We start from the raw sequence: 117,500 nt of genomic DNA, 5'->3' as shown, positions 1-117,500 counted from the left end.
TGCATCCCTGTCCTTACCATAATCACACTGTGCTCTATCCAGTCATAGAATCACAATAAGGTTAAAAACATTCCAACATTGAAAAAACCTGCAACAATGTGTTGTTGGTGAAAGCAGTTTGGGCTCCGGGTGTCCTGGTCAGGTCTTTAGTCCTGACTAGATAAGTCTCTCTGCTGTTTGCAGATGATGTGGTCCTGTTGGCCTCCTCGGATCGTGACCTCCAGCATTCACTGGGGCGGTTTGCAGCCGAGTGTGAAGCGGCGGGGATGAGAGTTAGCGCCTCCAAATCTGAGGCCATGGTGTTCTGCTGGAAACCGGTGGATTGCTCCCTCCAGGTGGGGACGGAGTGCCTACCTCAAGCGAAGGAGTTCAAGTATCTCGGGGTCTTGTTCACGAGTGTGGGTAAGATGGAGCGGGAGATCGACAGGCGGATCGGTGCGACTGCAGCAGTAAAGCAGGCGCTGCACCGGACCGTCTTTGTGAAGAGGGAGCTGAGCCGGAAGGCAAAGCTCTCAATATACCGGTCGGTCTACGTTCCGACCCTCACCCGAAAGGACAAGGTCGCGGCTACAAGCGGCCAAAATGAGTTTCCTCCGCAGGGTGGCCAGGCTCAGCCTTAGAGATAGGGTAAGGAGCTCGGTCATCAGGAGGGAGCTTGGAGTCGAGCCGCTACTCCTTCGCGTAGAAAGGAGTCAGCTGAGGTGGTTCGGGCATCTAATTAAGATGCCTCCTGGGCGCCTCCCATTGGAGGTTTTCCGGGAAGTCTGGGTCAGCCTGCTTGGCCTGCTGCCACCGCGACCCGACCCCGGATAAGCGGAGGAAAATGGATGGATGGATGGATAGATATGTCTCATCACATTTAGTTTAACGTTAGCTATCATATGCACTGTTGTGTTTAGAAATAAACGTGAGAACAGACTGCTCTTAACTCAACTCCTTATTGCATAGCTGCTCCGGTACCTTACCCCACAGTCCAGACCCCTTCCCAGGTTGCCCTGCTTCGCCCCCATTCCCCTGGGTCCTAAGTCCCCCCTATGTACAGCTTCGCATAACATCTATGTGACAACATGTATTTATAACAAATACCACATGCACCAAAGAGAACAACTGTCACAACTAAAGTCTTTCAGTTGATCGCTTTCAATACAAGAAGAAAACAAACTACGTCTAGAATAACTCACTTCAACAATGACCAAATAGATACCAACGAAAGTGCTGATTAAGGGTCAGAGGTGGAGAACAATCATTCAGGTTCATGTGGCACACTGCAGCCTCCGTAGTTACGACGGACTAACAGCTGTGAGCTGACGTTTCCTAACAGTAGAAAACATGTCAACGTGCTGAAATTTACATTATGTCAAAAATATGACACCGTGTCGAAAACGTTACAAACCTTATGTCAAACTGCAACGGCTTGTTCACAACTATGCTAACATTGACTTTAGCTGTTAGGTCACAATGTGTACCGTTTAGCTAACATTAGCTTTAAGGCTCCTTACCTTGCTGTGTCTGTCTCCGCACCTTTAACGCAAACAAAATGAGCACAATGAGGATGGCAGCAGCTATTAGGTACAGCTCTATATCCATAGCTGTTCTAAAAATATACTTTCACTGAACATATATACTATTGTTGTCCACGTTTATCTCCATTTACTGTGAGGCGCTGTGATACTTCTTCTTCTATGGGATTATTTGCGGATCGTAGAAGCTGCATACCTTCTTCTTCTTCTTCTTCTTCTGGATTCCGGTTGGCCTCCAGCTTGTTGGTGCATTACCGCCATCTTCTGCTCCGGAGTGTGGATCACCCAATAGACTTTCAATCTTTCCACACGTACCACATTAACTTGTATTTTATCCTCCCTAGACCTTTAAAATCCTAGCCTCTGACAAGCACCCTTGTACCATATCCCTGCTTTTCCATCCTATAACCCTCTGTGTTCCTTAAGAATGTACCCTACAGAACAGTACCCTAACCTGTGCTCTCTATGCTCAGTAATCCTTTCAATGTGCATTTCCTCAGATTATTACTCATCATCTCCCTACAACTGAAAACGACGTGCTCAGCTGACGTCCCTCACACTCGACCATGTCTGATGTTTTCTATCATTTTTTGTGTTTTGTTTAGTGCACTATGGCCCAACCGTAACCTTGTCAAAACTGTTTCCTCTCTCCTGTTCCTACTATCTTTGTAACTTTGACACTCTTTTTAAGATATAGATGTCTCCCTTTCTCCTCTCTGTCACACCTTTTTTGCCACATTTAGTAGATTTTCCCCCCCCAAATTAGACACTTGACCTCTGCTCTACTGATACTGATCTTCATATCTATGTTTCCTTTCTTTAAAGCCTTGTCATTCTTACTCACCCCTACATGTGCTGGATCCCACAGGAGTTTAACTTCCCAGATTAGATATTCTTGTGGCTGACTGAAGGACATCATACAGTTTATCTTGACGGCAGTTCGAATGAAAAGACCTTAAACTTACTAGGGCTGAAGATGAGTCGGAGCATCACAACACCTTTTCCTATCTATTTTTTTCCACCCATCGTAGTGCAACCAGCACCGTCAGCATCTCCACTGTGTAAAGTAGATTATTGGATGTTCTTCTGTTGATTCCTATTCCTTTAGCTCCCCCCCCCCCCCCATCCTGTCACTCCTGTCTCAGGTTTCTTCGCACCATCCATGTAAATCTGTGTAAAATCAATGTACTTTTTCATTACATAATATCCAGATGCACTTACCAAATCAACATTATCTTTTTCTTTCCTTTTGACCTCTAACAGATACGAGTCTACATCAGGCCACACACGTGTCCATGGAGCCACCATGAGGGGCTCATCCTCAGATCAAACTGTGTCCTTCCTTACCCGACCACAGTTACTCCTCTGACACGTCCCGTTCTCCAAGTTGCTTTCTCCTTAAAATGAGCTCCCAGAAAATGTAATGTTCCAACCCTTTCTACAGTAGAGCTGACATCATAAAATAGCCGTTGGTATGCCACTGTGTTCAGCGGTATATACCGATGCCTAGAGGGGTACCACTACATTTACAATGGCATATATCGTTTCCTGAAGGCAGGTGCTGCTTGGGTTAGGGGTCATTGTGAGGCAAGAAAGCTCAATGACTCTGGGGAAGAAGCAAAGTTAGTAATGTGCATTAATGGGCCATGAATTCATACAGAAGGAGAGAGAGAAGAGGAGAGAGGAGCTCAGTGTAGGAAGTCCTCCGGCAGTCTAGGCCTATAGCAGCTTATCTAGGGCTGGTCTTTGTATTTTGATCTTGTCTCCCTGACTGTCCTCAGTGCTCCCATGTATGATACTCTGCTCATTATCTTGACCCTCTGGACTCCTTTGGTTTCCCCTTGAACTTCATAGCCTCCAAATGCAGCACAGTGCTCACCTCCACAATGACAGCATTTAACCTCTAGCATCTCATTCACATTTCCACTCTCATGCTCTCCTCCACACCTGCACATCTTCCTTTTCTTTAGCATTGCTGTGCTGTGTGCCCCACTCTTTGGCTCTTATAACACCTGAATGGTTTGGGGATGTGTTCTCTCACACTGTAATTCATGCCTCCCATTTGTACTGATTTAGGGAGGACATTCTCAAACTGAACCGTTACTGATAGGGTTTCCTGTAGTGTCTCTCCCCTTCTGCTTTTAAGCCTTGTGGCATCATACTTTGCATTTTATTCTTTATATCTGTCACTGACACATTTAAAAGGACTCCTCTCAACTTTGCCATTGCTCCTGGAATATGAGCCTTCATCCTTTCCCCTTTAAGTGATGTCTGTGTTTTGAGAATCCTTTCCAGCTGTTGTTTGTGTGATGTATGTATTAGCATCCATTTATTATTCATAAACCTAGTGAACTTGATTTCATTGATCTCTTCCTCTATCTTTAGTTAGTTAGTTTTATTGAATTCAATCACTACTGTAGGAGCTATTAGTTAGGTCTGGATATTATATCTGTGTATATTGGGAGCCTACCTCAGGTTGACCACGGGTGTGTGGATTAGTGTGCACAGTGTACACTCACTAGGTGGCAGACACGCTGGCTCTGCAGGCATCATCTCAAATACATGTGTGTGAACGGCCTTACAAACACTCTCTCTCATCCATCAAGTCTGAGGGAAGGTCACATTGACCGTGCTGCGCTCTCTGTGATCACTACTCCTAGTGATTATATGAGATGTAAATACTGTAGTACTAAAGTGCACCCATACAAACAACAAAACACCTTGCTCTGGCCAAACCCAGGAGCTTACTTAGAGATTTGTTGATTTGATTCAAGGATCATTTATTGATTGATTATACAACACATGGATGCATGATGAAATGCAGTTGCAGCCCATTTGCTACACAAGAAAAACAAGATCAACACAACAAAAACAGGAGGATATTCCTGAGCATTTTTTGAACTTGTATCAAAAGAAATAAACTGGGGAGACAATATGGAATCTTCACATTAAATAGGACATCAGGGAAACACCGTCCATCAACTTTGTGTTTGAGCACCAAGCATGATGTAAACAGTCCACCTCTTCAGTCCTGTGGTGTGACTTGAGATGGATCATCACCTTCTTGTTGCTGGTGAGCCAACAGACAGGAGCTATGCTGGTGGAACAGCTGTAAATCCAAGCTGGGTCCTCTCCACTTTGCTTTCAGTGGTGTTTGGTCCGGCAGGTCTGGCTGGGTGATCGTGCCACTCCCCACGAATTCATTAATTTAATTCATTTTTGATTTTTAACACAGGGAAAAAATAAATGAAAATGTGAAAAGGTATTCAGCTCCTTTAATTAAGTTAAAGTACCAGTACAACCATGTAAAATACTCCAAGTATTACCAGTGACAGTATTCAAACCCTACCTAAGTAAAATCATTGAGGTATTATCAGCAAAATGGCCCTGTGACTGATATATTATTATGTATGACAGATTGTTAGATTAGATTCCAGATAGGAAGCATTTCTATTACCTTTCAATGTCAATCTCAACATGGGGAAGGCGAGTCAGCGTCTCACAGTTAACGGTGTTTACCTGAGGGCAGTGTTACTCTTCCACTACGATGCCGTCAGTCTGGACGTTATCAGCTGTAACCGCCGTATGAGAGCAGTGCAGAGCGACGGCTGTGAGCTAACCAGTAGAGCATGCTCACATGCACTAACATGTACAGAAAGTACACGGCCGGCTGGCTTTGTGAACAAAAAGAGGAGAAGCTGTGATATCAACACACACAGGGAGACTTCTTTCTCTGCTCATGTAGACATTACTCCAGTGGTTTTAGAGCTTCACCCATACTTTGACTTAAAAGTCAGGATGTCTTGATCCCTGCTGCACAATTCCTTTTTCATCTGTACCTTGTACTTTCTCAATGTCAGGGCACTTGCCCTGACATTGAGAAAGTACCCCTTTAATGAGTTTGAGTGAGAAGAGACAGATATTTGTTTGATAAGAAGGGTCTTTTGCAGCCAGTGTGACTGAATGTTCATGTTAGAAGTGGAGTGTAATGAGTTCACCATGAAACATCATGTCTGAATGTGGGATAGTACACAGTGAACTCATTCTGTGCTCGTGCAGCAGGAGCTGAAGGAATGTCCCATCAGCATATTTCAGAGAACGTAAGAACAGGAGAGAAGAGCACAAAGTGAGGACGAGCTATTAGTTTAATCCCGTCTCCCCCAGAAGGATGTGAGGCTCCACTGGGTGTGACGGTACTTTTCCATCACCGGTGACATCTGGAGGACAGAGCCTCCTTCTGGAGCACCCACTGCAATCTGATCTCTCTCTGTTTCCCTGTGTGTTCCGTCCTGTATGTGGAATTTTTTTGTTGCTACTGATAACACTTCATGTCTTGTGTGTGTGTGTGTGTGTACACACTGTGGAGGGATGTTTCTTTTGTTCTTCTGTCTTTCCACACTGTCTTCCCAACAGCAGACCTCTGCTCCATATTGTGTTTTGTGAGTTGTAAATGTGTCTCTGCTTACAGAGAAGCAGGATGGTATACGGCCAGTGAACTGACTCATTATAGCTACCTGTCAGAAGCTCCGTCATGGAATGTGAAGAATGTCTGCAGGGCTCAGCCGGTCTAAAGTTGAAGGTGAGCTTTCGAAGGACACTACATTTGCCGCAGTCATCATTTCCTGGTTCACTGCTCAGGTGATCTATCGGGGGCGGGGCAGAGATGACTGCAGCTCCTCTAGTGGGACGGCCCTGCAGAGTAAGACTGCAATATACAGTAGTGAAGTAGTTGTGGGAACATGGCTGATGTCCCCTGTTTCTATGTCAAACGCCAGAGGTCAGTGTGGCCTCAATCCCATGTGGAAGGAGCAGAGCCAGGATCAGTTCAGCCAGTCAGCAGACTAGTGGTGTGGATGTTACTCATGCAGATAGAAAGAGGAAGTAGAAGCAAGGAGGGGGCTGGACACAGAAGCAGGAAGATGAAGGCAATATTCTGCAGGGACAAGGTGACTCCTCTCTTCAGCAGTGTCCACTCTCACCTGCAGTCAGTGGAAATGATTTTAAGATGAAACACAAAGTAAATACATGAGTCATGGTTTGTTACATACAAAGCTCATGATGTGATTAACTCTCAGGTATTCTAATGAGTGACAGTAACTAAAGATTTCAAGGTTACAGGATTCATATTTTTCAATTGACAACGCAAGTTGTGTAGACACATACTGTAGAACATATGTTTGAACTAGAATAGAGTCAAATCAATACATACAAGACATGTATTTATAGTGAGAATGAGGGTTATGAAGGTAGTGGTATGGTATGTTCTTTGACTTTTGACTCTTCTAATAAAGAGTTCCATTTATTCATGGTGGAGCCTGGAGGATGAGGTGGAGTTGTGGAGTCTCAAAGCCAGAGGAAAGAGGCTGCTTTCTCATCTGAGAGCACATCAGCTCATACTTATGTATCTCTTTCAGGTGAGCAGGTTGTCTGGGTGGGTTTTGTCTTTTAGTATCCTTTAAGCTCAGGTGCCTCTTAGTGACCTGTTTCTATTGGTCCTCTGTAAAAGTTACATATTACAATATCATTCTCTGCTCAAGTAGACATTACTCCACTATCTTTCATATGAAATAGCTGTTTGTTGCTAAATTTATACCCTGAATGTTGTAATTGCACCTTTAAATGAAATTATCCTACTAATAAGTATTGTGTATGTATCAAAGCCTGATATAGCATATTCCTCTGTGCCATTAAACTCCATTGATGTTACAGACTATTAAAAACACATCATACACACGTTTGTACATGTTCCTTCATTACCATGAACACACACACCGTAGTTTATTTTGACTCAATCCCAAATACACCTTACCGGGTACAGCAGCTAGTTTCTGGCATGGTCACAAGATCGGTAACACTTAATTTCCTCCTGTTTTTTTATGAAGACTTCAATTCAATTTTTGTATAGCCTAATATCACAAATTACAAATTCTCCTCACAGGGCTTTACAATCTGGACAGGATACGACATCCTGGACCCTCACATCGGTACAGGAAAAACTCTCCAATGAAACCTTTTACGTGTAAAAAAGAAGAAACCTCAGGGAGCAACAACAGAGGAGGGATTCCTCTCTCCCTTCTGTGTTAACCTACAATAACTTCTGTGTTCCCTAACAATAACATTTGTGTACCCTCACAATAACTTCTGTGTTCCCTCACAATAACATTTGTGTTCCCTCACAATAACTTCTGTGTTCCCTCACAATAAATTCTGTTCCCTCACAATAACATTTGTGTTCCCTCACAAATAATTCTGTGTTCCCTCACAATAACATTTGTGTTCCCTCACATTATCGTTTGCATTTCCGTGCAATAACTTGTAATTGCCTTTGCAATAACCTTTGTGTTATGTCACAATAACATTTGCGTTCCCTCACAACATTTGCATTTCCCCACAATAACTTTTGCATTTCCTTGCAATAACTTTTGCGTTCCCTCTCAACAATATTTGCATTATCTCACAATTACTTTTCTGTTCCCTCGCAATAACATTTGCATTACCTTGCAATAACGTTTTTGTTGTCCTGCAAAAACGTTTGCGTTCCCTTGAGATTACTTTTGCATGACCTCTGACCCATTGAAAATGCGTGTTTTCGCTCAGTCCAGTATATATATATATATATATATATATATATATATATATAAATACAGTGAACACAGGGAAACGCTCTGCACATTACAGAAAGAGAGATGATGTGACACTTTACATGATACATTTATTACACATTGCTTCTTTCAAAGGGCTATAACAGAGGACAGTCACTAGCTGTAATACTTTGACCTTTTATTAAATATGCTGTCTTTTTTATTCTTAATAATGTTGATTTATGTGAATATAATGTTGGTCATGTTCGCCTTTATTGACAGTAATAGTAGAGAGATCACAAGAAATGAGGGAAGAGGAGTCTTGACATGCTGATTACATGCTCACTGGTTTTTATACTCTGGGTCACCAGGACATCAGAACAGTTTATCTAAGCAGAATCTGGGCAAGGCACGTTTATTTCTATAGCAGGCTTCTTACACAATGACAATTCAAAGTGCTTTACATAATGCATTTAAACCACTTTACAACTAAACTAAATAAAAAAGCATAGAAATAAAATTAGATAGGTGAAGATGTAAGTGCAGTGAGTGTGTCATGTTCAGTCAAAGGCAGTGGGGAACATAAAAGTTGTATTTAAAAGCAATAGAAGTCAGGAAATAGGGCTGAACTGTCTGTATACCTTTCTCGCCATTATTAGTATTGTCTTTGGACCCTGCTGTTCAAATCAACCTCTGATCTAAATACTCTACATGTGGATTTCTTTTCATTTCATTTTTTGTCATACTCGTATTCATTTCCTGCTGATAATGAACTAAAATAACTATTAAAAACCTATTTGACTCTTCTTCACTGTAACATTTTCTATCACAGAGGTAATCACCAGCACTATGACTCCGTGTTTTTAAAAGATTATATAATGAGAGGCTTAGAAACCGATCCTATTGGCTGCTTCCTGTGGTCTGGTTAGATGACATGTAGGGACCACATGGCCTACTGAAGAGAAAAGCTGAAACTCCACTGCAGAGTGATGGAGTTTCAATGCCCCATGACAAACATTCAGTCACAGCAGATGATTCTTCATTATTCTTTCTTCTCTGCCCACATGAACAACTGACAGACCGTGGTATGCTTGATATATGAGCTTTGCCCTGAAGATGGACGATTAGGGACACATTGGTTGTATTTGTCACACACCAGAGTCTTCCTCCTGGGTCTCCTTTTGGGTGCTTCCCACTGCGGATCATCTATTTCCATCTGGTTGGTAACTCAGGCATCGACCAATCTGGTTTGGAAATCTCCTTTTATGATTTGTAACAGGTTTTATGCTCGATGCCTCTGATGCAGCCCCTCATTCATAGGTCCGAGGCTGATACACGGTGGGAGGAAACCCACGGCAGTAAAGGGAGACCATTCAAACGCCACACAGAAAGGCTCTGACAAGGGATCGAACCAGTGACCATCTTGCTGTAAGGCCCTGTGAGGCTACAGTGCTAACATAACAACGTGCCGCTAATGTCACACTGTATGAAGTCATAATAATTGCTATATTAATAGAGTGAGAAAAGAATACTGAACTTTCTCCGATGTAATGAAATAATCATGGTCCTTCAGAGAGTAGAATAAGCTCAGGTGTCATCATATGACTTCATTGTGAAGCATGTTATTATGTGACACCTAAGCCAGCTTCATTCGCTGATGCATGCAGCTGAAACTCTAATTAAACGCTATTCAGTTGCATTATGGGAAATATAGGAACCAGTGTTTTGGAGCTTGACCCATACTCGGAACCAAAAGCCCAAATACCTCAACCTCTGCTGCTTCGGTGGTGTCCAGTCTTTATACAATTATTAAAAACTTTATGGAAGTGAAATACTCGATATATCACTGGATGAACTTAATATTAGATACATATCACTGGATGAACTTGACTGAACATACCTGATAACTGATCCGACCACATTCTGCCATCTTCAACAGGGGACAGGTGAGAGTCGAGGGTGAAGGGCAGGCCAGAGGGAGATTGTCCTCCAAAAACAGACTTTGTTGACACTATGTGCAACTGACTTGTGATCCGTAACGATGACTTTGTTGTCGTCACAAAAGAAGCTGATGAAGTCCACTGCTCTGTTTCATCTACAACCACTCTGTTGGTTAAGCAGATAAAGCTCCGATATGCTTCATCGTCACTGTCTCATGTCAGGAAGTCACATTTGATGCAAAAGCTATTTCAGTCTGATACCATGATCATTTATTATAAAAACCTTTCAAATGTTTTTCATTGTAATAAACAGTAGTGTGTATTGTATGTAAATTAGTACTGGAGGTCTGTGAGCAAGCAGGCTTCCGTTGCTTTCTGATTTACAGCGTACTATTCTCTTATCAATGCACCAGAGAGTCTGTTAATGGTTGTGTTTTATATGACTGCCGGTCAGGGTGTGTTGTGTTGCTTTCACCTTGTGCTTCAAGGACATCATGGCTTCAGTTAGAATCACAATGTTTTCTTTGTCTCTCATGTTCTACCTTTCAACAGGTGTTAATATGAGGTCACACTGCAGGTCTGCTGCAGACAGACTGAGGACTGGGTTTATTCTGCTTTACCTGTATGAGACGAGGAAACACGCAGTGTCATGAAGTCAAGGTCAGAACTCACTGATCCCCCCCACAGTCCCACCGAGTAATAAGCTATGGGACAGAAAACTGACCATGTTGTTGCTGTTTTTTTTATTATGAGCTAAACTGAAGTCCAGTTAACTTTCAATTATCTTCATAGATTAGTCTCCAATAAAGGGAAATAAAAGACTTATTTATTTTTAGGGACCAAAGAAATATTTAAAAACCCAAGTAATAAATCATTTTAAATGTACCATACAACATATGTAAATGCATTCAAGACATAAATAAAATAAATAAATTAATGAATAAATTAAATCTTTGTTAGAAGTGACTTGCTCATCAGTTTTTGGGTGATCATCTTCTTGTGGTGCATACTCCCTTTGTGCAGAAGCGTCCCTATCCCCACTCATAGAGTGAAGTGGTCCACAACTATTATGGAGCTTCAATCAGTCATTTTATTATTATTAAAAGCATTAGAAGTGTCACTGTAGATTTCCCTGCTTATTGACAGTATCATTGGAATTCAAACATCTAAAAAGATCCTACTGAGACATACAGTACAATAATACAATAATAGAAAAGCATTAGAATTACCATATTTACTTAATTTACATTAACGGTTAGTATTCCATGGCGATGTTTCATTAAACCGGTGTTAGCACCTTTCACAACCTTGCAACATTATGAGGTCAAGAGTTTGACTGAATCCAGCTGTTGGTCAACAAATAGTTTCAACACTAACTGCTGCCAAAACCACAATCATTTGACTATGGGTAAGACTGCTGACAAGCAGATTTTCCAAAATGCTGAAGTGAACTAAAGAGATTCCTCCACAGGACCTTTCATGAGGCAAGTTTCATAACCTCTTGTTAGTGCGACTTTGTAGCGCTAAATGGCTTCTAGTTCACAGCCGAGTCTAATTCTGTCGATCAGGTTATCTATTTGGCTCAAATATTAACCATCACATGAATTATTGGGTGGAATGAGTACTAAACTTTGTACTGGGCTAAGCAGCAGCTAAACAGGAGTGAGATGTGGATTAATTTGTAACCAGTGCACAGTTTCACAAGATCATATATTTCACCACAGCATCAGGAGAGTGGCCAGTCAGGATGTGTGATCTGCATCAAACAGGTTTAGAGCATGCAGCTCGGACGAGAGGGGAAAACAATGAAAGTTTAATAGGCGGGTGTTTGTTACACAGTGGACACCAGCAGTTGATCGTATCATGTGTACCTTCTACTTTAGAATGAAGTGGCACAAGCAGAAACTATTGGCAGATGACTTCTATATAACTGTATGAGACAAAGAACTTGATCCATGTAGCCTGTTTTGTGATTTACTCAAATTTGTATCACTTCTAGATTCAACTTTGCATAAACAATTCTTCCTACTTTTTATTTCCTTCATAATCCTCCATATGTGTGACCAATATTGTATGTTTTATGTTTTTAGTGTATAGCTTTTTTATATGATGATTAAAGTGTCTTTGAGTATTCTGAAATGTATTATTATTATTATTATATCCCATTTGTTTCCAGGTTTGCATATCGATGGCAGTAAAGGAGCTGATGAAATATCATCAGCTCCTATCTGTTTCCCACATTTGCTCTGTCGTGACATCATGGCCTGCCTGCTGGGGATTGGGTAACAGAGTCCTACAAAGAAAAACATTCACCTGACTCAGTGGATCAGCAACAGAGCGACACAAATGCAGACAAACACATACATATACACGAAATTTGACCTCTGCATATAGGGAGCAGTGGGCTGCCAATGACAGGCGCCCGGGGAGCCGGGGGTTCAGTGTCTTGCTCAGGGACACTTCGACATGTGGCACTTCCCAGTCGAGGATCGAACAGTTGACCCTGCTGTTACCAGACAACCCTCTTAAGCCAGTGAGCCACGGTCACCCCACAAATAGCTAACATGTGCTTTTTGTCATCAGATCAGGTTCAGTTCTGTGTGTGCTTTATAATATTCCTATGCTAATCTCCAATAGTGAAAAGGGATTCATTCTTTATTAATCTGTCATACAATCTATTATATAGGCTAGATTACATAGGTTTAGCTATTCAGTCATATCACTGAATAGCTAAACCAGTATTTCACTCAGCAGTGTTTGGACAGACAAGAAACACGTGAGATATTTGATAAAGAGTAAGTGGTGTTTTTCTATATTTTTGTGGGACTCAGAACCAAGTCCACTGGTTCCTACTGAAGACTACAGTTGACAGTGTAGAGCAGACTGGAAACAGAGCGAGAGAGAGAGAGAGAGAGATATGGGTATGACATATAGCAAAGGTCCGTTGTAGCCGTTAGGCTCCACTGTGCTCCTCCACTGTAGTTTGGATCCAATGCTGATCAAACAGGCGGAATTTGTGCATTTATTGTGGTCTATTTCCAGCGGTGGATTAATCCACATGTGGTGCTCTAATGAGTATTTGTACAGTACGACGTGGAGGTGTATTTGGGATTAAGTCAAAACAATAAGATACAATGTGAAGTTCCAGAAGGTGGGAGTCGGGTTGAACAGTTAAATTAAACCACAGATTCTTTTCACAACTCTTACACATTAACTAGTGCCTTTGAGAAAGGACATTTAAACTTTCCATAATGATCCTCTGTCAATTATTGACCTCTGGGGTATTATGGCGAGGCCTTGGGTTGTGACTGACAAAAGGACTTCAGACATTCTATATGGCAGAATTTAAAGGAAAGATCAGGCATTACTATCAACTATGTTCCTTTGTTTGTCTTTTATGAATTGTAGCAGAGAAAATATTATTACTGTTTCGCTACTGTGCTCATGTGTGCCCTTCATTCCAACTCTAAACGCACCTTTAAATAAAAAGCTTTTACAAAGTTCACTAACCTCCACCTCCCTATAGGATCTACAGTCTTACACGCTTCTCCACCCATGACCTCAGCCAAACTCTGAATGGTTTTCCTCCTTTTCTGGCCTTTTCAGCACAAATGTCACTGCACGTAAACCGTGTTTGTTTTGGTACAATAACACGCATCAGTTGGCGTTCTGGCAGGATTTGTGTTGTCATCTACTGCTCTAGTGGTTACTGAAAGTGGTTCAGTGTGTTGCATCTTAAAATACAACCAAGCAAATTTTAGACACATCAGAAACTGTCTCTCTCCAAATGCAGCAAAGATATTTATGCATGCCATGATCCTCTCTCATATGTCCTACTGCATTACATGTTGGGGGCAGGCTGGTGAAACAGCCATAAGACCTCTCGACTCTTTATAGAAGCAAACAATAAAAATTCTGGACAAAAGGCCGTTGCACTTTCACCATTGTAGGGTATTGGAGAAGCATAATCTACTGAGCTTTAACAATTTTAGATTGTTCTCAAATTTGTGCCTGGTCTATAGACTTTTAAATGGTTTGGCCCCTCCTCCACTGCGTGACTTTGTATATACTCGCTCAGCAACTTCCATTAGATCAGCGAGAATATCCTCTACACGAGACTGTACAATACCATTTCGCCGCACTACTTTTGGACAATCAGCCTTCTCTGTAAAAGCAACACACCAGTGGAACACCCGGCCTGAAGGTGTGAGGAGCTGTAGCTCTATTAGCACTTTTAAATCCAACTTAAAAAGTATTTTAAAAGCTGCACAACACTGCACACGGATCTCAATTCTTGTGGTCTTTTCTGACTTGACTTTATTGACAAACACCAATTGTTGATGTGCTATTTCTGTGTAGCGTTGTATTGGGTGTCTTGTATGTTTTTGTGGTATATCTCTGTATTATGTCTTTTCCTTTTACTGTGTTATTGTCTTGTCCTTGTTGACCTGCCAAGGGACTGCAGATGCAAATTAGCTTAAGCTACAATCTGGTACAGTGCATCGAATGGTGACATTCATGTTTAAACTGTACATGGTCCCTTTTAAATAAATAAATAAATCGGAGCTGTGGAGACTCTGGTTCACTGCGCAGATGAGGCTCTTGGTGCATGCTGGGAGCTATAATGCTGCAGGCTGAGGAAACCAAGGTTAATTGAAGGTTAAATTAGCAGGTAGGCTGATTGAGACTGGTTGCTAACAGGCTGGATGCTAGCGGGGTGAAGACTGGCCTGATGGCTGTGGACTGAGGCTTGGGCTGAACCTTGGGCTGAGTATCAGGGGTTACAAGGAAGTTTGTTACCCACACCGGTGTCAAGTTCCTCAGCAGACCCTGGAGGACCCTTTTTTTGCTCTCTATCTATATATATTTCATTTTGTCAAGGTCAAAAATGTCATGTATCCACTCTTTCTAGTTTATGTGAGCAAAAAACCAACCACAGTATATCCAGTCCCATCCCTCAGCTGTACACAACATATGGCATTCCTGACAGTGTTTCACCTATAAACAGCTGTACAGTACACAATGCCACCAGAGTGCACAAAATGGTCAAGGTCAGGAGCTTTGTCTGTGGAGGGAGGGAATAACATGTCTGACAACCTGAAATACAGTCCTGTTGTATTCTGTCTATATGGCTATCTACCACTGTATTTGTTAATACAAATAAATATATACATCATTCATAAAGATGTTACAAGGATTTTATTAGTATTCAGTAACAGCTTGAATCTTAGAGTATCAAATTATCACCGGCAGTGCTGTCTAAATGTAAGGAATGTGAGTGTAAGTGTCATGTTTAAGCCTTACAGTTAAAAGCTGTAGTTTTTTGTCTCTGTGCAGGCGCAGAGATTTAGAGGGGTTAGGGTTAGTAGGTGTACTTTTGAACTTTGGACATAGAAAGATGCTGACTTCACTGCTTCCTGTCTTTATGCTAAACTAGGTTTACCACTTTCTGCCTTCAGTTCTTTATTTATGCTGCATTCATGTCATGTGGACTGGTAGAAGAGAAGATGACAACTCCAGATCTGCCAACACCTTCTAAAGTTGGGATGGTCATGACAGGCGTAAAAATACTGAAGTAAGACAATATATTTACTTTCAAAATGTTTAATTATTCCTTTAATAATAATCTAAATCCTAATATGAGACAAACAAGCAAAGTAATGTACAGACACCCTAGCATAGTTTGTATTGAGCTCAGTAATGTGTTGTAGAACGGACAGTATGAAGGACCAGAGAGAGGAAAAAGAACGTTATCACCCAAGGCTTTTGGATTAATTAGTAATTAACCTCTTTGACCCTGCCAGACACAGCTATGGGTCAGTTTTTACAACCTTGTGTCAAGTGGACAAGCTGTGCTCAATCGTCCTTGTTGCATTCTAGTGGAGGTTTCCAACATGTCGGCTCAAAATGAAACAAAAAAGAACTGTATAAAATAAAAAACAAGATATGTCAAATTTTACTGGATGTAACTGTGAAGCCAAATAACTCATTGTGTCTTGGGTTTGAATATTTTGCTGAGTTTAACCCTTTATCGCACTGGAACAAGTGAATCCAGAAGATATATCATCAGTGTGGGGAAAATCAAACATAAGGTAAGATCCACAGTTGAAAACCAGCAGGACACTGAATGTAATAATCCACAGCACTTGAATAAAGCATTATGAGTTAGACACTTTGAACTCAACCAACTTAGGCTGGTCTCATCCATACAGACTGATGTATGAGGGTACAAGCTTTCACTTTACATGATCTGTGGACTATATTCCTTAAATGTGAATGTGGAAATTGGAGCTTGCCAATGACTTTTCTTGTTTAGTTAAATTAATGCAGATCATGTAAGCAATACATCATAATAGCTATTTTCTAATGCCCATCATAGTGTCTTTTGTCATTTTTAATTCCATGCAGCCATTGGTCTCCATTCTAATATAGTGCAGAAATCAACACACGGAGACTTGAAACTTCTTGTATCTACTTTTGTTGTTGTATTACTCTTCTAGACATGCAGACACATGGTTTTCATTTCAGTGAAATGATTGTCTATTTATAAATTTGGAAGGTCACAAATGCTGCCAGATGCATCTCCCCAGTTGTGAAAGATATGGTGGTTGGTGTTTCAGACAATTACAAACCTAACCCTTTAAAACTCTTCTCTGTGGGATTGCAATGTGATTATACATTATTTGGATGATGTAAATTAGGGTTTGTTAAAACATTAGACAATCATGCTATGAAATGGTGCAGTGTGATGCTTTCAGCCCACTATTCTATACCATATTCACTGGAATGGTGTGACGTGCTGTGCTGTCTGCCACATTTGCTAACTTGTCTTTTTTGATACTGATACTGATAGGACTCGCCACACACAGAAATGTGTCTTACATTTTAAAAATCTGCCAGTTTGAGGACATTGTTTCAACATATCTTGAATCATTTTCGAGAAATGAATGTCAACATGTTGGAACAAGACTTGATGAAACACTTTGTTTCAATAGAATCAAGAACGATGACACTAGATTCCCGCTGATTATGAAGATGATGTATGTTGGTTGGAAACAGGCTGAAATCTTATTCACTTGGCTGATTTTTTAAACATATATTTTAGGGTGCAATTGGCATCTAAGTGACTGTGCATGACTGTTTTAGCCACGCTAGCATGGAGAAGGCAATGTTGGTTGGTTGGTTGGTTGGTCCATCATCGTCCAGACTGAGATGTCTTTTTTTATGGCTTGCCATGAAATCTTGTACAGAGATTCATGATGCCCTCAGGATGAGTCCTACTGACTTTGGGAAACCCCTGACTTTCCCTCAAGAGCCACCATCAGGTTTCAATTTGTCCAATATGTTGGTTTATCACCAAATACTTGCTAAACTACTGACATTCCCATCAGCCTCAGTTGTACTTTATGTTTACTGCTAGTAGGAAATGCTAGCATGTAAACATAGTAAACTAAGCTGGTATACATTGTAAATATTATACCAGCTTGTTAGCATAGCTACTGTGAGCATGTTAGCATGCTGCATTTAGCCCTGTTTCTAAGTAAAGCCTCACGAAGCTGCTTGTGTACTGTAACTGTAGACTTATTAGGAGGACTCTGATCATGTTTTGGGAAGTATGGCTGCTTGCTCTCAGAAGAAATAAAGATATCCAATTCTTCCCTAACCATAACCCTGCACATCTACAGAAGGCACTGCAGAATTCTGCCACTGCGGTGAGACTGATTGGAGTATTCTCCTCAGACAGGATGTACAGTGGGTACGGAAAGTATTCAGACCCCTTTAAATTTTTCACTCTTTGTTTCATTGCAGCCATTTGCTAAAATCAAAAAAGTTCATTTTATTTCTCATTAATGTACACTCAGCACCCCATCTTGACAGAAAAAAAACAGAAATGTAGAAATTTTTGCAAATTTATTAAAAAAGAAAAACTGAAATATCACATGGTCATAAGTATTCAGACCCTTTGCTCAGTATTGAGTAGAAGCACCCTTTTGAGCTAGTACAGCCATGAGTCTTCTTGGGAATGATGCAACAAGTTTTTCACACCTGGATTTGGGGATCCTCTGCCATTCTTTCTTGCAGATCCTCTCCAGTTCCGTCAGGTTGGATGGTGAACAGCCATTTTCAGGTCTCTCCAGAGATGCTCAATTGGGTTTAGGTCAGGGCTCTGGCTGGGCCAGTCAAGAATGGTCACAGAGTTGTTCCGAAGCCACTCCTTTGTTATTTTAGCTGTGTGCTTAGGGTCATTGTCTTGTTGGAAGGTGAACCTTCGGCCCAGTCTGAGGTCCAGAGCACTCTGGAAGAGGTTTTCTTCCAGGATATCTCTGTACTTGGCCGCATTCATCTTTCCTTCAATTGCAACCAGTCGTCCTGTCCCTGCAGCTGAAAAACACCCCCATAGCATGATGCTGCCACCACCATGTTTCACTGTTGGGATTGTATTGGGCAGGTGATGAGCAGTGCCTGGTTTTCTCCACACATACCGCTTAGAATTAACGCCAAAAAGTTCAATCTTGGTCTCATCAGACCAGAGAATCTTATTTCTCAGTCTGGGAGTCCTTGTGTTTTTTGGCAAACTCTATGCGGGCTTTCATATGTCTTGCACTGTGGAGAGGCTTCCGTCGGGTCACTCTGCCATAAAGCCCCGACTGGTGGAGGGCTGCAGTGATAGTTGACTTTGTGGAACTTTCTCCCATCTCCCTACTGCATCTCTGGAGCTCAGCCACAGTGATCTTTGGGTTCTTCTTTACCTCTCTCACCAAGGCTCTTCTTCCACGATTGCTCAGTTTGGCTGGACGGCCAGGTCTAGGAAGAGTTCTGGTCGTCCCAAACTTCTTCCATTTAAGGATTATGGAGGCCACTGTGCTCTTAGGAACCTTGAGTGCTGTAGAAATTCTTTTGTAACCTTGGCCAGATCTGTGCCTTGCCACAATTCTGTCTCTGAGCTCCTTGGGCAGTTCCTTCAACCTCATGATTCTCATTTGCTCTGACATGCACTGTGAGCTGTAAGGTCTTATATAGACAGGTGTGTGCCTTTCCTAATCAAGTCCAATCAGTTTAATTAAACACAGCTGGACTCCAATGAAGGAGTAGAACCATCTCAAGGAGGATCAGAAGAAATGGACAGCATGTGAGTTAAATATGAGTGTCACAGCAAAGGGTCTGAATACTTATGACCATGTGATATTTCAGTTTTTCTTTTTTAATAAATTTGCAAAAATTTCTACATTTCTGTTTTTTTCTGTCAAGATGGGGTGCTGAGTGTACATTAATGAGAAATAAAATGAACTTTTTTGATTTTAGCAAATGGCTGCAATGAAACAAAGAGTGAAAAATTTAAAGGGGTCTGAATACTTTCCGTACCCACTGTATATGAGGGAGCAGCCACAACCCAGTTCCATCAGTGTTACACACATCAATCATGAATTCCAATAAAGGCCAGAGTGGGTGAAGATTTTGGTCAGAGTTGATCAGATGTAGAAACTCGTGAGCTGTGGAGGCCTTAAACAGGAGGACTCACTTTCACCTTGAGTCCAGCCTCCCCATACACCCTTTCACAGTTCACATGTTTATTGTGTACACAAGCTGACAAAAGGCAGCAGCTGTCTAGGCGTGGTTGCTTTCAGAGACCAGGCTGTATCATTAGAGAAATGGCAGGCTTTATCTCACTGGCTGCTCTGTGATTCCAGTCTGATGGTGCATGAGCTCCATCATATAAACAAAGGAAATGAGCATTGTATTCGTGCAAATTACGACCAATGTTGGATCAGCACAAGTAGACAGTACAGATGGTTCTCAGTAATTATTGGAGCTTGCCTTGTCATGTTTAAAGTAGCAGGTATGTGGGATTCATACTATTACTATGACTGCAAGACAGTTTAAACACTCTCATAAAATAACAAAAATCAGTGTATCTCTAAAAATACAGTATATATATATATTTTTTTCCTTTATTGTAGGTGTTGCAGCAAACTCTGCTCTGAGCCCTTTGACCAACAAGAAAATACAATGCAGCATAATTTCCTAATAACTGTACCTAAGAAATATTTGCAGTTATTGGGGACTATTTTCAAAGGCAAATCCATATTTAATCCACCATGTTACAAACCAGCACCAAGGAATAAGCAGCAGAGCTGCATCCTGATCTAATGGAACGCCCAAGCACACAACAGGGAGTCAAGAAATCATTCAATGTTTTAAAGATGGTCATTGGAATTTTAAAATCAGTATGGAATATATTGGGCATCCAGTGTAGGTTGCCTAGCTGAGGAGTCACATGTTCCTATCCTTTGGCACCAGTTAAAATTTGGGCAGCAGCGTTGTGCTTCAGTTGGAGTTGGTGAAGCGAGCTCTGACTGATACCAGTGGGAAGAAATGTTTGACCATCTTACATCAGTAGACCAGAAGGACATGGAAGCACATATATTGAAAAGCAGGACAACAATAGTGATTTTACTCCTCTTGTCCTTGAGGAGATATTTAAAGGTCAAAACCCGCATATGTGCAAACCCAACCCATCACACATACACACATATATTTACATTCAAACAAACGAACACGGCTCAAGAAACTGAGATGGCAGCACATTGCAGAGCGATTTCATGCATGCATGAACACACACATTACACACAGCTAACACAGCCAGACAAGAATGTGAAGGATGTACACGCGTCTGTCGGAATGCGGGTGCTTCTCTTTGTTCCTCTGCTAATCTAATTTGTAACTGTTTTGAAAATGAATTCAGACGAGGCCTTTGCCGTGTTTACAAGGTACAGTTATTTACTAGGTAACACACTATAAATCAAAAGCCTCTTGTTTCCAGCTCAGATTGTAAATTGGGTCATCATATGACCCCTGGCACTGGCAGCAGAAATGCCCTTGGAGCAGGCTTTAGAGAGGGTTATGGGCTGTAGAAGACAGGATATATATATACAGGTTTCAACTATGTGTATAGTTGACAATGCTGTGTAACTAGAGCTTATTATCCCTGTGGTGTGAGGAGGGTACACAGGACACCCACCACGTTAGAACTGGGAACAGATACCAGTGAGAGCCGCAGGCATCAGATGAACGGACTCCATCCTGTTAGTGAAGGGGATGAAATGATTGTATTGTTTGTGCCGTAATGAGTGTTTTAGAGCAAACGACACAATTGTAGGTTGGTGCACTGTAATCTGCCTTGTTGGCATGCAGTGATTTAACTCCAACAGTCATGCTGAATAACAAGTCTTTGGTGTATGGACATCCATTAGGCCTGTTTATTTTTTCAAATAGTTTAATTGCTCTCTTCTAACCTGTCAAACCCAAAAATATATAAGCCATCACCTAAAAATACTTTTAACCAACAGTACATATATGACTTTGTTTTATTCAATTCATCAATCACACCAACAAAGGCATCCTGCTTTATGTCACCATTCACTTTCTACTGGTAAGGCACTGAAGTCCTAAATCAGGTTTAATCTATGTGTAAAGTCCTGTTGTTAATACGTTTCCATTCCCAGGGGAATGCATTTTACTGACAGACACCAGCTTCACAGGAAAAGTCTGACTGGCTTCTTGTTCGTTTCCTCTGCTCTGTGACAGTTTACGAAGCATTGAGATGATGCATGTCCTGGAGGATCTCACGCTGGTGTCATTGTACTTATCTGCACTCACCATTTATGACAAGTGGCGGATGGAATAGAGGGGATGAGGGGTGGGAGTGTGGGGGAGGGATACATATTTACTCTGTGAGAGCTGCTGAGCATTTCTGTCGGGGCCCAACATTTCTTGCAGATGATTCAAATGGATTTATTGAAAGTGATTGTGTATTTTGAGGTGAGGGTGCACATACACAATGCACAAAGAACAGAGGAATCAGGGGAAAAGGAACCCAAGAGCTTATTTTTAAATGCAGTTTTGATCCTGTCTTGGTAGATAGATATGGTTACCTGTTGTTTACCTTTCATATTACAAACACAATATGTATGTACATATGTATGAATGTGTGTATATGTTTGTGTGTATGTTTATACATATGTATGTATGTATGTATGTATGTATGTATGTATGTATGTATGTATATGTATATATATATGTGTATTGTGTATGTATGTATGTATATATGTATGTACTCCGCAATATCTGCATAGCTCAGCCTATGTAGTGCTAGATGTCTGCATCTATAGGCTTTCTGTCCGTCTTCCTGATGTCAGAGGTACGCACGGCTTTTCCGCTCCCTAATTGGCCGCATCTGATCCGCCCTCCCACTAGGTAACTTGTTGAGAGCGTCGGGCGGAGTCGAGTGGAACAGTTATATTAAGGTGCCTTCTAGCGGAGCGCTGTGTTCTTCCTCTGCGACGGTTCAGGACCTGGTTGGCACACGAAGGGAGTCTGCAGAAGACTGAGAGCGGGAACACCTTTACTGGAAATAAATCAAAATGCCTTCGAACAAAGACGATGGCGGGTGGAAGAAGTTCGTGTGGGATTCGGAGAAAGGAGAGCTGCTCGGTCGGACTGGAAGCAGTTGGTGTGAGTATGGTGTCTGACTACCCGGGTGGAAGCGCGCGCCCACGATTGTAGGGACGCGCGTCGGTAGCCTCGTGTTTCTCACCACCTGTTTGATTTGACTTTGCTGCATAAAGAAAGAACAAAGCGGTAACACGACTCCTCATTGCGCTACTGTAGGCTAACTAGTATCTCCAGTAAGGTTCACGTGATGTCCACGTCCTCACTTTTGACGTGACCTCAGGAACACAGCCCCCCAAATGAGTGCGCTTTAGCTGTATTAAATGAGCTCGTGACGGTTAAAAGAGGTCTGTGTGGTTCCGCTCGTTCTCATCGTCAGTCACAGTGCAGAGCGCGGACGCAGCGCTCCGCCGCGCACACGGTGGAAGCTCCGTGTCCACATTGGCTGTTTGTTGTCTTCTACACTTTTGGAATGGGCAGGGAAAGGGTTAAAAATGCATCACGGGCAAGGTGAGTCAAGGTGATACGGCCTGCTGGGAAATGGACTGAAGAGCATCGATCCGTGTCGGGTGTCGCTGTAATCTAACGAACAATACAACTGATTAACCCGCTCGACCTTGCCTTGTTTCTCGAGAAGCGCCAGTGCGCATGTCCTTGTTCCTCCTCTCAATGTCACACAGCTGTGTGTCCAGCTGAGTCTGTCTGGTCCCCTACACCTGGGAGAGATCCACTCTCTGTGACAAACTGCGTGTTCAGCAGCCCGGCTGCTGCAGCAGCTCCATCTCATGTTTGTCCTTCTGGGGTCATCTAAAAGTGCTGCTGCATGTGAAGTGTGCCATGCAGTGGGGAGAGGAGAGGATGTCCAGGCTGATAAGGAGTAATCTCTGCTGTTTGTACTCATGACTACAGGCTGACTTTGCAGAATATAAGGAGTGGAACGTAAGTTGTCCACTTTGTGAGGCTCATCTATAGCCGAGATGTATATCTATGCTCAGAGGACACTTTGATCCCACGTCCTTGTATCTAACCAGCTCCAGTGATTGAGGCCGTGTGACCTTTTGACCTTGCCTCATGCAGCAGAAGGGCTGACTGGATGAATGAGTAGCTTGATAACTGCCAGGTTAACTTCAGCCGGGCTTCATTTATTGCTTTACAGGGCTGACGATAGAGTCGTAACACTGTCTAATTCTACAGTATCTACATGCTAAACACTGATTACAATGAGGAGCCAGCGGTACCATGGAGAAGTACTAGTACTGTAAGAATTCCTGTAAATGTGTTCAGACAATGGCTGCAGCTGTTGGACTGTATTCTGAATGCTGGCTGTGTACTTCCTGACATCATGGTGGAGACGCACGCTCTGGTAACATGTCTGTGTGTGACACACACAGCTCTATGAAGGACTTCATGTTGAAGAGACTGAAAATATATACATACGCTTTAATTACATGGAATTAGTTGTCTTCTCCCATGCAACATTTCATTCAAACTCTTTAGTCTTCACATCTTTTAGTTTTCAGCAGAGGGCCCGTTGGCAGCAGACTCTTGGTTGAAGCTGTTCCTGTTTGGCTTGGTTATCCTCTGTTCCTGCATTATTCTGACCTTCTACCTACACCAGCCTTCACCATGGAGGTGTAGCATCCCACACGATGTAGCTGCAGACTGCAGGTGTCATGATGGGGGTGGTGTATGCCATTTAGCATAAACTAGTCAGAGCTCAATGGCCAAAAAGCTCAACTGAATTATTGATGGTCTCTCCATGAAACCCTGTGCCACTTTGTCTGTCGACAAGCCTTCTGTCAGAGCGGAGATGTCATGTGACGCTTTTCTTTTTAACAGTCTGCCATACAGCTGTGATGGTGAAGCCCATGTAACCGTTACTGTCCCCCATAGAGCCTTGCATCTGGGTGTTCTCCCTCAGTGCTCGTCACTCGGAGACAGTCTGTGAAATAGTTTTTTTTCTGTTCGGGTAAGAATCACGTGTCACACCTAATGCCTTGTTCACACCACTTGAACCCTGATTTTCTGCTCCCAGACAGTTTTGGAGCTCCTGGACAAAAGATCCTTAGATCGCTTAGTCTCTTGGGCCGAGCGACTCACTGGGCGAGCGACTCTTTGGTCGAGTTGCTCTCGAGGCGAGCGACTAGCGACTCTTGATGTTGTCTAACTACAACACATGATGGTAAAAGTCCACAGTTGCGTGTGTTATCATGTGTGGTGAAGTTTAGCGGTTACAGAATGAACAGGAGATCCATGCAGTGTAGAGAACAGATATACAATAAATTCATATTCAGCTCATAGTTATTAATGGAAGGTGTCAGATGGTATGATTATACTGCGTTACTGTTTGATGTTGAGGTTAGTGATTGAAAGCTCACTGAAATTTAACAGCAATCCTGCATCACTGCATGACATCATGTATAACTATTTATTTTTGTATACTACTAGATACTGATGTCAACCTTATGGTCCAGTCGTCCCCTGAAGTCGTTTCCTTGATCTTCTAAGGTTCTATAGCAGCCCTTGCTGTTTTACCTTCTGTCTCGCTCTGTACTGACATTCTTTTTTTTTTTTTTTCCTCAACAGTCAAAATTATAGCGTTCTATATCGTTTTCTATGGCTGCCTGGCTGGAATCTTCATCGGAACCATTCAAGCCTTGCTGCTCACCTTGAGCAACTACAAGCCCACCTGGCAGGACCGAGTGGCCCCTCCTGGTAAGAAGTTAGCACACACTGAGTCTAAGGGAAGAAACACTGCCAGAACAATAGAGTGGTAAAAAGGCTCATGTTGTGATTCTGAAGAGCATCTGGTGACATATTTCCCACATAAAGCAGTAGCTAAAGGCTCTGTGTTGGTCTGAGCTGTGCTCCAGAGGGACTTTCTCAGGATGAATGCATGCGTTGACCTCCAAACAAGGTGAGATGTGAGATGTCCTCTCTGTTGTCAGTGTCCAGTTCACTCCAGTGTATGGAGTTCCTCTCCTGGTGAATACAGCACCTTTAGTGATTGTGTTCACTCAAATAGAAACTCTAAGTCAACCAGCACTGAATAATGCCAATGTTGTATCTAAAGATCAGATATGGGAAATGATGTCATTGTTTCCTTCCTGACAAACTACACACTGACTGTGAAAGACAGGGATGACGACTCTAGATCAGCTGTTCACCAGATCAGATAACCAGTGTTCTTTAGCCACACATATGTTTGGTTCATGGGCTCACCTTCCCCTCAGGAAATGTCTGCATATTGTTTTGGAAATGAGCTGTATCTGTGTTCTGTGTACACACCACACCCTGGTTTCCATGGAGGGGATTTAGCATGTCAAACTGAGCATGTGCGGAATAGAGTCAACTGTGCAACTGTTAGAGTGCACAGGAGGAAGGAGGCGTGGCCTTTAGCGCTGTGCTCGTCTGAGGTCGTCCAAACACTGACGTGTCACAAGGGCTCTACTGTCAGTGACCTGATCTCGGGTCAGCTGATTCAAACATACAGTGAATAGATAGAGTTCAGATGAGCTCCTTGATGTGTGGCATCACTGGGCTGAAGCACAGAGTCACATGACATCTGTGTCATCCGAGTCCAGTACAGAGACCCTGCAGGACTTAAACAGTAGACCTCTCTTTATCCTGGACGCACAGACACGGCGGTAATAGTCATCAGCTCATCTGAATCTGCAGAAGTTCTGCACAGTCAGCGTTCCTGACTCACTCACGTCACAGCTCTTCTTTCAGGGAGTGTGTCATTTTCTTCAATCTGAGACTTTTTCTTCACGGTCTCTCTGGGATCAGGATTTCTTTGACCGTCTATCTGAAATGTTAACATCATGGATCTGGTAAAAATCCATAACTACTGTAGCATCACTGCTGAGAACCTGTGTCGTCCCTGCAGGCCTTTCACACACCCCACGCTCAGACAAATCTGAATTGTCCTTCAACCTGAACGACATGGAGACCTACATGCCTTACACCAAGGCCCTGAGGGAATTCATGGCCAAGTACAACGATGAGCTACAGAGGGACCAGATGAAGTACGAGGACTGTGGCGGTACGTATCCTGGCTGGGCTCTAAACGTGCTCGTGGACAGAATGTAACATTGTTGCATCATCACTATTACAAAGTACAGGAAGGTCAGCGGACACGAGAATACTGAAGTCCTTTAATGACCCGTCAGCGTTTCAACAGAATCCAGATTCATATCCGAGTCTAAATACATTCTCAACTAAAGGATTTATTTGACTACAAAATAACCTAGATATTGTCAAAGATGGACTGTAATCCTGCACACTAGAGCTTAAACTAGTATTCTCAATTCAAATATGTATTTAACTTCAGAAATAAAAGCCTGGACTTCAATTGATTGGAAATGTAACGTTAGTCCAAGCTGGACGAGGAATAGTTCAACAACAGTAATGATGTTCAAACCGAGTTACGTTACATCATGTAGCCAAACGTCAGCTGTGAGCTCCACATCACTCTGGACATTTAAATTGTGATATTTTCTGGAAATTAAGCAGCAAACGTTTTCTGAATAAGTGTTTATTTGTGCAGGCTTAGCATGAATACATGTAACCTTTAGCCTGTGTATGTTTACATTATTGCAATTGGTTAATATACATTTTTGAAATATATAATCTTAGACCCACTTTACGTCCTTGTCATGCCGTGATTCATTCACCAGCCTGGCTTTATTAGAGCCCCCCATGTACTGAATCCATCATCTACCCCAAGAATCTAAATCGTGAGATAGCAAAAGAGCCCCACCCCGAATACTAGTTTCACTTTCAGACACTATTCTTCAGTCCTCATCTAAGGTAACCCCCCCCCCCCCCCCCCCTTTCCAGAGGAGCCTGCAACTTACAAGGACAGGGGCGAGTTGATAAGCGACATCGGCACCAGGAAGGCCTGTCGCTTCTCCAGGAGCCTGCTGGGACCCTGCTCCGGCATCGAGGACAGCGAGTTTGGTTTCAAGGAGGGCAAGCCCTGCGTGATAGTGAAGCTCAACCGGATCGTCAGCTTTAGACCAAAGGTAATATGAAATGGAGAAGTGTTTTGCTGGAGAGAAAATGTCCAAATTTGTTAGATTGTTGTTTGCTGCCAGACTGAAAATGTCGTTGTTCATATTATTAGTCCACATGTTGGTAAAGACATCTCAACATGTCCCTTGAGTTGTCCCTGCTGGTGGACTGGTCAATGACATGGTGTGTCTCTGGTCAGGTCCCCTCTAGACGAGGACCACGCTCATGACCTGGTAGCTCGTTGACCCCCGTCGGTCACCAGAACCTCATGTTGTACATCGTAGTGCTCCTTCAGAGACTTAAATACTGCTACTAGGATGCTCATTAAAATGTTTTTTCTAGTTGACGCATTCTGTGTGCATCCACACTGATATGAACAGGTGTGTGTCTACTGACCCAGATGCAGATCACATGTTAGTTCCAGGTACAAGTTGGATCTGAATGACAGACAAAGTATTGTCTGGATTTCCACTGAAGCCTTTAGTCCGGTCCAGCTGGTAACTTGTCTTTGTTGTTCAGCCTCCTCCATCTAATGCAAGCGTCCCTGATGAGGCTCAGTCCAAGGTGCAGCCCAACATCATCCCCATCTACTGCACCAACAGGGTACTGCTCTTTGTTTCTGTTTTTCACTTTAGACCTCGGTACAAACGTATGTGTGTTCTGTGAAACATTTGTGCTTGCTCTGCAGTTTTATCACTCCACACGTGTGTCTCTTTGTCCTCCAGAGAGAGGAGGATGCTGGTAAAATCGGGGAGATTAAGTACTACGGTATCGGCGGCGGCTTCCCCCTGCAGTACTATCCCTATTACGGCAAGCTGCTGCACCCTCACTACCTGCAGCCGCTGGTGGCTCTGCAGTTCACCAACCTCACCCTGAACACTGAACTGCGCATCGAGTGCAAAGTGTTCGGAGAAAACATTGATTACAGCGACAAGGACCGCTACCAGGGACGCTTTGACATCAAGTTATCTATTAACAGTTTATGACCGCCATCAGGACCATAGCACTTCCTGCCCCCTTCCTCCTTAACTAAATACAAATGTAATGTAGGAGAGTATCCGTGGGGGGGGCGGGTTGCAGCGCTTCAGTCAATCACTAATAGTCTTGAATGAATCAATGAAAGAAAATACCTGATAGGGGACCGATGTGTGATCTTGTCTGCGTGCATCACTAGCTTCTACACTTCTGTCTAGCGTTAGAATGTAATTTAGAGGAATATGCCTAATAAAAATATTTATTCAGCTGTAAATGAGACTTTTCCACAAGCCATGGGACATTGTTCATCGATGACTGTAAAGTTAAATTCCATCTCTGACGTGTAGCGAGCTGTTTGTCCCTCTGCATATCGCTGCTTTGTGTGCTTTCACTAGATATTTTTGAGTGTGCATTAGTCGCAAAAACTGGTCCTTCAAACCATGTTCCTTATTTTCTTCTGTGAGCAAGCTCTAGCTGTGTGTGTGTGCGTGTGTGTGTGTGTGTGTTAGACATGAACACACGCTCCACTTAATGAATTAGTTTAACATGGTACACTCCTCTGCTCTGTGTAAGGAAAAGGCTGCACTCCAGGGAACTTCTGTCCTCTTTTTATTCGTCTTTTACTTGTGATCACTTTTACTTTGTTAAATCGTTTCGATGTGTGACGGGCTTTTCTTACTTACTTAACTTTTGATTTTGACCTTTGGTGTAGAGTTGTGTGTCCAGCCTGTTCCACACTGGCCTGCTGTGTGGGTGATGGTGCTGACTCAAGTTTTTAAGAATTGTTTTGCTGGGTTCATCACAGCATTGTGGTGTAACTCTCTGAACGTTTCAGCCATTAAACATGGTGGAAGAATTTTATATTTATGCAGTTGTACATTTTGTTTCTTTGCAGAATATTGTAATGTATCAATGCAATACCAAAGTGACGAGTTAAGAGTATCAGAAGCAATGCAGTACTCGTTTTTAGAATGTCATGTTAAGTGCTAAAGTCGATGTCTAGCATCCTCAGTGGGTAACTCTTGATCTGTGTTTAGGCCATGAATGTAGTTAGCTGTAGAATGAACAGGTAACAGTTTAATTCCACAATGACCTGACTTAATGCATTTCAAAAAGACCAGAGTTCTTCCAGAGCTCAGTGGCTTTAGATGGTTAATGATGTTGGCTTTAATATTCCTTAGGATTTCATGTTGATGTAAAACACTCTACTTGAACTTTAACATCAGTCGACTCTCCACCATTTCATCCAGCGTTGTCATTTAATCAAAGATAGAAACAAATAAAGTCATAATGGACCTTTCTCTTGTGTGGTCTTCAGTTATATTGTGAAATATACAGTCTGAAACACATCTGATCATAATGTGTTTGTCCAGGACCCTTTTCCCAGCATGCACTGGATGTGGAAGACCAGGTGCAGAGGTATTTATGGCATTGTGCACTACATTTATTGTTTGAGCTCAGTTTGACATTTAGCCACTATCTAGTGCCTTTAAAATGAAACAGAACCGTTCCTCTCTGCCAACAATCCCAGAATGCAATGCTCTGCCTTTTATAAACCGTTACAGTAATGTTAGTGATGATGCACAATCTGCAAAGCTCAACTACTGACAGTCTTAATTTGTCAGAAAGAGTTGACCCATCCCGAAAGGACCAGGACTATTTCATTCAAAGCAAATATGGACACATACTTTAAAAAGAGATCAAAGTGGTTTACATTAAGCTCTAAACAAATTGGCAAAACCTTCTATTTAAAAGAAGGTGGCTCTAAACTGCCCCTTTAAACCTTCCACTGGCTGATTGGCTTCATCAGAGGCATTCACTAATACTTTATCATATCATTCATGTTCAAAAACTCCAGTGAAATTGACAAAATGCAACATCGAACTACGAACACAATTTCAAGAATATAGTTTGTACAAAGGCAACTTGTTTTGACTGTCCCCTAATAGACACAATGAGACCATACAATTATTATAGCGAGACCAGATCTAAGACGGCCATGATCATAGGCATAAGACCCAGATGGGGTCCGGTTAGAGCGATGGTGTCTGCCCGAGGACCTTTAGCTACAACGTGGAGAGTGTCCATCCATTACACACCTAGCTACCTAACATCAACTAGGCGTGGCCAATGTGATAAACAGGATAAAGCTATTGGCTGTCCACGCTAGAATATGTCTGATTTAGTGTTGTAATATAAATGTAATTTATGGTAGGCCTACTGTCAGATTGCTGCTAGACTGCCCTGTTAATTCATTAATTCAGGTGTGTGCAGGAGAGCAAATTATTTTTTGACCGCAATAAAAATGTGAATTTTGGGAGTGATTTCATCTCACTTTTTTTTCAATAAATTGTGACTTTTGGATTACGGGCTGACATAATTACAGACATGAGAACAACAGCAAGAGGAGTTGCTCGCTGTGTAGGTTTGACAGCAGCAGGAAGGACGTCCACTCTGTCGCCAACAGAATGCAATGCAACTATTTCACAATTCTTTAGTTTTAAACCAAAGTAAGAAGGAGCAGAGAACGTAAGTAATTGGTAAGTGGTGCAATAACCCAGTCATAACTTAAGATGATCACACCACAAATCTCGCTCCATATTTTAAAACTTACCATCCAACAGAATACGCAAGTCTGCCACCAACTCCATCCACAAAGAGCAGTTGGAACAAAAGTCCTCCCACAGTGAGCAATCAGCCCTCAACCAACGGGGCTTTTATAAAGGCAACACAATATAAACCTGACAGTAAACAGTGGCCAGTCTGTGTGAGGGCAGTGACTACCAGCTGACATCAGCATGTGTAAAATAGTTCTTACTACCTTTACAACCGGGCCCATGTTTGGGCCACTTATCGGTTTTGCAACATACGTGTCTCCAGTCTATAGATATTTATATCTATGTCATTTTTCTCTGTTCACCTTTTTAGGAAGATCATTTCGTATATCGTTGTTTTTCTTAAAGCAATATCAGTAGAGGATCTTTTGTATTACCCACAATACAGTTACCACAGGTATCACACTAAAAATAAAAGGTGAACGATGCATTCTTTTAATTAGCAGTAAGAAATCATGAGAACATGTACATTGTTGAACACTCCTGTCATAGCACTGAATAATGAGGCATTTTTCTGAATACTGCTCAATATGAAATCCAAATGATCTGTCCGTTTCTATGGAGCCTCCTTCACTGAACCTGCTACAAGTTGAAATGATGTATAGTCACTGAGAAACATCAGACACTAAATAATCTATCATAAACACCCAAAAACTCTACTGAATTTACTGGTTAGACGTTTGGAACTGAAGCCCAAAGTAGGCCTGCAACTGAACTGTGGTCAAAAAAGCTAAACGGTTCCTTTACAGTGATGTCTCTCACTCACAACCTCTCGTCACAGGTTGTAAGTGAGACAGGGGAGTCTATCCTGTATTTCACAATGAAATTGCACAGATTTCTTAGAATTGTCAGAAATTAAAACAATAATTGTGTAGCAAATACACTCAGTGTAGAGCTGTGATGAAGCGCTGCTGTGGTTCCCAACCTTTTTTGCCTTATGTAGCCGAGCCCTTGAGCTGTTTAGCCATGCCAATAGAAGCCCACCCCCTCATTCTATTAAACTCATATTCCACTTTTAGCATCTAAAACAACTGATTACTAAATGAGAATCATTTGAATGACTCCCCTTTAATACAGAGACAATATACTGATTGTGAGTGAAAAACAATAATACCCCACTAGTTGGGTCATTTCCAAAGAGGAGGCTTATTTTTCAGTGGATTTGTCATATATATGAAGGTTAATAAACAAATTTAGCCTCAATGGTCTTTACAAAAATGCGGGTTAACTTGTGAGAGCCCTAAATCCAAGATGGCAACCATGAGCCATATTGGAAATAATCTTGTCAAAGGTTTGGCCTACAATGCTGAACAGTACTTAGGTCATGACTAAAACGGATCCATCTTGTGTAAAACTTCACAAATGCGATGTGGACTTATGTTATGTTGTTTGTATTGTTTATATGTCTTCTATGGAGATTCTAACTGGAGACAAAACCTTTTTTCTAAACCATTAAATATAAAATTGGAGCAAAATGCATCATAACTACTGTTATGCATGTAGACACTTCTACATGAATAATGCTTCACAATCTGTTTTCATCTGAAAATCTGTTTTTTTACAAAAAAAAACAATGGTCAAAGATGGTGGCTTGAAGTTGTATGAGAAGTCTGAGGCTCACGCCCCTCTTGGTCCATCCCAGTAGAAAGAGTCAGGATAAGCCCTGTGCTCATGTACCCTATAGGGGGACGCATAACCACTGATGTACAGTATATTAACATCCATGTTAAACAATGGTTTGAGTATCTCTAAAGCTACTTGAAGAAGGAACATTAAAAGATACAAAAGTTGAACAAAGAGCTGGGAATCATCTGTGAGACTCTGATCAAGTGAAGACTCATGCAGCAGCGGTTATATAACTTTGTCTGTCTGATATACTTTAATCCCTCTCCCTCTTCTTGTTTGACCTCAGGAGTGTTACCATTCACTCATTCAGCTCTCAGTGTGCAGACACATGGCTCTGTAATTACAGGAGGTAACGGCTTTGTGGATGCTAACAGAGGGATGTTGTTTCAGACACCACCAGAGAGCAAGTATTAAGTCTCCAGGAGCAATGAGGGCCAACAGGAACAGCAGCTGCTTAATAAGCCAGGTTCTTTCTATTACCTCCTTATGTGTCTCTTATTTCATTTAATCTGTTTGTTTGTTAGCAGGATAACTCTAAAACAAAATCTTAACTCAATGTCCACTTTTTAGAAAAATTCTGGAGTTTTTAATCTCAGATCAATCTCTTGGTCTTCATCGGCACTTAAAGTTTGAATGAAAACAAACTTCTACATTCAAATTAGGCCATAGCTCAAGAAGTAATTCATTACACTTGACTTTTTTATTGAACTATAATAGACGAAACACATTAAAAATAGAGTTGAGTTCTCCCCTTCCCTAGTTTGTTTTACTTATCAAGTCAAAATAATCCGTAAATGAAGAAATAAAGTGTGTACAGCTGGGAATGTAGCTCAAACAATGAACAGTGGGACTGTCACAAATGCTCTACAATTGATTTTCCTCATGAAATGTTGAATAAAATGTGAATGCATCCATTTATATATGGAACAATACTGGCCAAACACAGTAGACTTTTCTCTCTGAGACCAACACATTGTTAAACTGTCTTGACTTTTGTCACTGAAGCAGGATTACAGTAATGGCAGCACTGTGGCCTCACAGCAAGTGGGTCACAGCTGGTTACGACAGCAACACTGATACTGTTTCCACCTTGTGAGTCTGTGTCACCATGGCAACATGTGGTCCTGGAGGTACCTGCTGTAGCATGTGAGCCCCTACGTTACACCCCTGGCACCATTTGGTGTTGCAGCTAGTGTTATCTTCTTTCATTCTTTCTGTGTGGACGTTACTTTGTCTCTGTGTGCGTGTTTGTGTGTGTGTGGGTGTGTGTGGGTGTGTGTGGCTTTTCTCCAGGTGCTCCAAGTGAATTAGTTGAATTGGAGAAAGTTGTACATTATGGGTTATGTGATAGGCTGCACCCCCTATGAGATCCCAAAACATATAGCCGCTATCAATGATAGATAGATGGATTGGATATTAACAGTACTTTCAGCACAACGTTGTTTGCTATCTAGTTTATGAACCAAGATAAGCAGCATTTGAAAACGCATATGTTTTGATGGATAAGTTTGAAAACAATGACGCCCACACCCGTGTTCGCTACTTGATTGGTTCTTAGCAGTCATGACGTATCCTTCCCTGATTCGTCACGCCCCTATCACGTGACCGTTTCCCGGAAATCATAAACAACAGCCCTGATTACCGATCGACTACCAGGTTAATTCAACATGGACACCTGATTACAGGTGTTACTGACCTTGTTGTCTTTACTAGCCGCTGTTGTCCAGTTAAAGTCTGCATTATTACGGAGGAAGCAGCTGTTATTGGAGCGATTAGCGAGCAGCGTGTCCAGCGGCGTTATCAGCCCTACGGAGCGGCCGTCTGAAGTCACTGTTAGCGGCTTTAGGGAGGGTGATGGACACAAAACGGAGGACTTTCCTCTTCTTACTAATGCTTATTTTGTTCTGCACAACTATTGTGAAGTCCACAGATTAAATGTAAAGGGACAAAAGCAGTAATTGCTCTCCAGTAGGACAGAGACTTCAGCCACCAGCAGAGCTACGAGTGAGAACAGACAACAACGAAACCGAGGGAACGAGTGAGAGACGTGTGTTGACCACATTTATGGATCCATAATCTAGTAAACTTGTATTTTAAAGTAAATTTGATGTGTGAGAGATAGAGAGAGAGCAAGACCCGCAGCGCTGTAACTAACGTTAAGTCTGACAAATAAAACTTCTAAAACTTTCCACAAAATGTGTCTGTTTGAGTTCATAGAGGAAGATTTTAGAGAAGATCTTAAGTATCAAACACGACTTTTCATTATTAAAGACTACTTTATTACTCTGTCGTATTTTTTTAAAATAAGCAACCAATCTACTTCCTGTTTACATCGGCACTCGCCCGCATGCCCAGTGTACGTGAAGAGTCACATGATATTCGTTTTCAGGCGTGTTAGTCTGAACGGAGATCATTTCGAAAACGATGCTGAAACGCCGTGTGGACGGAGAAAACGGAGTAGTGTGGATGTAGCCTCATTCACGCACTGTCGACCATCCCAAGGTTCTTTCCTGATTACATTCTATCATGTGACACACAGATGTTGTGTGGTTGGCTAGCCGGAGAAGGGCCTAACAGAGCGGGGAGGTCTCTCTGTCATCTGAGCTCTGATAGCTTTCTTCCTGTCTTCATATTATGCACATGATGATCTGGTGCCTCGAGCGTAATATAATTGTCGGCGTTAATTAATGAATGCGTTAACGCGATAATAACGCGTTAACTTGCCCAGCACTAATTTATATATATATATATTTGTAGTACTTCTGAACATACTCAAACACAAGAGGGCAGCAGTGCTGCATCAGTCATATCAAATGACATGAACCTGGTCAAGCTGCTGACAACAGTACTGTAGCTGACAGGAGTGTAAAGAGGATCTACAGAATCTCTCCAGCTGGAAGGATTTTTAAAACCCATAAAAAACAACAACAACTCAATCATTAGTGTGATGTGATGTGTCATGTCTGCTGGGGTGTTTGGTTTAGTAGATTTGTTTAATGGAGCAGTCAAGCAATACTTTTAGTCAGTAAATTGAAAGTCAGTAAATATCACGTGGCTGCTTCGTATGTATTAGGTGGTCACTCATAAATATATGTTGGGGGGTGGCATACAACATCCTCTGTCCTTGGACTCTTCCAGCGGAAAAGAAAACTCCCCTAAAAAAGAACACCTAAACAGGAACGAAAAAGGAAGAAACCTCAGGGAGAGCAACATAGGAGGGATCACTATCTCAGGATTGACAAAATAATATGATGACAAGAGTAATAGCAGTAGAAGAATCAATAATAGTAGAAAGACTAGACAATTTCGCAAGAAATTCTGACAGTGTGGCTTCTACTGCCCGAAGACGTCGCAATATATATACACACGCCAATGTTACCAGTAGTATCATTGAGGTTCAATTGAGATATCGCTTCTCTCTTTTCTGAATTTTAGATTCATACTCTTGGATTGAATCTTGTATTCGTGATGGACAGTCCACAAATGGCTCCCGTCATTTCTGTATTGGAGATACATACCTTTGGAAATTACATTTCGATATTTGTGATGGAAAGACTTGAACTTAACATTTCTTAATTGTTAGATACAGTTACTCCATGGGGCTTTTATTTTGAAAGGGTGGGGCTGGGTGGGTGAGAGAGGAGACAGAATCATAATGTGACTGAATATCTCCAAGTCATGTGTGTATGTGTGTGTGTGTGTGTGTGTGTGTGTGTCTCAGTGTCTCTGTGTGTTCATCAACTGCACTGATGAGCTCATATCAAACACCTGTGTGCTTGGGTGTATGTGTGTCACTGGTTGCCATGGTGATTGGAGCACCTGTGTGTTAGAGGCTAATTAAGAGAGATTAGAATAAACAGTGATTTTCAACAAAACTACTTGTCAAACCTCTGCCCTTTATACCAAAACCATGAGTCCAATCAACAACATATGGGTACCATGAGAGAGATAAGACTCTGCCGAACACGGTGATGTGGTTTTTATGTTTGTGGTGTTCAAAATGTGAGCTCCAGAGCAATATACAAAACTGGTACCATCTGCTTTCTTTGAGAAATTAGTGGTCAGGTTTAACATGGAGTCTAATGGAGCAGTTGGTTGGAGTTCATGTCGCTCTACAGCTCTTTGAGCCAAATGTGTAAGTCCATTGGATTCCACAGACAGTTGTGTGCGACCAGCACAACATTTCCAATCATGTTGGCAAAGAATGGTGTATAAAGAGTAAACATTTGTGGGACTCAGCGCAATTTGTTTGTAAAAATCACAGAATACTTTTCATGCTCTCCTCCACTCTGACCGTGATGTCATCACTCTAGCACTTAACGAGCCGTGCAATACACACCCATTATAAAATCTGAAACAGACCCAAAAATTTCATGAAACTTCGTGAAAACTGTGCTAGCTATCAAAATGTCCATTTGGCTCAATAAAGTCCAGCGTTTTGTCTACGTTTTAAACTTTGAATCATTTTTCTACGTTAAAGTATGGCTAGTCAATATGGGCCCAAAATTAAGTGTTTTTTTTGCTCTCTTCACGCCGAAACCCCATTCAAGTGAATGGGGCGATTTTGCTCTGTTGTTCGCGATTTTCGGGAAAAGCGCTGGGCGAATCTCTCTAGAAAATACGTAGGACACTATTCCCAATCAGGCCGCACGTTTTGATGTATTTTTTGCGCAGGTGTTGGCAACGCTGTGTGAGGAGAAGCACATCAAAATTTTGGCGGAAGATGGAGAATAAGAAATAAACCCACAGGATTATAGTCAGTGTGCTTTGGCACAGGCAGTTATACTGCCTTTGTGCCATAAAGCCACACTGAATAATATAAAAGATGATTGCTACTAAGAATAACAGCAGTGGATATGTTAATAAAAGCAGTAATAGTAACAGTAATCGTAATAGAAATATGACCAATAATGATAATAGTAACAGTCAGGCAGGGTCACGGCAGAAGGCATGACCACGGTCCAGGTAACTTATATATAGATGGAGAGAGAGAAGAGGAGAGAGGAGCTCAGTGTATTCTAGGAAGTCCTCCAGCAGTCTAGGCCTATAGCAGCATATCTAGAGGCTGGTCCAAGGCAAACCTAACAATAAACCTGAGATAGCTCTAACTATTAACCTGAGCCGCCCTAACTATTAACCTGAGATATCCCTAACTATAAAACTGAGCCAGCCCTAACTATAAACCCGAGATAGCCCGAACTATAAACCTGAACCAGCCCTAACTATAAACCTGAGCCAGCCCTAACTATAAACCTGAGCCAGCCCTACCAAACCTACCTAGCCAAATCCTCTTCTCTTCAGAAAGAGCAACTTAATTCTCTGCTCAGGTAGGCATTACCCCACTGCCGGGATTACCACAAATCACAAAATTTGCAGATTAATCAGATTCATTATTTCATCAGACTCCTCATTCAGCTAGTCTCAGCAGAATCACTTTCTGTCAAGACTTTTATCACACATCTGTTATAATAAACGATTATCTTTTCTGTATTTACTGTCTTGACCTTCATGGGTGTTTGTTACGGCCGTGTTGTCTCTGTGCCCTCTCTCCATCCCACCCCCAGTGTCCATTCAGGTGCCGCCCTTTTCTTTGCCTGCCAGCTGCAGCGTGTGAGTGAACACGGCTGTTCTCAATTGCTGATTAGTGCCAGGGTGGATAAGAGGCTGGGAGATCCAGATCAACAGGGACCCAGATGGTGATCCATGTGTGCTGATTGTCAATAACTCTCTTTTGGTTAATCAGCCGTTGCCCACTCTCTCTTTCCCTGGGTATTTTACTTTGTTACTCCCCTCATCCCTTAGACCTCAAAAGGGGAATGTAACAGTGTTTCTCCTGGGCTCCACTCTATTGAGATTACTCTAAAACTGCTGAGGCTACTGCTATGACATGTCTGTTTTTTAGGAGAGCAGGAGGTGAACAACATCTGGATTAGCACTGTTAAACAATCTAATAGTCCTGGCTAGGACATGTTTTAGTCTTTTAATAGGAGGACATGGAAGTGAGAGGAGTCCTGCAGAGTCTAGGGTCCCTTTTCTGAGTAACTTATTGGTGTAAATTTCACCACGTGATGAAAACAATTACAGTGGGTCTATGCTTTATAAACTGATTGTCAAAGTGAACAATGGTGCTCTTTTAAGTCAAGGGCCACGAGACACAAGAGGAACAACTCCAAGGCACTCTGAGCCTTCAATATTACATGGCTGTCAGACAAGTATGTCATATTAAAGGCTTTTTATTTTACTCTGGACTTCAGAGTACATGGTATTTCCCTGTTGATAGTAAAGAAACTCTGTTGATCTAAAGAAGAGGGGTTATCCTGACCATTTATTTGTATATGACCACTGTGGCTTTGGAAGCCAGACATAAAATCTTTATTCTTGGTAGCATCCTAAACACAGTATGTTGCTGAAAAGAAATCATGTCACAACTTGTCCCTGTTTATGTCACGGTTTAGGCTTTGCCCCCTGTGTTCCTGTGTCTGTCTGTGTGTGTGTGTTTCCCCCTGATTGCACTCATCCTACTCACCTGCCCAGTCCACCCAGCTGCCTTCAATCTCCTCATCACCCCACACATATATACTCCCCTGCTTTCCCTGTTTTGGTTGTCAGATCTTCCTTGTTCGTTCCCCTGTCAGTTCCAGTGTTGTTTCTCGCTCGTGTTTGCTCCGTGCTCCAGCGTTTGCTCCTGGTTTGTACCTTTGCCTTTTTGTATTGTGTTTGGATTTTTGCCCGCTCCCTGTTGGAGTCACTTTGAGTTTTTGCTTGTGACTTTTTAAGTAAAGAACCTTATTTTTTCACTTCACCTTGTCTCCAGTGTCTGTCTGCGCTTGAGTCTCAGATCTGCCCCTCGGACGTGACAGTTTACCTACTGTATGGTGTTCCAACCCTGTCAGCTGTTTGAGGCCATTGCCCTGCTGATCACTTGGCTTCTTTACATTTACAAGCTGATGACGAGCAACCAAATGCACTGTTAGTTTGTGTCTGTGAGGCTGGACTGTCTTTTTGAGTGGAGGTGAACTGAGATGACCTGGGGCATTGCAGGTACCTGAGGTAGAGGAAGGACAGGTGGGTGATGCAGGATCCACCATGACACAATGGTCCTGTGGGGAGGCAGATAACGCTGCCACTGAGGCTGTAATTCATTTAATTGGGGAGTCAGATCAGTGCTTGCTCAGTCAGCAGCTTGTTAACGCATCAGCAGCACTGGGAAGTAATGACAACAGTGATTTCACCGGTTCATTTACTGATATTAACAGCCAGAATTTAGTGCTGATCTTAATCTTATATGACTGATTCATTCAGTCTTTTCACTCTATTTGCTGTAATACATTTTTTTGACAAATTCTTATAGTTGGTTGGTTTAAGTTTCAGTATTTGATTCACAGTGTCACTAGTACTTAGCAGAATGGCTGGGTATATCACACAGATTCTTGTGGCACACCAACTACCAGTCTATTCTCCCCCAGGTCTGGTCTTAAGTTACCCCACTGTTCATTAGCGTTTTCATTACAACCCAAAAGTATTTCACTGTTATTCGTCATATGCAGTGGCAGATTCGGGCTGTTTGAGGGCCGGGGTGAAAAACATTTACGGTTATCCTCAAAGGCACGTCGTCACATTATCTCTACTTGAAGGGCCCCCTAGAAGACGCGTCATCATATTTTCTACACAGTAAGAGCACGATAGAAGACGCTTCATCATGTGTTTTTTGCTGGAAGGGTACCTAGAGGGCACTTTTCTCTAAAGAATGAAAGGAAAGAATAGTACAGTCATGCAAGCCGATATTTGATTTGCTGTTCTATTAGAACAACCAAGAGAGGATTCAGTGAGCAGTGCAACCTGGGAGACACTGGAGACAACAAGCTGCATCCAAAGCAGCTTAGCAATTACGAATGCTCATGGGGCCAGTATTATGAGGACCTCCGGTGTCATGAAATGAACATTGCAGCCTGGAGACCAGTTTACAACAGATCTGATCCCTGCAGGAGAAACCTGATGAGGCTGCAGACAGAGCAGTACACAGCATTCATCACAAATGTGACAAAATGTCTGATTTGACTTGTACTTTTCATTGTAATTCAAAGACTAACTTGGCACTGAATCCATTTTTTGTTTAGGAAATGTTCAATCACTTTATTACACTATCTACTGATGCTGGTCCCAGTCTGTAGTTATTTTGACTTTCCCCTCAGAAAGTATCTTAGACATAACATGGGACGCTCTGGCCCAAGACTACCCCAACCACCATTACACCCCGACATATAAGAGTAATGCAGCAATCAGAAGCGGTGATGTGTGTCTGGGTTCTAGTGCATTTCTTAATTAGTGAAGGGGGTGTGTTCAAGCTAAAACAGGGTGTTAAGTTGCTCTAAGAACCAAAACAGTATGATTGAAATTAAATGAAAACCAATACTACCAATATAAAATAGATTTTATGCATTATACTGTAATAATACACACAAAAAAACATAAGCATTCTGAAACTACAATGCAACATAAAGCACTATATGAATCATTTAAATAGTGAATACATTTGATAATTTCTTCTAATTAGTATTTATTTTGGTCCTGCTTAGCGACTACCTTAAATCTGGTCAGAGTTTTCGATGTACACTGTAAATTAAAAAGATACTTGCTGACTGGACTGTAACAGCAGCCACGTTAACATCAGTGTGAATTGTGATCCATCACTTCTTATCTGCTCACTAAAACGCATCAACAGATTAACTCTAATCTCATTTACAGCAGCTAATCTGGCTGTGTGGTACAGTCCAACCTCACACATAAAGATAGGTTCAACCCTGTATACACTGTATTTGGTAGAATAAGGAGAGGTATGAATTGTATTAAAAACTAGAAAATTTCTAAAGAAATTTTGACAGTGTGGCTTCTACTGCCCGAAGAAATCGCAATATATACACACGCGTCAGTGTCATTCAGGTTCAATTGAGATAGCGCTACTCTCTTTTCTGCATTTTAGATTCATACTCTTGGATTGAAACTTGTATTTGTGGGGCTTTTATTTTGAAAGGGTGGGACTGGGTGGGTGAGAGAGGGGGAGAGGAGACAGAATCATAATGTTTGACACTAAAATGAGAGGCTTCATCACAAGCATTCCAGTTAGAATTCATTCTGTGGGGCTTTTAATTTGAAATGGGGGGAGGGGGGGGGGGGTGAGAGGGGAAAAGTCCTCTAAAAATATCTAAGACCTGAATGACTCTATGATAGAGAGAGACACAGAGAGGGAGAGAGAGAGACAGACAGAAAGATAGACAGAGAGGAGAGAGAGACAGTGAGAGAGAGAGACAGGCAGACAGACAGTTAGATGGACTGAGTGAGTGAGTGAGACAGGCAGACAGGAGGTCTAATGATCTTTCCTTGAATATCATGTGTGGATGTGTGTGTAGAGAGCGAGAGCGTGAGAGAGAGAGAGAGAGAGAGAGAGAGAGAGAGAGAGAGAGACTGATCTCTCTGGCAATCTTTCTCATTTGGAGATTGTCCTATGTTTTATCTTTTACAGCTTACACAAGTAAGCTTCACTGCCTTGTGCCACAAAGCCACACTGAATGAGTGGTACCTTTATTGGTTGGACCAAGAGAGAGACGTTCTTGCACTCGTGGTACAACAATTGTAATCTCTTTTCTCAGAACTTAATAATGAAGCAATGTAGCATGTTGGTACATTGGTACTCCGCTATTAATTCACATACGTTTCGAGGGATCTATTTGCAGAAATGGAATATTATATTTATAACTATGTTTTCATAAGCAGTAATCACCTAAAACTAATAATGGTAGTGTTTTTGTTAGCTTAGAATGAGCCCTTCATATCTGCATTTCTTCTTGGAAAGGGGGGAGTGAGCGGAGTTGGTTGCAATCTGCAACCACACAACGAGATGCCACCAAATCCTTCACAAAGTCCCTTTAAGGTTAACATTCAGTTTTGTTATGACACCACATCAAAATATAAACCGCCAACAGATCTGTCATTTTATTCCATCCATCCAAGCAGCGTGCATAGCAACATAAAAAAAACATTGTCATTATATATGAGAGCAAAATACAAGGAGGTCGCTGATCGTTTCAATTTCAATTTCATTTGGATCTTTAGGTCTAAGATATTCTGGGAATGGTATTGTTTCACGTGAGGGCTGATGGGCAGAGGGAGGTTGAGCTTTCTGGAGACGTTGCTGCATCTTGTTGGATGATAGTAGAATCGTTTGTTGAATCAAATTCTTCCATCTCTTTAACTCTGTGGTGGTTGATTTTTCTTCCTCTGGTGTCCTCAGGTTAGGATGAATCTTTTCACCCCGTTTTGTAGCTGCAGGGGTCATTATGGCATCTTTTCCTCATTAGTTGCTGGAGTTCAACCATTAAGTGAACTATACGTTACTGAGGGCAGTCACTGGACGATTGTGTCATTGACATTTCAGTTCCATTTTATAGATTTCACTGATTTCTGATTGTGTTTCATCCAAGTGACACTCTTTAATATCTGCCCCGCAGCCTCTCACAAAAAATCTTTCTTGCGACATGATGGCAGCTCCACGTTTTCACCTTGGCATCGCCGATGAGCCAGATAGATTATTATATTATATTATTACATTAGCCAGATAGCCACGATGAAAAACAAGCAAACAAAAACACATAAACACAAGTGCAGATGTACACTTGTAGACAATTACTAAAGGTGTTCAGTGTGATATAAGCACACTCCAGGGCTTTCTACATACACAACATTAGAGAAAATGAGAAGAAGTGACCTGTGATGTACTCTCTGTGTTTGCTGCTCTCACTTTCACAGCAGCTGTCACAGGCTGAGCTCAGGGCTGAGATTAGATGGTCCTGCCGGAGTCTGCTGCCTCACACACTAAGAGGATTTACTCAGACTGGAAGGGATATAAATAAAGAGGTGGCTCCCACTCCTATCAGTCCGGTTATCTGTTCAGTGATATTTGTAACAGAAGACATGCCCATCAGATGATTCTTCATCTAAGATACGGACATACAGTGATACCAGTATACAATGTCAAAAGAAAACATCCCTTCAGTATACAATTCATATTAGAATGTCATTAAGTTGAAAGAAGCTCAGAAATCATATAGCAACATTTATGACTATTTAATATCCAGTTTCTGGAACAATATCTTGTTGTGTGTCATGATGTTGATAGACTGTATCACTAAGATCAATTTCCTATTGTCAAGTCATAAAGCCAGAGAAAATGATTCTTTCCTCCTCCTCCTCGTCCTCGTCCTCGTCCTCCACCTCCTCCTCCTCCTCCTCCACCTCTCCCTTCATCCTCTGAGGTCGTGCAGAGTGGATGAACCGAAGGAGCTGTGCTCCTGTGACCTGTGTTAGAAGACACATATTTATGTATCTGAGCCTCAGTCTCGGGTTGATGTGAAGGAAGAACCAACCAGGAACAATATGGGATTAATTTAGAGCTCAACCTGACTTTTCTTCATCATCATCATCATCATCCCTCACATTCAGGTAAACCAAGTGTACACAGTAGATAGTGGTTGTTTTTAATGTTACAGTGTGATTAGAAAAGAGAACTTCTCTGAAGTCCTGAGTTTAACGAGTCACAGCGGGTTGAAAATCTAATTTTAGCTGATGTAATCTGGCAGAGAAGGATTTGAGTTAACATGCTGAGCTAATGGGACTAAACCCAAACAGAACCTGTTCCACTGTGTCCCAGTCTGCTGCTCTTCCTCTTCACTGGTACGAATGTGAAGTGAACCTGACCTGTTCGTTAAAGACAAAGACTAAAGACTAGAACATCAACTTTGAAGCATTGAGACATCCGAAGTGTATGAGTACATCCACATCTGAGTTAAAATCAAAACCAGTTTGTCCAGTCCACTGGAGTTTAGCTCCCAGTTCAGTGCTGTGTCAGGGTCAGGGAACCAGTGCAGCAGTTCTCTATGGACGTACACAGCCTAAACAGCCTCTATGTATCACCTGTCATATACACACTATGGATAAACCCAGTTATGACTCATGTAAAGATATTAACACTGACATAATGAGCGGAAGGCCTTATAATACACATTATCACTGTAAACTGAAGTGAGTTCTTGTTGTTAAAGCTACTTACCAAGTACACTTAATGATGTAAAATATGATTATTAGAAGTCTCAACTGATTCAGACATGTTGGAGTCACTTGTATTGGCCCCGGTTGTTATGGAGCCCAAAGGGATCCTCCTCCCAGCTGGACTGAGAGCTGTTATCCAGGTTCATCAGGGTCCGTCTCAGGGGCCCAGAGAGACGAGGCCTCCTTACTCACTCGTCTCTCGACCTCTCTCTGTCTCTAGAGCACAGGTTTCCACATGAGGAGGTAGAACACATCTGACATGCAGTGAACTGGATACTTTCTGTGGGAGGAACACAGACTAAATCAACTAAGTCAAACATTTTAGAAGTAGCTTCTATGGGCAATATTCAGCACTAGTAGTGTAATATTTTATTCAGCCATCACACCCAATACAATAAGTGTACCCTACAATCTAGTATATGACACATATAAGCACAATGCATATACTGTATATGCATTTTAGCCACTCTCAAGAAAACACAAAAATAAAAAGCATTCACACCACAAATAGCGGTAGCACTTTATAATAACTACACACTATGAAGCATTAGTTAAGTATGAGTAAACACTTAATTCATCATTTATAAAGCATTGTTCCTACATTAATAATTCATTAGTATGCAGTTCATAACAACAGTTGTAAATGTTTTATTCTTGATTAATAAGCTCGTCTATTATGTGTTTCATTATTGTGTTTTCATACTTTATAAATGATGGATTCCCCATTTGTAAATGAAGTATTATATATTTTACAAACCAATTACTAAGGAGTTGTAGATGATTAATAAGATCATTTATAAAGTGTTAGTAAATGATTAATAACTTATTTAGATGTACATTATTCATGCATTAATATATATAATGGTTAGGGACTATGTTAATATATGCTTTATAAACGCATATTAATACTGTAATTCATGATTAATTCATGATTTATTAAGGTAGTTACTACTCGTTAGTAAAGTGTTTTATGTGACCTCATCTAAAGTGAGGACTATTTATGCTTTATATGTCTTCTTTCCAAGGCTGTCCCACATGATGCACTTTGGGAGGACCAGTGTTGGTCCTGCAGAGTCCAGCCTCAGTAGCCAGCGGACAGAGGACACCGTGAGGACCAGCAGCAGGTGAGCTGTACACCTCCATCCAGTCTAGGAGGAGCTCACTGCTGAAGGATCTGACCAAGACTTTTTGTTCAATTGTTCAGTCACTCACACACAAAACTCAGTACAGAAAACATAACAAGGTTTCACACCGAGCCTGTTTCTGTGGTCACCAGAAAGATTTAGCTGTAGCTGAATAACAACATTATTGTATTGAATGGCTGAACATGGGCTGTGTTTAAAACACAAGTTCAATTGTTTCACATGGGTACAAACTGTTCTAGATCAACATTGACTCCTCTGTCCAAAGCGATGTCGATGAAGGGGAAGAGCATATTAATATATTCTATTAAATACCCTGAGACGGACAGTCTGTTAAAGTGATTTCCATCATCTGCATAATGTATTGCTTTTCCACCATACATCTACTGTACTGTACACTGGTGATTGTTTTAGCTTTAACTGTATTGACTAGAACAAAGGGTAAGGACATGTAGGAGGAACAAAGCCTTCAAACCAGAGAAGCTCCTCCTTCGATGGGCAGGAGAGCGGGAAATGATAGACTCTATGAGAGTCATGTCTCATCAGTCTCTCCTGGAAGACATTCCCAGCATCCAATGAGAAGAGAGAACTGAGAGCGGGGCGGGGTCTGTGTAAATTGTGTGTGTGTGTGTGTGTGTAAGTGGGCGTGTCAATGTCGGTCTGGTTTGTCTGTGGGTCCGGCTATAGACTGGTGACCTGTTGTTGTACACTACAGTGTTTTTACTGTGGCCCATGTGATTATATTTATATATATATTTATTTATATAATCTTCCACGTCATAAGTGAATGTAATTGTTCATAACATGTTTCATTTGTTAGTCCAGGTGTAACTTATGAGCAGCGGGCAGCAGTGTGGTGGTACAGTGGTATTTTATGACATACTGCTGTGTCATGTTGTTGGTGGATGATCGTCATGATGTTAGACTGATGGACGTCTGGGTCACAAATACATGTAATTCTTCGTTTGTCTTCCAGTGGTCGGTGGGCCCTAGCTGCTGAAAACATGAACAACTGCAACAACAATGATGGGTAAGATGATTTATTACATTTACATAGAGATAGTGTTCCATCTGCTCCACTACGTACATTCAAACACTATATAAAGAGATTACAGCAAATTCAGTTGCATGAAATAAGACTTTCTTGTGACATCAAAGTGTGCATTTGCAATTTGACTTTCCAGGAGTGGGCCAACAATGACACATAAGGTTAAGCCATTGGTTGATCAGATATTGTTGATCACTGTCACTCTGTTATGTTATATATCTCTTTTTATATCCACATCAACTGACCTGCTATTACTCACAGACTACTTGAACAACGCCGAAAAAATTCACTCCCTGAACAGATAAAGGTGTCTGAACAAAACCATGTTTTAGGGTCAAACCCAAACCATATGAGCAGTGAGGGAGAATCCTGTGATCACAGAGGAACAGGAGACAGAAACCAGTTCTACTACTCTTTGCTCTGGTATGACCTGAGTAGGACTGTAAACACCTGGTTCCAATACCAGGGTCCACTTCACTGTGTCCCTCTCATTGGGGATACATGCTCTTCATTAGTCCATCAGGGTCTGTCCCACAGTGAACTGCTGCTGATTCCTAGTGTTCAGGTCAAAAGGGGATGACAGGAGGAAAAACGTAACATGTCCAGAGTAACGTGTCGTATCTCTTCTTTGTTCTGACCAAAGCTTTGATTAAACTACAAGCCCTACACCTCACTGGCTACAGAAAAGAAAGCGGTCCTATCCCCCACACATCAGGCCCCTGCTGATCACACAGCTGATCTCAGTTTAAGACTATTGGTACTGCTCCTGGTGACATCACCTGCAATAGACAGTAGGGTCACAGCGCCCCCCCCCCCGGCTCTCTCATGCTACTGAATGGGTAGGATCCAAATATTTTATGTCACCTGCCTCTGTTTCTGGACATTTACAGCAAAAAAGATGGCAAGACAGAGGAACCTAAAAAGGACGACAAGAAAGACGACAAAAAAGATGTTAAAAAAGAAGAACCGTGAGTACCACATACTAGTTACACTAGTACACATACTAGTTACAGCTGCAACTTTCCATCAAACAGGACTTTTAGACAACTTGTTTGTGGTTTTACACACATTTGCTCATAATTCTGACAGATTTGCTATCTTTGGGAACTTTAAAATCTCTACTGTAATTTAAAATGATTTGAAGGTTTGTCCACATGACATGAGTAATGTTTAGGTGTCATACTTTTAGAAACAGCTGTAACAATATTGTTATATGATTTCAGGAACAATTCTGTTTCAAACATGAAGTTAGTATGATAAGCAGTGCGAACACTGGCAGTAATAGCACTAGCTGGAGTAACGATAAAAAGTAATTCTCTCAGGTGTACTTGAACTAACATCTTTAAATACACAATACTGAAAGTCGACGTTCCTAATATGATTAAGGTAAAAATAAAGATCCTAATCTGTGAAAGTCTCTTTGGAAAGACAGTTGATTGTAACCCTTTTCTAAACTGGTCATGTTATGTGTAGACAATAGTTTCCAGTACAAGTAGGGCTGGACAAATTGACCAATACAATACTCGAACCTCAGTACTGATACCAACAACCTTTGTCAGTACCTCTCTTTGCTGAGTATAAACAAGAGGTATTCACTAAAACATCCCTTTCCTCATTCAGAAAGGAGGTGTGGACCATGGACCCCGCCACAGATATGTACTACTACTGGCTGTGCATAATATCCATCCCAGTGTTCTACAACCTGATCTTCCTGGTGGCCAGGTCTGACTTCATGCCATTTTGTCTTTCTTCTGTAACTGACTGTTGTTACCCAGGTCTTTGTCATGGTTGTGCTTCCCTGTAGGTCTTGTTTTAATGAGCTGCAGTATGGAAATATAATGCTGATGATGGTTTTGGACTACACCTCAGATGCCCTCTACTGCATTGACACCTTTGTGAGATCCAGGACAGGTCAGTGACAGGAACTCTGCTGAATGTGTGAACATTAAAGGAAACTTGGGTTATAAGATTATGCTAATAATATTACTGATTCTAATGTGTCAACAGGTTTTCTGGAGCAAGGTCTTCTTGTTAGGGATGAAAAAATCCTGAAAGAAAAGTACATGAAGACACGGCAGTTCAGATTCGACATCATATCATTGATTCCCACAGATATTGTATTCCTCAAAATTGGAATCAACAACCCAGAGTGGAGGTTCAACCGTCTCTTTAGGTTAGCCCGACTCTTTGAGTTCTTTGACCGGACAGAAACTCGAACTAATTTCCCCAACATCTTCCGAATTGCTAATCTTGTCCTTTACATCATCATCATTATCCACTGGAATGGTTGCCTCTACTTTGCCATCTCCAAGGTGCTGGGCTTTGGCTCAGACACCTGGGTATATCCCAGTGGAAAGAATCCAGAGTTTGCTCGCCTGGCCAGGCAGTACATCTACTGTTTTTACTGGTCCACTCTCACCCTGACCACTATTGGTGAGACACCACCCCCAGTCCGAGACATTGAATACTTCTTTGTGGTAGCTGACTTCCTCACTGGGGTTCTAATCTTTGCTACAATTGTAGGCAATGTTGGCGCCATGATTTCCAACATGAATGCTGCGCGAGTAGAGTTCCAGGCTAAGATTGACTCTATAAAGCAATACATGGAATTTCGGAAGGTCACAAAAGATCTGGAGGTAAGAGTGGTGAAGTGGTTTGACTATCTGTGGACAGAAGAGAAAACCTGTGATGAGAAGCTGGTGCTGAAGAACCTGCCAGACAAGCTCAAGGCTGAGATAGCCATCAACGTGCATCTGGAAACACTAAGAAAAGTGCGCATCTTTCAAGACTGTGAAGCAGGTTTGCTTGTTGAGTTGGTCCTCAAACTTCAGCCTCAAGTGTTCAGTCCTGGCGACTACATCTGTAAGAAGGGGGACATTGGCAGGGAGATGTATATCATCAAAGGAGGAAAGCTGGCTGTAGTAGCAGATGATGGGGTTACCCAGTTTGTGGTCCTCAGTGATGGGGCATACTTCGGAGAAATCAGCATCCTCGGTATCAAGGGTAGTAAGGCAGGAAACCGAAGGACAGCCAACATCCGAAGTGTGGGCTACTCTGATCTGTTTGCCTTGTCCAAAGACGACCTGATGGAGGCTCTCATTGAGTACCCGGATGCTAAGGATATACTGGAGGAAAAGGGAAAGGCCATCCTGATGAAAGATAATCTCATAGATGAATCGCTGGTCGCTGCTATCGACGCCAAAGACTTGGAGAATAAAGTCAATCGGGTCGAAACCAGTTTGGACGTCATGACGGTCAAATTTCGAAAGTTGACAGCCCAGTATGAATCTTCTCAGCGTAAACTCAAACAACGGCTCAGTAACATGTCAAACCAGGTCCAAACCCTCAGAGTAAACGATGAGTAGAACTTGGCTTGGTCTACTGTCGGACTCTTTGTTCACACCAAATGGACAGTGGCTGGCTTCTATACAGTATATGAGCAAATAGAAAGTTGACCTTTCTCATTTACACAGATATTCAGATGGCTGGTAACTCAATACTTTAGAAGTACCAACAGAATTCTGTTCCTACTGAATATCCAAAAACTGTCTGGTACCACAATAGGGTATAGAATACTTGGTCAGATTCTCTTAAGAGAATCATGAAGTATGTCATGAAGTAACTGAACGATGCCCAGCACTAGCAATGCATTTGTGTGAGCAATTAATCAATGCTACATGTGTATTTAAAGCAATCCGCAACATTACTGTCACTTTGCTTAGATCTTCAGTAAAATGCATTTTCTCCAGCATGGTTAAAGAATATCCTTTTTCAATTTCCTTTCTGATATTTGTAGCATGATTTTCAAAGCAACACTGTCACCAGAAGTACTGTTTCCTGGGTCTGTTTTTCAAGAACCGTAAAATGTAAGTACACATTATGGGCTTATTAGTACAGGGAAACATCTGTCAAATGTTGATCACATAGTATAGTGTGTGGCTGGGTAGTTTGCCTATTTGTCTTCAGACCCTGTTGGTCTAAACGTTGCATCATTACATCTTTAGGAGCTTCCAAAATTCAGTGTGAGGACTACCAGGGTTCCAAGAGACTGTTTTCAGTGTTGAAGAGACAATGCTTCCAGAGTAAGAAAGAATATACTTAGTTACTATTTAGTTGATTGATTTCACTGTCTTGAATTCTCTGCTAAAGGAAAATAGGATGTTGAAATAATTTCTGAGGACGACACAAAATTGTCCAGATCATTTGACTTTTTCTATCATTTCCCATGTGTTTTCAATGACTACCTCTCCTTCGTTTGAAGGGCACACTTTTCTTTGTGTTGGATGCCAATCTGTTAGGTAAAAGTGCAGCGTTACAAAATGAATCCTAATGACTTCCGTAATCCCTGACCTAAAACCTAACGTCAACATTAATCACAACACTCTGCAGTCAACCCATCCTCAGCATCAGGAGCTGTGGCTGCTGTAAAGCCACCGGGGAGACACTTGGGGTTCAGAATCTCACTCAAGAACACTCTGGACACACCAGCCCTTCATCTAGTGCCTCCAGCAGCTCACAACACATATAAGACGGATTGCTACTGACCCTTGTGGTTCAGAGGATAAATCCTGACTATGGTCATGCTTCTCATTAGCACATTGCTAATCTCCTGCTAGCATCAGAGTTCAGCCTCACAGACCAGTATGTCTTTAGACTCTTAGCATTGTTAAACCATTAACAAGTGAAATGGTCTAAGAGAGGTGAGCTTCTTAGTGGGACATACGTTTCATGTTCCTGATGTACGTGTTTGAGTGTTTATCAGAAATAGTTTACTGACTGGGATCACCAATAAAGAGCGAACATGGACATTCAGGACCTGTGGACTCAAATCAGGTTAGAAGGCGACACAAGTTGGAAAAAAGCTGTCATCTTTATTTAGCATGTTTTCACAACACGGAATACTTGTAGCCTTTCATCAGTTTGTATCTTTTAGAATGCCAGTTGATGAAAACCGCCTTCCTTTCCAAGATCAGATTGACCTTTGACCTTTCATCTCCACTTGGCTCTAGAGCCCTTTCACATGTTCACGTGAGCAACATCAAAACGCAGTTACACATTAATGTTAAACAGCTGAAACCAGACCTGGGCTCAATAACAGGAAAGTAATCCTGAACCTTTGAAGTGATACAGAGTTCCACATGGTCGAGGATACTGCAGTATTACAAACATACAATATGCTGTAGTAACTCTCCATCACTCTCCAATGAAGACTGTTCTCCAACGTCATGTTGCCCAGGTCCGTCTGAAACCATGACGATGACAAAGTAAGAGCAAGAGAACAGAAAGAATGGCTCAGGGTTGGTGAGTACAGCACTGTGGTTCAGTGGTGTGTAGACAGACCTCCTGCAGACGCATCACTGGGGCAGCAGGAACCGCATTCACCAGAGACAACACAACTCCCATCTGCTCGGACTACATTGGAATATTTGTTTGTTTCTTAAATAACAGCTGTGGACAAAAAGCTGCTTAGCTACCATGAAGCTGGCTCAGGAGTAATGACATGATGGGCTCATGGTAACAGGAGAGATGGTGACCTCTGTCTGTCTTTCCTCAGCTGTCCACTGACTCCTGCTCCATGACCTCTTCCAAGTGGATGCTGAGGGTGGTTTGGGTCTGGTGGTCACAGACAGTTGATGTCTGTTTCTAGTGTTCATTCAGTCTCTTGGTGGTCCTCGACATAAACACAAGACAGCAGGAAGAAGACATTGACATTCTGAGACAGGGGTCACCATCTGCCCCCATGTTGGACCACTAGGTACCCCGGGACTGAAGGTCCACATGTAGTAACGACACATGAGCCAGCTCCATGTACCGATTAGGACCAGGACTCTGAAAAGCTGGTCATAAATGCTTCACCATTTAATAACAAATCTAAAGAAGAGGGGAAACTGTTCAGACAGCTCAACAGTTCAGGGTTAACAAACACCTTTATTAAGTTCACCACAATGATCTCAACCACTTATTTGAAAGTTAAACAAAAGGTCAATGTGAAAGGAAAGTGTGTGTGTGTCTTACATTACTGAACATGATCTCATGTATGCTATGGTTTTGGATTTCTTACACTGCTCAAGGTAAAAATCTATAAGCATTGTAATCTATCACAATGAACATGCCTGTCTGGTAGAGAAGTTTAAGTAAAGCTCGACTTGAAAAGACTAAACTTGATCTTCATATTGTGCTGGATAGACCCAACGGTAGAGAGAATCCCAATAATAATAAAAAAGACACACGGCACATGGTCTGTAATGTGTGTGTATCATGTAGAATAGAGCTAATATACACAGTGACCTACTTTCAAATAAGTGGTTAAAATGATTGTTCAATAGTGCTCTTAAAGTATTTAGGACTGTTCCAGAGACAGTGGTTACACCTGTTTTCATTTTCATCGACTGTGACAGATCCAAATAGAAATGTGATCCCAGTGATGCGTCCAGAGCCAGAGCAGACCATCACCGTCAGTGGTATCTGTACGTAGCTGCAGGACACGCTGAGCCTAGCTTAGAGCAGACACAGTTAGCCTAAATTCATGTGTTGAACTAACAGATCCAGGGTGACAGCTTTGTGTTTGTTCAAAAGAGGTAGGTCACCGGTCTTTGAGACCACATTTAAATTCATCCTCTGACTTAATGGTGGATAAGTTACTGTTTTCCTGTCCATCATACAAACACATCAGTGAGAGGTCAGAGCAGATCTACACTGATATTACTTTGAATTATGGGTCTAAAAGCAGACATCAGTAGCTTCAGGTGGACTGAGCAGAGTTACAGCTTTGACGTAACCATCACTTTGTTCACATTGTGCTCAGACTTCTATCCTCATCATCACAGTGCTAGCCTGCCCCCTCTGGGATCAGGCCTGGCATTGTGAATACATATATGCTGTACCTAAATGAACGGTGGAACTACGGCCAGAGACCACAGACCACCAGGTACCAGAGCTGAGTCCGTCTGTCAGTCTACATGTGGGGCTCCAGATGAACTGGGGTTAAACTGAACAGAGACTAAGCCAGACAGACAACAAAGTGCTTCCTGTCTCTGAGAGCATCAGCAGTGACTGGTCTACAAGTGCACATCCTCCAACAGGTGTCGTAGTTCCAACCGCACTGATGTATAAATACTGATTTTATTTGGAATCGTCAACACAGGAAGACATGGAAATAAAATGCTTCAAACAATGATGGCAGCCTGTGGCCACAAAACAAACATTCTGAAAATGTCTAAGTGCACTTACACAGCTCTGACACGATTTTAGTCTAACCTGCGGTGCCCCCCCTCCCCAAGGAAAAAAGGCCCAAAAACACAACAGCTATTTCAGAATGTGCCATTTTGGACCAAATCACAGTAACTTTGTCAATAATTACTTGATGACAAATGGACTTGGCTGTGAGTGGAATGGTCAGCGAGCTCTTCTTCAGTGGGAATACAATGTCTGAAAGTAAAGACTACTCTAAAACTACATGTTCTCTGTGAACAAGAGCTCACGTCTACTTTAACACATTTTTGTTCAATAAACGGGTTTGTATTGACTGGTTAGTGAATTGTCCCAAATTTACATATTTTAATATTAACCTCAAGTAGGGAAGCTATCACAACAGGCAGGCATGAAAAAGAACCCATTTGAAGCTCGAAATAAATAACGAGGACAATGATCCTCTCTGTACATAGAAAAGACGGGAGGCTGCTGCACACTCACATAGTGTGGATGTGTGGTGGGACTTTGATCAGGAGGTCTCTGTGCTTACACGGACTCATGTGGGATGATGCAGGCACAGTACAAGAACTACTGGAAAGCTCTATTGGAACCATTCTCCTCTTTCATTATGGACTTTCCTCAAAACATACTGGTTTTCACCTCTTAGACTGTGTCTGATAAAGGAAGGGCAGGGTCTGATGGGCTTTCTGAGAACGAGTCCGCTTGGAGCCGGGCTCAGAGCATGCCGAACCCTTTGGCATAGGTGATGGCTTTCAGCAGTCTCTCCTTCAGCTTCTCCTTGTTGTTGTATTCAGGCAGCAGCAGTACATTGAAGCAGGTGTGAGACGTCGGTAACCTGCCGAGACAAAACAAAGCACAGCTGGTCACACCGACAGCCTGTAAGAACCATGGATGGACAAAGACTTGATCCCACTTCTCAGTTTGGTCTGTGTTAACGTTTCCAAGAAGAGAACACACAAGTCCACCAATCTGATGACACAAACACCTAGAAACAGACCAAGTGTATGTAGAATTTTGTCATTATGTGGTGTGAGCTCTCCTCCTCCACCAGAGCGCCCTCTGCAGGTCCAAGGCTGTAGTGAAGCCGGATCTAGGTCTGTCCACGGTGGACCGGTCTCTGCTGGAGGATCTGGGTCTGTCCACGGTGGACCGGTCTCTACTGGAGTCTGAGCTTAAGGAGTTTCTGGTGAACCTGCATGACTTCATCTGATTTCACCAGAATCAGAACTGTATAGAAATAAAGAATCTTCTCTCCGACGCTCTGGTTCACTTACGTAGGTCATAAAGAGGCATTCGTACCATATTAATTAGGGCCCGAGCACCGACGTAGTCGGAGCGGAGGACCTATTGTTCTTCTAATGTTTATTATTATTATCGTACGCGTTTCGTCGCAAAAAGGAGGTGCTTGGGATACTGGTAAGATTTTGAAATTTGGCACGCAAGGCAGTCGTGGCGAAAACTGCAGTCTGATTGGAGTGTCCAGCTGCGGTATAAAAAATTGGCTCAATAGCAGCCCCAACATTGGGTTTCACCTAGCTGTGTGAAATTTACCTACCTGCACAAACAGTCGGTTTGGAGACCTGCATTTACTTTGACAGTCTGTTATGTTACTAACACTGAAGCGAGTTCACACACATTCACACATTTTTTGTCGATTTCTACAGGCTCACAGTTATGATTGTTTTCGGAGGTACACTCAAAACATTCAAGGCTTAAGACCTGGCAAAATGGCCTGGCTATGCCATTGGTCGACACAGGAATACCGTTTAACTTGTGCATGCAGTGTATGATGGTCACAGAAATGCATGGCCGTATCCACCAGAGTCCTGCCAGTACCCTCGACGTGCGTGGATATGTGAGGGCCCAATCAATGCTGCTTGCAGCTTTAATTATTATTAAATGTTAAGATTCTTCTTTCTATTGTTCAACTGAATGTTTCACTGAGAAAGACCAAATAAAGAAAACATTCATATTTTTGTCCGTGGTCTAACAATGAATCAAACAGGTGATCCAGCTCTACTGGTAAAAGGTTGTGATTGGTTTGATTAGCTTCTGTACGGACGTTGGCTACAGCTAATTCTCTGCTGTAGATAAACTCTGTCTGCGTGCCACCGCTCACAGTCAGACTCACTAAGTGGCCTGAAGTGAGTCGGAGACACGAGGTCTCCCTTAACATAAGGGAGCTCTTTCCTCCCACTGTGCATTAACATGACATGAGGACAGTACAAGAAAAGCCGGGCAGCAGCATAATGGATCGGGGGGGCCCACCTGTCAGTGTCGGGGCCGTTCTTGGCGATGATCATCTTCAGCTTGCCCAGCCCCCCCACAGGTGCTCTGTCGGTGCCGGTGGTGAACTGCAGGAAGAGGCGCTTCTGGTCCTCCCCAAACAAGTGCAACGTCTCCCAGAACTCCCTGCGATGCAAACAGACAGAGAGAGTGCAGTGTTAACATGTCAACAGGATGTCATAACTTACACCGTGATCCTGACCACCTGTTCCCAGGTCAGTAGGGTATATACTCAAACCGTAATGATAGCTTGTGAGCACATCCTGAACCACCGAACACAAACATCTCTTACTTGATGATTCGAGAATCTCTGTTGTAACCTCCATCGTATTCTGTCGTCTCTTCAAGTGCTAGAAAGTCCAGGTTCTGCAGCACGTGACATGGACAAAATAAAGGATGTAAGCTCAAAGTCACGACTGAGGAACATATTCAAATGTGTGGTTACAAATCTCACCCTGCTTCCACATATCAGCAGCTCGATTTCCTCTGGTCTGAACAGGTACTTGAGCGGAGACTCGTTGGTGACCATGTGGAAGCCTCTCCTGAAGGCTTTGAACTGCTTCTCCACACTTTTGTTCAGCATGTACTCCGCATACTGAGCCACGAACTCCTGCACACACACACATCACAGTTATCTTTTCCCACTTAGCTAAGAGCTATCTAGCCTTGAAGATAGATTTGCCACAGATGGAATATAATATTAATAAGTATGTTTTCTTTACTGTATAATCACCAGAAACTAAGAATTGATGTTTTGGTTATAGTAAAATGAGCCCTTAAAAGCTCCACAGAAAGGACAAACCAAACACTGCTCTAGAAAGAAATATCTGCCACTATAGTTCTCCTACAATGCACCTTTAATGCGTCATTGCTTACAGAACCTGTTGTTCTACAGAACCTGAGCCAAACACAGCTGTCCCTCCTCTGGCCATAGCAGTGCTCTTTCATACGCTTTGACAGGAGTGTGTGCATGAAGCATGAAGCAGTTCCTCTGGCTCTCTACGCTTCGTAATGCGACTACTCCACTGATCCTTTTACAAACCTCACCTCAGTGAGTCCGTTTAGTTTCTACACAAGTTAGAACGAAACCTGAAGGATCAGAGGAAACACTCACTTACATGCTGCCCCCCGATGTGTTACCAACATAGATCACTCACAGGAGTGTCTTGTTGACCTTCTCAAGTGGTCTAATGAAACCGAGCCAAATGGACAAATACACCAAAGTTACCTTTGGCCTGTTTGAAATTCTGATGGTCTTTTTTTTTTACTATTGACAAAACAATAATAAAGAATATATAATTAGTCTTGCTGATGCCATGGCAAAATACGACCTTTGAATCCTATGAACTCTCGTCTTAGGGTAAGCCCTCGAGAAAACGCTTCATAATTTGTGTCTGGCTCACCTTTCTGTTTTCATTTGTGACTGGAATCTTGTCCCCATTTTCCCTTAAATCATACATGAGTGGGTTCCCAAACAGGTCCGTCTGTGAAATCTGGAACGTGATCATCATGTCCTCCTCCACGCTGCCTTCATACTCCAGCAGCTCCTTCAGACTCTGGTAGAGAACCTTTACAACACAGACACATATCACACTTAGTTTTACTCATCAAGTGAAAATCTGTGGATTAGTTCCGAAGCTAACTGAGAACAATGAGCACATTTGATGGGGGGGGGGGGGGGGGGGGGGGGGTCCTACCGGGTTGGCATCAGCTAAGTCCCTGAAAGTTCCTTTCTTGCCCATCAGCTTCCTGTAGACCACCATGGGGAAGTGGACATCCAGAATACAGTTGTTATAGATGGCCAGACCCAGGACGATGCCGATCAGAGTGTACTGGCCTTCGTTTTCCAATGATGAAGGGTTGAACCAAAACAGTTTGGTGCGCTCGTCGTATGTGAACATGCCTGCAGGAGGAAAAGAGGACATGAAAACAGGCTTGATGCTTTCAATGATCACTTCCTCTGCTGCGATCAACACTTTGTCTGACAGTGCGGTCAGCAGCCAATCACGAGGGACGATCTACATCGCATTAGGTTGTAACCACTGGTACATTTTGATTTCTTTATTTCTCCGGTCACACTTATTTCATTAGTAGGTCCGGTGGTCAGCTGTGACTTGGATGTGTTTTTCTGTACTGCAGTCAAATATCTACCTCAAGAGAGAAAGAGAGGCCTTATGAGAACAATGGACGTAAAGTAACTCAACGTCTGTTCAAGGTTCTGATGTGAAGCTGCAGATTAATAATGCTTCATATTTCATTTCTCATATTTTGTGAAATGTAACCAGTAACATTTATCTGTCAGGTAAATGTACTACAGTGTTTTCTAAAGACGTACACAATAAGTAGCATACAGTGAAGTTGCACATTGTTTATGTGCTTTAGGGCCTTTGGTAAGTTATTTTTAGGAATTAGTTATATTTTACATCACTGCTCCTCAATCACATCTTTTTAAACTAGACTTTACTCACTTTAACTTGAGTTTGAAAAAAAGGAGTAACAGGTGGAGTGAAGTGTCACGTGCACCAAAATGCACGTGACATCCCTTGATTAGTAGAACATTCAATCCTTAAAGGAGCTGCATTTAGGAATGAAGTAAATTCATTCAGCAGCAAACAGCAATCACCTCTGTAAAGATCTAGAGGAGTAATGTCTGTGTGTTCATAGAGCTTCTCCTTGCTCCTGACTAGTTGTAACAAAAGTTGAAATGGAAAATGTAGCAAAGATAAAAGTAGATTACTGGCCCACAAAAATATGAGCAAAAGGAAATCTTTAAAAAGGACAGTCAACGTTCCTAAAAATCAGATGCATTACTACCCGCCCCTGGTGTCCTACTTACAGCTTTGCAACATAATTGCTAGTTGTGTTTTCTCACCAATATCTGGGTTGAAGATCTCCTCCACCACCAGCTGGAAGAATTCTTTGGAAACACCTCCTTCATCAACGCCTTGCTCTCCTTCAAACTCCACATACAGCTGCTTTTTTAAGTCTGCAGGATTCTCCATTGCTATCATTTCCAGCTAAAGACACACAAGAGAAACATGTCAGTGCAATGTGCACTAAATGTATCAAAATAACAAGAATGTTTCAAATAATTAAGATGCAGAGAACTGGCACACACGTACCCTGACCAGGGCGTCATCAATAATGTGGTCTCTCCGCACTTTGAGCCTCAGGTAGGGGTTGAGCTGCTGACCCTGCACCAGACTGTAGAGCACAGTAATACGCCGCTCGCTGTACATGCGGATGCGGTTGTCATAGTACAGACCCAGGTTCTTGGTGACAGCGTTCAGGATGAAGGGGCAGGTCATAAAGGAGAACTTGTTTTCAGTTTCAACCTTAAAGAAAGTGTAGTCCTTGTCCATCTCCAGCACCTCGTTTAAAGGTTCATTGACAAACTCCTCAAAGGCAATGAGCGGACGTCGGCAGTCGTTGGTGCGGATCCCCAACTCCGTCTCCAGCGGGTCCACCCGAGGGCCCTTCTTGTTTCGCCGTTCCTCCCCCAGCAGCTCCTGCAGCGTGAGCTCACTGGACTCTGGGATGGGCTCCTCGTCCTCATCCTCGTTGTGCTCCATGTCGAGGTCGCCGCCCAGCACGTTTGCATAGTAGACGATCTTCAAGCACCTGGTGGCTGCCACCACTGCGTCATCATCGTTGACCAGGTTGCGGCTGTTGAACTCGTTACTGATCACCTTGTAGGTAATGAGCTGCTGGAAGGTCTCCACCATGCGCCGAATCTGCTCTGCGCTGTAGTGCGACCACAGGCGTGCCAGTTTGGCCAGAGCTGCCAGAGGGAGTTTGCTCATGGCCTTGCAAAACTGGGGGAGGGCGATCTCCAGGTACTCTGGGCTGTGGAGGTTGCTGTTTTCCATCACTATAACAAACAGGTTCAGGTAGTTTGGGTCTCGTGAATACACATTGTGGTATGTCAGATCGCACTCTACGTTTGGTGAGAGATAGACCAGTGCATTCAGGAAGGCAGCTTCTATCTTCTCATTGGACAGCAGGCGCTCAAAGACCCGCCGCACAGCTTCGATGTCCACCGAAACCTCATCAGGGCCCAGCTTTTGGACATCATTTTCCCCCGAGGAGCCCTCTCCGAGCCTTGATGACGAAGAGGAGGCGGGGGAGTCCTCCTCCATAGCTGTAGCAGAACAGGCAGCGGCCTCCTTCTCATCCTCGTCCTTGTCCTCGTCCTTACCTTGGAGGGACTTGAGTTCCTCTTTAGTGTGAGGTTTGGACCTCCTGAAGCTCTGCACCAGGCCTTCAGCACTGGAGAACACCCGACCTATCACCCTGATCAGAGGGGAGTAATCTTCCTTCTCTCCACAGATGTCCAAGATCTCATACACTTTCTCCTCCGTCAGGTAATTTACATCTATATACAGAGTCAAACATTTCGTGGTTAGAAATAAAAACAAAACCGATTCAACTTTCAGATTAAACTCTGTGTGTGAATCCTGAGAGTGTGGCATCTACTTACCTTTGAAATTGTCCCGTACAGAGTGGACATCTTTATGGGTCAACTTCCGGTTACTGCAGGCGGAGTTGCTGTGAGCGCTGCTCTCCAGGTAGGCCGAGGCAGTGACTTTCTTTGAGGGGTGGGGGTCACATAGCTTTGCGTTGACCTTGTAGAGCTCCAGGGATTTGACGGCCGCTGCGTTGTTATCCATGCGGGTGAAGCCGGCTGATGAGGCACACCATGAGTTGGAGCAGGACTCATTCCCACAGCCCTCTGTTAACTGGTGGTAGTAGCGCTCTATTAGATGTTTAGCAGCTGCTCGCTTCCTGCGTTCAGGGGTAAGGCACAACACATTTAGAAGTACTGCGTGAATCAATCCACTTCTTTCATCATTAACAGCGCTTAGTACAATATGGGATTGATTACCATGTTTACAGCCTAACAATCATTCTTCAGTTTTCATTTCACTACTCAAGACAGTTTCATGACTGCATGTTTGGTTGTGTTCTAAAAATACAGTGCATTGACAAATATATCACCCCTTCATGAGTTTCAATTTTTTCCAATTATGGAATTTCTGTTATTAAACATTAAGTTGGAAATAAAGGAGAGGTTTTCGACGTTGGCGACAAACATTATTTACAAGTAAGAAACTGGTAATTACAGAAACTACCATATGAGATGAATGCAGCATACAGCTGTATAAAGTATGTATTAACTAAACATTTTGGATAAATGTCTCTTAAGATTGAGCATCATTGTTCATTCTTAACCTAGGTCTAGCATTGTACAGCGCTCTCAACCATATCTATCAGTGATCTTCATTGCTGATGAAGACCATTTGTTTTGCTCCTACATTAACTCAAATGATCTGTGTCATCATACAAGTGCTACTTAGTGCTGAGCTCTGCACCAGGATCAACATATTAGCAAAGACCTCTTGGATTTGACCATGCTAGTGTCTCTTTCCTTGTTTCAAAGTGTATATCACTATGGTTCACCATGTACATATAATATGATAATAAGTCAACGGAGCTTAGAAGAAAAAGAGAGCAAAACAATAGTGGTGTGAGTGTTAAACACATGCTCTCTCTCACACACACACAAGGATATAATAGGAGTGTGACTTACATTCGGCTTGCTTCTGGGTTTTCTATTTCAGGCTCCTCGTAGTCTCTAGTTGAACAACAGACAGTAACGATCAGAAATACAGCAGAGGACACGCTGTGCTGCATTACAACAGACACTGTTGCTAGTTAATATTACAACTTGTTTTCATTTACATATTGCTTGTGCCTCGGGAACGATGAGAAAATGACACGCTACGCTAAAAAGCCACATTTGAGTCGGTGCGTTAGCCTTAGAATGATTATTCTGCTAAATGTGTAGCCATAGTTAATACACGTACGCGGTTACTGCTTTCATTTAAGAAAATCTTACATTCGACAACAGTGAAGTGAGTTAGTTAGGAGAAAAGACAGGGACCTGAAGATCCTGACGCTGATTTAGCAAGCTAATGTAGCAAAAACTAGCTAGCACGCTGGCCTTATTTTAAATATTATTCATGCAGAGCTGACGCTTCTAACGTAAAAACAGTTTTCACTCTTTAATAAACCAATGCTTGCTACGAACTGTGCCTCACTATGCTGATAAAACAACAACAGGGCAATAGCATCCACAGAGCTGGCAGCAACATCTAGCTAGCTATCGGTATCAGTGATTCTCCTAGCATCTCCGGCAGCCCCGACTCTTTCCTGTCGGCGTCCCCACCTATATGGTCCTCCTGCAGGGCTGGTCTCGGCCTGCGGTGGCGCACACTCACAGTCCTCCTTCTCGTCGGAATTCATACGAGACTTTATCCTCTGTTGTTTGTTATCCTGTTGCTCTCTGTGATTGTATCAAGTCTTCCACAGATTGATTACAACTTTAAAAGTCTAAACCTGCAGCGACGAAGGATCTTTTATTAAAAATTTCCTTCACGGCCTTCCTACAGCAGGCTCTTCGCTCTGCCTGAGATTCACAGCCATCTTGACTTCACCGTCAACCTACGTCCCACAATGCACTGCGTTCTAACTCAAGTAGCAGACGTGCTGGAATGGATCACATGCTCCGAGGAACTGGACCGACTGCTCAGTCCACCCTTCTTCCGTGGCTATGGAGCACTATTTATTTACACAGAATATGTACATTCTACTGTGATTTATTATATCATATTATAACTGTAACGAAAATAGTTTTAATGCAATGATTCAACAATACAATGAACTGCATTTTCCACATTTTCTTGTGATCTTTTTAAATATGAACTGTCCAAGAAAGCCGTCTATCTGGAATAACCTGTAAAAACGAACTGAGACATGTCTGTCCCTATTGGATACAGGTGCACAAAAGATTACACCTGCCATTGAAGTTATATTTTTGCCCTTAGACCCAGAAAACAACAAATGTTCCTAGGCTGGAATATCACCACCAATTAAATGTTTTAAAACTGTAAAGAGGAAAACGTTACAGAAACCCTCCACTGAGCAGGCTTTATGACCCTTAGGATTTGTTTTTTACCCATTTTAGTAAAAGTTAAACTTCTAGTGTGTCTACATTTTGTCCAGTTAAACAAATGCATAATGGAAGAAAGAGGGAAACCTGTTAGAAAAATTCTACTCGACACCAAGTGTGTAATCAATAATCAGGAGATTTATTCTTGCAAGACGGAGCAGAGTCACAGCACATACAGTTAAGCGTCTCGTAGCTTGCTCAGAGCTCTGTCACTAAGTCCCTGTATTTTATACTGTGACAAACAACTTTCACACATGATACAGTGAAGGTTTGGACCAGTTTGAACCATCTTCTTGGTTGATTCATATGTAATAGTGTGGCTGCCTGCCCAGGTGTGCACCTCTTTGAAGCGAATGCGATATCTGTCTTCAAAAAACATCTGTGATTAGCAAGGTCATATGGAATTGAAGGCTAAATGCAAACAGGTGCACAGTCATGGAAAAGTACAAGCATTATGCATATATCATTCTGTATTTTTCCAACACAACCCTCTCTCCATCACCTGTGCAAGAGATTCATTCTTTTTCCAAATAAATTGATTCCAAAAATCAAATCGTATTTTTAGCGGGTGCAATTTACAAAAAATAAACCTAAACCTCTGACCAGAGTTTATTATTATTCATATTAATTCATCTTTAGCTGTATTTTGAAAAACAAACCAGCTGGGCGGGAAAGCAGCGGAACTGGCAACCCAAGCCAGTAGGTCCGTGTTCACACTTTGAGCACGACCCATAACGAAGCAGCGAGCTGACTGAGCAGAGACACGCCACGAGGGAGAAATTAATCATATTCCACTTGAGAAGCATTTGATAAGGTAAGGCTATGAAAGTTTGCTAGAATTTATAGTTTTTGCTACATATCAGAATGGATATTTTGACAACATTTATTCTATTTTGTTATTCACGTGGAGCTACCTGACTTTGCTAACGTTACCTGACTTAGCTAGCGCCACACCCTGCCTGCTTTTCGAACAGGCGTCGACATTCGTATGTGGCCTTCACCTTCATACCTAATGTCAGGTTATGCTTTCTTTCTCCGTCTATTATGTAAAAATAATAGTTTTATGTGGGGGTTAGGCTTCGTCCCGCTCTTTGTCGTTATTAGCCAAAACGTAGCCAAAGATCATTTTGTAGTCTTAAACTAGCAAAGGAACGGTTAACGTTAGCAGTGACATTAGCTTAGTTGCTAACGTTAATTGAACGTTAGTTAAAATGGGTAGGCTAACATTTACTAACTGAAGTACAACCTGGCGGGTAGAACGGTTGATAATTGTCCTTGCTGGTTTGCCCACAGTTTATATTTGTGGTGTTTGAGCTTAGCATTAGGCTAGCTAGCCTATTAGTGGCGTTAATTAAGATGAGCACGAGGTCGGTGTAATGCGTCACATATCACGTGCTGGACCGACAGCGTGCTGCGCCAAAATCTTAAGAAATGCTGATTTTACTGCTGGGAAATTAAATGAAGTAACTTCAACAAACACACTATTAAAGGATATAATGTACGTTACATTAATGTACGTGTAATTTGTTTGTACATTTGTACTAATCTATTGATATATAATTCAGGTAACCTTACCGAGCTTGTACCACCATAGTAGTATTTCTCGTTAGTCTAAAGCAAGTGCAATAACGTTACAGTTCTAGCATCTGAATGTCGGCTATGTGTTTGCATTTTTTAGGTGAACAAAAATGGACGAGTGGGAAGAAGCGGTAAGTCGTTTGCTTATTATGTCCAGCTTTGTTACTGCCAAGAAGCCAGATGGTCAGCCTGATTTGAATATACTCATCTTTACAGGAAACCACTACTAGTACCACTGCAGTAACTGGTCACACCTCCAGTGAAGGTATGTTTACTGCTCTGTACACTAAATATTCAGCGGTAATTATTTTCCAATGGATTTTGAGCCTTAAGAGCTTTTGCATCCACTTTCAACGTGTGAAATTACCTGTCCTTAAGCTTCTGTTGAAATCACCGTGCAACTGCAAACAAAGGGTTCAGGCAACTAGAAAAGTTTGCTACCTATTTAAGTTAAGATGATGTATTCTTTGGACATGATCACCTTTAGGCACACAAGGAGGCTCCTGGAACACTGATGGTGGCGAGTTTGGAAGGGGTAAGTATGGAAAGTTGAACAATGACCATCTCTGCCCTTGACAACATTGATTAAAAATGTTCTTCTGTTCCTCTCCAGGTCGTGGTGGAAGAGGCAGACAAGGAGGATTTAAAAGAGGTTCCCATGCATCTCACATTATTTAACAAGTAGAACAAATATAATGTATAAATAAAATGAATCAATAGAATTACGTTTGCCTCCATAACAAGTGATATTTTAGTCCTCTTAAAGGGCCGGTGTGTAGCATTTTGGGGAATCTTATCAGAACTGGAATATAAATATTCCATACTATGTTTTCATTTGTGCTTAATCACCTGAAACTAAGAATAGCATAGAATGAGGCCTTCATATGGACACAGGTAGCTGGTCCTCTTTGCGGAGTCCTCCATGTTTCTACAGTTGCCCAGAATGTGATAACTTGACCCGTTAAGTGCAAAACTGTCACTGCCAGCTGCCCAAAGGATGAGCTCTGAGCGAGGCATAGGGCGTTACATCGGTTTGCACTCTGCGGCTCACGTTACTGCAGTCTTGGAAAGAGAGGGGTGAGCAGAGGAGTATTCAGTTGGTTTTAGTCTGCAACCACACCGCTAGATGGCACCAAATCCTACACTGTCTCTTTGATGTTGTACTGGACTGATGCACTCTAGAAGCAGTGTTGCTGCTTCCAGCCAAAACCAGTATTTGTGTTGTAGTTTGGATTAGAGTATAAACTGATGCTTAGATGGGATGAAATTGAGCTGTATGGGCATTGTAGAATGTTCTGATCTAATTTTGGTGCTTTTTGTTTTGTAGGTGGGGGTGGGAATGGTAAGAAATGTGCAGAGGCTTCTGGAAACTAAATACTCAATGCCTAAAAAATACAGATTTATTAAAGGAGCTAAAACAGGAAATACAAAAAATAACAAATTTAAAAGTTCTAACCAAATTTAATATTAAATTATGGGAAATATTAAAATATAGAGTGAAAGATTTCTTCAAATGCAGAGAATTAAATACAGTAAGAAATGTGCAGCATTATGCTAATTAGTGTCAGCAGTTGCTCAGTCCTCGGTGCTACTGACCCTCCAATTTGTTCTTTATAGATGGGGACAGCTGGAATAATAGAGCAGCAGAAAGAGGTGGAGGCAGAGGTGAGACATGAGACACATGTATTGTTCTACTTTGGATTAGACTGTGAGTGGTATTCCATAAAGTGTGAAGAACAAAAAGTTGGTAGTTGGGAGTAAATGTTGAAATACTTAAAGGTCTTCAACAGGGGGTCCGTGGAGGTACTTTTTCCAAACATGAATCTGTGCATTATTTTAATAGTTCAGTATTGTATGCAAGATAACAGGTATGTTTATGCATCAGTTCGGGGGTCCTTGGCCTGAAAAACATTGAAGAACCCTGATTTAAAGGATAGTGTTTGTTTTAATACTGTCTTTACTGTAGAGTAGGGATGTACGATTTATCGGTTATTGATATAGTTGGATATGTTCCAACAGTTTTGACAAGATTTTTTTTCTTCTTCTCACCTCTGCTCTCTATTCATGCATGTTTGTGCGAGAGTGGGGGCTGAGCCACACGCAGCAGAGAGAATGAAATGATAAAAGTAGTAATCGACTGCTCATTATCTAAAAGTACAACAAAATCCTCTTAAGAAAGCACCTGTTTAACCATCAGAATATAAACTTTAAAAAATCTAAAGTTACTACAAATAAGTTTACAATAATGTATATGTGCTCTATGGATGGTGGGGGCTTATTGGTGTTGAATTATAAAAGCAAACATGTCAATCTAAAAATATATTATCCTCGTCACATATTTCTAGTAATATCAGTCAGCGTAAACGGATAATTAGCCCTAGAATTCCATATCGGTGCTTCTCTACTTGAAGTGATACTTTCCTGCTGTACGTATTAACCTTCTGGCTACGAGCGCCCCCCAATTGGGGGGCGCTCGTGTTGAGGGTACCCCAAAATCAAATGCGGAAAATAGCATGATTATTAGCCAGTAGTGTGGACACGGCCACTTTTTTTTTTGGATGAAATAGCAACGTGTGGACAACATCATATAAGTCACTTATTATAAACTCCAAAGACAACTATAGGCTACTCATATAAGTATAACAATATCGTGGCATAAAAGCACCAAATCCGGGCCAGAAATCGGCGCTATGAGTACAGTAAATCAATGTTTGTACCCTCATGCTAACAGCTACCCAGTCATACAAAGCATTTATTAGCATTAGCACACGTGGCGGAACACGTAACTAACTTCTGTTTTACGATCCGTAGAAGCACTAAACCGTTGTGTCCCGATCAAACGTACCTTCATGCTGAACTTCGCCGACAAAAATCGTGGTTATGCGCCCAAGTTTTCTCAAAATATGGATAATAACGTCGCGGAATTTCCGTTCCAAAGCTGTAGTCATTGCTGCCAACTGCATACTGTTGACTTCCGACTTGTTTCCAGAATAAGAGCGGTCAAGGGGGCTTGGGCGAGTGGTCAGACTGCCTGCGACCGGAAATTTCCGCCGGGGTACACGCCTCACTTCTGGCAACTTTATTGTACGAAATCTTTTGACGATCGCCACCAAATTTGGCATGAGTCTTCCTAAGCCTGTGACGCGTCTAAGGAGGGGTTGTTTTTGGAAATCGACCGAGGATAGGCTGAGATCCAGCCACACACACACCCATGCAATGAGAAAATCCTACAGATGACAGCCAAAACTGGCTCTGATGATGTTATTTATATGAATATGATTCCTATTATCTGTATTTGGATGTATTGAATCATATGAGTGATAAAGAAAGTGAAATATATAGTGTATAAAAGTACAATGTAAGAGCTGCAACAGCTGGTTCGAAAATGATGACCTCGCCTGACCCCTTTGTAATAAAAACCTCTTATTATTCACTTTATTCCACTCTAACCATTTTGTAATAACTACTGATCAGTTATGCTATGACTTAAGAAAGTTTTTAGGGATCATACTGCATTATTTCAATAACTTTTTATCACTGAAAGTGCATTTTTTCCAGGCGGAGCTGAATGTTTTCAATTTCAGCTGTGTAATCTCTTATTTTTCTATATTAACCAGTAACATATACATCAATCAATGTATATCAACACATCTCACAAGTGTTACCAGTATTCTAGCATCAAAATTATTAAAATAGACCTTGTAGTTTGGGTAGTGTACTCAAAGGAGTAGGAGTATGCAATTTCCGAGCAGGGGGCTAAAAACAGGCCTAGTAGTTAAACTCAAGTCCCCTGTAGGCTTCAGAGATGGCTCTACCACTTTTCTTGGAAGCAGTCAGCTTGCTGTTGAAAAGGTTTCCAACAGTTTCACAAAGGGAAAGTATCAAAAACATTTAGGAAACTTACACGACCACAAACATTACAAGTATAATCCCGGATTAAACCTTCTGAACAATATGAAAAGTATTAGCTGATTATTTTGGTGTCCGTTGTCAGATTTTTTTTTTATTCAATTGAAAGCTTAAAACTCTGTTTATGAAATGTGTCCTAAAAGCATGTTTATTCTCTCAGGGCACAGCAGAGGATTTGGCGGGATGGATCGCAATGACTTCAATGGTAATGTTGTCTTATGTTTGTTACTGAGACCACTGGACTCCAGTGTAGTCTGAGTGAAACTCTATTAAAGACATTTCAGCTGACTACATGAACTGCCTTGATTTTACAGGAGAGGATGATGGAGTTCATGAGAGCGGTAGGTAGACGCACAAAGTACAAAAACACTTATCTGTTGACTGTTTTAAACTTGAAGCTGTAATTTTCCACAAAGAAATACTTTGTCATCAACTGTCTGTGCTTCTTTGTATTTCAACACTATGTTGTGAACAGGGTTTAGAGGAGGAAGAGGCAACAGAGGAGGTTTCAGACAAGGTATTTCTTGATACAGTCCTATTATTAATATATATATTTACATTTATTTATTGTAAGTGACGCAGGGCAGCTTTTGCATGAAGTTAGTTTTCTGAAATGTATTGCTAATTTAGTAATGTGTTAAAGGTGGTGACCATGGTGCCAGGGGAGGCTTTGGAGCAGGTAACTGAGCAATCACCTACCTTTGGGATTATTAACCCTTAAATCATGGTTTCCTGTTGGTAAATGTCCAGTGTGTCTTCTATCTGTGCAGGCTACCGGGGGAAAGATGAGGAGATCTTTGCTGGTGGTTGTAATGTTTTTATGATGAATTGATTTTAGCCTTTTAGTTGCAATCTGAAACATTTCACTAACGTGACTTCTGTATTTCACAGGGCAAGCTAAAGATCCAGAAAAGACGGATGAAGCCGATGGTGAAAGTAAGTGAATGAACTGTGAATGTAAATATATTCATCAGTCCTGCAGTATGATTAAGCTTTTACCACTTGTGACCCTCAGGACCCAGGGTCACATACGTTCCCCCAACCCCTACTGAAGACGAAGACTCAATTTTTGCCCACTATGAGAAAGGCATTAACTTTGACAAGTATGATGACATATTGGTGGAGGTCAGCGGACCAAACGCACCGCAGGCTGTCGAGGTAAGAAGTGCTGCAGTAACTAGTTATTTCATGAATGAGTTGCTGCTTCGTCAGATGAAATAATCAATTAAAGATGCTTCTGTAAGTGGTTCTCAAAAGGATGATGACAATTTATTGACTTGATGATTAATCAACCAATTCAATCATTCATCATTAAAATAATTCTGGCCCCGGTGTGAGGGTACAAATCTGTAGGCCTTAACTAGGATGTAACTCAAACAACCTAATGGCAACAAATATAAACTGTCCCTTGAAGCTTTGTATAAGTTATGGATGGTTCTTCCTTCAGACCTTTGATGAGGCAGCATTGTGCGAGTCCCTGAGGAAAAACGTCAGCAAGTCTGGTTATGTGAAGCCGACCCCTGTGCAGAAGCACGGCATCCCAATCATCTCTGCTGGCAGAGACCTCATGGCCTGTGCCCAGACTGGATCTGGTAAAACTGTGAGTTGAGAGGGGTGGAAGTTATAAAAGGTATAGAGGGTACACTGTGCTGACCGGTAGAGCCTAGACCAGGGGTCACCAACCTTTTTGAAACTGAGAGCTACTTCAAGGGTACTGAGTAGTACGAAGGGCTACTTGTTTAATACAAACTTCCTGAATAACAAAGTTGCACAGATCGCCTTTTATAATAATAATATATGTGAAGAGACTGTCACATGTTAACTATTCCTCACAATGATTGTGTATTTTGTTCAAAATCACACCCGTTATATTTTTGTACAAATTATCACTTCTAACATTTTTTAGGAAATCATTAACTGTCATATCTTCACATCATGTCTCGTTTGTACTAACCACTACCGTTGTAAGATTTTTTTGAACAAATCATGAACTCTGTCCCATGGTGATACAAATTATTAGTAATGTAAGATTGATATCCGGCCAACCCAAAGACGATGATTGTAACCAATAGTAGTTATACAATGGTGACTGGGTCCGCCCACTTGGTGTCAAAAAGAAAGTACTCGTGAGCGAGCAGGTGAAAGTTTTGCGAGCAGTGATAGTAGTTGCGTGCTAGGGAACGCCCCTCGCGCTCAAACCATGGTTTTCTCTTCGCAGGTGGCAATTTTGCTTGCTCGAGCAGAGATATTCTGCGCGGAGTGATGTGAAAGCACTCGTCAAAGTAACATACACTGTTTAATCTGCACGTGCGTGACCTCCACACGCATGATCTTAATTGCGCTCTCAAATTTTTACAGTGATTTGCCTTCATACTAGTGCTGTTTTTTTAACGTGCCCTGCGGGCGACTCACGTGGTCCCTGCGGGCACTGTGTTGGCTACCTCTGGCCTAGACAATAGTGGTGCAACGGATCAGATCAAATTTCAGATCAGCGCAAAAGTTAAAAAAAAAAAAAAAAAGGAGCCAATGTAACTTTTCGATTTTTTTTTCTTTTTTTTTTTCTTTTTTTTTTTTCTTTTTTTTTTTTCTTTTTTTTTTTTCTTTTTTTTTTTCTCACAGATAGTAATTGTGGCTCATTGATGCTCCATACTGTTAGATTAAAGCAGCTGCTCTACCGGGCTCCAGAATACATTTTTGTCCCAAATCATTTCAACCACATAAGTCTGTAAACCATCAATAATTCTAAATGTTATCCTTTTACTTTACTTGTAGTGTTTTTTTCTTCATAAAAACACAATTCAAATGATAAGGGGGAAAAAAAGATTGTATTTTTATTGATTAAAACAAATCTAGTTATTATTAGTTTTAATGATGTATAATGTGCTTAGAGCTCGTGTTAGGAAGTTAAAACGGCTCATAATTCATCTTTTATATTCATGTGAAGTTTATCACCAAAACTACATTTTACTGATTACATGTGAACACATGATAACACTCATTGATTGTTCACAATGTAACATTATCAGAGATCAGCAACTAGAAAAGCATAAATGCAGATGTCCTGATCTCATAATTTACTGAATATTGGCGGATAACAATGGTCAGTAAAACTTTATTTCACACTGTAATGGTTAACGTTAAACTGTAATTAATCCGCGGTTCACATGCGTACCGAACGGTGAGGGTTGACCAACTGGTCCGTTAAACCACTACTAGACATGCACGGATCCATCGGCTGCTGATACAAATATAGAAACTATCATTTACTTCCTATTCATTTGAATTGAGTGTTTTCTGAAATCTTTATTGTAAATAGAGTATGAATGCATCTTCCCCCCTCCAGGCTGCATTCCTGCTCCCTATCCTGCAGCAGCTAATGGCAGATGGTGTGGCAGCCAGTTCCTTCAGTGAGCAGCAGGAGCCTGAAGCCATCATTGTGGCCCCAACCAGGGAGCTCATCAACCAGATTTACCTGGAGGCCAGGAAGTTTGCCTTTGGGTATGTTAAGACTGGCTTTGACAAATAGTGTTTTACCACGAGTTAAAGGTATAATGTGATGCAAACATAAGTCCTTTCAATCAGTGCATTACACCCCCCCCCCCCCCCCCCCCCCCCCCCAAAGCCGATAAGCAGGGGGTGCAGCCTGTTCTCAGTCCCAGGTCAGGCTCACAGTATGTGTCACTCTGGCGTCTGATACAAAGCGGCGGAGAGAGGGTTGTTCCATCGCTGTGCTATTGTTTGTGTGCTGCTATATGCTGTGTCACAGAGCAGACAGGCCTCGGCCTCTTTCATTCAACATCCGGCACCTTCCACCAGGTTTGAGGAGGTGTGGATGTGTTATTTGTGCTTTAGAACGTAACCGCTGTGAAACAATCATAAAACTGTAAAATGAACAGTGAATCAAAAATACAATGCATCTTCTAAGCAATATTTCCATTCTATCTATAAATTAAAAACGAACCCCCTAACCTTTCTGCACATACTGCTGGCTTCTAATCAGAGACCTCTGACTGTTGTAGGACGTGTGTGCGTCCAGTAGTGGTCTATGGTGGAGTCAGCACTAGTCACCAAATAAGAGACATCTTCAGGGGGTGCAATGTGCTGTGTGGAACACCAGGGAGACTGTTGGATGTGATTGGAAGAGGAAAGGTAAATGCATTCAGTATTTTCAGTCATGCAGTCAGTTGAAAGCTTTCACTGTAACTGGATGGTGTTTGTGCTCCAGGTTGGGTTGACTAAGCTGCGGTACTTGGTCATGGATGAGGCTGACCGGATGTTGGATATGGGTTTTGAGCCCGACATGCGCCGCTTGGTGGGCTCCGCTGGACTGCCATCCAAAGAGAACCGTCAGACTCTGATGTTCAGTGCCACCTACCCTGAGGACATCCAAAGGTCTGCACCTTCATCAGCCACATCTTGTACTGTAGAAGTGAGCTTGGCATGTATCAATATGGTCGTGTTTTTGCAGGTTGGCGGCTGACTTCCTCAAGACTGACTATTTGTTCTTGGCTGTGGGTGTGGTGGGCGGAGCCTGCAGCGATGTGGAGCAGACGTTTATCCAAGTCACCAAGTTCTCCAAGAGGGAGCAGCTCGTTGACATTCTCAAGACCACAGGTACGGTCTTTTGTAGCTATTTTACCAGCCTCCAAATATTAGCAAGGACAACAATGTATCAATGAATACTTGGAATCCAATCAGCTAAAACTAGACTAGGATTACTTGCAGCAGATCCATATAAAAGTCTACTCTATAAAGGTGGCATTGCTATATAGCATTATGTAGCTTTTAACCACAGAGCACTCTGCAGCTCTTGTAGGACCGAATATGTAACATGAGCTGGTGTTTGTCTTACAATCTTCATTTAGATGTTTTTGCAAGGCTTCAAACCTCCATTCTCTCTAATGACCACCAGGGGGCGACTCGTCTGGTTGTATAGAAGTCTATGAGAAAATGACTCCACTTCTCTCTTGATTTATTACCTCAGTAAACATGAGTTTATGGTCTCAATCTCTAGTTTCAAGTCTTCTTCAATACAGCATGATGTTTATTTTATTAAGTTATGGTCCATTTTGAGTCAAATAGACTATAAAGCAGGGTATGCTTTAGGGCGGGGCTACACAGTGATTGACAGGTCTCTACCAGAGACGAACTCAGGGCTTACAACCCACAGTCCACAAACAATGGGTGACATCACGACGACTGCGTCCACTTCTTATCCGTCTGTTTTTTGCAGGAACGGAGCGCACCATGGTCTTTGTGGAGACCAAGAGACAAGCGGATTTCATTGCCGCTTTCTTGTGCCAGCAGAAGGTTCCGACTACCAGCATTCATGGGTAAGTGATGTGTCAGTAATGTATTTACAGGAAGTAATGAGTAATCTGTACATCTGAATGCGGTTAGAACTATGTTGTGTTGTCTCACAGTGACCGTGAGCAGCGGGAGCGAGAGCAGGCTCTGGCAGATTTCCGCTTTGGCAAATGTCCAGTCCTGGTGGCAACCTCTGTAGCTGCCCGCGGTCTGGATATTCCAGATGTACAGCATGTGGTGAACTTTGACCTCCCCAACAACATTGATGAATACGTCCACCGCATTGGGAGAACTGGCCGCTGCGGGAACATTGGGAGGGCGGTGTCTTTCTATGACCCCGACACTGATGGCCAGTTGGCCCGCTCCCTTGTCACAGTCCTGTCCAAGGTAAGAGCCGTCAGCTTTATCACACACATGGGTGTTGGGCCTTTTATTAGTAATTAACATTACAGGAAGTACTCAAAGCACAGTGAGTGTTGGCCTTCATGGTGTCATGTGTGTGTTGACTGGGATGGACAGGCCCAGCAGGAAGTGCCCTCGTGGTTGGAGGAGTCTGCGCTCAGCAGTGGTGGACCTGCAGGTTTCAACCCCCCCAGGAAGGGATTTGCTTCGACAGACTCCAGGAAGGTAACTGCATTGTTTGTTTTATTCCTCTGAAATGTTGGTGATGTCAGTGTCTGTCCTCACACTGTCCTCTGTCCATCACGTGTCCTCAGGGAGGATCTTTCCAAGAGAAAGATGTGATGGGCCAGCCGGCTGCTCAGCCTGCAGAGGAGGAAGAAGAATGGGAGTAGAGCAAATGTTAAAGCAACAAACAGCATTGACTTGAGTTATTTTTGATTTAAGGTGTCTAGCTTGTTGTAGTTTTAGCAAAGAATTTCCGTTTAGACTAGACTAAGTTTAAAATTGTGAAAAGTCAAAGTTTCAAGGTGTCCCAATTACAATTGTGTTGTGTTTTCAAGGATAAAAAAAATCTCAAATAAATACATATTTGTTCAAAGCAAAGCCTACTTTTATTGTCACGTGTTAAATTTAAGGCAGTCCAGTAGTTCTTATATTCCCAAAAGCATTTAATCCTTTGAAGTGAGTCCTCCCTGAAAGACCCAAAGTCCACTTTAGAAATGGAGAAGTGTAAATGTGACGAATGTTAATGGACATGGAGTGCTGATTTTAGAAAGATTGGGATTAATAGCAGTCTGAATTGATTCCAGTGAAGTCGTACAAAAATAAGTATGCTACAGATTATATGGAAGTAAAATAGGTGCGTCTATAGCTAGTATAAGAATGGAAGTCGAAATATGAGCTAAATGCAAGATGCCATCATCACTGTTTGAACAGTGTGACAGTCGGTCAGTGGGAACAGATTGTCCACCAATGACTCCAGACTGTCCAGTTCAGCTTTTCTAACCAGAGCACCGGCTCCTACAGACTGACCTGAGATCTGCAGGAGCCTGTTTCACTCTGTAGGATCAGTGAAGAGGACCTATGTCGTATGAGCAGTGGCGGCTGGTCAATAGAAGGCAATGGGGCATGGCCCCACCTTGAGTCACACACAAAAAAAAAAAAAATTATAATAATCATAAATTATACAAATTGTCTATTTGTGTTTTTGAACTATGGAATGTACCCAGTAATACAGGTGCTGGTCATATAATTAGAATATCATCAAAAAGTTGATTTATTTCACTAATTCCATTCAAAAAGTGAAACTTGTCTATTATATTCATTCATTACACACAGACTGATATATTTCAAATGTTTATTTCTTTTAATTTTGATGATTATAACTGACAACTAAGGAAAATCCCAAATTCAGTATCTCAGAAAATTAGAATATTACTTAAGATCAATACAAAGAGAGGATTTTTAGAAATCTTGGCCAACTGAAAAGTATGAGCATGTACAGCACTCAATACTTAGTTGGGGCTCCTTTTGCCTGAATTACTGCAGCAATGCGGCGTGGCATGGAGTCGATCAGTCTGTGGCACTGCTCAGGTGTTATGAGAGCCCAGGTTGCTCTGATAGTGGCCTTCAGCTCTTCTGCATTGTTGGGTCTGGCATTTCGCATCATCCTCTTCACAATACCCCATAGATTTTCTATGGGGTTAAGGTCAGGCGAGTTTGCTGGCCAATTAAGAACAGGGATACCATGGTCCTTAAACCAGGTACTGGTTGCTTTGGCACTGTGTGCAGGTGCCAAGTCCTGTTGGAAAATGAAATCTGCATCTCCATAAAGTTGGTCAGCAGCAGGAAGCATGAAGTGCTCTAAAACTTCCTGGTATACGGCTGCGTTGACCTTAGACCTCAGAAAACACAGTGGACCAACACCAGCAGATGACATGGCACCCCAAACCATCACTGACTGTGGAAACTTTACACTGGACCTCAAGCAACGTGGATTGTGTCTCTCCTCTCTTCCTCCAGACTCTGGGACCCTGATTTCCAAAGGAAATGCAAACTTTTCTTTCATCAGAGAACATAACTTTGGACCACTCAGCAGCAGTCCAGTCCTTTTTGTCTTTAGCCCAGGCGAGACGCTTCTGACGCTGTCTGTTGTTCAAGAGTGGCTTGACACAAGGAATGCGACAGCTGAAACCCATGTCTTGCATACGTCTGTGCGTAGTGGTTCTTGAAGCACTGACTCCAGCTGCAGTCCACTCTTTCTGAATCTCCCCCACATTTTTGAATCGGTTTTGTTTCACAATCCTCTCCAGGGTGCGGTTATCCCTATTGCTTGTACACTTTTTTCTACCACATCTTTTCCTTCCCTTCGCCTCTCTATTAATGTGCTTGGACACAGAGCTCTGTGAACCTCTTTTGCAATGACCTTTTGTGTCTTGCCCTCCTTGTGCAAGGTGTCAATGGTCGTCTTTTGGACAACTGTCAAGTCAGCAGTCTTCCCCATGATTGTGTAGCCTACAGAACTAGACTGAGACCATTTAAAGGCCTTTGCAGGTGTTTTGAGTTAATTAGCTGATTAGTGTGGCATCAGGTGTCTCCAATATTGAACCTTTTCACAATATTCAAATTTTCGGAGATACTGAATTTGGGATTTTCCTTAGTTGTCAGTTATAATCATCAAAATTAAAAGAAATAAACATTTGAAATATATCAGTCTGTGTGTAATGAATGAATATAATAGACAAGTTTCACTTTTTGAATGGAATTAGTGAAATAAATGAACTTTTTGATGATATTCTAATTATATGACCAGCACCTGTATGTGTAAAATATATCTGCGCAAAATATATGCTTTTCCTGCTCGTCCTCTCCGCCTGTGTGCACGACACATCTCAGAACGCGCAGCTAGGGGGGCCAAATCGTTTTTGCCCAAAAGAGGCGGGTCTATGAAGCAGTTTAGCCAATTGCTGATTAAAGATATAAATGAGTGACATACAATTTAGCCAATTAGCGCCCTAAAATAGATTCAGTGTGGGGCCAAAAAGATTTTGCCCCCCTAGCTGCGCGTTCTCGTCAGGAGAAGTCTCTACAGGCGAGCGCCAGCGCGAGCACTACTCCAAGTCTCGTTTGCAGGAGATTCTGCAGGCCAAAGAGCTGATCCCACAATCAGACAGCAGACTATCGGGAATGGGAAGCAGTACATGCGAAGCTTCTCTACTGTACACCAGACAGGTTTGGGTAGCTGGATGACGTCATGCTAATAATTTATTTAGCTTTTTAAAACAACGGGGACAGATCCAGCACGGACAGTTAGGGAGTGAGGGATGAGGAGGTAAGGAAACATGAGAACACCAGGGTAGGGAGTGAGGGATGAGGAGGTAAGGAGACATGAGAACACCAGGGTAGGGAGTGAGGGATGAGGAGGTAAGGAGACATGAGAACACCAGGGTAGGGAGTGAGGGATGAGGAGGTAAGGAGACATGAGAACATCAGGGCACACATGGAGAACTCTGTCGAGCTACATATTAGGCAAAGTGAACATCTTTTCTTCTACATAGTTGTCCTCAGTCTCATCTGCTTAACTTGGTCATGGAGGCATCAACATGTAATTGAGATGGTAAATTAACAGTGAAAACTCATCAGAGCTTAATTTAACATCAGTATTCATAATTACACTTCAGGTTTACTTCTCCTGATCTTTACCTCCTATAACAAGGTCCATAGGGGCATCTCAATAAATAAACATGTTATATTGTATTATATAAGTGTTATTTACTGCTTTTTTTCGTGTTGGAATAAATGTTAAATATTTAACTGCAAAGTAGTAATGCGTGTTTGATACTTAAATTTTTTTTTGCATTAAATCATACTGGGATGTTTGCTGAAATTGATAGGATGGCCCTACCTAGAAAATTTTCCACCAGCCGCCACTGCGTATGACACTAGTCCACTAGTACGGTACCACCCACTTCTCGTCTCCCTGGGAGAGAGGAGGAGGAGGTAGTCCACCACCAGCTGATCTTGAGCTTCAGGTGTCTGTAGCAGCTCGTGGTGAAGCTCTCCTGTCGGTCCTCTAGTCCTCATCCAACAGTGAAACCTTTTGACGGTGAAGAGGAATGGTGCAATGTGACCTCTCACTATCTCAGAGCCACAGCCAGCCGGTCCAGGCCGAGTCCATGATCCAGGGTGCAGTTACATGAAAGTATGTCAAATGCATTTTGCCAAAAATACCAGGATGTTTTACTACATCCGGTTGCATTTTGCAGTATGCAAGCCAGCATGCTTTTCTGGCTATTCTTACCCACAATTTTTAATGATCTGTTGTTATGGATACAAGTAAAGTCAAAGAGCAAAAACACTTTGTACAAAATGTATGGTCATTTCCATTATTAGTGCAGTGCACATGTGTGCAGATACAAACTCCAACATACGGCTCTACAGCTGTTAAAGCGGACTGACTGCTGACCCAACTGTCCTCAGAAACGGGGAAAATAGAAGACAGGTTTATTGTTCTTCATGAGACAAGTACCGATGCTGCTGCAGATCAGTAACGGGTGAACTGACTGGTCCTTCTACATCATCTCAATAAATGGTCCACAGGGATCAGCTGTTGTGAACATTTGTTTAGTAATGATAGACCTTAATAAGGAGCAGCTTGTTAGTGGTTGGTGACCAGGAACATACTTTGATCATGTCCTCTCACTGTGTGTCTGGACACCTACAGAAAGTTACTGTTTGAAGGAACTGTTGTATTGATTTTCAGCTCTAAATCGTTGCAATGTATTTTCTAATTAAGGATACCTTTTCACAAATTGTCTTTTTTTTTTTACCTGATTCATTTTCTGCACAGACAAACTTGCTTTAAAGTCAAGTCTCTTGGTGTACGTCTCTGTAGTTTGGAGGAATTCTGTGAGGTCCAACTCTTAGCACAGCAACGTCTGTGACAACATGGACGTGGATTCTTTTCTTACTCTTTACTTCAGACCTCCTCCCCCTCCACGCCCCAACTCGTTGCCTCAGGTCCGCCGGTGCAAACACTCTGAAGACCATCAGGACCAAGCGCCGGACCTGGTGTGACAGGGCCTTCTCAGCTGCTGCACCTCCCCTCTGGAACGCCCTCCCCATCCACATCCGTGAGGCTGCCTCCCTATCATTATTCAAACAAGCCCTCAAAACCCACCTCTTCAACCTCGCCTCCACCTGCTAACCCCTGCACCCTACCCTCCACCTGCTAACCCCTGCACCCTACCCTCCCATTCCGCACAGCTTCTCCAGTTATTCTTTTTTTATTCTTTTTTTTTTTACCAAAATGTTCTGTTTGTTTGCTCCTCTTTCTTTCTTTTTTTTGTTTTGTTTGTTTGTTCTGTTTGTCCTTGCCCTGTAAAGCGTCTTTGGGTATTTTGAAAAGCGCTATAGAAAATCGATTTATTATTATTATTACTTGCAGTGAGAAAATACTGCTCAGAAGTGTGTTATAGTATCAAACAATAACTTATAAGCTCATACAGTGCTGTCACTTTACTTCAGGCTGTCATGCTATTGTCTGTTATTGATGTTTTTAAGAGATTATTCAATGGCAGAGATATAGAGTTTATAATCTGATACTTTGTAACGGGCTAAGGTTATGGTAGTTATGCTGAACTTATTATTTGTATGGAACATAGCTTTTATTACAATGAAGCATGTTTTAGGTGTGTGCAGATACCCTGATACAAGAACAATGGAGACACATCTGGTACAAGCCATGAACTGTTCTTCAAAGCTGACAGAACAGTACACTTGTCCTGCAAATGTTAACATGCTCTCATGTCAGACTTACGTGGTAAACATATCTGCACAGCATTGCTGTGGCTACAGCCTCAGTGTAGCATGTTAGCATAGCTGCTTTTTCATATGAAGGGCTGACATCTGTAATCTTATTCCATCCATACAGGCCAACATGCATAGCAACATTTAGATACGTAAGAGAGGTGCTACTGTTGGAGAAGGACATGCTGGTGTGTCCTCTGTTGATGTCGTCGCAGCGTCTCTAGGCCAGAAGACGTTTGGATGTGAGGGAGAACTCAGGTCCTGTGAAGTCTCTGTTCACTGCAAAACCACCACTGTTTTCCTCTTTAGAAGAATCAAACTTCACAAAGTTTCCAAGAACAAACAGCAAATAAGACCAGTGGTAAATGGACAGCGCTGTTCTAGTCTCTGGATCTCATCACACCTCAGTACAGCCACTGTGAGTAGGTTCAGGTCTACATGGGGGTGCTGAAGGCTGCTGTGTCTGAGGAGTATATGTGTGTGATGTTTGAGTACACACTGACATTTCACAGTCACTCATATGAAACACATTGAGGTCTTTCAACTCTGTTTCTGAGAAGCCCCGTTTTGCTGCTGACAGGTTTAAATACTACAATACCCATGATCCTTTGCTGTAGGGACAGGAAGCTCGTGAGTGGAACGAAGTACTCCTTTACTCAATAGCCTACTATATACTTGAGTACAAATACAAGGTGTACTTGTAGGCCTACTTTACTTGAGTATTCACATTATATACGACTTTATATTTTTACTCCACACATGTCTGATAGAGCTGTTCATATCCTTCCAAGTACAGTACAGTTCTGTGTTTAAATGCAGCGCAGCATAGAGCTGTTCCTTTGTGTGCTACACAGACTCTTTAACCAGGACTTCTATTTAGAATGGACTATTTTACTCTTGGCTACTTAATGAACGAGTATGATGGTTGTTTTCCCGCCTCTGTCGTCTCCATAACAACGGTTAGTGCTCATAACATTACATTGTATTTTTCCGGGTCATGAAGTCCCGCCCATCGCTTTCATAGTCATTTTGATTGGTCAGCTTCCTGTTCGTTTCAAACCAGCGGAAGCTGCAGAAATGAAACGTAGCCGCACGTGAAGGAAATCGTCGTAAACATATCGGATGTAGAAATCGGTTTGACAGCACAGAGCAAAAGCTGCGGTAGTTCAGCATGAAAGGAACCGCCAAAAGCAAGGTAAGACCGTGGTCTCCGGGTCCCAGTCTTTAAGTAAGACCACGGTCCCTCCGGGTCCCAGTCTCTGGGTAAGACCGAAATCTCTAAGTAAGACCGCCTCAAGTCAAACACCCACAACCTAAAGCTAACTAGCTGTGTGTCCACGGCTCTGGCTCTGTAACGTTAGCTTGACTGTGACTGCTGCTGTCTGCGTGAATACATCTACATGGGAGACATGGGTTACGTCACCGTGACGTCGCTTTGATGGAGTCCCAGTTTTACTGCCAGCTCTAGCTTTATTGATGGTGCTGCTTAGTAAAGAGCAGGGCTGTAGTTTAGTGCTTCAGCTATGAAACATGCTGACGTTTATGTTAACATTTAAATAATGGAGGAGTGTTGACATGCTGCCTGTGACCTGCAGGTGGTGACATCAGGGAGGCTGACAGGAGTCAAAGGACAGCGGTCCAGGAGACGGTGAGTCCACTGGCCTTTACTCTCCTTACTACTGTATACACTGCACCGCCCCATTCTCACACTGGGCTCCTCTACCTGTGGTGATAGAGGGACTCCAGATCCAGGACCAGCAGCCTGCCCCGGACCAGCCTACTCTCTGTACTCCACATCCACAGACTCTGAAGAGCAGGTAATGTTAAACTGTGCAATTAATGATGAGTCATGATGAAGAACCAAAGATGACATTTCTGACATTTCAAATCCAGATGGGAGATGATGTCATCTGTATGATGTCATCTGAAGAGTTCCGCCCCAATACAACATGTATTATATTCCATAATATAGCTGCACACTTCCATGACTTCCATTCACTGAAAACACACACACACACACACACCTGACGTTTGACATGGGTTGCCTAAGCACAATTATGATTATGAAATACATAATGAAGTACATGAATAAGATAAACACAAACAAAATACAATATCTATATTCTAAACACAAATCTCATCAGGTTTATTTGTCCTACTCAGTACAGCGGGTAGTGAAATGCTTTAATGCCGAGCTCAGCGAGGAACAAAGAGGTCACAGGAGCTGGATGGAGGTCAAACTGAAAGCTAGCACACCTGAGACGCCCCGAGTCCTCAGGTGCTGTAGGTCACAGTGTCTGTGTAAACTGTGATGGATGTGTACACTGAAAGTCATCAGCATCATGTTAATCTCTGAACACGTTCTGGAAGCAACGGGACCACATTTAGGTATTGGCAGCATTCTGGTTTTATTGGTTTAAAATGAGCGTTAAACTGGATCACCTCCAGTCTCTCATCTCTAGTTGCTAATCGGACCGTAAACAACGAGCAGCTCACAGAACAGGAAGTCTCGCCCAGATGTCTGCTGGTTCCACCACAACACCAGGGATGTGTTGAGAGGCTCCTCGTGGTCCTCAGAGGTTGGCGTCCTGTATCGTCATGTAGACTCCACGTGATGTAAGTGTTGTGTCCCCTCAGGTCTCTTCTCTCCATAAAGGTCTGGACCGGTGTGCTGCCTTGCTCACTGACATCCTTCAGGCAGAAAAGGCAGGTCAGATGACTTTCCTAAACGCATGTAATCATGTAATCATACATGCCTTTTGGTACTGTGATCAAGTTCTAAAGACTTTTCACCAATAGGAACATCAGATTTTTTCAGGATTAGTAAATTAAAAGCTCATATTGCACACCTGGAAAAAGTGTGTGTGTGTGTGTGTGTGCGTGTGCGCGCCCTGCCAGGCCTTCCCACAGCAGTGAAGGGTGGAGCAGCTAAATCGACACCATGTAGCTCACTCTGGAAGAAAACCATCAGGAACACAAAGACAGGTGTGTTTATGTTATTATCATATAGTTTCGCTGCTAAACTGTTGCAGCAGTGAAGTCTTTTTAACAGCAGGGACTGTGTCTCCACAACAAACGAATACAACAAATATTTTGTTCAATACAACAAATACAAGTTCATTTGAGTCCAGAAAACCCAGTAACGGTGAATTACTAAGATGTGGGCGGCTGTGGCTCAGGGTGTAGAGCGGTCGCCCACTAACGGGTGTGTCAGTGTCCTTGGACAAGATACTGTGAATAGAATCCTAATCTAACCTGGAGCTCTGTACTTTGTCTCCAAGTGTTCCCACTCATTCTGTTGGTCCAATAGTAAATGACGCACTGATCAATCCTAGCTGCAGCAACCTCATGGTGTTAGATCCGGGGGTTTTTACTGGCCCGATACGGGGCTACCTACTGACTCAGCTCTCTATTAAAAGATTGGCGAGCTGGTGTTCTGTCGAGGAAACTCGCCTGGCTTCTGCTAACTACCGTTACTCCTGACGTCTACCCTGCTTCCACTGGTAACGTGCACTCGGCCGAGGGGCCACCCTGGCCGGGCGCTTCTACCAGTCGCGTCAGTTATGGTAGCTTTCCTCTTCTGGATCCGGGCTCTTGGTAAATTGCCAGGTTAGGTTTTAACGGCTAGGATTACAACTAAAACCGTAAGGGACTGTTTAAGTGGACCGGTCACTAGGATAACCATTAAGAACTCTTGTTGTTAATCATACAATAGATTTAACTTTTTACTGCCACGAGGAACTTTTACTACTTCAGCAAATGAATTCTCTTGAGAAATTTACTTTAAATGCAGATTAGATATTTATTGCAGGATATATTAGCAGGGGCACAGCTACAGCTCACATGAATTAATACTATACTTGATTCGATCAGATTACAATTTCTTCTTAGGTTATACTCATTAATTTTCGATGCCGAGGCGGCTCGGTGGAGCTGGATTCTTGATGTGGTAAAAAGTCCTTTTGGGGTTTTTAGGAGCGAAGGCCAGGCCTGACCTTCGGCTCCTCCTGCGCGGCCAACGAAGTCCGTTCAGCGATCCCTCAGGCTCAGTACAAAGTCTTTAGGGCGGCTGCGTCCAGCTGTTGTCCGGTTGTTAAAGTCAAACAGGGGGGAGAGGAAAATCTCCGTCTTTCAATCTTTGTCCAGGAACGGCTGTCTTTTTTCCGTGAACAGAGACGAAGTCCTCCGATGCGGCTGTCGAGGTCCAGTGTTTCCTCCGTGGAGCACTTGGGTGGCTCCCGCGTTGAATCCCGTCTTGCTATTTGCAAGTCTCTCTTTTTATAACACTTTGAGCTCTCTCTCCCCCCTCCTCCCCAACACTCCCTCCCTCGGCATGTGATTTACATGACATCATTGATTATGTGTGTGTGCTGCAAACAACACCCTAACTTTCTGTGTGTGTGCTGGACACCCTAACTTCCCTCGTGGATGCTCTCACTTCCTCAATGTTCGAGCGTGTTTCAGGTTACACCCGTGGATATGTTCGGACATCACCCCAACATCTGTTATGATCTCATCCTTTAAGGTCCCCACCCTGCTTACATCAGCTCTTTCCACCCACACACAGACTTCACTTTACTCAGTTACACATACATTATTATCAGTTTTACATTTGTTAAATCACTTCATTATTCTTATGTTATACATACTTGCTTTAAAATGATTACTAGATTTCATCCTTTAACTATCAGTATATGCTTTGTGTCCCTTTTGCCTACTTTCATATCGAACTGTATTCCTTCATTTAAGGCAGCTTTCCTGGGATCTCAACTCTCTTTTTTGACAATGGTAACAGAGTCTCTGCCCCCCGGTTCAGAGGACAACAGGTCTCATATTCATGTTGCTACAGCTCTCTGGAGATGTGAAGCTAAATCCTGGAACATTGCCGTCTCTGTAACAGGATGTGATGATCAATGGTGTTGGTTGTAGCACTAAGACCAGTACAGAGACAAGTCCTTTGTCTGATGCTATTAGAAAGTAATTTCACCAGTGCTGTCTCTGTGCTATGATCACTCTGAATCCTGACTGAAAGTCCTCAAATAAACTATACTAATATGTAGAAAGTCACACAACTGAGAGAGGAAGGGTGGGTTAGAGATCGGTCTATAGTTAGCCAACACCTCTGGATCAAGAGGGGGCTTCTTGTGTGCTAAGTTCCTGTTCACTTTTCCAGAGGAGCAATAGAAAGCATCCTGACTGGAACCATCACAAACTAGGATGGGATGTGTACGGCTCAGGACAGGAGGGTTCTCCAGAGGGGGATTAAAAGCAGAACATCATTGGTACCGTCTACTAAGCTTCAGTGGTGCTGGTGAGAAGAGCTAAAGGATACTAAAAGACTAAACCCACCCAGACAACCTGCTCACCTGCTGCTCTCTGTAAGAGATGCAGCAGTATCAGCTGATGAACCAGCACACTTCAGAACAGCTTCTCTCCTCTGGCTGTGACACTCCTGAACTCATCCTCCACATTAAATAGAGTTGTGTTTGTTGCTTTTTAGGGACGGACTAAAGTTAGCATATTCTTTATATTGAGACATGATATTGAATTAAATACAGATGGAATCGCTTTTTTAAATTTAGCTAGTGTAGAAACTTTTGACAAGTACTAAAGCTATCATTATGGACATCCATATGAATAATAAAGTCACCTACAATACTGACTTTATCTGTTTTAAAGACTAGATAAGAACTCTGACCTTGGGCCCGGTACACTACAACAAACAGAACTGGCTGTATTGTTTTCCAGGTTGGGTGTGAAAGACTTAAGAACCAGGCTTTCAAATGAGTTATAATTTAGTTTAGGTTTAGGGTTTCATAATAGGCTCGAGTCAAAGATGGCTGCTACTCCACCTCCTCTGTGCCTCAAGGAATGTGAGTATTAATATGACTCTGGGGAGCAGACGCTGTCTCATCTTACAGGAAGTTAGAGCTCAAATGTCTCAGTCCTCTTTTCCACATTCTGTTGATAGCTGTTCCCTTCATCCTCCAGAACAGAGAGGGTGGCAGCCTGGACCAGGTTCCACAACCCGCCGTCCTGCTGTGAAGACCTCCACCTATCCACCTGTGAAACAGACCTCCACCCATCCACCTGAGAAACGGACCTCTATCCATCCACCTGAGAAACGGACCTCCACCCATCCACTTGAGAAACAGACCTCCACCCATCCACCTGAGAAACAGACCTCCACCCATCCACCTGAGAAACAGACCTCCATCCATCCACCTGAGAAACAGACCTCCATCCATCCACCTGAGAAACAGACCTCCATCCATCCACCTGAGAAACAGACCTCCATCCATCCACCTGAGAAACAGACCTCCATCCATCCACCTGAGAAACAGACCTCCACCCATCCGCCTCAGACCTCCATCCATCCACTTGAGAAACAGACCTCCACCCATCCACCTGAGAAACAGACCTCCACCCATCCACCCCAGAACTCCATCCATCCACTTGAGAAACAGACCTCCACCCATCCACCCCAGACCTCCAGCTTTCCTGGCCGTCCCCAGACCTCCATCTCAATCTCATACTGTGAGGCAGAGTGTGATAGGGAAGAGGAGGAGTTTGCTCCTGTGAGAGACATCGATGTCCAAAGCTCAGCTGTCAGACCGACGTGGACCATGAAGATGTCCAACATGCAGCTAGAGCTTGGACAGGTTGATAAAGTCCCTCAGGACGGCAGTGCAGAGACAGACAGGAAAGTGAAGACAGTTCAGTACCTGCTTGGAGAACTCAAGGCTCTGATTGCTGGACAAGGTAACCTGTCTGTCACTCCACAATATATGGACACAGTCATTTATCAGGTGTCCTCTTCAGGATATCACACATTCTATACAGAGTAGTACATTCTCTCATGTTACCATGGCAGTAGTGAACTTTGTCCCTGGGGTGGACAGCTATAGACAAAGTGTGAAGTGATTCACAATCCAGACAGAATGGAAACATCTGCTTTTTGTTTTCATGCGGTTTTGAAGTGTCTGTTCTTCTCTGTGTGTGTGTGTGTGTGTGCGTGTGTGTGTGTGTGCGCGCAGGCAGTGTAGCAGAGAGGCTGCTCAGTCATCTGGAGCAGACGGTGTCTTCACCACTGATGGATGCTGGTAGTTCAAACATCCGGACTGAACCACAACAACCATCCCATCACATGCAGAACACTCAGCTCCGCAGGTACCTGAACAGAGACAATGTGTGCATCCACACCAGTGGGCTACAATGAAAATAAACTCAAGTCCATTTTATTTCTATAGCCCAATATCACAAATCAAGGGGCTTCACAATCCGTACAGCAGACGACCCCCCTGTCCTGAGACCCCATTCCGTTTAGAAAAACTCCCACAAACCCTTTAACAGGGGAAATGGAGGAGGTGTCAGGAAGAGGGATCAGAAGTGTAATAGAATCACCAACATAGTGAAGTTACAGTATAGTATACAGTCAGGGCCATAAGTATTTGGACTGTGACACAATCTTTATAATTTTGCCTCTTTACACGACTCCAATGGATTTGAAACTACTCAGTCAACATGCGGTTGAAGTTTAGACTTTCAGCTTTAATTCAATGGATAAAACTAAAATATCACATTAAGCGTTTAGGAATTACAGCCACTTCTACACAGTCATCCACATTTTCAGAGGCTCAAAAGTAATTGGACAAACTAACATAATTGTGAATATAATCATTAGCTTTAATACTTGGAGGAAAATCCTTTGCAGTCAATGACTGCCTGAAGTCTGGCTCCATAAACATCACTAAATGCTGAGTTTCCTCCTTTGAGATGCTTTGCCAGACCTTTCACTGCAGCCTCCTTCAGCTGCTGCTGTTTGTGGGTCTTTCTGCCCTCAGTTTTACCTTCAGTCAATGAAAAGCTGCTCACTTGGGTTGAGATCAGGTGACTGACTTGGTCATTGAAGAATATTACATTCTTTTGCCTTGAGAAGCTCTTGGGTTGTGTTCACAGTATGTTTTAGGTCGTTATTCATCTGCACTGTGAGGCGCCGTCCAATCAGTTTTGTAGCATTAGGCTGAATCTGAGCAGATAGTTTAAACACCTCAGAACTCATCCTGCTGCTTCTATCAGCTGTGATATCACCAATGAACACCAGCAGTGACCCAGTTCCATTGGCAGCCACACATGCCCATCCAAAGCACTGCCTCCACCATGTTAGACAGTTGATGTGGTTTGTTTTTGATCATGAGCCGTTCCTTTCTTTCTCCACACTTCTCTCTTCCATCATTCTGGTACAAGTTCATCTTGGTTTCATCTGTCCAAAGAATCTTTTTCCCAAACTGGTCAGTCTTTGTCAGATGTTTTCTGTTAAAGTCTAATCGGGCCTTCCTGTTCTTCAGTGTTACCAGTGGTTTGCACCTTGTTGTAAACCCTCTGTATTTAGATTCATGAAGGCGTCTCTTGATTGTAGACTTCACGCGCCTACCTCCTCCAGAGTGTTCTTGACTTCAGTAGATGTTATGAAGTGTTTTTTCTTCACCAAGGTACACCAATTTTTTTAACCTAACAATGTTCTCCTTCACTTGCATCGACACCTTTTTGGTCCGCATGCTGAGAGTTCCAAGGACCAGCTACCAACTGCAAATCCAACATTTTGAATCCTGTTGTCGGCATCATTTGTCATGAAATAGTGACAGAACAGGACACATCTGGCCATGAAAGCGTTTGTCAGACAATTGTCCAATTACTTTTGAGCCTCTCAAAATGTGGATGACTGTGTAGAAGTGGCTGTAATTCCTAAACGCTTAATGTGATTTTTTTTTTTGTTTTATTCATTGAATTAAAGCTGAAAGTCTTCACTTCAACCACATGTTGACTGATTAGTTTCAAATCCATTGGAGTCATGTAAAGAGGCAAAATTAGAAAAATTGTGTCACCATCCAAATACTTATGGCCATGACTGTATATACACATATATTTATATTTATATTGTGTGTGTGTGTCCCAGGCCTGTGAGGACTCTGAACCAGCAGTTGAAGCAGAGGGGGACAGCAGAGTCTCATCAGAACCTGGAGATGCTCTGTAACCTAGAAGGTACAGTTCTGTTGTTCTCACTGAAGTCCTCCGTCAGGACTAAAGGGACGGGACTAGATTGAGTCCTGTGTGTCTCCACAGTGTGGACTCTGCAGGAGGAGCTCGGCACTGCTCAGTCACGGCTGCAGGACCTCCAGGAGGACCTCGCAGGACTACGGAACGCCCTAGAGGACACACAGAGCCGGCTGACAGACAGAGAGGCAGAGAATGCTCTCCTCCAAACAGGTTCACATCTACTGTGTAGACACATCATTCAGTCTCACTCACAGAGATCAGTCCGGCTCTGAGCCAGCTGTAGACCAATCACATGTCTGTATCATTCTATAATGTAGATATGTTAGTGAAGACAGATTGTGTGTGTGTGTGTGCGCGCGTGTGTAGACTTGGAGGCCACCAGAAGCAGGTTGCTGGACAGTGAGCGAGAGAGGAGTGAGATGGCTTCACTCGCCCAGCAAAGACTGGAAGACATAGGAAACCTGAACAGGTAGGTAGGTGTGTGTCTCTGTACGTCTGTGTCTCTGTCCATCTGTGTCTTCGTGTCTGTGTCTCTGTATGTCTGTGTCTAGGTACGTCTGTGTCTTCGTGTCTCTGTCTGTCTCTGTCCGTCTGTGTCTCTGTCCGTCTGTGTCTCTTTACGTCTGTGTTTTCGTGTCTCTGTACGTCTGTGTTTTCGTGTCTCTGTACGTCTGTGTTTTCGTGTCTCTGTCCGTCTGTGTCTCTGTGTCTTCGTGTCTCTGTACGTCTGTGTCTCTGTACATCTGTGTCTCTGTACGTCGGTGTCTTCGTGTCTCTGTCCATCTGTGTCTCTGTCCGTCTGTGTCTTTGTGTCTCTGTCCGTCTGTGTCTCTGTATGTCTGTCTCTCTGTACGTCTGTGTTTTCGTGTCTCTGTCCATCTGTGTATCTGTCAGTCTGTGTCTCTGTACGTCTGTGTCTTCGTGTCTCTGTCAGTCTGTGTCTCTGTACGTCTGTGTCTCTGTACGTCTGTGTCTTCGTGTCTCTGTACATCTGTGTCTCTGTATGTCTGTGTCTTCGTGTCTCTGTACATCTGTACGTCTGTGTCTCTCCAGAGGAGAGTGCTGAAGCTTTGAGTAGAGCAGAAACAGTAAGTATGTAATAATAGTTGTGAAGGAACTCCTTGTGAATGTAGCACATCATTGTGAGAGAGTCACCTTGACTTCTCCTCTCTGTCTGCTTCAGGATTCTTCAGTGTGAACAACATTGTAACCAACACCAGCACAGACCAGATCCAGCAGAGCCCCCCACAGACCGCATCAGCCAGTTCCTGATGTCTCTGGGTCAGCCTGTGTGTGTGTCTGCAGAGAGAGAAGGAAAGACACTGAGAGACACATCATCACATCCTGCTGTTGGACCTCAGAGAGGGGACAAGGACCCGTCCCATGGTTCAGATGGAGTCCAGTCCTGTGTGGAGGAGCGCAGCCGTCTGTCCCGCTGTCACGTGGAGTCGCTGTGTTCTGATTGGAGCACCAGGTCAGGGTCCAGCTTTGACACCAGAGACGAGGTCGCTTTCAGAGACGGCCTGGCCGCTCTGGATGCGAGCATAGCCAGTCTGCAGAAGACCATGCGGCTGGACCTGGGCAGCTGATGTTTTTATCAAATATGGTGTCATATGTTTCATGATCTTAAGTCATCTTTCACATGTCAAGTGAAGTATTTTGTAATGTTTTAGTTTTTTTTCTTGGTCTTGATGGAGACCGTGGACAGGGTCCTCAGTGTCCAACACGTGTCCCTCACAGTGGAGACACAGCTGCTCGTCCAACATGTCTTCATGAGCTGAATAATCTATCACTGTTGTCTGTTTGTCTTTCCAACCATAAGTATTGTAAATGGAATAACACTTCATCTTACAAGTTCTTTTGTTTTGTATAATGTCCTCGAAATAAACTGCTGAGTGTTTTATTAAAACATTTCCAATTCTTTAATTCCAACGAGTAGTTGGCATGGACACGCTGAGTCGGCTCCACAAACTGACTTCAGAGAAGTTGACTTACTCGAGGTATGTGAATAAATTATGGATCGATAAAATCGAAAGTGTTTTTCAATGGAAAAAAAACTGATAAACAAAAGATCAAAGAGTCATTTTTATGAAAGTGTAAAACGTGTTTTAATATGAGAGCAGCAGTATAAAAGACAAAAAGCACGCTGTCTAAAAAAATGTTCCAATCATGACTACAACTCTGAATAAAGACATTCATCTGCTCTAAAACAATAAGAATCATTTCACCATGAACATGCTCCCTTTGGTAGATCAAGGAGTGTACGTCATCAACACACTCCTTCATAGTGCAAACAGCAGGGACAGAACCCGTTCCACCACATCCACGCTTAAAGGAGCAGAGAGCACCCACACCAGTCTCCAGGACCACTCAGCTAAATATTAGTATCACTTCCAGTACACACACACACTAGCTCTGGGTCGTGTTTATCCTAGCTTAGCACAAACACTAAGAGCAGGTGAAACTGCCCAGATCTATCAAAATTGAAAAATGTTGGATTTAATGTTTGCAAGCTAGTCACCATTTCACCCTCGAGACACCTGGGTTGACTTCAGCAGTGACCTGGCAACCCCACTATGAGGACAGGACCATGAGACACTAACCCCACTATGAGGACAGGACCATGAGACACTAACCCCACTATGAGGACAGGACCATGAGACACTAACCCCACTATGAGGACAGGACCATGACACACTAACCTGGGGCCAATGGTGCAGACTGAGACACTGCTACTGTATGCACTGCAGTCATTCTAACTGCTCCTAAACTACGACACTCTAAGAAGGGATGTGTTAAAAATGACACATTCCTTCTAAGAGTGTATGCTTTACATTTGTATTTCTACTATCCAGTTGAAACAGTCTGGCATTGAGTTAGCATTCTTTCATTGGGGTGAACGTGTCCTGGATGTCTGTAGCAGGGGCTCTGGGTTTGGAAGTAGATTCTTGTTCCTTAAAGCATATCAGAGAGCCGTCCTCTGTCTTCATGAGTCCTGGTACATGTGGACGCTTCCTGCCACAGCCTGCTTGTGTCTGTGCTCATGGATGCTGCTGCCGTAGTCGCTCAGCTCCTCTGCCGTGTCTCCGAAGCCGTGGTAGTGTCCGTAATGCAGGAAGTCCCTGCAGTCGGCTCCGCTCGGTCCCCTCCAGGCCGGGCGGTGGGACACGCAGCTGCTGGGACTGCCGGTCAGATGCAGGGAACCACACGAGTCAGCAGAAGAGCGGCGAGCAGGCGCTGCAGCAGCGTGCCCATTGGCTGGAGGGGAGGACGCTGAGAGGCTTTTGGGTGAGTCCGGGTCCTCCTGGTCATCATGAGGCAGAGTGTGATGGAGGCCGACGGGAACGGCTTTGGCTTTGAACAGACAAAGACAGCAGCTCATGTTACATTGTACTAAATCCTTCTGTGAGCTTAGTTTGATCAGAAAAGCTGCAGTCCCACCTGAGTTGTGTTGCTGTGGAGACTCCACGTTCATGCTCTCCAGATCCTCACCTCCACTCTGCTCCCACACACCTGGAAACATGTCTGCTCATGTCCATGTCTTCACTTGTTATGACTTGAACTGCTAATTACCTTCTACCTTAATACAGCAGGGCGGTGTTCAGGACGGGGCTAATACCTGGACTGTTGCTGCTTGCTCATACAAACAGCTCCAGTGAAACAACACTTTACTGAAGGGTAGACACCTGTAGATTTATTTATATATACATAAGTATATATAAATAATACTTTACATATACTTTATGTGTACTTGTACTTCTTTGGAAAACACTGTAGTACATTTACCTGACAGATAAATGTTACTGGTTACATTTCACAAAATATAAGAACTGAAATATGAAGCATTATTAATCTGCAGCTTCACATCAGAACGTTGAACAGACGTTGAGTTACTTTACGTCCATTGTTCTCATAAGGCCTCTCTTTCTCTCTTGAGGTAGATATTTGACTGAAGTACTTTTACTACGTGGTACTTGTTTTACTCTCATAGTTGATAGTAAAGACACATCACTCACAGTATGAAGTGTAATGAGAAGGTCTTACCATCAGCTCCCCTGGCTCTCTTCATGTGGCCGAGCTCCTCAGCTGTTAGCAGCCTCTTCCTGGTCCCGTTCAGCAGGTGCTTCTTGGTTTTGGAGATGAAGCTGAAACAGTCGAGGAATCCGTGAGCGAGGGCCAGGTCTGCTGCTGTCTGCCCGCTGGCATTCCTTAGACTGGACCACAAGAGGAGCGGGTGAGACCGACTACTTCCTGGTCAACTTCACAGTGTTTCATCTCCAACAGGCTGACACTCATCACTGACTGGCTGAAAGTTACACGGGTCAAATAAAAGCCTGGAAGTAATGCAGGGAAGACCATCATGACCCATGAACAGGCATCAGACCAGACCCCCAGAGACCTCCTGAGACCCTCTGAGACCCTTCATTTCTTACATGTGTTCTGCTCTTGAAAATCTCCCCCTGCAACACATTCATTTAGCTAAATGAACAAAGTGTTACTGGTGGGTGGATATAATGATATCTCACTTCTTCTAGAATATCAGTGATTACATTAAAGAGTCTGGAAGACAAGATTACTCTTTCAAATATCTGTGTTTCTATTGAGTGCTAAAAGACAGAGCAGCTAACCTCTGTAAACATCTGTCCTATGAACTGAAGTGTGAGATCATCCTCATTCAGATAACATGACATGAAAACATCACATTTAGATAGAATTGATCTTCCTCAATACCAGACAAAATAAAACTCATTACATACATTTAAACCACTCTTTTGACATCAGAGTGCAACAGATATTAATAAATGATATCAATGATTGAGGGTTCAAAAAATCTGATGTCAATATATCTGCCAGGGACCCCACTCAGACCCCACTGAGGCCCCACAGAGACCCCACAGTGACCCCACTGAGACCCCACAGAGACCCCACTGTGACCCCACTCAGACCCCACTGTGACCCCACAGAGACCCCACTGTGACCCCACAGTGCTGTAAAACATGAGAATGTGCAGGGTGTTTGCAGTGTTACAATGAAGCTCATGGTTATCCCTCCTTCACATAATAAAGCATATGTTTATATCACGTTGAGAACTAATCCCACAGTGTCCCATTCAAAGGAAGTTCCTAACCCCCCTGTTCTCTGCTCACTGGTTCCCTGAGGCTGAAAAGCTCATGATCATATTTACAGACACGGATCCAGATCCAGCACAGCTCACTGGTTCCTCTGGAAGTCAGAGCCAACACAGACAGGGTTGAGGGTCTGGGCTTTCACTGGTCATTGGACGTGTTGGGGGTAGCAGACAGACCTGAGATCAGCTTATTCATTTGATCTGGTATATATTATGTACACACAGTTGGCATTCATTTAGAGCCATGTTCATAATGAAAGGAAGTCTAGCTCTGTGTTTGTTCTCCACCACCTAGCTGCTCAATGCTCCACTAAGTCCACCAGCTGGTCTCTAGCGGACTCTACTGGTGGGACTGGGACTTCATCAGAGCTGTCACTTTCTAGAACTAGAGTCTACAGAGCTCTATAGAGCTGACGAGGACTCTCTGTGGCTTAATCACTACCAGACACCTGACCAATCAGGGTCCTGGTCCTGTCCAGTCAAACCCTCTTTCATTTCTCTCTCTTAAAACAATAGCCAGTATTTAGTGTAGCTGTCCGTAGCTGTGTAATGAAGACATCATCATCACAATGGATCTAATTCTCATGCGTCACTTTTTAGGAATGAGACCAAGACCAGGAATGGGGGCGGAGATTAATAATTGCTTGTTATTAATTGATTATTAATTGTTTCTGTCAGAGGAGCGAGATAAATCCACCACTGAGTGCAGATTCCTTTGTTTCGGCCCCTCTACACTAACAGGACCATGTCATGTCTGAGATGGTCACCTGACTTCCTCCTTCACCATGTTGTTTAATGGTTGAAGCTACGTAGGTAAAATGAGCTACATGAAGAATGCTTTAAATAATGTAGACGACTAGAAGTAAACCAGTTCACTTCCAAACAGCTGATAGACGTTAGCGATACACTGATATTTAATAACAGAAAACACAGGAGCAGCCTCTACGATACGTGAGCACATAAAGTAAAGAAATGCTTTGGACTGTTGTTTATTCACCCTTTACATTTCTGATCAAACTATGCAGAAGCAGCTAATGTATGTGAACAGTCCCAGCAGGATGTGAGGCGTGGCTGCTGCAGAGCTTCAGTACTCACTGTGGGTTAGCTCCTGCTAGCAGCAGCACCTGGACACACTCCAAGCTGCCTGAGCGGGCCGCCTTGTGGAGGGGAGCCTCACCGACGACGTCCTGAAGACACAAAGTCACACTCTGGGGTTGTCCTTTTATGAAAGGTAATAATGAAGCTATTACAAACACATCGGTAATGTTTCAGTACGTGTAGCATGCTCCAGTGTGCAGCGACGACATTAGAGACCTGGACAATCTGAAAACAGAGACTCTCTCTGAATTTCACAACACAGTCTTGGATGTATAATCTTAAAATGTATTTAAGATGTTTGTATAATCTTGGAAGTCACTTGTTGTTGTAAATCATAATAAATATTCTGTTCCATGTCCACAAAGAGCAAAGACAAATCCATCTAATGAAATCCAGCGGTACTACATTTAAGTTTATTCATTACATGTCACTACGTCATCACTGCCACAAAGTAACAGTACTACAGTACAGTATATATATATATATATATATATATATATATATATATATATATATATACACACATACATACATACATACATACATACAGGTATATATATATATATACGTATAGTATATATATATATATGACATGAGATGACAGCATGACATCACCTGGCTGTTGACGTCCGCTCCAGCCTGAGTCAGCCACACCACGCAGTGAGGATGTCCTCCAAACGCGGCCGTGTGCGCCGGCGTCTGGTTGAAGCGGCTGGTCACGGTGTTCACCTCACAGCCCATCTGGACCAGGCGCACCACACACTCCAGCTGTGGGCCAGGAAACACAGAACACAGGCCTATGGTGAGACCACTGAGACCACCACAGACTACCAGAGGAACAGGAGGCCTGTGGTATCATCTAGGGAGAGAAGTGGAGACGGGTCCACATCAGTAAGGTCCTCTCACACATAGGTCCTCTTCAGGGGGGGACAGAACCTGTTCTTCCTGAGGACTCTGATCCTTCAGAGTGAACCAGATCTCAGGTCAGTCTGTAGGAGCCCTAGAGCTGTGTTTTGAGCCTGAATAGCCATTGGCTCAACTGGAACCAATGGAAATGCTGCAGCCCGTGACGTTATTTATTGTTTTTTTTTCCAACTATGAAAACTTTATTGTACAGTTACAATCAGACACAACCGTAAAACGTGCAGTGAGATTAGAAAAACGGCGGGCTTCACTCACAACATATGAATCTTTAGACCCGGTTCACGTGAGAACAATGACCGTGATTACCGTGGACGGAAGTTACATGAACTAACCGTAACTAACATGAACTAACCGTAACTAACATGAACTACTAAGATGACCAGGGCTCATGTTTGACTAAGCGTAGGACCCTTAAAATACCACCTAAATGTTTCACCAACCTGTAGCTACCGGTCTCGAGGTGACCTACCTGTCCATAGTGAGCAGCCCAGTGTAAGGGGGTCCATCCGTAGCTCGAGTCCTCCGCGGTCAGATGAGACCGGTTTGAGAGCTGCTGGATCAGAGAGACCAAAGCTCCGACATCTCCATCCCGACATGCGCGGTGGACGGGAAACCGGTTGATAAACAGCTCCTCAGTGGACACATCGAGTCCTGGTCCCTCCGACATCAGTGAGACGTTTCTGTCCAGAGTCCCGGTCCCTCAGACCCAAACGGTTTAAACACAAAGGAAGAAGAGATAAGCGCCTCTTCAGCCTGGAGAGTCACAAAACCCGGACTGGATTCTGGCAGCGGGACTGGGATCAATCCTGGGAGCACAGGCACATATCGAGGCTTTTCATTTCGGTCTTTCAGACGGTTTGGGATCAAAACCGGTCGGGAACACGTGCCGCCTAGAGGTCGGAGGGAACCTTTGAAGTTATACTCTAATGTAAGGAACATTTTTAACTTCTTTCTGTCTTAATGTTGGCTTTAAATAGTGTTAGGATGCTAGTTTGACTACACGGAGGTGCTAAACAATGTATTCATGCTACGGACAATGCCTCCATTCCACAGGAACAGCAGAAGAAGACAACTAACACACCACCAGAAAGATGGCCGCGTCATTGGGCGGGAAAAGGCTGGCTCTGAGTCATGGCGGAAAGATGAAAGCAAGGAAACAGGTAGGATAGCATGACTCAGCAGGAACCAGTCTGTGGTTATAACCATTGGGTATAACCTGACATTCTAGCACAGTGCAGCAGTCCAGTACTCCGATCCTAAACTAACAGGTGAACAAAAAGCCCACCGAACAAGAAAGAATGAAGGAGGGCTTCATAGGCCTGCCTGGCCTATGTGACAGTGATGGATTTGAGTACTTCAATCCAGTTTTTGTTTCAATTTTTGTTTCACACAGAAGTGTATCAGTGTCCTATACTGTATATTTGATTAAAGGGATTACTCAACCAGTTGAAGATGTGAGTTTAACTCTTCTATCTATGAATAGAAAGCTCAGATTAGAATGTGAGGCATGAAGAATGAAGTATAGCGTCTGGTCAGTGTTGTTAACTTAAGTGTAAACTGTGGACCAGACAGTTCTTTAATTGTTGGAATGCTGTTAAGCATTCCAACTATTGTTATCCTGTTTCTCTTTATTCAACTATTTCTTCCGTACGTATTTTGCTATCTATCTCCTTCCACATTTTTTAAGCTACAGAAACCGTTCAAATATCAAAATGTTCAGCTCTTTCAGCTCATGTGTGCTATGACTTTTCATATTCATAACCTTTAAACTTTATGAATTATTAAGCTTTTTGCATTTTTTTTTGAATGGGTTTCTATGGAGAAAATGTTCAAATCCTCTTCAACTTTCAAATCCTTCTACTTCCTCATACTTTCAGCTACAGACACCATTTCAACTTTAAAATGTTGAGAAAACCCTGATCTATTGCCACCTTATTCAGCTTTTTGATATCTTTTATACTTTTTGAACTGCAGCAGTTTAACTTTTATGATTTTTTCACTCCTTTTCTGCTTTTATAATGGGTGTGTATTGCGCAGCTTAGAGTGCGTGATGTCACCGCTAGAGTGAAGAGCAGCTTGAGATTCTTGTGAAAAAAACATTTGTCTTTTGCCACTGTGTCCACAATCTTCACTCTTCATGCATCATTTCTGGATGTAGAAGTAGCTAATCTTGTCCTTGTCGTAGACAAATGACTGTGGAATCCCACAGATTTACACATTTGACACAGAAGCCTGTAATTGAGAGGAAAACCAACTTTCTGCTCCATAGAGACCAATGTTAAATTTTGCTTCAAAAACATCTTCCACAGAACACGGTACCCCATTTCTAAATCGCCAGTTCAGCCACATTTTTTACACTACAGACACAATTTTTACAGGATCTGTTCTTCAACTCATCCTTCCTCTCATTTATTAATATCGGAGCAATAGGAGCTACGGTTATGGGAGTTTTGAGGATTTGTTTGAGAGGTGTTTCCCTGTTTAATCTCCATGAAAAGGCTGCAAGGACACAGGTGTTTCTGATTAAGCTCATTAGTGATGTTGATAAACACACAGACTCACAGACACATACACACGCACTCCTCTCTCTCTCTCTCTCTCTCTGTGTCTCTCTCTCATACAGTCATTCAGGTTCTTAGAGATCTTTAGAGGATCCCCCCCCCCCACACACACACACCCCATTTTAAAATAAAAGCCCCACAGAATGAATTCTAACTGAAATGCTTATGATGAAGCCTGACATTTAATAACCTGTTTATGTTTATCTAACATTATGAGTCCATCTCCTCTCCCCTTATCTCCCCCCCCCACACCCCATTTCAAAATAAAAGCCCCACAGAATGAATTCTAACTGAAATGCTTGTGATGAAGCCTGTCATTTAATAACCTGTTTGTGTTAATCTAACAATATGAGTCCATCTCCTCTCCCCTTCTCCCCCCCACACCCCATTTCAAAATAAAAGCCCCACAGAGTGAAATATAACTGAAATGCTTGTGATGAAGCCTGTCATTTAATAACCTCTGTTTATGTGTCAAACATTATGATTATGTCTCCTCTCCCCCCCACCCAGCCCCACCCTTTCAAAATAAAAGCCCCATGGATTAACTGTATGTAAACATTAAGCTCAAAATTAGACTTTTTCAAATACTGCCATTACTATTACTACTACTACTACTGTTATATTATATACTACGACCACTACTACAGCTATTACTACTACTACTTCTACTACTTCTTCTAAATACTAATACTTCTACTACTAATGATACTTCTACTACAACTACAACTTCTACGACTACTATTACAAATATCACTACTGCTACTACTTATTATAATGCTACTAATACTTCTACTACTAATAATACTTCTACTACAACTACAACTTCTAGTACTACTTCTACAAATATCACTACTGCTGACATTTTTTAAGCCACAGAAACCATTCGAATATCAAAATGTTCAGCTCTTTCAGGAGAGGGGTGATATGACTTTTCATATTTGTAATCTTTAAATTCTTTGAATTATTAAGCTATTTGCAATTTTCTTTTGAATGGGATCTCTATGGAGAAAATCTTCAAATCCTGTTAAACTTCTTCAACTTTCAAAGCCTTCTTCTTCTTATACTTTCAGCTACATATGACTTCATATTTATAATCTTTCAACTGTTTGAATTATTAAGCTTTTTGCAATTGTTTTTAAATTGGATATCTATTTTCAGCAATGTTTTTGAGATTCATTTCAGCTTTCAGCATTCCAACGCATTTTCAGCAGGAAATGCATTTTCTAGTTATTGTCACTCTTGTGTATGGATCAGTAAAAACTGTACAACAATGTTATTATCATTATTTATTTGGTGGGTGGGTCGGGGCAGACAGACCTTTTTAAAATGCATCTTTTCAGATCCATGCATTGAGATTGATCTCTTCTCCTTCAGGACGGTTTTGTCCGAGTGAGGAAAAGTGATCTGGAGAAGTTAACCACAGAAGTCATGCAGCTGAGGGACTTCCTGCCCAGAGTCCTGAATGGAGACCTGATTGAAACGCTGCATAAAGCTCGAACAGCTCAGACAAGTACGCTTCTAATGAACTAACCTTGAGGACAATACTTAAGTACGGTGAATGTGTGTGTGTGTGTGTGTTATCTAGTGATTGTAAGATAGGAGGAACTGGAGCCACTATAAAGACAATAACTGGTCTGAGAGCAGTCAGCTGAGAGGCTGTGTGCTTCTGTTCTCTACTGAGGGGGTTTACTGGATGAACAGTGGGACAGGATCATCATGTGATCACTAGCAGCAGAGCTAGAGGTGCTCTTCTGAGTCCTGACTACGAGTGAGAGCTTTAACACTACTGAAACAACAGAGGCTGACCCCCTATGGATGACATCATGTTTCATGAATGCACCTACTGGACTTATTGGCTTACTTCATGGTTGACAAGTGACCATGTCTGAATCAATGAATCAGTGAACAGGAGGAGGAATAACTTCAATGAGAGAAGTGAAATGGAAAGTAAACTATTCACAGTTAGCAGCTACTTTTAGCTTCAGGGAACTTCTTCATCAAACACATGGCTTTATATAGTCAGGTAATGTCCATTTCATTTCTACAGCCCAATATCATAAACATAGATTAGCTTTACAGTCTGTCCTTAGAGCCTTGACTGAGATCAGGAAACCCCTCACAGGACGGACAGACGTGTGATAGATGTGTACTAAAGTTACAGTTTAGACAATCTGTATGACAGAATCATACACAGAAGACAGAGCTGAGCCACACATGGAGACCTGGAAGAGGACGGACTACACAAAGACACAGGACACAAAGCTCAAGTACATTATTCTCACACACACACACACACACACAGAGGGAGCTATCTGTCCAGCTCACTCTCTAACATCATCTCTAGAATGTAGAGCGAGTACAGGTACTGTTCCTTTATAGCATATAGATATCACTTGACCTGGTTCACTGGAAACCTACAGACTGTGTGTGCGTGTGTGTGCGTGTGTGTGTGTGTGTGTGTGTGTGTGTGCGTGTGTGTGCGTGTGTGCGTGTGTAGTGAAGGAGCAGCTTGCACAGGAACAGGACCAGTTGCGACAGGAGTGTCAGCACCTTCAGTCCCGGTTGGATGCAGTGCAGACTGAGTGTCAGAAAGAGAGAGAGGTAGCATCATGTTTGTGAGCTGCACTCTATGAACACGTGCTTCCTGCCTTTACTCTTCCACTGTGCTGTAGTAGCATGACTCCCTGCTGTGTGTGTGTGTGTGTGTGTGTAGGAGAAGCTGCTGTTGCGTGAGCAGCTGTGGCAGAGCGGAGCAGAGCTGCAGCAGCAGGCCGACTTCTGCTCTGGTCTGGGATCAGCAGCCTGCAGTCTGCTGTGGAGCTGCTCTGCCAGTGAGGACACAGTCTCACGCTGGCTGGCTGATGTGAGTCGTCTGTCTGTCTCTGTGTCGGCTCTCAGGGTTCCACTGTGGATGTCTGATATCTGATGGCTGGAGATGTATTGTGTGTGTGTGTGTGTGTGTGTGTGTGTGTGTGTGTGTGTGTGTGTGTGTGTGTGTGTGTGTGTGTGTGTGTGTGTGTGTGTGTGTGTGTGTGTGTGTGTGTGTGTGTGTGTGTGTGTGTGTGTGTGTGCGCAGGGGAAGCTGCAGTCCTTCCTGCTTGTAGCTGCCCAGACTCTGGAGAGCTTCGTCAGGTCTCTGGATGAGGAGGCCAAAACTCAGACTGAGGACCACAACTCCCAGGAGCACCAGTTTGTGCTGGCTCTGGCTGGAACCATTACGAGTGAGTTCATTAAAGATGATCCACAGACCTCATGTTTACAGCTAAGGTGTAAAACTGCAGTCATGACATTGTGACCATATCAAACAGACTGTGGATACATCCCAAGTCTCTTAATTGCATCCCCGTTTCCCTCACTTGCGTCCTTTCCTTGCGTCTTAGTCCCTCCCATCAGGGATGCATGGAGAGACGCAAGGAAACCATGCGAGGAGAGAGGAAATGAGGAAATATGTTTTAAGAGACATGAGGATCAGCTGTTAAGTAGTTACTGTACTTAACAATAGTAACTAATAATACTAATAACTAATAAATACACACAGTAGTCATCACTGTAGAGGTGTATTCTCTCTGTAGTCTGTTACCTCTTTAACAAACTGTGTTCTGTTTATGAGCTCAGGATTGATTTCTACCGGCAGAATGCGTTTGACTTATTTATGACTTAATCTGTCTGTACGTTTTGAAATTGTGACTGTGACGTCATTATTAACCCAGAATATGATTATGGTTTCTCTTAAATGATATAACTCATCAAACCAAACACTCAGGAATGATCAGCCTCACTGAATGAAATGATGATAAATTATGTAAAAAGCTCTCTCTGACTGTAATTGTTTCCATAATTAAAGTTATTGAGGGAAATATCAGATCATGAAAAGACAAATCTTTCTAATAAATGAAGAAAGTTGTTTGTGGTCCTTTTGTTGTTCAGACCTACAATGAACATTTATTTAAACCAGATGTTGAATCAGAAAACTAATCAAATATGAAGCTTGAGTTTAATCTGATCTGTCTTCACTCTGGTATGAAACTCCAGTGACAAAGAGGGGGCGTGTCGGCCGTTAAAACACTTCCTGGGGTACATCTCAAGTCTCTTAATGTCATCCCCGTTTCCCTCACTTGGGTCCTTTCCTTGCGTCTTAGTCCCTCCCACCAGGGATGCATGGAGGAAACCATGCGAGGAGAGAGGAACGAGGAAATATGTTTTAAGAGACATGAGACGTCCTTTCCTCAGTTGCGTCACGTGAAGCGACGTCTGTTTCTGATGACGGAGGATCAGCTGATCACAGCTGGATCAGCTGTCAGTCGGCTTTAACAGCTGGAGAGACTTTTGATAAGTTAGTGTCTGTTCACATGACCACTGTACTTAATAACAGGAACTAATAATACTAATAACTAATAAAGACACACAGTAATCACCACTGTAGAGGTGTTTCTCTCTGTAGTCTGTTAACAAACTGTCCTGTGTTCTGTTTATAAGCTCAGGATCCATTTCTACCGGCGGAATGCGATCGTCTTATTTATGAATTATTTGCGTCTGTACGTTTTCAAATTGTGACTGTGAAGTCATTATTAAATAACCCAGAATATGATTATTGTTTCTCTTAAATGATAAAACTCATCAAACACTCAGGAATGATGTAAAAAGTGTTGTTTGTGGTCGTTTTGTTGTTCAGACTACAATGAACATTTATTTAAATCAGACGGTGAATCAGAAACCTAATCAAATATAAAGCTTGAGTTTATTCTGTGATCTGTCTTCACTCTGGTGTTGAACTCAGTCAGTCTGTCCGATGGGCTGCAGCGTCCAATCACATAACTGATGAACAATGAGGGGGCGTGTCGGCCATTAAAACACTTCCTGGAAGTCTGTTCTCGTGGTTCCTCGCTCATGCTCCTCCGAGGTCCCTCCTCTCTCCTCGATCCTCACTCCTCCGAGCTACATTAGAGCTTTGAGACGGCCATCAATATGGCGGCGTAGAAACAACTTCCGGTTTAAGCGAGGAGCGAGGAAACGACAATTAAGAGACTTGAGAAGTACCCCTGGAAGTCTGTTCTCGTGGGTCGTCGCTCATGGCTCCTCAGAGATCCCTCCTCCTTCCGGTTCAAGCGAGGAGCGAGGAAATGACAAATAAGAGACTTGGGACGTACCCTGTGTTGACAACTTAAAGTCAGTGGTGTCCATTCTTCCTGCAGGACCTGAATGCAACATAAACACTTTCTTTCCCATCAATCAGACGTAGCAGCAGTGTCCTGTGGCCGGGACTTCCTGTCCTGCTCGGCCCGTGCCCTCCTGGACACTCTGATGAGGCTTCTGAAGCTGATGACGCCTGGTGTCTTCCCCAAACTGAAAGTGTACGTGAAGCTGTGCTAGAATCCATCACACAGAGCTCTGGTCTCATTGCTGCTGAGGATCTCCAGCGTAGAATGAACATGGACATGAATAGAGACATTTAGACTTTACCAATATGTAACATAAAGCTGCATCTGATCCATAAAACATCAGAGCAATGACAGATGCTCTGTACACACAAGCTGAGCTTTCTTCTGAATCATTCAAATCCTATTCTTTTGATTCTGTATATGATCGTGACATTGTTGCGTAGCCTCAACATGGAATGTGTAGATTTCACCTGAATACATCTTCTTTTATAAATACATTGTGTGCTCATGGGTTTATGGCGTTATTATCCAGCTATATGGATTAGTGAATGAATTTTTATTTTTATTTGAGGGTGTACACATTTTTCGGGGGTGATGATGTCGTCAAATATGACAACAGGCATTGAAAGCTTTATTGGAAAAGTTCAATGGATGCTTTGATTGTAAAACACCATGTGATCTTTACAGACCTGTGGGGGAGGCTTATGTCCATGTAGGACACACAAACACTAGGACGCTTTTACACAGAAGGAGGACTTGCCCCTGAATACATCACATGGTGGTCAGTTGTAGAGGTTTAGCTTCTAGATTTTGGGCAGTAGGTGTCAGTGCTGTACTTGTGTTTGCTGCAGGTTGATGCTGATGGCTCTGTATAACGTCAGCATCAGTGTTAAAGGACTGAAGTGCATCAGTGAGAACCCAGGACTCCTGTCCCTCATCTGGACCCTGCTGGACGGTAAGGAGACCACACACACACGTTAATGAGCATAATGAGGCTTCAATCAGTCATTAACTGTCTATTCTAACAGTATGTGCCTGCTAAACTTTATTCAGAATCTCAGACTCTACACTTCTGTAAGTTACTATAGCAACCTAAAGCTAGGGTTGGTATCCTTGAAAAACTATGAAGAGTTTAAGATTTTAACGTGATCCAACCTAAAAGCTCTATTCCAATGATTGAAGCTAGCAGCACTAAATCTAGAAAGAAAGACTCAAAGTCTTCAACACTTGACAGTCCGTGCCTTCAGACCTCCCTCCAAAGACACGCCCCCAGAATGATCATTATGAACATAAATAATAGCCAACATGGTTATTCTCAGTACTCACAGGTAGACAATAGACAGGTAGGCAGTCAGACTGTTTGTACAAAACATTTGTACAAAATTAAATTATTGGTGGAGCTTATAGCGGTCTTGTCAGCGTCAGACACCAGATGTTTGATTAATTGATTATTTGAATATTCATGAATGAATATTTGATTCATTGATTATTATGATGTCATGAATATTTGATTCATTGATTATTATGATGTCATAAATATTTGATTCATTCATTATTATGATGTCATGAATATTTGATTCATTGATTATTATGATGTCATAAATATTTGATTCATTGATTATTATGATGTCATGAATATTTGATTCATTGATTATTTTGATGTCATAAATATTTGATTCATTGATTATTATGATGTCATGAACATTTGATTCATTGATTATTATGATGTCATGAATATTTAATTCATTGATTATTATGATGTTATAAATATTTAATTCATTGATTATTATGATGTTATAAATATTTGATTCATTGATTATTATGATGTTATAAATATTTGATTCATTGATTACTATGATGTCATGAATATTTGATTCATTGATTCTTATGATGTCATGAATATTTGATTCATTGATTATTATGATGTCATGAATATTTGATTCATTGATTATTTTGAAGTCATGAATATTTGATTCATTGATTATTATGATGTTATAAATATTTGATTCATTGATTATTATGATGTCATGAATATTTGATTCATTGATTATTTTGATGTCATGAATATTTGATTCATTGATTATTTTGATGTCATGAACATTTGATTCATTGATTATTTTGATGTCATAAATATTTGATTCATTGATTATTATGATGTTATAAATATTTAATTCATTGATTATTATGATGTTATAAATATTTGATTCATTGATTACTATGATGTCATGAATATTTGATTCATTGATTACTATGATGTCATGAATATTTGATTCATTGATTCTTATGATGTCATAAATATTTGATTCATTGATTATTAGGATGTCATGAATATTTGATTCATTGATTATTATTATGTCATGAATATTTGATTCATTGATTATTATGATGTCATGAATATTTGATTCATTGATTCTTATGATGTCATGAATATTTAATTCATTGATTATTATGATGTTATAAATATTTAATTCATTGATTATTATGATGTTATAAATATTTGATTCATTGATTATTATGATGTTATAAATATTTGATTCATTAATTACTATGATGTCATGAATATTTGATTCATTGATTCTTATGATGTCATGAATATTTGATTCATTGATTCTTATGATGTCATGAATATTTGATTCATTGATTATTTTGATGTCATGAACATTTGATTCATTGATTATTTTGATGTCATAAATATTTGATTCATTGATTATTATGATGTCATGAATATTTAATTCATTGATTATTATGATGTTATAAATATTTAATTCATTGATTATTATGATGTTATAAATATTTGATTCATTGATTATTATGATGTTATAAATATTTGATTCATTGATTACTATGATGTCATGAATATTTGATTCATTGATTCTTATGATGTCATAAATATTTGATTCATTGATTATTAGGATGTCATGAATATTTGATTCATTGATTATTATGATGTCATGAATATTTGATTCATTGATTATTAGGATGTCATGAATATTTGATTCATTGATTATTAGGATGTCATGAACATTTGATTCATTGATTATTATGATGTCATGAATATTTGAACACAGTATCAAACATACTTTTAAAGAAGAGTACTAACCGTACTTTAAAGTAGCACTGAGTTGTAAAGTACATGATCCACTCAGTTTGTCTAGTCCTGGTGAGACAGTCGTGCATTAGCCTTTGTTCTTCTCTTTGTTTCATTCCCACAATGCAGTGCAGAACGCTGCACATCGGCTCTCTGTATGCTGCATGAATGCTTCACCATAGCCAGTCTGGTTCCTTGTCTTTCATTTGGAATCTGAGTGAAGATTCCTTGCTACACATTCTGGATACAACATGGACACAGCTGCAGGGTAGCGCTGCTCTCATGAAGGAGGTCCAGGAGCTAGCATGGCTAGCATGCTAACAAACATGTTAGTTATATAGCTTCTTTTCAAACACTTTGCTGTCACTTACAATAAAAAAGCTTTGGTTATTTCCCCTGCAGTAAAAGCACCAGAATATGAACAAACAATGTGTCCTGGTCTACCCGCTCAAACCAGCGTCATGGGCCACAGATCAACCCCATTGAAAGAGCATGTTCCTACCTGCAGCTAAGCTAGCCAGCTAAGCAGATGCTAAGTAACACAGCAATGTGACCACAGCTCTGTTTAATCAGGTTAATGTCAGCAGGAGGAGCTTGCTGGTCTGAGAAAAGGATTATTGAGGGACCGTGAACGAGACTTGGCTTCGGTTGAATGCAGGTCAACAGTCTCACCGTCTGACCATGATTTAGCTTTTTATTGGTTTAGAATGAGCTCGTAAAGTGGCTTCGTGTGAAACACGGTGTCTCAACTTTATCTCTAGTCATCTCAGGTTGCTAATTGGACTATTATTATAATATATTATTAATATCTGCTGATTACACTGGAACCCCAGAAATACAGAGACCTGGAGTAAATGTGTTCTTTGGTCAGTAGCCATGTGCTCTAGTTCACCTGCAGCAGGCCAGGTGTGACAGCCTGCTCCACTTCTAAAGCACATGAAGGTTTAATGAATTCAGTACTGCACAGTTTACATAATTCTCATGAATAAAAACCCAGCACACTACCTCTGATCTCTGTTGTCTGACAGATGGAGACTGGGAGGTGTGTCTCCACTCTCTGCGTCTCCTGCAGTCGGTGTTGTTGGAGGAGGAGGTGCTGCTCCTGCTGGGCTCCTCTCTGCTGGATCCAGACCTCCAGGCTCGTGTGGGCCGGCTCACCTCCAGTGAGCAGCCCAGCCTGAGACTGGCTGCCCAGCAGACCCTGGAGGACCTGCTGGCCCTCCAACAGGTGCCTCAGTCAGAACACGTTATTAATAATTTAATTTAATTAACATTTACAATATGTAACAACAATGAATTATTTCACCAATCAATTGGGAACAAACAACAAAGAGAGGAGGGTACTTTACAACAACAACTTGTTTCTCAATGTTTCCGAGGTCCACCTGGATGCAGCGTGTGCTTCACCGTACAAAGCAATGTTCTGAAGTGGAGGCAGCGGCCGTGGCTCAAATCTCACAATAGTTTGCTGAGAGCTGTTTCCTCTGCAGCCTCCAAACTGTCGCTTTCTGTCAATGAAGTGTTCGTTGTTTACGTAATGTTTGTTGTTTGTTCGTCCTCTTTGACTCCAGCAGTGGTCATGGTGTCTTGCTAAGCTACACTGTGTTGTTGTTTTTTTCTTTGGACGCACTCAAGTAGCATGGAGAAAAAGAAACTCTGGGACATTCTGTGGGACAATCTGTGGGACAAATCAGAGGAAGTCGTTTTGGATAAGGCACAAGAAGGGATTAGACACAGAGAAAAACAAAACAAAAACACACATTGGTGGTGGTGGGTTGTCGGATGCGTCCTTCTCTTCTGGCCTCTCACCAAGCCTTAGGTATTCTAGGTATTACTGAAGAAAGAGCAGGACAGCTTCATGTAGACCTGATACCAGACTTCTAGATACTTCTTACACTTTGGTGGAAATCAGGAGGGACAAATCTCTAAGGTCATTGTGCATGAAATGATACGATGTATAAAGGTCCAGGTACAGACAGACGGAGAGAGACAGACAGGCAGACAGAAATAGGCAGAGACAGACAGGCAGACCGAGACAGACAGACACGAAGACAGAGACCGAGACAGACAGAAACAGGCAGACACAGAGACGGCAGACAGACGGAGACAGATACAGACAGACATGGAGACAGACATGTTTGAAGACATTTCTCCTGTTGTGAATCATAATTCTGTGTCTGATATGGTTTCTCCTCACAATAGTTGTGCTGTCACAAAGGCTGCAGGTAAGTCCATGTGTTAAAGTTAGATGTGACATCACAGTGATGTAACAAGACCTGAGCACAGCAGTGAGGAGAGAGGACCTGAATGATTGGACTGTGAAGTGAGGCAGCGTTTGCGTGTTTTCAGGGTCGGGGGTGTAAGCGGAGCAGCGTCTGATGTGGATCCAGTGTCAGTCCACTTCATCACTCTTCAACCTGTTTCTTTAAGTCAAAGGATGTAAAGTTGCATTTGTTCTCATGATTTTGTGTGAAACCAGGTTTGCACAAGACGCATTAAAGAGGATGTTTGCCCACTTTCAGAGCACTGAGTCTGTTTTCATAGAGACTGTAGAGCAGCAGAGTGAATGAAGAAGAAGACTGTTGGCTTGTAAACATGCTAGATTGTGGACATGTTTGTGAAGCCTAAAGCAGAAACACAGCCCTGTTACACGGTGCATTAAAATGTCTTTTGGCTGATCGCATGGCACTCGACCACATGACCGTACAGGTATAAATGCACCCAAACTGCTTTGAGAACGGATTGTGATCTGATGGGCCAAACCACCTTCAGAGATGCATTAATAGCAATTCAATGGCACGGTCACACAGTGAGTTTGCTTCTCCACCGTGAAGCACATGTTCATTTGAAAGCAAATGATAATTTGGTGCATGTGTGACTTTATAGTACAGGTTACAGCAAACACACTTTGAGCAGCTACTTTGTCAGAAATATGAGAATTAAACAGACTCGTCAATAATCTTCTTTAATAATTCTAGTCCTGAGCAAGAAGTTTCCAGCAGCAGAACACAGTAAAGGTCTGTAGCCCTGCAGCTCTTCATCTAACACACAAAAACATCCACCGACACAAACGTCTGCTGTCATATGCTGTCACTCAAAAGTTACAATTGTCCATTCTGTGACTGCTTCACAATAAAAGCCATGTTTCCTCATGTGAAGCAGCAGGAAGCGCAGGGTTAACCCAGCTGTGATCAGTCACATCACATTATCCCTGCTGCATGGTTTCCTGTCAGTGAGTTGAAACCTGATATGAGGAGTAAAGAATCAATCAACACAGGAGTTTTATTTTGTTAATGAAACAGCTTTATTTCCTTAGTATGGACTCCATGGAACAAGGCCTAGACTACAGTACAGGGTATACTGAAGACCAGAGGAGAGGGTTCAGAGAGGCTGCACCACTGATGTAACATCTGGGACATTATCAACCCCACCATGAGTAGAGTCAGAGGGCTCAACAACAATGAGCAGGATGAAGACTTTTCTTTGTTAGGCTCAGAACAATGATACTAATGACAGTGTAAGAAGGATCAACAGGGGAGAGTGAAGGGAGGAGGACACAGCTGTCCATCCCAGAGCCTTCAGGGTGGGGGGGCTGAGGCTGGTCAACCCCCACCACTTGGCCTCTAGGAGGACGCAGCGGCGTTGGGCTTGTCGTCACGGACGACGGGGACACTGCGCTCGCTGCGTCCAGATTCGCTCCCTCCGGTGACCTTTGGTCCGGTCAGAGTCAGCAGACCGTCGGTTGACAGGGTGCAGCTGATTGCTGATTGGTCAACACTGGAGGGGAGGCGGTAGCGGCGGTGAAACTCACGAGCGATGTAACCGTGGTCGTCCTGAAAGACAGCAAGGTGAACGCCACAGTGGCAGGTCAGTCCAAGCAAAGACATTGTGTTCAGGGTGCAGTCCACTAGTTAGTTTGGTTACACTCCTCTGTTAGAATGTATTCTGTCTGCTCCCATCATTACCTGAAGCCCTTATATGTCACTGAGTGGTGTTCAAACTGTTTCATGTCTATGGTAATCTGTGCACAGCTGTGTACCAGTGATGAGGCGCTACCTGTCTCTCTCCGTGCTTGCCCTGGATCTCCACATAGTCATCAGTGACCTTCACACTGAGCTCATCAGGAGAGAAGTGCTTGACGTCCAGGTAGACTGTGTACTTGTCTCTGTCAGACCTCACCTGTGGGACATAAGCACAGAGAGGCTCCATCGTATCAGAACATTGTCCACATGTACAATTTAAAAAAGTTCAGATGAGTCTCTGAAACAAAGTCAGCATATCAAACATAGTTCAAAGAAATGTGAAGCTAATGAAAGATCAGAAAGAGTCTCATTGCTATCAAACCTATCAAAGACCTTGATGTTAGCCTCTTGTCTGGAGGCAGAGGAAAACGTGGGTTCATCTAACTGTGTCTACATGGGTCTCTTCTCTGTTACCTCAGAGGTGCCGGAGTTAGAAGAATCCAGAAAGCTGCGGAACAGCGACTGTCTGTAATAGGGGCTGATGGTGGAGGTGGTGTAGGGGAAGAAGTCGTAGTCAAACATGCCCTCTCCAAAGAACTGGTCAAAGAGTCGGGCCGGGTAGACGGAGCCCATGGCACGTCTGAACCAAGGGTGCTGGATGGCAATATCCATAGTGACTGGAGACGGTGTGGTCTAGCGTGATCCTGCTCAGCTCAGAGTCCAGCAGGTGGAGGAGGCGAGGTAACGAGAGAATGCTGCTGAACGGAGAGGAGTGAGAGTGTTTTAGGAGGGCTGGTCCTCTGCTCCACAGCTGCCTCCTCTTTATATACCTGACAGCTAGAAAGAGGGGCTTTAGCCGCGATCCCTCTGGAATGGCATTATCTCATGGTGGGTTGGGCCCCGTCAGCAGAATCAGGGTAGAGGATGGGGGGGCACCAACTGGGTCCAGACCCTGGTGAGACCCGGTGCCACCAACACACCAGACATGGGCTGCCAAAACAAACGCTGCTGGACGGGGAGGAGGAGGAGGGGGGGAGGACATGGAGAGACAATGAGGTCAGGAAGCAAACCAAAGACAAGAGGGAGTTCACCTGAGTGATCCAACATGTGATCAGTGACACGATGCTGCTGCTTTGTTCTTGCCTGGGGGTCGAACACACGGCATATTTACAGACAGTAGGCTAAACAGGGTAACACACAAATAAACAGATATTCTGTCGGTTCAGCCCCTCTGATATTGACCTCACGTATTTATCTGACAATGAAACTGTTTATCAAATCACAGAGAAGATGTTGGTGTGTTGGACTACAGTGAGACTCTTGTCACGGACACGTCCTTCCTTTATCATGCAGACTGAATAACATTCACAGAGTATCAAACCTTTTATTGGTCTCTGAACTGTTTCTGGATCAGCACACATAAAGCCAGAGCTTTTCTCTACAAGCCCCATCATCAGGGAGACGTCCTCAGGACTGTCTGTCCAATGTCTTTCAGCTCGGGTAAGTTCAGTCTCAGCGGTGGAATGTAACTCCACTCCACTACATTTCACTGTACTCTTACAAATTAAGAACTATTTCATAAAAGTTGAAGTCATTTTTCATGATGTAAAAACATCATAAACCTAATAAACAAGTGAGTATTTGCTGCTTTTCCTTTTAATTATTTAATGATCTCAATTTACTTTGAACACTGTTGAATTGTGTGCTTTTGTTTGAATTGTTTTGTTTATTAGTATAACATTTTGTAGTTGTAATTCTTCAACTTGTTTCCCTTCCACACTTGTACTAACGTATTACAGTGTGGTATCAGTACTTTGACTTCAGTAAAGGATTTGAATTTCGGGGAGTTTGGGTCCAGATCCATCTGGACTACAGCTCTACCTCCGGCTCCTCGGCCACCACACAGGAGACGCTCCACCTCCTCTGTAGATAAATACATAGATACATGGGACCTACTAAACGTTATGTGTTTACAACATGAACACTTGTACAGTCTAATGCCACGGTGTGTAGGTCAGAGCGAAGTCTAATGCAAAGACCAGAGTCACTTCCCATGCCTGTTGTTTCACCACCGGTGGCTTCCCGCCACCTGCATTAGTCTAATCCCACCGGGCTTTGGCCAGCCAGCACAGAGGCTTAGCCGCTCCATGCACCCGCAGCCAAGAGCAACTGGGCCGGCCAGCCGGGGTCGAGCTGTTTCAGGGGCGGTTTGGGGAGCTTGTCGGGTTTGAGGTTACTGCTGCAGACCGGACTTAGACGCTGTTAGGCTGGCTGCAGTTCAGCGGAGTCAGCATTCTAGGATTCATCAATGGGACAGACAATGCCTGTGTGCTCTGTTTCCACAGCTCGGAAAAGCTGTTTTGGCTGACGACCTGACGGGGGGACGTGCTCAGATTCATTCATAGATTCAAAAGGACAAACATGTAGCAAACAACCTTTAACAACAAGCATCTTGTTATTGGTGTACCTCCCAGTAAAGGTTTGTCAAAGAACTAGATGATATTAGTTCTGGTCTATGTAGGAACCTGGACACATGCTGATGTCCATCAGTAATCCCTCCTCTCCACACTCTTCCTGTCTCCTTTACTAATGTGGAACAGCAAATAGGCTACATTGAACCCAGTGACTTTAGGAACTACCCACAAACTCAGACTGCTGAATACATGATATTATATCACATTATCTGTGGCTCTGGATTCCGTCTCCCATCATGTCCAGTAGAATTACATTGGGAGAAGAGTACTATCGTCCGTATGGACAGGAGGAACAAATAATGATTCAAAACTGGTTCATTGTGCATGTGGCTGTGTGACTGTGCTTTGGCTTTTCTCAAGCAGGACTATTCATGAGTAGATGTATATGTATTCACATCACTGATGATACATGATACATGATCACTCTGAGTTCTGCTGCCCTCTGCTGGACAGACATCATATCTCCTCCCTGATCCCAGATAGATCCCAGACTGATCGGTGTATTGATGTTATTGTATGTTTAATTTTCTGATGCTTTGGCAATACCGTTTGTAAACGGTCATGCCAATAAAGCAACATTTGAATTTGAATTTGAATTTGAGAGAGAGAGAGACACAGAGAGAGAGAGAGAGAGAGACACAGAGAGAGAGAGACAGAGAGAGAGAGAGAGAGAGAGAGAGACAGAGAGCGAGAGAGAGAGAGAGAGAGAGAGAGAGACACAGAGAGAGAGAGAGAGAGACAGAGAGAGAGAGAGAGCTCACAGCTGATTTCCTGCAACACGTAGATGGAGGACAGAGCAGATCACTGCTCGTCTTCCACCGCCCACTTCTCATTACTGTGTTAAGAGCTCATGGACGTGAAGTCCATTTGGGACAGGAGACCGAACCACCGATACAACTCTGCAGTTAGAGGCTGCTGCTGACTTCACAGCGCGGGACACAGAGACAGACAGTAGGCGGTGGAGTTCCCTCATTAGAACCGGATCAATCGTTACACGCAGAGACCGCGGGGATGATGAGACACGTGGAGCAGCCCGCCCTGGAGGACGTGGCCGAGGAGGAGGACGTGTTCACCGCGGAGCTGAGCTCCAAGAGCACGCTGGAGCCCGGCAGCTGTCAGGTGTGTGTGTGTGTGTGTGTGTGCGTGCGCGTGCGCGCAAAAAGACACACTACTAGTCAACATGTGTCCCTGACTGAGGACTGGTTCACATCCACTCAGGCAGCTTGCTTTGGAGGAGAACCGATGAGAAGGAGACTTGATGTCTTTCTCTTAGGTAGCTGGTGAGGAGGAGGAGGAGGGCCAGCTGTCGGTGTCCCAGATAGAGGCAGAGTTTGTCCAGCTGACCTTCAGGAAGCAGCTGTCCTACAGGTAGGAGACACTGAACACAAAAGTGGAATGCAACCCACTTCCTGCGAACCTGTTTTACCTGAATGTGACGTGTGTGTGTCACATGACGCAGTGCGTGTGTGTGTGTGTGTGTGCTCATGCTAACACAGCTGACCCCCATCTGTAGTGTGTGTCCACAGTGTGTGTTGTGTTTGGCTAACGGAGGTCCACACTGTGCTGGCTGCTCTTCACATGAACATGTACTTGTAGAGAAAAAGAGTACTACTACAGGACTACTGCTTCTTGGTTTGGTGATGTGGGTTTCACTGAGACCACGTTACAGTAACAGGACTTTGTATCGTCAATATTAACACTGTTGCAGAAGGAAACGTTACCTTCGAAACTGTTGCCATGTGATTGTAAACAGCTCCAGGCAAACCTTGTGTACCTGGATGTTTCCTCTGATGACTTGTTGTCGGCAGGTCAATACACACATGATGAAGATGATGAAGGTAAATGTGCACAGGGACTCTTCATTGGAGCATTCAGCAGTCCAATACTGTACCTGACGGGTCCATCTGTATTATTCATGTATCTGAAGTATCGGCCCAATAACATTCCATATATTGACCAGTAATCCATCACAAGCTCAAACATATAGTTGTTTCTAGAGCTTTCATGAGACTGCTGGGACGGGTTCAAAGGTCACAGACCAGGGGTCAGGAGACATGAGGCCTTTCTCACATCCTCCATTCCTTTCCTCGCCTCCTCTTCAACATCTTAGTTCAGGAGATTGGACCAGAGTATGTGCATTGTGTGTCTGCTTAAAGGCACTCACACACACAATCCATCTTGATTACTGATTAGAACATTAACAGAAAATATGGTGATCAAACATTTCAACCAAGTATAACACCATCATTATATTTCATATCAATATGTGCTTTCTAAATGAATACCGGTATAATAAAGTTTTTCTAGTGTGGGATTTGGATGGAACCTGGTCTCTGGTCTGTGGTCTCTGGACTCTGGTCTCTGGACTCTGTGGTCTCTGAATGCTGGTCTGTGGACTGTGGACTCTGGACTCTGGTCTGTGGTCTCTGGCTGCAGTCTACAATATAACCATAATAGAGAGACTTTTAAAGGAGCAGTGCATCTGGATAAGTGACATCTAGAAGTGAGGTTACAGATTGGCCCCTCCCCTCACAAGCAGCCTTCAGGTACCCTAAAAAGTCCAAAGTGTCCCTCTGTAGCATGGTGGACTCCATGAAGAGGACATGTGTAGCTATGAAGGGCTCATTCTAAGCTCTGGTGGTTATACACTACTGAAAACATACTTCTGAATATGATGTTGAACCTGTGGAGCCCTGAAGGGGATCTTGCATGTGAATGGATTCTGTCCTGCCCTACTTTAGGTTCAGGCCTTCACTTGTCCCCCCTGGGTCTGATTTGAGGTGTAACGTTTGAGAAAAGGACGGATGTTTTCCATCACTGTGTTGCAGGCCAGATAGAAAGAGAAGCTTCTTATGTCACTGCCAGCATGAGGCCTAATCTCAACATAATTTAGTAATCAGTAATCCAGATGGATGGTGTGTTGGTGGGGGTGGGCAGGCTGGCACCGACTCACCACAGGGCTTATGTAAGACCACAGTCTGTGCCACTGCAACACTGCTGTCGACTTCCTCTTGTGGAAACAATAAATATTATTCATCATGATGAAACATGTCCCACTCACTGAACCACAGCAGCATTAAAGGCAGCTCATCTCTGTGAGGCTGTAGAACACGAGAACCGGACTGACACCAGTACCCGAGCTGTTTGCTCTGAATGTAATCACGGTTACGGTAATCACTGCCGACGGTTATCAGAGAGGAAGGAGCCTGCAGACGGAACACATCAGCTGACACACGGTGATAGGAGTCAGACATTAGGCGCTGTCTTCCTGGTAATAATTCTACTAATTGGAACACAATTGTGTTTGTTCTGTATAATAACAGGATTAGAAAGGGTTCATTGAATTGAAAAACCTCTGAGCAGTGTTTAGTCATGAGAGGAGCCCTTCACCGCTCTGTGTTTCCTTCTTCAGTGAAATCCTGGTCAGAGACATGTTCTGTATTATTGTCATGCCGGTCCTCTCAGGCCAGGATCTGCTGCTGAGGCTCTGGATCATGAGTCTGGACTCCTTTCCTCTCTC

At 42.7% G+C, this 117,500-nt stretch overlaps 9 protein-coding genes and 1 long non-coding RNA gene across 11 annotated transcripts in view; 5 read left to right on the top strand and 5 right to left on the bottom strand.

Moving 5' to 3' along the window:
- The window catches only part of ddrgk1 (DDRGK domain containing 1), an 11,225-nt gene extending 9,527 nt beyond the window's left edge, over positions 1-1,698 (bottom strand). The window contains exon 1 of the mRNA XM_076094275.1: positions 1,500-1,698. Within this exon, the coding sequence (XP_075950390.1) occupies positions 1,500-1,587 (88 nt within the window). The 5' untranslated portion in view covers positions 1,588-1,698. The remainder of the gene's footprint in view (positions 1-1,499) is intronic.
- A 20,765-nt stretch (positions 1,699-22,463) lies between these two features.
- atp1b1b (ATPase Na+/K+ transporting subunit beta 1b) lies at positions 22,464-29,783 on the top strand. The gene is made up of 6 exons (XM_076094474.1): positions 22,464-22,554; positions 25,078-25,206; positions 26,381-26,536; positions 27,334-27,518; positions 28,027-28,110; positions 28,233-29,783. Exons 1-6 carry the CDS (start codon positions 22,464-22,466, stop codon positions 28,491-28,493), a joined length of 906 nt encoding a protein of 301 aa, XP_075950589.1. The 3' UTR covers positions 28,494-29,783.
- A 16,077-nt stretch (positions 29,784-45,860) lies between these two features.
- On the top strand, positions 45,861-50,380 carry LOC142953032 (cyclic nucleotide-gated channel alpha-3-like). The gene is made up of 6 exons (XM_076095099.1): positions 45,861-45,949; positions 46,944-46,997; positions 47,906-47,983; positions 48,636-48,737; positions 48,820-48,926; positions 49,023-50,380. The coding sequence occupies exons 1-6, from the start codon at positions 45,861-45,863 to the stop codon at positions 50,378-50,380; spliced, it is 1,788 nt and encodes a 595-aa protein (XP_075951214.1).
- Positions 46,992-63,030, bottom strand: LOC142952509 (ubiquitin-protein ligase E3A-like). Of its 2 annotated transcripts, XR_012954667.1 has the most exons (12): positions 62,743-63,030; positions 62,104-62,148; positions 60,994-61,298; positions 59,636-60,888; positions 59,386-59,530; positions 58,211-58,416; positions 57,917-58,081; positions 56,968-57,123; positions 56,806-56,879; positions 56,496-56,639; positions 54,867-55,062; positions 46,992-47,931 (listed from the first exon to the last, which is right to left on the bottom strand). XR_012954667.1 is itself a non-coding variant. In XM_076094267.1 (11 exons), the coding sequence occupies exons 1-11, from the start codon at positions 62,817-62,819 to the stop codon at positions 54,942-54,944; spliced, it is 2,691 nt and encodes an 896-aa protein (XP_075950382.1). In that variant the 5' UTR covers positions 62,820-63,030; the 3' UTR covers positions 51,867-54,941. The 2 variants fall into 2 exon arrangements, 1 of the variants encoding a protein (XP_075950382.1); XM_076094267.1 differs by lacking the exon at positions 46,992-47,931 and having other exon boundaries at positions 51,867-55,062.
- A 2,183-nt stretch (positions 63,031-65,213) lies between these two features.
- ddx4 (DEAD (Asp-Glu-Ala-Asp) box polypeptide 4) lies at positions 65,214-75,248 on the top strand. Its single transcript, XM_076095059.1, has 22 exons — positions 65,214-65,231; positions 65,320-65,368; positions 65,591-65,638; positions 65,717-65,755; positions 66,431-66,445; positions 66,721-66,768; positions 69,173-69,217; positions 69,327-69,353; positions 69,488-69,529; positions 69,656-69,691; positions 69,783-69,818; positions 69,904-69,942; positions 70,028-70,170; positions 70,460-70,612; positions 72,356-72,510; positions 73,032-73,161; positions 73,238-73,404; positions 73,481-73,626; positions 74,246-74,345; positions 74,436-74,706; positions 74,839-74,946; positions 75,036-75,248. Exons 1-22 carry the CDS (start codon positions 65,214-65,216, stop codon positions 75,111-75,113), a joined length of 1,893 nt encoding a protein of 630 aa, XP_075951174.1. The 3' UTR covers positions 75,114-75,248.
- A 6,338-nt stretch (positions 75,249-81,586) lies between these two features.
- LOC142952517 (uncharacterized) lies at positions 81,587-91,495 on the top strand. Its single transcript, XM_076094278.1, has 11 exons — positions 81,587-81,724; positions 82,125-82,177; positions 82,265-82,346; positions 83,167-83,239; positions 83,428-83,514; positions 86,521-87,291; positions 87,567-87,699; positions 89,486-89,571; positions 89,653-89,796; positions 89,953-90,055; positions 90,770-91,495. Exons 1-11 carry the CDS (start codon positions 81,701-81,703, stop codon positions 91,173-91,175), a joined length of 1,962 nt encoding a protein of 653 aa, XP_075950393.1. The 5' UTR covers positions 81,587-81,700; the 3' UTR covers positions 91,176-91,495.
- LOC142952521 (uncharacterized) lies at positions 82,648-84,815 on the bottom strand. Its single transcript, XR_012954668.1, has 2 exons — positions 83,379-84,815; positions 82,648-83,220 (listed from the first exon to the last, which is right to left on the bottom strand). It is a non-coding gene; the product is annotated as an uncharacterized LOC142952521 (long non-coding RNA).
- Positions 91,496-91,669: 174 nt separating the features above from the next.
- Positions 91,670-97,473, bottom strand: ankrd10a (ankyrin repeat domain 10a). Its single transcript, XM_076094279.1, has 6 exons — positions 97,206-97,473; positions 96,428-96,580; positions 95,810-95,901; positions 93,631-93,800; positions 93,028-93,099; positions 91,670-92,940 (listed from the first exon to the last, which is right to left on the bottom strand). The coding sequence occupies exons 1-6, from the start codon at positions 97,401-97,403 to the stop codon at positions 92,573-92,575; spliced, it is 1,053 nt and encodes a 350-aa protein (XP_075950394.1). The 5' UTR covers positions 97,404-97,473; the 3' UTR covers positions 91,670-92,572.
- Positions 97,474-97,543: 70 nt separating this feature from the next.
- On the top strand, positions 97,544-110,059 carry hsf2bp (heat shock transcription factor 2 binding protein). Its single transcript, XM_076094280.1, has 9 exons — positions 97,544-97,664; positions 97,790-97,896; positions 100,672-100,807; positions 101,795-101,898; positions 102,011-102,160; positions 102,374-102,518; positions 104,531-104,648; positions 105,308-105,411; positions 108,573-110,059. Exons 2-9 carry the CDS (start codon positions 97,828-97,830, stop codon positions 108,809-108,811), a joined length of 1,065 nt encoding a protein of 354 aa, XP_075950395.1. The 5' UTR covers positions 97,544-97,664; positions 97,790-97,827; the 3' UTR covers positions 108,812-110,059.
- Positions 110,060-111,167: 1,108 nt separating this feature from the next.
- Positions 111,168-112,178, bottom strand: cryaa (crystallin, alpha A). The gene is made up of 3 exons (XM_076095167.1): positions 111,981-112,178; positions 111,601-111,723; positions 111,168-111,377 (listed from the first exon to the last, which is right to left on the bottom strand). Exons 1-3 carry the CDS (start codon positions 112,176-112,178, stop codon positions 111,168-111,170), a joined length of 531 nt encoding a protein of 176 aa, XP_075951282.1.
- Between the last annotated feature and the right edge of the window lie 5,322 nt (positions 112,179-117,500).

This window comes from Anarhichas minor, unplaced genomic scaffold, assembly GCF_050575085.1.
Source record: "Anarhichas minor isolate MPS153535 unplaced genomic scaffold, ASM5057508v1 ptg000018l, whole genome shotgun sequence".
In the NCBI taxonomy this organism is placed as follows: Eukaryota; Metazoa; Chordata; class Actinopteri; order Perciformes; family Anarhichadidae; genus Anarhichas; species Anarhichas minor.
The sequence above is the reverse complement of the archived record's forward strand: the minus strand, read 5'-3'. Positions and strand labels throughout refer to the sequence as shown.

What these genes read in the sequence shown, in the direction of transcription:
- ddx4 (XM_076095059.1), top strand. An exon ending in TGATGGAGTTCATGAGAGCG is followed by an intron (nt 69,354 to 69,487) that starts GTAGGTAGACGC and finishes TGTTGTGAACAG; the next exon opens with GGTTTAGAGGAGGAAGAGGC. An exon ending in AGACTGGATCTGGTAAAACT is followed by an intron (nt 70,613 to 72,355) that starts GTGAGTTGAGAG and finishes TCCCCCCTCCAG; the next exon opens with GCTGCATTCCTGCTCCCTAT.
- hsf2bp (XM_076094280.1), top strand. Translation starts at nt 97,828, where the DNA reads ATGGCCGCGTCATTGGGCGGGAAAAGGCTGGCTCTGAGTCATGGCGGA. An exon ending in GTCTTCCCCAAACTGAAAGT is followed by an intron (nt 104,649 to 105,307) that starts GTACGTGAAGCT and finishes TGTTTGCTGCAG; the next exon opens with GTTGATGCTGATGGCTCTGT. An exon ending in CATCTGGACCCTGCTGGACG is followed by an intron (nt 105,412 to 108,572) that starts GTAAGGAGACCA and finishes GTTGTCTGACAG; the next exon opens with ATGGAGACTGGGAGGTGTGT.
- atp1b1b (XM_076094474.1), top strand. Translation starts at nt 22,464, where the DNA reads ATGCCTTCGAACAAAGACGATGGCGGGTGGAAGAAGTTCGTGTGGGAT. An exon ending in TCGGACTGGAAGCAGTTGGT is followed by an intron (nt 22,555 to 25,077) that starts GTGAGTATGGTG and finishes TTTCCTCAACAG; the next exon opens with TCAAAATTATAGCGTTCTAT. An exon ending in GAAGTACGAGGACTGTGGCG is followed by an intron (nt 26,537 to 27,333) that starts GTACGTATCCTG and finishes CCCCCTTTCCAG; the next exon opens with AGGAGCCTGCAACTTACAAG.
- cryaa (XM_076095167.1), bottom strand. Translation starts at nt 112,178, where the DNA reads ATGGATATTGCCATCCAGCACCCTTGGTTCAGACGTGCCATGGGCTCC. An exon ending in CTAACTCCGGCACCTCTGAG is followed by an intron (nt 111,724 to 111,980) that starts GTAACAGAGAAG and finishes TATGTCCCACAG; the next exon opens with GTGAGGTCTGACAGAGACAA. An exon ending in GCAAGCACGGAGAGAGACAG is followed by an intron (nt 111,378 to 111,600) that starts GTAGCGCCTCAT and finishes GCTGTCTTTCAG; the next exon opens with GACGACCACGGTTACATCGC.
- LOC142953032 (XM_076095099.1), top strand. Translation starts at nt 45,861, where the DNA reads ATGATGCACTTTGGGAGGACCAGTGTTGGTCCTGCAGAGTCCAGCCTC. An exon ending in ACCGTGAGGACCAGCAGCAG is followed by an intron (nt 45,950 to 46,943) that starts GTGAGCTGTACA and finishes TTTGTCTTCCAG; the next exon opens with TGGTCGGTGGGCCCTAGCTG. An exon ending in AACTGCAACAACAATGATGG is followed by an intron (nt 46,998 to 47,905) that starts GTAAGATGATTT and finishes GGACATTTACAG; the next exon opens with CAAAAAAGATGGCAAGACAG.
- LOC142952517 (XM_076094278.1), top strand. Translation starts at nt 81,701, where the DNA reads ATGAAAGGAACCGCCAAAAGCAAG. An exon ending in CCACAGACTCTGAAGAGCAG is followed by an intron (nt 82,347 to 83,166) that starts GTAATGTTAAAC and finishes GTGTCCCCTCAG; the next exon opens with GTCTCTTCTCTCCATAAAGG. An exon ending in CCTTCAGGCAGAAAAGGCAG is followed by an intron (nt 83,240 to 83,427) that starts GTCAGATGACTT and finishes GCGCCCTGCCAG; the next exon opens with GCCTTCCCACAGCAGTGAAG.
- ankrd10a (XM_076094279.1), bottom strand. Translation starts at nt 97,403, where the DNA reads ATGTCGGAGGGACCAGGACTCGATGTGTCCACTGAGGAGCTGTTTATC. An exon ending in GAGCGGACGTCAACAGCCAG is followed by an intron (nt 95,902 to 96,427) that starts GTGATGTCATGC and finishes TTGTGTCTTCAG; the next exon opens with GACGTCGTCGGTGAGGCTCC. An exon ending in GAGAGCCAGGGGAGCTGATG is followed by an intron (nt 93,100 to 93,630) that starts GTAAGACCTTCT and finishes ACATGTTTCCAG; the next exon opens with GTGTGTGGGAGCAGAGTGGA.
- LOC142952509 (XM_076094267.1), bottom strand. Translation starts at nt 62,819, where the DNA reads ATGAATTCCGACGAGAAGGAGGACTGTGAGTGTGCGCCACCGCAGGCC. An exon ending in AACCCAGAAGCAAGCCGAAT is followed by an intron (nt 61,299 to 62,103) that starts GTAAGTCACACT and finishes CCCTGAACGCAG; the next exon opens with GAAGCGAGCAGCTGCTAAAC. An exon ending in AGAGATTCTCGAATCATCAA is followed by an intron (nt 56,640 to 56,805) that starts GTAAGAGATGTT and finishes TTTGCATCGCAG; the next exon opens with GGAGTTCTGGGAGACGTTGC.